This window comes from Notolabrus celidotus, chromosome 1, assembly GCF_009762535.1.
Source record: "Notolabrus celidotus isolate fNotCel1 chromosome 1, fNotCel1.pri, whole genome shotgun sequence".
Classification (NCBI taxonomy): domain Eukaryota; kingdom Metazoa; phylum Chordata; class Actinopteri; order Labriformes; family Labridae; genus Notolabrus; species Notolabrus celidotus.
The window spans coordinates 16,311,899-16,456,077 of NC_048272.1; the positions used below are offsets into that span (position 1 = coordinate 16,311,899).

Below are 144,179 nucleotides of genomic sequence, written 5' to 3' on the forward strand. Positions count from 1 at the left end.
CTCACCAAAAATATGATTTGATAACTCCATGATTAAAAAAGGCGATTAATGGAAAGTAAACACCTGTTCTCTGAGAAAATGTATAGAAAATCAGCAGATATACCATTCATATGTCTTTAACATGAAAAAAAACTTATTTTTTTATTTACTATTTCTAAATGGATGATCAATGTATGAATCTATAATGATGAATTGGTGTTCCAGCAAGTTACAGTTTTGTATCTATTGGTTCTTTCACCTCATTCTTATCAATTTTCATGTACCTGAGCCTGTGATACCAGATGAATTATTTTATTAAATTAGTTTTTTGTCATTCCAATTCATGTGGGTGCATTATCTCTGTATTGCCAGGAGGCTTTTTTTTTTTCAAATGTGGTACAAATGTCTCCCCGAAGAAAAATATAAGGCTATTCAAATATGGTATATGTCAATGCCCATACATTCAACTGTTGTTTCTACTTTTCTGTGAAAATGTGTGCAAAAATCCAAAGAACAGGACCATATATGTCAGTAACTTCCATTTAAATAATGTACCCAGTACTCTGGAAGCCTCATCCACTGTTGCCGTGCTACTAATTTTTTATTCTCGATTTAAAATGATAAATTATCAAATATGGCCAAAATCTGAGGTCACCTGATCAGGACGTTTCTGTTTGGTAAGTTTTACGTTGATTGTGCTATTTGAAGGAAACACTCCAGCTAGTGAGGTCACAATTTGAGCAAATCCTGTGTCCTTCTCATGTAATTCTCATGCGACTTTTCAAACAAGCCATCCAGAGCAGCCTGCAGTCTAATCCTCCAACACACATTTACCTCTAAATATGAAACTTTGCCCACTTTTAGGACTGACATCCAACATTTATAATAATACAAGGTTAAATTCTATCAAGTCCATTGACTAACGTGTGTATAAAGTGACTCCTTTTTAGAGTCTTGTTTGCATTATGTTTCACCAAATACTGCATTCACAAAACTCACCTGCTTATGAGTCAGTGATCTATCGCATTAGTGTGATAGCCACCATCTTGAAGTCCAAATATAGATGATAATTAGATATCACTTAATTGAATGTAATAAAGGCAGGTATTAATGAAACAAGGATACAATGGCTTACGTAATGAAGGGGCAGATGAAATGGTTTCTTTCTAATTAGAGGATGGTTGCCATTAGTGGTGGGTGTCCAGAAATAATGGATGGGTATTCATTCATTGGTTTGTCAATTAAGAAGCAGGAGAGTATAATCAGTGGCAAAGAGCTCTGCTTCCCCAAAGCTTACTGTTGAGTCACACTGCTGCCATGAACAGCAGAGGCTCATGCACACAAACACACTGATTCAAGAGAACACAGTTAGTCATACTTTTCTTTTTCTAATTTTGGTAAAGATACACACAAACAGGCTAAGTCTCCACCTATCAATTGAAATCAAATGTGTTGATTACAAAACTTAAATTCATTGGAAGAAAAAAATGTCAATTTCAAAGCAGCACAAATTTCTTAACAGCATAGAAATAATTGCAGAAAAATACAGGCACCAAGGATTTCTGAGTTAAAGATTTCAAAAGGACAGATGGTTTCTGAGAGAAATAGATGGCCGGGTTTCTGGAAGGGAAGAGGAGGTCAGTGAAAGTGAAGGCAAGAGATAAATCATGCCGAAAGAAACTCAACCGAGCTGAATAAAGGAACCTACGTCTTCTTTCTCTATGTGTTAAAAGAAAATGTTGAAAACCGAACTATGTGGTTGTTTCTGCATTATAAAAACTGTATGACGTGACTACACAAGTTGTACATTTAATTAATTTACATACATAAAAAAACAAGATACTTTTGAAAAAGGCAGACTTATGGTGGGAGAGTCAGAAGAAAAACGCGAGATAAAAGAAGCAATGAAAATCAAAGTTTGTAAAGAAAAGCAAAAAATTGACAACTGACAACACCTGAGGAAATATCAGTTCCTAACTAGCTCAAAGTAGAATAGTTTGTCAATGTCTTTGCAGCTTTATGTTTCATTAAAATATCATTACAGTTGTGTTTCAAAGCAGAACTATTAACCATACAACAGATTCAATAAAGTTTAATACCCTTTCCGTGCAATATCAGGCAGTAAAGTATGAGATAGTCTTGTTGTATGACCAAAAAATTGGAAATCAGATGTTTTAAAGACCAGTTTACCCACCAGTAGTTCTGCATAGACTATTACAATTGCTTTGCGAAGTCTTATTCATGTTATGGTGTAACAGACTGAAATTATTTCTGTTGTGTTTTTTGGACTTAGCATATAAGATAATTAGCAATAATATTGATATTTCTATATTGTCATTGATTTACCAAAAACTATGCCTTGGGGTAAGAGTCAGGGAAGTTACAGTTTATTTACGAAGCAAAGATTCTCAATGAAGGATACGTTTGACTGTTTCTTTGTTGAAACACATTCACAATGCATGTAAAGAGCAACATCAGCAAATAATCAGCACAGAGATAAGATTTACTACTTTGTCCAGTAGGGTCACCAAAGTGAAAGTTTGAGCGTTCACAGGAGCTTGTGCACATTTTCAAGTCTTTTAAAGGAGTTTTAGTTCAAGGATAGTTGGATTAAATGGATAATTTACATGGTTACAGTTTCTTCATACTTAAACCCCCTTTTTAATCTGTTTGTTTCATCTTTCAAGAGGAGAACTGTTGAAAGTCATTTTATCTGTAACACGAAGGATTGTACAGTAGTTACATCAGTGTTGAACAGTTGCTTTTGGCACATGGCTACTGAATGGCTCTGTTTCCCAGGCTACCTAGTTGACTCCATGGGTCCTGATTGAAGTACTTCTTCCCTTTCACAATAAGAGACCTTTGGTGCCACAGTAGGATAAAACCACTCCCTCTCTCTAACTTCTACTGTTAAAAATCAAAGAAATGTTTTATGTTGTTTATGTTGGTGAATCATTCAAACATAATCAGTGCAAAACTTTTACACAATCATAAAACAGCTGGGGCTGACAGGCTTTTGACTGAAAGATGGGAGATAGCTTTTTTCTTGAGTTTTTTAGGTTCTCACTCTTTGAAAAAGCTTGAACACAAACTTTTAAGATGATGAATTAGTGGAAGTAACCACCCAGGATCCAGATCGCACTTTGTTTTTGTTATTGCTATTGAAGCCAGCCTCAAGTGGACACTGGAGGAACTGCAGCTTCCTGCACTTTTCTTACAACACTGCTTGGTTTAGACATACTCTGTTGAAAGCGTTTAATTGCATGCTGGGAAATGTAGGAATCTGTATAGTATAGGTAGTTTGGAGAAAAGTTAAAATGCATTATGATAACAAAAATCAGCACCTTCAGATTCAGTACCTTCCAGTAGTATAGACTGATATTTCCCCAGATTATCTGCTTAACAGGACTTTTCCTTTTCTGATCTTATATTGTGAGCTTCTCCTGAATGTGTTGAATGCAGCTTTCTCCTCAAAAGGAATCCATTTGGTTCAGATGCACCACAGTGAGTGAATCTGCACACAGCAGATAAAGTAAATCAAACTGATTCCAGTGAAGCCGACACACACACCACAACACACCAGTGTGGGGGGGAGTGACACATCCTCGCTCTCCTCTGGCTCGTTATTGAAGACACCTCAGTCCTTGATGAGCCTCTCAATTTCCAGCCCATCGGACATTACTGTGAATGGACCAGAGCCAGGAGATGGAACCATAATGAAAAGCCACGTATTGATTTGCTCTCACTCATGTACCTATTTGCTGTGATTTAGCTGCTGTGTTGTGGAGACAGGCCACAGAACCAAGATACACACTCAGCCCAGTATCACAACAAGCAGTGGATGTATCAGCTTAGTGCACAGAGACTTCTTGTCCCTGGTTGTATTTCGTGTCAAGAGACCAAAAAACCCTGTTACCATGTTTACGTGCTGTGTGTTTAAGTCATAGCCTGGCTTCATCCCAGTTTATCAAGCTGTTTTCTTTTGGCTCAGGAGAGAAAAATAACCAAGTAGGTAATGTTCATTGCCATGGTTACAGTCTGGGCTGTTGGAAATGTTCCCCATATCTGTTAAATATGAACCCTTTACACTGAGGTTCAACCCAACAAACAACACAAAACTCTTTTCTCTTCTAATCCATTGGTTTCCAAATCCACACAGTGTTCAAGTTTGGGAGTTTCCCTGGTGAATAAATAATTTTCATAATGCTCAGAAGAAAAAGTCACGTTCCTCTCTCTTTAAGCTCACGCTCTACCTCAGCGTCCCGGTACTCCTTCCATTTCTGAGGAAGTTTAAACAATCCTCCCAGCTCCGTCTTTAATTGCCGAGGTAACCACCAGCCAAGCGAAGAAAAAAATAATTTCCTCTCTTTCATCTGAGGAGTGCTTGTTATTCAGTGTGCGCCTCCCCATCACGTGTCCACATGGCTCCAAGCATGTGTGTGCATAGTATGACTCTCAAACATGCGTGCGTGATCTCCTTTAATGTATATAATGTATATGCATGTTGATGTTTGCTAAAAGCAAATAAAAGCCGGACTCACAGGAGAAAACTGGAGCTGCTGAAGTCGGCCAGCAGCAGAGGAGAAGCTCATTATCATGTGCATGTTAGGAGAAAAATATGAGGGTGGGGTTACAGTTTCATCTACGGAAACCCCAGTGTGTGCATATGCGTGGGTGGATCCTCTGTTGTGCTGCATGGCATTGTGGGATTGCTGCGTCTTTAGACTAGAAAGCGGCTTAATTGGTGGCTGTGAGTGGGCAGAGGGACTGCTAGGCAACTGCGAAGGGCCAGTGGTGGAGGTTTCTGTTAAACTAAGAAACAGCGGCCGGTCGCCTTGGACCGAAATCAAACACACAGTCTTGTAATTGGACAGAGGAGGGGGCTGGGGGGAGGGGCACCGAGGGGGATCAATCCCTCACAGTCTGCTTCATCGCCAGGACTGTAATTCTGGGCAGCAGTACACCAGTGGACTCACTACACGCACACACACACAGACATATACACACACCCACAGGACATAGTGTTTTGGATGGACTGGAAATTCTAATGAGGAAGATGGGCACTGTACCAACACCACACTGTTACATAAGAACTTCAATGCACAGATTGAAGTTCAGATCATGCAATGATGAAGCTAAGATGATGAGAAAAGTTCCTTCTGATCAATTACTGATACAGTAAAGCGAACAAGTCGAAGTAATGAGGGAACTCTTAAAGGCACAGAGTACACATGAGGGAATACGTAATGCATAAGGAAAGGATACATTTGAGCAGCTTCAGTTGGCTTTCTCCCCTTCACTTCTTGAGATTCTGATAAAAAGGAAAATAGATATATTTTAAATCATATTGTCATCACTACCCACTTAGGATCTTCCCAAGTGACTCATTTCCAAGTTGTTGAAATGCAATTTTGGATTCCTCCGTACAGTGTATTTAACATGGCTTAACATTAAATCCATTGCAGAGTGTACCTAACATTAGCAGAGCTAGAACCACCAGCCTTCAGTCCTCACTGCAGGTTAATGGGACCGCTGTGTTTGTAAAATATTGCTTTGGTCAAATTATCCATTCACAGCCTACAACTTTATCTCAATTTGCTAATTCAAAGTACTAAACCGTGCTGAACTACAAGATGTCATCTGTCATCTTTGCGTGTTTCCAGCCAGATAGTAGAGCAGTAGGTGGGTAGTCAGATTTAGATACACTTTTTGTTAAAATTATCTTTATGTCCCGATGGCAATCAATACATAATGTGTTCTTAAAAATGAGTGAGAAAAAAACGCTATCTAAAGCCGGAGTAAACCTGGGAAAACACCAACCAATCCCTGCCAACTTATGAAACCAATCAAATCCCGTTCTGCTGTTCTGCCCGCCTCCTGCGCATACATTTCCCTGGCGTTCACTCCAAGTCCCCGTCCCCTGCCTCTGCTTCCCCTGACTATTTACTGTCCCTCTTGCTCGACCACGGACCTGTCCCCTCTGACAGGATGAGGTGCTTTGCTCAGGACTGTAGTCCGGATCAGAGTCTAAAAAGCTCTCACCACGGGGGCTCTGACGAGGAAAAAAATTAATGACATCTAGTAAGTCCTACAGAAAATGTATATGTATCGTAGCGTCCGTCCGGACGCTGTAGTGATGACGAGCCGATTCGTGAACACGTCGAGTTTTAATAACCGTTCACTGTCGGCCGTGATCACGCCAACCAACAAAGCAACAATCAATGTTTGAATGAATGAAAAACTTCTTCTCTTGTCTCTCCTCTCTCCAGCTCGCACACTCTACACCTCTCCTGATGCCTTCACTGACTGTCAACACTGTAGGAATTAAGAACATCTACACTGAACACGTTTAACAAACAGTAGAGTTGTTACAGTATTATATGTGTTGTAACTTTACTCCTGATATCGTGTCACCAGTACAACTGGATAATGTTAGCATGACAGTTGTGAGTACTAACAATAGCCATGTTTGTTTGTGTTTTGTGTTTTTAACTTTCACGATCGTATGGTCGCAAGTCAGCGGCGCTCGTGCATGTGAGCGGGGGGAGCGTCGTTTTGGAGGAGCTCCGAGGGGAAGGGGGGAGGGCTTAGATGGAGTCCTGAGTAAATGCTACATTAAAATTCATGCTAGTTTTCTGAGACTATCAACCCTAGCTTTAAACAAGGCCAACATTCACATGAGTGGACTATACCCATGGAGGTTATAGAATAAGGTTTGTGGAGTTAAAATGCAATTAAAAAAGTTTTACTAGTGCCTTTGTCTGTGTAATTACAGACTAGCCTCATTGTCTCTGTTAACTGCAGTTATTTAAATGGATGGGGATGTTTCCACTGATGAAAATTGATATGGTACAGGCACAGTGCCTCTTCCTCATTGCTGCAACCTGTAGTCCACATGCCGCTGTCCTATAAAAGGCTGCCACTGATTATAAATCTGCCCATTTGCGTGATTGACCACATTAAAGCCCAATGGTCCGTTTGTAATTTCGGCTTTAATGGCGAAGCGGCCAGAAGTGGAGATGAAGTTTTAGTTGTTCTATCTTCCAGGTTTCCAGTTAGTTCCTGGCCATTAGAGTTCCCGGAGCATCATTAGGGGACATTACTATTTTTTTTATTTTTTGTGTGAATGGTTTGGCGGAGGTTTAAAGTGGGCGATGTGGGTGAAGGCATTAAGAAATGTCTTTATGTGAGGCTCATAATGCAGAGAACAGTGCGGAGCTTCTGGTGTAACTGCATCATCAGTGTTACTTGTGTTGTTTCTAACTTCACTTCAGAGGTTAATTTGAGGCCTGCTTTTTTAAGAGGAACTAATATTTCACTACCTTTATGCCCAAAGATTGAATTCTGAGGTCATGACTACTTTAAGTAAGAAGATAAACAAGTGTATCGTCAGCATAGTATTCTATAGGTGGTAAAATAAAGTGTTGTATTGGTTGATAACATTCTCCTTTACCTTGTTTATCCTTCACACATTGCTTTACGTGGCAGATAAGTGCACCAGGACATTACTGGATTAGGGCCATTAAAACCAGGACACAACGAGCAGCACTATCATTTGTACATTTTCAATGGCGATGCTATAAGTGGAGCTGTCTGGGAAAATAGTCCTTCATTGTATGTTGTAGAAAGGGGACAATTACCCCCCCTCCTCTTTTTTTCCATGAACCAGCTGTATACAGCTAATTTCATAAAACACACACAAAACAAACTGATGACCTTTTATCAGATAAATGGTCCAATTTGTTAAGCAGTTCTATACATGTGTTTGATGTCTCAACAGCATAACACCATGTCATGGTGTCATTTGATGACTAAGCCTTTTGTTGGGGATCAAACAGACATGACAGAGAAGAAAGAAGAGGATGTTCAGAGGTAGACAGACTGTGATTGATACTGCTGTTTTGGTTAATAGCCTGTCTGTGAATTCAACACAAACAAATACACACACTGTGGTGTCTCTCACTGCAGATCAGGGATCCGTCAGCACAAATACTTCATCTGATTCCAGTTTATTTAATTATTGACTACACTTAAAACCACTTACATTCATATTTCAGCTGCATATCTAAACATTTTACAGAATTCTGTCTCTCTCACTTTCAGGCAAATACCTCTCACTCTCCCCACAGCAGCCACTCTATACTACCATCTTATTCAATCATTGCCTTTTAGCCCACTTCTGAAACACAGCCCAGCTGAGTGGACATATAGATGTAAAGTATACACTCACAATCAAATATGTATGTCTGTAGGTATGAATTTCATGCACCGCTCCCCTGAGAATAGTGTCGCCTCTGGCTAGGCTGACCACTTAGCTCACAGTACTACAACACTTCTCCATGCCTCTCCCTCTCTTTCTCTCTGCCTATCTATCCACCCCTCTCTTTCTCTTTGACGGCAGCTTAGTTGACGTGTCTGCATAACTCGGAGTCGAGCTGAGTGTCTGGGGCTGATATGCCTGTATGAATAGTATTTTCCATTTTGCCACGGCCCACAGAGCCTATCAGCATCCTCAGCAAATGGAAATAAACCATCTGTCAGCCGAGGCCTTTCCACAGGCGGCGGAGAGCCGTGCCACTTGCCCCGTGTCCCATCTCGGCCCTCAATAGGAGCCCATTTAGCTTTTGTCACACAGGAAATGGAGCAACTTAACTGGAGAGCTGTGGGATTGGTGTGGTGTGTTCCGCGGCGTGAATACAGAGGATTTCTCGAGGCGCTCTCAGCGTTTGATGTTTTATGTTTAGCAAGCAGGATTAGAGGATATTGGGTCTCTGTGGATTCCCAATTTACACAAGTTTTGTTAATTTGCGACAAAATGACATTTTGCTTTTTGAGACACTTGTTGCCAGATAGCTGATGTTCTGATACTCAGAGGTCATGTTTTGTTTAAGCTCTGCTAATCAGTGTTTTTCTATTAACAGTGATAGTGCACAAGGGCTCAAGCTTAGTGGATAAACCCATATAGTGCTACGGAGCATTTTAGCATCCTTTACTTCTTTTTTTTGTGACTCATGACGTTGCTGATGACGGTCACTTTCACTGCCCTCATTAGCATTGTTTTCAGCTGCAAGACTTCAGAAATGAAATTAATCTTCACAATAAGTGTCAAACAGGAGAAGTACAAAGAATTGAATCAAATGATACGGTACGGTACGATAAGTTACGATACGAAATGATACGATATGATACACTATACTTGGTTGGATAATGATAGTATGATTCAGTAATGCTGCTGTAATTGGTAAATTGTATAAAGATGATCAAACAACGATACATAACAACTACAATGGCAACATCAATAACTACAGCTGGGTCTTTTACAGTCAGCAAGTCTCGTGCATCAAGCCAATTTGTAGCAGATCTGAATGCATTTGCCAACCTCAAGTTGATCTTCTTCTCCTCTTGTCTCAGCAAAAAGAGTTGAAGTACCTTTTTTTCTCTTTCTTTTTTTTGGTGTGACAGTACCTTGTCTTTCTCTGGTATTATGCAGCTGTCACAACTTCATTTTTGGCAAATAGCCGTTCCCCTTATTCATGTCATCAGTTCCAATACAAGGTGTCATGAAATAGTGACGCTGTGAGTTCATTTGGCAGGTAAATCTATTTAGAGCGCCTTATTTTTTCAATGATATACAGTTATTTAATGTCAGCATATCAAGCATTGCATGACACAAATATGCTGATATTTTTTCTGACCTCTAATGAGACAAAATAACTTCTGCCAGGAGTCGGTGGAGACCAAATAAGAGAAATAAAAGGGAGCAAATTTTGGGGGAAACACAACACACCAGATTGTGGTCACAGGTTTTGTTTTTTTCCCTGATTGTGTAAATTAGCCTGTTTGCTTACAAATTTGTCTTAGCAGTTCTACAAGGTGATAAACTGTTAATTCCACCATTAGCAGATAAAAAGACACCATCACTTTAAAGGTTTGTCAGCTCATTCCTCTGCTCAGCTGTCGTCTGTCAGAAAGATTTCTTATTGGATCCTGCTAACAAGCAGAGATGACACCCAACAGCTTCCTCCATGGGCACAAAGAAGTTGTGAGACATCAGAAATGAGCCTCCTTACTGGTTTTCCATTTAATTTTATTACCATTCAAATGGATCAACAGAGCTGTCATGACAGCTTCTCATTGCTTTTCTCACATGTCCTCCAGGACTGATTTGAATGGTCTCTTCCATGCCATACCAATCCAATCATGATGGTGACTCTTCCCACCAATGTCACTCAGCTGATAAATACATTTGTTCTGGTCTTATGGCCTTTATAGTCTGTATTATTCAATAATGCGTTTAAGACTTGTGCTAAGGGATATAAAAGCCCCAACCTTCTTAAAATAGAAGCCCTTATGTTCACCCATTTTGCCTTATTATTCATGATCCATCAGCGAAGTATTTCACATAGTCCCATATATTCTATGAATGCTTAAAACAGAAAGCCCTCGCTGCTGGTGCTTCACATTTTATGATTTTTCATATTTCAAGGGCTGTTAACTTTCTGCTCTCAGATCCCTGTCCGTTTGCTTCATGCATCCGTCTTTCTACATGTTTGCTCCCGTATGTGAGACCCGGAGCTCGCCATGACCTCCATCCAGTAATCCCTGGCCTTTACTCACACTCTGCTGATCCCTCCACATCCGCTATCTCTCTTCTTCTTCCTTTCCCACTCTGTCATCTTAGTCCAGGCCGTCTAGATTATTTAACCCCACAAGTCCTAATCCCCTCATACTCCTACTCTGCAGCCGCTTCCCAGATTGGTCATCAGACCGCTACTTTGTTAGCTTAGCACGGCGTGGGACTTCGGCTCAGAAGCTCTTTATCACAGCTGGGCCTCGCCTCAAGACCTCGCTGCTGCCAAGTCATCAGAGAGTAATCCTAGTCATAGATCTTTTGAGTTGTTATTCGTTGTTCTGGGTTAACAAAAAAATAGCATGATCACCTAAAAGCCACAAACAAACTCTTTGATTCTGAAGGAATTGTACCTGCCTCCTTTTTCCTTGTACTTGTCATCTCCCCTCATTCTTCACCTTCTCTTCCTCCTGTCCCAGACATGGCTCGGACTCCTCATAGACGTGATCACCGCAGCTTGTCACACATTTGTTTAATTTCATTATCTCTGATGGTGCGGAGCGAGGGAGTGAAGGAGCCTTTGATATTTTGGAGGCACAATGTGCAGGGAGAAAAAAAACAGAGGGGCTTGTGGGATGGAGGGGCTGCCATCACTGCTCAGCTACTTCAAAGGATTCCTCAGCAGATGTCTCCAAACAAGATGGCTGCCAGGTCAGCTTAGTCAATTACCTCAGTAACAAGAACAGGTTGGTGTTTATGCAGCAGGGTTGCAGGTTGGTGTTTTTCAGTCAGTTGTTTTCTCCAGATCTTTGAACTTTCTCTGAGCTTTAAAGCTTTTACTTTGAAGGATTGAAGTTTCCTTTGAACCCACGGAGGCCAGAGAAGAGATTTGCTGTGTTGGGCTTGTGAATTAGTGACTACCCCTTGCTTTCACTCTTTAGACTGACGGATAAAAAAGGGTCAAAGTAATGTGCCCATGGCTTTGTTGTTTTGCCTCTGTGGCAGCTGTCACCCTCTGTTCCAGAGGAGGGAGCAACAGGAAGTAATAATCCATGTTTGGTATGTTTGGGGCCTGAAGGCCTGACAGGCCTAATGGTGCCATGGTGGCCAAACCATGTCTGACTGAATGAGGCCATCAGAATCATATTTGGGATTTTAGTGCAGAAGGCTATACATTAACACATTGTAGCTGAGGTGACAGTTAGCTAAGTCGTGATTCTTTGAACATATATTTGTTAATTAAGAAGCCCACAGCCGCGGTCATTAGTGCAGCCTCACTGCTTGCGCGTCTGCTTCTCCTCAAACTCACAAATACAGACACAGATGGCATCAAACAAAATGTTAGGCAAACATCTCTGCTGCCTGAAGGGGTTACTAAACTCAATGTTTGACTTCTGATCAGCCCCAAAGTCTCTCAAGGTTGGTTATCTGAAAGAGACTCTCTCGTTTAGTGTGATTTATTCAACTTAGTTGTATTAGAAAAAATTTACAGGATGCATTAATCTCATCAAGAAAACGTATGCTACCACCAGCCAACTTTTACTCTTCACTATAGGCAGGTGGACGCCTTTTACTCATAGTTAAGATGCTAAAACCATTAGCTGCACTTAAGTAATTAAGGTTCTTTGTTCTAAAAAGTGAAGCCAATGAAGAACTGCCCTCCACCTGCTGATATACCAATGGCCTGAAGGGGGAGACTTCACTTGTTGCAAAAATAAGTCAAATTTTATTTAACCAGATGAGAAAATTGACTTTCCTCTGGGTCAATCAAATTACTCAATGAACTAAATCTTGTTGATTTATGGTTTCAGTGACTTGTTTCACTTTGTTTCCCTACACAGCATAGTGTTCATTTTAGAAACTGTGCTCTCATTTCAAGTCAAATTGAACATGTTGTAGCATATTGTCAAACAAAATGAGTCTGGCTTCATGATCTGAGGCTCATTTATTGGTGGAAAACACTCTACTTTTATGCACTTCAAGACCATGTGACACAATTTTGGCAGCGTGATGGTCTCCATGCACACCAGATCAATATTAGGCAATGTCACTGTCCAGCGTCCATTTATTAATGTCCTTAAGGAGCATCCTGTGGCTCCCTTCCCAGTTCCACGCATAAACCAAGGTTTCCTGTGAGATGTGTATTGTTACTAGGCAAAGCAGTGTGCACGAAGCAAACACTCCATGGCGGCCAATATAGACAAAATTACAGTGTCAATATTTCAAAGAGGGGTACATAAGCAATGGGTGACATCACATAGCTCCAGTCGATTTTGTATACAGTCTTGAAAATAATGTACCCTTAAGATGGACTGGCAACTGATCAATTCCCACACAGACTTACACATGAAGGCATAATAACACATTAACCAGGATCATTAAAATGTCAAATTAATGTTGACAAAACCAACAACTCAAGCATTTTTAACCTCATGAGGGAAAATAAGAGATCTGTGCAGTCTTTAGCAGTGCATCTGAAGTGTCCTCCATCCAAAGAGCAGCCTATATTTATAATTAAGTACTATTGGTGTTAGAGTAATCCATCCAACAGGTTCAGCTTGCCGCAGTGAAAACATTTTGCCGAGCCTCACTGCTGCTGTAGCAACCAGCACTCTTCCTGGCTCCATTATTCAACAACGCTGGCACTTGCCTCTGGAAATGATATAGGCTGCAACATTGTCTCATGCATACAAATGGGAACATCCTGGAATGGATCACACTCCTCTGGCTGTGGCAACAAGAAAAACCTCATAGCGGGATTAAAGTGCCTCCCCCTGCCCCTGGCGAGTGGATGTGAAATGACACAGTGAGATTGACAGTATACTTGACGTGTTATCTGTTCACCCCGAGCATAAGGAAGCTGCTCAGATGGTCAAGCAGCAGCTCTCTTCATATTTCTGAGATGAGAGATATAGAGAGAGAGAGACACAGAGACGGGGACAACATGCAACTCCAGCCTTTATCCTCGGCTGCATGGCTAGTTGCTATAGCAACATGACTTCGCATTCCTTTTCACCTGCCGTTTTTGATCAATTCTCACTCTTGCCTCTCCCTCGCCAACCTTCCTTTGTCCTGAAATGCCTCGCCACTGCGGCTGACTTACCTCCACTGTTCTTATAAAAGGACTGCTGCTGACAAGAATGCTGCTTTAATTCAGAGGGCTCTCTGCATGGGGCAACACCGCTCCTACAGAGCAAGTCGTGCCCCGAGCTAATGATTCATCAGGAGCAGGGGGTCTTCAGAGTGTCCCTGGACCACCTCAAGTACTGTACAGCCCTTCATGGCCCTATATAAAAATCACAGAGGCATTTGACAGAACCTAACCAGACGTTTGTTAGAGTTGTAGGGCATCCTTTCCTCTCTGGAGACATCGAGGAAGAATGAGAAAATTGTATAGCCAGGGGTTAGATGTGACCAATTATATGCCACACACACCCTTTATAATGTTTTGAACCGTGGGTACGTGTCACAGGAATGGTATTCAGCTAATTAGCCCGTTTTAATCAGGCAAGTGCAAAGAAGAGCTCTGCGCGGGGTCCTGCGTAATGGCTGTATAGATGGATAGTGACAGGCAGTCCTTCGTGAGGAAACCAGGCATGCAGGGAGTAAAGCCTGAGCTGGAGGCACTGAGGCGTGACAACTCTGCTCTCACGTAAAAGTACATTTCTATTCCAGTGATATCTGCTCAGTGTTCTATTCATACCTATACATCTATAGTGAATATCTACAAACAATGTGGAATGCTCAGGCACATGCCCAGGCACCTATAGGCAGAGGGATACAACTGCATGTCCACATTCATTTACCAGTATGCTCTGGATTCCTCACATGCATAGCAAAATACAAATATAGTGCATGCTGCTCTCTTTCTCCCACACACTTGCACAGAAACCCACATGCAAATTTGCAAAATGGAACACACTCATGCTCGTCTTCCTCCGCCCTGCTTCTTGTGTGGAGTGCAATCATGCAAACGTTTCTACTTACCTAGTGCACATATGAGTTTGAGCAGAACTGCTCATCATTAGAGTCTTCTAATTAGATCACCTTACATTCAAGATTCAAGATTCAAAGGTTTTATTGTCAATTTTCACTGTATATACGAGACATACAGGAAAAACAAGATGCTGTTTCTCTCTTCCAGCTTTTAAATATCTAAAATTTAAATATGAAATACAATAAAATATAATAAAATACAGTTATATAAAAACATCCTATGTACACAGTGCAGGTAGTGCAGTGACAGTCATATTATTCTGTTTCACCAAGTTCTACAGCACAGGACTCTGCAGAGAGAGAGGTAGGAAATGCATAAATCATTAAAACAATTCATGGATACAAATGTCTAAAAACGAGGCAGGAGAGGAAATAAGCAGCTACAGTGCAGCATCATTAAGAGTCTGTGGTTTAAGGGAGGAACAATCACCAAAAACACTGAGCTTTGTTACTCTGGATTAATATACACGGTATGACAAGGTGGCACTAATCTCCCAGCTCATTAGCACAGCATCTGGAGTGGGTCACACCATCCTGCAGAAAGCAAACACAGGAAGATACAGGGGAATGCACTCCAGCCTATCACAAGGGAGCTGTATTTGTCACCACATACATGCATGCATGCCTGCTTAGTCTTAAACAATCATGTATGCACACATGCATGAACACAGATTCACCCAGCTGGATATCCAGCAGTATAGCTGCACCGTCTGCTGTTTATTCCAGGTTTCATTGAAACCTACATTTTTGATGCATGTTCGACTGCGGGCTGTGAGTGACAAGAGCAGCAGTGAGAAATCACAGCTCAGCAATGTCTCCTGTGTCATTTACACAACAACTGGGTTCCCCCTGAATGATTTAAGTGACGCAGAACAGTGCAGTGTGTTTGTGGTTTTGGGAGGCGGTTATTCATGCAACACCCTCTGTGTTCAACTGGAGAGTTGATGCTGCATATACAGAGCCCTCCGTGTCTGCTGAAACTAAAGAGTTAAATTATACAAGAATCAAATAAAATAGAGCTTATTGTTTTCCCCTCTCTGGTGAACCCTCACCCCCTTGTGTTGCCTGTGTGGTTCCCTCTGTGGGTGGTAAGAACTGAGAGAACCTAACAGACCTGGGTCGTAAGTATCTGGGTATTTTTATTTTTTGAACAGTTCACTGCCCAAAGGGAACAAACAATGAGTGTCAGGAAATGACTGGAAAGTTTCTGAAATTCAGGTCTGAATACTGGGTCACTGTGATGAGGAACTTGCTCAACTCTGATTGAACTGTTCTCATTGATCTGGTTTTTATGATGCCTGAAGAAAACAGCAGGAACATGAGGGATTTTGATCCAAAAACCTTATGTAACAATTTTTAAAGGAGTAGACTTTACCTATGTGATCAGCTAGCTAAATGGTGTATTAGTTTTTCTGGTAGCTTCAAGGAAAGAGGGTTTATCATTCTTGATAGCTTGTTAGCTAGCTTCAACAAAACTACAACAAAATCTAAATATGTGAGGCGGCACAGTGGTACAGTGTTAGCACGGTAGCTGCAGGGAAAGAAAGTTCTTGTCTGCTGGGGTGTGCCTTTCTGTGTAGAGTTTCCCATGGCTACATTAGTTCGCTCTCTAGCTACAATGCAAAAAGGTTAGCCTTGCCTGGTGGTTAAGTATTGGCACCACACCTCTGCATGAACAGTTTGCAGGTCCCAGACATTTCTGCATCAAAATGCCAATATCTGCATATGATACATAGTTGACGTGTGAATGATCGCACAGTCTGTGCCCAGCTACTCTTCCTCACCTGATGTGATACACTGCGTGCCGGTTACTGTTAGCAAACAGAGGAGAGGCTGCTTGTTTGACAGCTGCTGAGTTTACAAAAATGTCTTAAAACTCTAGACAGGTGGAAAACAAAGCCAGCAGGGAGACGAGATAAAGACAATTTTTGTTAAATTTGTGTGTGAATGCATATTGTACTAATTTAAACCTCAAGAGTGCCAGATGACAGTTCGCACAGATGAGCAGAGTGCATGTTCCTTTTCGACATGATTACCATGTGTTTTAATATTGTATTGACTTCTTATTCACATGTAAACCAACACAAAGAGCAGGGAGAGAAGATGCTAAATAGTGAGTGAGCGTTTGAAGCCAGAAATGGATGTCACTGGTGCTGACTGTAGACATAACAAAGAGATCTCAGCACTGAGATACTTAGAATTTGTCAAGGGGTTTCCCTGCCTCTTGCCCATTGTCTGCTAGGACTGGCTCCAGCCTCTTTGGCCATCCAAGGATAAGTAAGTAAAGGTTTGAAGGATATGTGTAAGAGATTGACACAGCTGCAGTAGCTGTCAAAGCAAGCATTGAATCAGAAGCTCTTGTCACACTAAAAAACAAAAGGTATACTGCAGCTGAAATCTGCAAAAACAGGAGTGGTGCCCTTCATTTCCAAGAAATCAAAGTAAACAAAGTAGCAATTTAGACATTTTATATGAGCTTTTCTAGAACTTTTTCTCAGTCAACAGGAAGCAATGAGTTGTACAGTGTTGTTTGTCTCAGAATCAGATGCAACAGTTACTCTAAACAAGGACCCAGGGTTTGTCTGGGGCAACTGAAGGACATCAGCAGTTAACATTTGCGTGATGTCCGCAGGGATTGCTCGGCCAGTAAAGGTTACTACCTACAGACTTTCAAATGGGTCTGGCTGTTCTTAGTTCCAGTCCAAAGGACCTGACATTATGCTAATCTAAATGAGCTGATCTAATTTTGGTAAACTGTGTAACTTTTTAGGAATCTGAGGGAGAAATGATAACCAGCAATGGTCACGACTGATACAAATACTCCTACAGTGAGCTCTCAGAGTTATTTCAGACCGTGCTGTATTACTTTCTTACATGCAACCATTTGTCTGGTGTGTAAGTGTGCAGCCAAAGTCTTTCTGTGCTGCTGCTGCTTTTTAGACCAGTCAGGAGACACACAGATGCACAGTGAGCAGTTGGATGACTTGCTTTTTGTGTCTCTCGATGCTTGATAAGTTTCTATTGGCAGTGCCCACCGTAGGAGCCTCTCTGGTGCCTACATCACTATGCCAACTCTCCAACCATGCCAGTCAGCAGCAGCAGTAGCAGCAGCAGCTAAGTAGGTCACACTGCAGTCGCATTGGCTCAGCTAGAAAAGGAACGAAAGACCTGCGTGGAGAGAAGGAAGAAAGATACAAAAGAGAGATTGAGATGGAGGCAAAATAAAGACGAGTTTAAAAAGGAGAAGGATGCTAAAGATGAAGGAATGAAATGAGTACAAAAACGAAGGGGGAGAGAAGAGGAAGAGGAGGGAGGAGCCAGAAGACGAGAAGCGAGAGCTGAGCGGGTTGACTGAGGAGAGACTGCAGCTAACCGGAAACGAGGCAGAGGAGTCACGAAAAGACAGGAGCTGATTTATAGATGTGGATTTTTTTGAGAAAGCAATGATTATTCAAGGTTGCAGCACAGAACGGCAATCAGATGGAAACGAAGGTTGAGAGCTGATGAGGACAGTGTTCAGTAAAGAAAAAAAAAGGAGATGGTGAGGCAGAGGAAAGGAAATCTTACATACGCACATCCGATCTGCACCGACATGACAGCCACATCGAGCAGATCCTTCTCTTGTTGAGCTGTATTGTTGTTGCACTTCTATTTATTCAGGAAACAGTCGTAGAGAATGGGCCGTGTGTGTAATCGAGCAATTGAATGAGAACAAACAGGCGTATCAAGACTGGGTTGTTCAGCTATTTCTGAAATGTTATTTTCTGAAGCATTCTGTTCGGCTTCTGATGAAGATCAGCTAACACAAGGTGCTGATTTCAAAACCAAGGAGGGTAGGAGCTTTGAAGGACGTCCTGATCAGGGATACATGCATACCTGTACATGTTTATTTAATTCTCGGTATGGCAGGTCTTCATTTATTAGACTCTGTGCATCATGTCTTTCTGCAGAGAGCTCACATGTCTTTTTTTCCAGCCTGCATTTGTTCATTTCGGTGTCACTTCCACATCAGCTACAAGATGCCGTTTTGAGGACAAGGATTACCTCAGTTTCCCCATGCCAGCTGAGTCTGCGTCAAAAGCACACAGCAGCAGTCAGTCAGTCATCTGCACCACAAGAATCCTGTGACTTCACCGAGTAATTCACACGAAACAGATCCAGAATCAGTCCCCGTAAAAGAGCAACATGGAGGTTGTTTCCCTTTAGACGTTTTGTTGTGCTAAAGCCACAATCTGTATATCTTCGCTTCTAAAACCTTTAAAATGTGGCATGTTTGTGGAGTGCATTTAGTTCTATCTTCTGTTTTGAAATTATCAGGATAGCTGCTGAATGTTTTTTTCTGTTCATTGCCTTCTTTGAAGCCTTTTTGATAATGTTCTAGTTCAATAATAATTAACCATCAAATATATGAGTGTGTCTTTCATTGCAGTGATTGCGTCATAAATAAGATTAGGCATCTACACACACAGCCAGATGTATATGAACATCCCTCAAGCGTTTTAGCTTTAAGGGTATAGTCACTTTGACATTTATGCATGTACAGATTGCTCACCGGGCTGACAGCCTTTGGACATAAGATCAGCTAATGTGTTACAGTGACCCTACTTCAGCTCTGCTTCCACATCTGTGAGTTCTGATAAGAAGAGAGACGTTTTCTTCCTCCTCTACCTCTGATCCATTAAGACAACACACATCACTTCTCTCTCCTTCACTTCTGTGCACGGCATCTTTACTGTGTCCACAGAACAGGTCTTGGGCTTCAGAGAGCACACACACACATAAATTCACACACACACACACACACACACACACACACACACACACACACACACACACACACACACACACACACACACACACACACACACACACACATATACACTGTGTTAACGAAACACACTGTGACAGTTTAACACCCTCATTATGTTATTAATACCTGTGGCCGTGTCAATAGCCTCTAATGCCAGTGTCAACGCCCTGTAATGGAATCACTTCCATCAGTGCTGCTGCTCACCTCCTCCCTCTCCTTGAACTGTTTGCCATGCAGAGGGTGTGCAGCCCTCCCACTCGGCAAGCAGCGGGGGGAGGATCAGGAGAGTGACAGGGCAACGAAGAGAGGGAGGGACACGGAGAGAAAAGAGGGCTGACACATTGTGAAGATGTAGTATTGATTGGATAGGTTACTCTCACGAAAGATCTCAAGGTTTGTCATTACAAGTGTTGGGCAGCGATCTGGCATGGTACTGTTTACAGATGCTTGTTCTTATCACCACTGAATTATCCTTCATTGGGCACTCTGTTGTCTCTGCAAGTATGACCAGGGACTGCTGGATTGTGTTGGTTAGGGAGGACAGCGGGATTCTCTTTATGGCTGACCACTGTTTATTCTGATGACAGTGAAACACATGGGGGAATTGAGCAAAAGGGCGCAGGGGAAAAACAGGAAATGTGCAATTAAATTACACATGCATTGAGGTACACCTAGTGAAAACGTAGTGAAGCCATACACTGCAAAAAAACATGGACATGGTCGAGCAATGTATAGAAAATACTAGAGAGGAAGAGGAATAGATTGGGGCTACGTACATGCACCTAATCTAAGGGTACACGTATGACTCTGTTACAAAACTATGACTTCCGTTGCTGAGGTAGAAAATGAAAAAAAGCAGATACAGCGCTGTATCTCGAAACCCTCCTGATCAGTCATCTATCAATGGATTGAAAATGTCATGGCAACAGCTGCTGCCTTCGTCCTCCACACTTCCCTCCTTTTCTGTCTTTATTCCCTCTGAATAATCGCTGGCCTTGAGCCTGTTGAATACCTGCCAAAGATGGTGACGAATGAAGAGGTGTGACAAGTGTTGACTTCCGTAGCACAGTGGTGGAACACCTTTCTCTAAGAGATTATCACCACTGTAAGAGATTATCACCACCATGGTACTATGAAAGAAAAAAAGGGCTGATGTTATTCCATGTTTTTTTTGTCTGTAAACAATCCCTCGAACGAATCATGACTCAGCAAACTCATCTTAAAGTACGAGGACATCTTATTTAAAGCAGTTCATCTATGTCCTCACACATCTGTACTGACAGGATGGGTGAGAGAAGGGTCAATCTTTGGAGCACTGGAGCCCACAACCATCTTTTCTGTTTAGTTTCCTGTCTCAGGATCTAATGTTTGGGCTTCATTGTTAATTGAATATGGAACACGTCAAGGAATTCCTTTTTCAATACGTTAAAATATGCTATAAAGTGAAAGGATATGATAGGATGTACTATGATAGGATTTGGAATTGAATGTGATACAGTATGATATGATTTGCAACGCGATGCAAAATATAATACACTACGACACAACACAATGCGATACAATATGATGAAATATGATATGACAGGAAAGTTAATTTAAGACATGATACGATACATTATGACAGAATGCAATGAGAAACGATATGAAGGGATACATCCCAATGTACCACATTACAAATTACAACACAACTTGATGCAACATCATATAAGTCAGTACAGTACGATATGACACCACACAACATGACCGAAAGTAATACAACATGAAGTGATGCAAACATAATGTTACATTTATATTACATTACGTTAAGTTATGTTACACTACGTTACGTTACATGACGTTATGTTACATTACATTACGTTACAATACGATACGCTATGCAAGTTAAGTTACATTACGATAAGTTAAGTTACAATATGTTACACTACAATACGCTACAATACATTACAATATGTTACATTACAATATGTTACGTTACAATAAGTTACGTTATGATACATTACGCTATGTTACATTTCAATCAATTACAATACGATACATTACTCTACAATATGATATGATACAATACGAAATGTTACGATATGATACGTTACCTTAGGATGTTACATTACATTAGTTAACGTTACATTGCATTAAGTTATGCTACTTAAGATATGATAAGATACAACACGACGAAATACCAAATACAACACAAGCGATACTGTTATTTTATTGTAACCGTAGGACACTTTGTCTTGGACTTGTGGGCTGCACACACTGGCAGTCTCCACAGTACTACTAATGAATTCAAACAACCGTATATTAACTGGGGGGTACAGGTTGTCTTTCCTCTCTGTGACCTTCAAGAAAGTCTGTACCAGACAAGCAAGCTTGAATTTTAACTGGGCAGAGAAATTGCTTTTATGTTTTGTAACTCACACGTACGATGACACTAACACCTTGGCACCCTATCACCATGTTTTCACCTTGCTCTGTGTCACCTTGCTGAGAGTTCATCCAAGGTGAAACAGGAAACAGGGCTTCTGGCTCAGCCTGACCTGGTTGTTCCTGATTTATCTCAACAGCTAGTAATTGACACTTATAGTTTGATGAGATCAAACCAGCTGAAAGCTAGATTTGGAAGAAGAAAGGTACAGCAAGATGAAGCTGACAGAAACTGTAATATTTAAAGTTTAGTGGGGGTTATCCGCTTAAAGACAATGAATCAAGTCATCAGTCATCAGAATACCAGAGTGGTCTTGTATTTTATTAGTGTCTGCTCTTTGTTTCTTTTCTTTTTTTTTTTTCTGTGATGAGTCATGGCAAACAGAGTAATACACGGCTAGTCTCAAAATGATCCTTCAGTGTTCATCTCTCAAAAGCTTTTTGTCAGGAGCTATTTTTTTCAGGTTTTTTTTTTTTGCAAATGTCTCTGGAAAACAAATTAAGCCAAACAAACTGACACACTGTGTACGGCAGTTCAACATTAACATACGTGTCTCTCTGATGCTTGTGGATGACGCTGTTTGGGCTCAGGCCGAGTTGACGTAGCTTCAGATGGAGAGGACTGAAATCCTTACCATTTAATATATTAGTATTAGTCATCCTGATAAAACATGTTCGTGAATTGACTCCATCCAAAGAAATTAGCAGCTAAAAAGTGAATTATCAATCTTTGTATGGAAAGAGAAATGTGATTCCACCAACAAGTTTTGAGTTGAGTACAGCTTTGCATTCGGCCAAACATTCAAACCTTTCCGGAATGAATTCAGCTTTCTTTCTTTGTTTGCTTGTTATTTTTTTGTTACCTCAACTAAAGACAATGCAAATGGGTCAGATGCCTGCCATGTATATATATATTTTATCTGCTGGTCTTTCCCCAACATCAAAGAGGAAATATCTTTCATTCTCACCTAACGTAACAGACAGATGAAGACATATGCAGACTTTGATTAGAACAGTATTTCCTCACAAAGTTATTCCCATGCTTCCTTTCCTTTGGTGCTCCTCCATTCACTCTTAGAAATAGTTCCAGGTTTGGCTGTGTGGTTCGCTCTGAAGGACAGGCAGGAGGAATTTTCTCGGCTTGAACTGTCTTGATTCTGGCCAGAGTTAGCACAGTGTGAAGAGTCTTTACTTGCAGACATGCAGGGAACATTATGAAAGATAAATAAAATACCAAGAGTTCCCTAACATTGCAGCCGTCCTGCTATTGCTCTCTTACACAACTAGAAACTCCTCCACAACAGGAAACTTTTAGAGCTACAATGTACCTTTCAGGTTCGGAAATGTAAGTTGGGTCGACATGTTGAAGCATTTCTTTTTAATTAGAGAGTGGTCGTTGACACAGGTACCTAAAAAATGTAAAACCATGAAATATTTATTCAGACCTCTTCTTAGGACAGAGCTTGTCGGCTGGATGGAACGAGGCTCTGAGATGAAACTAGAAATGATGTCTCATCATCCCGCCATCACTTTGTGCTTCAGTCACAGGCACCAAACCAGGACAGGACTGTGACAAAAATAGCACAGTCAAGACTAAAACACTTAAAAGTTTTAACTTGTGTGTCTTTCTGGTCACGGACATGTCATTTATGCAGATCTGTGGGGATGTGATCATTTTGTAGGAGCTTATTCGCATTTTCCTAGACGAATGAAGCAGATAGAGCAGAATGCTCAGTGGCTCTCTGTTTTTTACTTGTATCATAACCAATTATATTTTTACTAAGTAGCAATGTGTGTGTGTATGTGTGTGTGTGCCTGTGTTTTCCTTTAACAGCGTGACTTTCCTAAACGCTCACAGACAGTAAACTGTCAGTAGCAGCAAACTGGTGCAATTATTCTCCGGCACTGATTGATGACACAGCGAGCTCTATCTAATGTTGAGGGTCCTTTGTACTACACGCCCTTCTGCCACGCAGTCACACAGAAACACACACACTAATACACACGTGCACACACGTTTTTGTCAAGAGCAATGAAAATGCATGCAGCAGTTACTTGTTGGAGCCGGGCATTCGAGGGTGATACATCAAAATCCTCCTCAAATGCAAACACTTGCAAAGGCGACACGTTTCATAAATCACCTGAGGAGGCAGAGTCTGTGTGTGTGTTTATGTGTGTGTGTGTGTAGTATGCCTGTGAATGCTCCTCTGTTATCCTCCTTCAGGAAGTGACCTCTATTTACCTGTCATAAGTCGTTACCTCCCCCAATACACACTCAGTTACACACATTTGCTGCAGTGCAATGCAGCATAAAGTCAGGGCTATTCATGTACTCGCTGCCAGCTCAGAACCGGAGGGATTACAACAAAGACGGCACTTTAAAAAGAGAGTGACGAGAGGACAAAAACAATATAAAAAGAAAAAAATACAAACCATGTATTGTGAAGCAAAAAGAAGAAAAAACTGATACAGGCAGACAGTGAGAGAGCAGAAATCTGCAGCATCATGAAGAGTGAAGTATCTCCCAATGCACTGAGGACAAGAGCCTTTCATTTTGCACTGCTTACAAAAGCATATGCAGACAGACGCCCCCACACATACTCTCAGTGTTGGGGGGGAAGGGGGGGTTGGTTGTGTAATGTATGTAGTGAAAGAGGAAGAGAGGGTGTCTCCGCTGAGGCATTGGCCTTCGGTAGTTGAGGGTCCTCAGAGCGGAACAGATTCAGCTCGCTGCTTTGAGGTTCGGCTGCAACCCGCCCCAGCCTTTGTACTGTGCATGCGTCTGGCCTCGTGGCCTGCGGTAATTAGCATTTCACCGGCATCCATCTTCAAAGGCAGCGGGGGAAGCAAGGAGCATCGCACACACACGTCCATATCAAAAGAGGCTCCTGTCCTCTGCAGCGGCGAGGTCCAATGTCACAGTTTGGAAAGCTGCTGCAGTTAAACGTTGAGTGTTCTCGGGTCAGTCAGCTGGGCCCTGACAGCAAGAGGGCTTCTGCACAATCACACTATACGTACACGTGTTAGCTTTATCTTTACAGGTGGGAATTAATTTAGCAATTTATCTATTAGTCAAGTCAGCTATGACCATTATGCAAAACTCTTAATCTTAATACCTTCAAACCTAATGAGTTATAAAAGAATTCACTCCCTGTACAGTCTGTACAGATGAGCGGGCCATTAACACCCATAATATAGAGCCAGTATTTACAGGACAAAGACACATGTTTACAGCCTGGCACAAGACAAAAAGTTTGAGTCTGAGTATCTTATTTCTCTTTTCATTTAGCATTCTTTAAGAACTCATCCATCCAGGTGAGCGCCCTGTATCTGTTTGACAGTGGGCTAAAGATCTACATCCTCTCCATCTCTTTGGCTGTTTCTACACTGACCAAAAGCTAGGTTGAGTCAGCATGTCCAAAAACAAGCCTGATAACTCCACATCAGGAACCAATGGGTGAAGTTACTGAGACTATGTCTGTGTTTTAAACAGTCTATGGTTTAATGGATCCTGTGGTCACAGCATTTGATCAGATTATTAGTGTAATATATGGAAAGAGCTGCTGAATACTAAACGCATTATAAAAATAAGGCTGGTGATATTCTTTTTCTCAATATTAATCTTTTTTTCAACAAATCCACTGAAAAGACAAAAACATTGTGATCCCAGTATGAAGTATTTCATGTAAAGCAAAACCAATTCTGCCGATTATTATTACCAAGGACCTTCCATAAGTGTTTCAAATTAAATTTCACATAAGCAACTCTGTTCGAAATGACTCATTTTGACAGTTACAGTTGGTGTTGTAGTTTTAGTCCACATAACAAATGCTGTCCAGACATTTATGCTCAATAAAGCCCTAATTACGTATCAATCCCCTGCTGTAAACGGTCCGTTTTAAACTCATTATTTGTACCAGCTGGAGTAATGTTTGCTTTAAACTACAACACAAATTTATTTAAGGAAACTGTGCTTTTTTTAAAAAAAGATTACAATTCAAGTTTCTCTCGTTTTTTCTCCATAATCTGCCCAAGAAGAACGACCTCACCGATTTGTAAAGTGACAGATACCACAAGCTGCACAGTGTGCTGTGACTGTTGTATGACAGAAGTAACATGATGTTGACATAGAGCGTCCGCATTGGGAGGTAAAGAGTCTGACCTTGACACGAGATGGTCGTTTGCTGCTGTCAGTCAGTTTCTTTTAACCGCACATGGGAAACCAATAGACAATTGTTCTCTCACCAGACCTAGTGGGCAGTAAACCAAACCAATACCAGTGAAATTACTTATTTTGTGATTGATTTAGTTTGGAGGATATGCGTACTATAGATTTACATTTACAGTGACTGAGGCATCAAGGAGAAGTTGGAAAGTGTTGATGGATGGACTGTTACATTGCTGGTTTGGATTTTTATGCAGATTGTATTAAAAAAATAGAAATATGCAAAGTTTATCTTTTAACAGCTCCTTTATCAAGCCAAAATAAAATATCTCCCAACCTCTAATCTTTGCAATCATCAGATAACAAGATATTGCGTGTTGCTTATTGCCTTTTGGATAAAAGTTATCAAAGATATGACTGCTTTATTAAAGTTGTTACACCACATCTTATCTTTGTTAACAAGCTAGTATGATCTAGTGTCGGTGACCTTGCTGTCGTCTGTTGGCCCGGTCAACCTGCAATTTGAAAGCCTCTGCTAGATGCATACTTATGTGAATCAAAAGTGCACTTAGGAGGAGTGTACTTAACACCAGCAGCACGTCTGCAGAGTCACCGAAAGACTCAGTGTCTAATCATTAGGAGTCCTTTGACACAAGGTCCATCATAAACCAACAGCTGCTTATGAAACACAAGAAAAGGTAAATAAAAGAGATGAAGGGACGGAAAGTGTGTAAGAGCAAAGAAGAAGAGGTCCGGGGTCGAGGACGTGAGGAGGCAGCAGGATAATTAAAGAAAAGAGATGCTCAGGTCAGAGGGAACACGGGAGATTAGACTCTGAAACATATTGGCAAGATGATGTTGTGACAAGGTTAAGCTAAGCGAGGCTGAGGGACAGAACACTGCGTACCATACGTTAGTCATAAATGACTCAGCATGGCTTGATGCTTACCTCTGTGGCACTCTGAAGAGATCTTCTGTGTCTATTAAGAGCTTTACATGTTTTTTTGTTTAGCTGCATATTCATATCTCTTCCCTAAGGCCATTTGGTTGCGGAAAAAATTGATTTGAGTAAGCCTTGATGTTCTGCATAACTCTACAGTACACACAACTCCTTGCAGTGTCTTACTGAATGCAGAGGCTTTTCTTGGTTCACTATGTTCTCTACATGTTCTGATATATTACTTTGGTTTCTGATGCCAATTCAAATATACCATCCAATATACACTGTATACCAAATACTGTATTTCTATTCATACTTTTTGTACTCAGTATAGTGTCACATTAAGTTTGTGTAGTACATTCCAAATTCATAGCATGCAATTTTGTATATGAGAAATACTCAAATGTACAGGAGATTGGTCAGAAGTTATTAGCATGAGTCAGAAGCTCACTAGTCACACACAGCAGCTCCGGCCCTTCAAACAATACCACTATATAATCAACAATATAATTTTACAACAGCTTCACCATAGCGGAGCTTCCCAGCATGCAACAAACAACGTAAAATTAAAGAAGTACTTTACATGTCGTCCAGATATTCAGTTCACTACATAGCTGCATAAGTAACAAAGGCTAAAATCTATACTATATTCCAATGAGCATGCTAGCTTAGACATTGTAGCTCAGCTCAGAAATACATGATCAATGAAGTCATGTGACGCAGAAAGGATATGAATCAGTATGTTGTTAACGGCATGCTAACCCTTAAAGTTAGGGTTGGTAGTCACGAAAAACTAGCATGAATTTGAATGTAGCATGTCCTCATGACTCCTTCTAACCCCTCTCCCGTCCCCTCGGTGCTCCTCCAAAAGGACGCCCCCGCTCACATGCATGAGTGCTGCTGCTTCGCGACCATATGATCGGGACTGATTCAAAACCGGCCCTCGGCACATCGTTTGTGTTTTGCACTACGTCAACTCATGTCTCACTCAGCGGTAAGAAAACACCAAAACATTATCTTAGTGAAAGTTAAAAACACAAACAAACATGAAATGTACGCGCAGGATTGGTTGATGTTTTCCTAGGTTAACTCAGGCTATAGATAGCAGCTTTTTTCACTCTTTTTTAGGAACACATTATGTATTGATTGACATTGGGACATAAAGATCGTTTTAACAGGTATAACAAAAAGTGTATCTAAATATGACTACCAACCCCAGCTTTAAGTTAGTAGGCCATAGTCTACTACTCCCACTTTCCCACATCCTGCTGTCTGCTAGCACCACACCGTTGGTGTTTGTTATCATCACAATAACTTACCTTGAAATTTGATTTTTTAATGAGCTCATTGATTATGGTATAAGACCAGTGCATTATATTTCAAGGCATTCTATGCAATATTCTTCAACATTTCTAGGTTTGAACAGAACAGAGAAGAACAGAAGTTCTTGGCTGACCAACCTTTTGACAGACAGGCCCACATTATCACCACTGAAGCTTTACTCCTATAAATAACAAGACATCAAAAGAGCTATTTTTGTTCTGACAGTGAGAGAATCTAAAGTAGATGATGATTATGATAAATATGTAAACTTCTAAAGGAGCTGTTATGGTCTCCAGCATATACACATCTGTCATATCATCCAGCGGAGGCTTGTATCTGCGGACGGATGTCTGAGTTCATGTTTTATTCAACAGGAGTGTGTCTACGTCCCATCACTCAGACCGGCTAAGAAGATGTGCCAAGCATGGGCATGTCATCAGCCACCACCTGACTTCATCTGCATGCAAGTGGCTTACATGCACGCTGAATAAACTCAAGGACACACATCGATGGAAACTCGGCCGTCAACACACACTCTTACGCTAATTTCCTAGACATATAACTCTCAGTTTTAACAGACACTCAGTATTCATACAGCAGAGGAATGAGTTGGAACTCAGCAGTTAGGACACATCACTGACAAGGGACATTCATCACACAGCCCCTCCCCCTTACAGACAGAAACCAACGTGGCAAAATGAAAACATGGCATCCAACACACGCTTATCACACCCAAGATCGCCTTGTTCAACATTGTGATGTTTTAGAGCAGAACCACCACATTTTGTCAGACCAACCAAGCGGCATAGCTCACTCACAGCTGCTTGGTATTTTAAGGCATTTACTGAGCATGCTGGGATACCACAAGAACTCCCACTGCGAATTTTTAGAGGACAAAACAGTCCCACTAAAATATTAAAGCACTCTGTGTCACTGACTGTTCCTTCGGGCATTTTCAAACCAAGCATTCAAAGAACAACAGACTCATTCAAGTACAGGAAGTTTTTACCAAGCAAGAAAAAGTTACAAAATGATGCATAGACAATGTCTTACCCACTCTCCTCTCATCTCTGGTGGTATCTACAGTCAAGCTGTAACATTATTTTCCTTATAATTTATTGAAGCAGTCACTGACCTTTACAGATTCCTGAAGACACCATGGATCACCCAAAACTTTTAGCTCTGCTTTTGGTCTCTACCGACTCCTGAGGGAAATATGGCTTCTTAGCTGCTAACTTCTACAAATTCTTGAGATTATTTAATTTATTTATATTATTTAATGCCTTTATAAAGAGGATAGGATAAAGAGGATTTCTCCTTGGCTGCTTGACTCGTATCTTTATGTCCACAAGCTATTTAGTTGTTTGTTGAGTGTGACCAGAAAAACACCACGCATTTTAAAAAAAAGTTACAAGAGTTCCAAACATTACATTGTGAGGTCTCACTTCTAACTGCTGGTATTGAATCCAGGTCAAGTTGATGATCATTATTTTAATTAAAATTGAGAACGACCCAAATGGTAGCCTGACAATACAGTGTTAGTCCAAAATATGTACTTTCTTTTAGCTCCATTTTTAGTCTCCACCAGCTCCTGAAGGAAGTATTTGGCTCTTTAGCCGCAAAATACACCGAAAACATGTCTGTCTCTTGCATCTTTACAGTTGCTTCTTCCTGTCTGGTATTAAATTTAGTGGTTCAAGCTGTGTCATTATTTTCCATAAAGAAATGTTGGTACACTCACTGACCTGTAAGCAAATCCTGGAGAAAAGAAGGACTACCCAAAATGGCCGCCTTTTTACTGTCTGCTGGTGAAGGTCCATTAAATCTCACTGAGGGAGGCTCACAGGCGACTGTGCCAGTCCTCTGGCTGAAGGCTGGACGCTGGCAGAGGTGGCTTGTCAAACACTAGACAATACACACAACAAGGGAGGACAGGGAGAGATTAGCAGCCCGCTGGCTTGTTTCTGCTGCAGCAGCCGGAACAACATCAGTCACACTGGCTGCCAAGAAGAAAAGACTTTTATCAGGGTTTTGTCTTTTCTTGTTTTGGCCTTTTTTATTTCTTTTTTTCCAATCCGATATCTACACCAATGTCAAGTGAAGATCAAACTGTACTGTATGACATCATGTATCTTTTTGTTGAAATCAAGTAGAACTCTGAAGATCTTTAGGGACTTTGATGCGGTACTTTAGTTTCATTTGTGTTCTGCTTTTGTATGTTCAGAGCAGTGTTTTACATGCATTTGTACATAGTTTGCTCCAGTGAGGCTGCTGTGGTAGTAAAGATAGGTAGGGATCCACGCCCTTACCTTTAGTGCCATTAAAAACTGATATCCTGGCCTCTTGACTTTTAACTACAGCATTGATATTTTCTGAAAAGTGGAAGTGGCAAACCTATGCACCCATCCCATACCAATAACATCAGTGGTTTTGCATCTTGTATCTTGTCACCTGTTGTATTGGAGAGCGACATTCACTGTCTTTTTGCTCAGTTTTGGTCTCCACCATCTCCTAAAGGAAATATGTTTCTCTTTAGCTCCTGAATTCTCTAATATGCTCACAAGCATGGTATTTTTCATTTTTAAATTCCTAGCTTTTGGTTGAAAATGATATAACGAGAGGATGGAGAGCCAACTAGAACAGAAAAGTTGACACTTGTAGAGCTAAGCATGAGTTGAAGCTCTCAGTAGAAACATTGTCCAGCCAAGTGTAGCTAGAGATTCAGGTGGTTATTCTTTGTACTGATGTAGGTTCATCAATAGGGTTGGGAATCGCAAGGTAACTTACGATACAATACACAATATGTGGCCCACAATTACAATAATGTCACAACGTAGGAACATAGGAATGCATTTCCCTCTCCTTGTCAATAAAGTGAACTGTAGGACTCTCTGGCCAGTGAGGTCAACTAGCTTCAAACTTGAGTGCATCATCCACCATTCTTGCTTGTTTTCTTCTTCTTCTTCTCCTAATGTTACAGTTGACTTCTCTTGCCAATTAACTCCCTTCACATGACCATCATTCATGTCATTAGCACCGCCTCGAGGAGTCATGAAATAGGGATAGGGTGAGACGAATTGGAAGGGAAATGTGCTCGATTAGAATATCAATATTTGGTGCCTGCGTGTCAATAATTGCATCGCACAAGTCTAATCGATATTTTGTCCTGCCTAGATTCATCAACTAGCGACCTTTTTCAAATGTCAAATAGTTCTCACATGATTATTTAATACATTATTATAATTAAAAAGAAGATATTTTGCTGTTTTTAAAAAGTGGACGCCTCATCCTTCAGTGAAATTAACTGAAGGTTAAGTATCCTCTTCTGAAGCTTTCAGCAACATGATTAAATCCCACCTGCTGACATATGTGTAAAGTGCATAACGAGGTTTCTAATATTTTAATATAGACGCTGCATCATTCTGTGTGAACATTTATTGAGGACTTGTCCCTCCAGAGGAATTCTAAAAGCAGGTTATAAAAGAGGTCCAAAGGTTAATGTGATGAGAAACAGGAGAACAGCAGACACGATGACTCTGTGGTTATATGAAGGAAAAAAAAACAGCACAGGTACCCACATAAACACATCACATAAATATTTATCTGACAGGTGAGCTGAGCCAAGATAAGGGGAGGTGAAAGCTTCACTTTTTCATGAATTGATATTGCAGCATTTTAGAGTGACACTTATTACTACAAACTCATCATGTTAGCCTCTGTATGCAGGTTATGTCAAATTTCACCTTGACTGGATTAAGATTTCTTGCCTTTCTGAACAAAAGCTTCGTAACAGTGCAAACATCGCTGTCTTCCAGAGGAGTGTGTGTTAGCTCTGCAGAGGTGCGGGCAGCAGTTTTATGGAAACGCAGCAAAGTTGTGTTCACCGTGCTCACTGAATCTGTTCTGCCTCACTGCTGAGGATCACCACATATGTGGCTCTGCTTGTGCTTCATTTATTTCCGCCTGTGTGTTTTGTAAATACTGAGAAATCACTTATTTTATTGCCGTGTTTGTTTTGCCACTGCTGCCATATGGCGAGTAGAGCTAAAAGAGCATTTCCATCTCTTTTAAAATGAAGGAAATATTTCAGTATTGAAAATAGATCCAGATTTATTCTGCAATGGGAACAGAATTTGTGCATAGGAAAAAAAGGTTGCTTATCTCACCTTGATCTCCCTCCTGTCGAGACTAGAAAATATGAACCATGGGAGACAGTGAGGGGGAGGACAGGTGCAAACTCATAGCAGTGTAAGAGGCTCGACATTGTGTGTGCTGTCCCCCTGCTGAGCTGCTCCATTTCCAAAAGACTGTATCTTTTATTCAGCGTAAATGCGGTGTGGGCTGAGGAGACTGGTGCATTGTGTCTGAGATGGATGGATCCCGATAGCAGCAGTGTGAAAAGCAATGTCTGGACTGAATGGATTCCCTTTGTTGATCTCTTCCTCAATTTCTATCTCTGTTCTGGCTCTCGTATCCTGCACTCCATCTCTCTGTCTCTCTCTCTCCCTCTCTGTCTCTCTCTCTCTCTCTCTCTCTCTCTCTCTCTCTCTCTCTCTCTCTCTCTCTCTCTCTCTCTCTCTCTCTCTCTCTCTCTCTCTCTCTCTCTCTCTCTCTGCTGCAGCCATTTTTTTTCCACAACTGTAGCAACACAGCGGTCACCCTCCCAACCTTTTCTAGCTTCTTTTTCTTTATCTTTAATGTCCCTTGTTATTTTGTAGTTATTTTCCTCCCTCTTCCTCCACACATCCTGCTGCGAGCTCAGAGATATTGTAGCCGAGGCCGGCAGAGAGTCAGGTGTCTCTGAGGGAAGAAAAGAAAGAAAGCTGGAAGGATTCGTCACCTGCTATCTTGACAGTTAGATGTATGACTGTGCAGCATCCTCCACGCAGCTACAGTGTAAATTGCTGCATATTTCAAAACGCTCAGACGTCACCATTTGTCTTTATGCACAGTGCAGTACGTCTTGAGGGATTTCCCTGAATGCTGGGCTGTTCCAGACTCCCTCTTATGTTCTATTCCACTGGGCCTGAGAGACGAGATATAAGACAAGCACAATGTTTGGATGGATGTGGTCTTCTTAGTGTGACAGCAGAAGGTCATGTTGTAAACAGCTGTCACCACAAGTCTTACACAGCCATGTTTGTTTCTGTTTGAAACTGAAAATTTATACCTGGTGGTCCATTAATGAAAGGCAATCTCTTGCTCTTGCTTGTTGTTTGTGTTTTCACCGGGGAGCAGCGACTAATGGCAGCTCTTCAGTGTGTGACACAGAGGTGTTAATAAATGAAGAGTCGTTCAGTGCCAGAGGGGCCTGGAGGAGATATGTGGATTTGCATGTAGACACTGCTTTAAAAGGAAGACTTACAATTTATTTTAAAAGAAATGACCCAACCTCTTAAATGTAAAACTGTAGTCGCCATCAAAAGAGCTGAGACTAGAGCTTATCATAAATGATAATCAATAGATCAGTCGATAATTAATTCAGAAGATTATACGTTGTCAGGAATGGTCATCAAAAAAATTCCACTATAGCTCAAAAAGTCTTCTACAATTTGTTTCTTCTGTTCAACCAACTATATGCATATTAAAAAAAACATTAAATGTTCTATTACAGAAGACAAAAAGCAGAAAATCATCAAATTCAAATAGATGGGGGGCGCTGGTGGCCTAGCGGTCTAAGCGTCCCACATAGAGAGGCTACAGTCCTCGTTGCAGGGGTTGCCGGCTCGATTCCCGACCGGTCGACCATCTCCTGCATGTCTTCCCCTCTCTCTACTCCCCACATTTCCTGTCTCTCTTCAGCTGTCCTATAAAATAAAGGCAAAAAGGTCAAAAATATAACTTTGAAAAAAAAAAAAATTCAAATAGACGAATCCAGCCACAGTTTAACACTTTCAATCAAAAATTACTTAATGATTAATTATATATTTAGCAATGATTTTTCTTTGCATTGACAAATCGTAACAGCTCTGATTGATGCATAACTCATTCTATTTAAAAGACACCTTTCAGTTGTGAGTAAATTTGAAAGATGATGGTCTTGGGGAGTATAATAAACAGAAAATGATGCTGACCTCTGTTTTGATGTAGACCAGAACTGACGCAAACACATTTCGTACAGGTGTTCTGTTGAGAGAGTGCATAGTGCTTTAAAAAGTGCATAGTGCTTTAAAAAGAAAAGCTTTTCGCAAGGTGGAGCCGAACTACACTAAATTAGCATCCACCTGAACTAGCATGAAAGTGCTAGTGGGTCTTTCTAGGTTGAGGGAACAGTTTTTTGCTGCAGATGCTGGTCCAGCTGACTGTCCTCCTTATAGGAAATCTGACTTATCAAGTATAGTGTACTAGTGTTTTTTTTGCAAATAAGAATCCCAACAGGGTGAGCAAGACCCCAACTCTCAAGACCAGCCTAAGACCGAAACTATAATATATTTGCCACAATGTTTACTTTAGGATGCCAACGAAAGTCAATGTTTTGCCACAGTGTCATTTTAGCGGACTCCTTTCGGATTTGAGATGACTTGTGCGATCTTGCTATCCCTGGTTTCACTTTTACTGAGAATAAATCACCACTATCACCGGATTTTGACCAATCAGAATCAAGTACTTAACACAACCCGGTGATAATGAATTACACTTATTGGTTTTACTGTTAAAGCCTTTTATTGCTTGGCATAACCAACATCTTGAGATGATTTATGAGCAGACTCACTCCAAGAAGCCAGCAGTTCACCAGACAGGTTTTTACAGAGAAATAAACCGCTTGGTAACCAAACAATTAAACAACAACACAGCGGAAGAGAATGTTTGGAGTATTGTGCAACTTTTTAATGGAATTTAAACATTTTGTTTGAGCAGTGATTCAAAGAAGAACAGAAGAGAAGCCTCACAGAAGGAGAGAGTGAATAAGTTGTATCCTCCGGTGGGTGTTTAAAACTCTATTTGACTGCTGAGTTTTAGTTTACAGTGCTCCTTTTCAGTCTGACAAGCTGGCAGCTCTTTGAGATTATATCCGACCGCAGGATCTGTAAAGTGAGCTGTCTGTACATCAATATCCCCTCTGGACTCATACCTTATTATGCCACAAACTGAAGCAATTTAATCCGTCAACTGACAAAAGAAAATACAGCTCAAACAAAAATAAACACATGTCAGCCTCTGAAATGGAAACACTCTGCTTCTTCTCTTGTTTTTAAACTCAATATATCTGTTTTTTTTATTGTTGCTTTAATAGAAGTAGCACTTGTGAGTGAAGTTTGTCTCTGTTGAAGTGCTTCATTTGGGCTTTCAATGAGCCCGAAATTTGATGAGGCCCCATAAAAGAGCCACGACAGACTAAAGCCACGCCTGTCTCTTAATTAAAGCATTGCAGCTTTGTTAATATTACACACAGCTCCCGACCTTCACACTGCTCACAAGTTCAGGCTCAGATCTCTGAGGGCCGATGAGAAATGGGAGAGTAAAGAGCAGACAAGGACACATATCAGTCACTGTAACTAAGTTTGCCTCCCTGTGTGTGTGTTTCTGTGTGTGTGAATTTTTGTTACTGAGTATGTGGGCATTTTACGTGTGTGTGAAGGCGTGTGCAGGAAGTGAAAGGGGTAAAGAGGTATCAGTCACTGTCACTGAACACCGCAGTCTCTGGCACACGTCCACAAGCTCACACACACAACTGCACACACACTGAGAGACACACATGGACACACAACACAACAGAGAGGTGCGGGATGCATAATTCATGGAGTAATCAAAGGCAGACAAAAGCCACAGTCTTTGAGTCTGTGGGCCCACCAGGACACAGTCCAACACACACACACACACACACTGAAACACACAATTCAAGTGAGCAGTTTTCCCAACCAGCCGGGCTGCAGTCTATAGAGGCTAACCAAGAGGGAGAAGGAGGTCTATAAGAGGAAACAATGAAGAGAGAGAGGGAGAGAGAGAGCGGATGATTTCTCAAACAGCCCCGTCACTTCCCTCCTCTGCCTACAGGCTCTCTCTTACAACTTCCTCTGCTAATTTTTTTATTTAACGAATACTCCTGTCTCAACCAAAAGAAGCATCAGAGTACAGACTAACTCCCCGAACTCACAGGCTTTAACTTTCTGTTTCATTTGCCCCTTGTTTTCTTCAGTGCGTTCCCACCAGAGTGCATCAAAAAAGAGAGAAGGAAGGGGAATTGGTGCAGAAACAGGAAGACTTTTAGGCTCTGTTTTATTAAATAAAAGTTGCAGACCAACTTTGTTTCACAGTAAGCAGAGGGAAAGCAGGATTAGCATTAGGAGGTGTAAAGGCAAAAACAGAGCTCTCTCCATACTTGACCATTTGACCCCACAGGTATTAGGAGCCACACGCATTAACAAGAATTATCTCAGACTCAAGGCTGCTTTTTTCCACTTCTGAAATATTGTAAAGCTTTGACCTTTCCTATCCAAACAAGATGTCCCAAAACTTTCCATGCACTCATCTCGAGGACTTGCCCCTGTCACTGCTCATCCTAAAACTCAAAGAGAACATACCAGCCCTGTTTTAGAGTGTGTGCACTGGCTCCCAGCGTCTTTTAAGACTGGTTTACTTTTTTACAAGGCTCTTAATGGTTCCGGACCAGCCTATGTTACTGATGCTTTGTGGTTTCATAACTCTTCATCTATGGAAGCCCTACGCAAGCATTTATTTTCTTTTATTTCACCTTTATTTCACCAGGAATGTTCCTGTAGAGATGCAAAATCTACTTTACAAGGGAGTCCTGGTCGAGACAGCAGCATTACATCAGAGATTACATCAAGTGATAAATTAGCAGCTTTCAGCAGCAATACATATACTTCACTGAGTTAATGATCCTTAAAGAGAGACTATTGTGCTCATTTTTAAGCTTTTTATTGTTCATCTGTTAGCTTTTTCATAGCTTAACATGATTTACAGCTCAAACAAAACTTTACTTAAATCTCAAACTGATGTCTTGAAAACCCTAATTTTAGTCTCTCTCTGAAACGCTCCATTTCAGCTACTGTCTCTTTAAGAACCAAGCATTTAAGAAGCCTCCTTCCCTGTTGCCTCATAACAAAAGTCACGTTTCTCTTTTTAAAAGGACAAATTTGCTCTCTTAAGGAGATTCCCTCGCTTGTGATGTCACGATCTTGAGCAAATCTCGTGCGAATCTCGCTGAATTCTGATGTAGACCTTTTTAACAAGCTGTTCAGAGCAGCCTGTCGTCACATCCACCACACGCTTACCTCTCAATTTAAAACTTTGCCCACATTAAGAATGAATATCATTTTTTTTAAAGATATGAACAAAACATAATACCTCCTCTTCAATGCCAATTTTAAAAATCTCTTCTGTGCTAACTCATCTTTTAATTTAAGGTGACTCTGTAGATCAGACCAAGATGAAGGAGGACAAACATTGACGACTTTTACCAAAAATACAGGGCATTGAGGAATGACATGAAGTGTTTAAGAGGCCAAAGGTTAAAGCTTCTGACAGTTTTAGGAGTCAGTAAAGAACATAAATAAGACAGCAGTTCATGTAGTATGGTTTGCCAGCAAACATGCTCCAGGTTCCTAAGTTGTATCGAAAAGACTAACCAACTTGCATCCATCCCATACATTTTATTCACTCAGTTTCCCATAATTACCAGCTTTTTCTGTTTGTTTTCTTGAGATCTCAGCTCATTGTTCTCATGATCTCAGGGTAACAGAGCAGATTTTTCCCATTTTAACAGATAAGATGACAAAGTTTGTTCTCCTTTGATCATTGGATGATTTTCTGGTTATCTAAAAAACAAACTAATTGATGCTCTATTGGCCAGACCACTACATGCCATGTTGCCACACTAATGCTTTGAGTTAAGCCTGTTTCTGCAGTTGTTTTGTGCTCTTGCAACTCTGGGGAGTACATGCATGTTATGATCATCTGACAGTAAGTAGAGATCATGAGGAAACAGTACCAAACGTACATTTTCACCAGGCCTGATGTGTGCAAATTTCCTGCGTTTTGCATGTCCGCTTAGGGCTAATACATACACAGATCTCTAAATACTAACTGGCCATTTTGACTGTCTTTTCTGTTTTATATTGCACTTTAAAGTACCTCTCCTGTTAATGGTGCTTTTAATTATTAGTTTAAGGCAGAACACTTGAGTCCATGTGAAGTCAATACAGAATATTTAGCTGTGACATTTTATTGTTCAGTAGACTGAGGTGAGGAACTAATAAAAGGCTGCTCTATTTCTGTGTTTTAGAGGACATGAATGATTGTGTGTCTGTATGTGTTTTTGCATGGTGCCCCCCCCCCTCTCCCTGTCTCGCTCTCTCCCAGGGCACGGCTGTAAAAAGCTCTTAAAGCTTTCATCTCTCTCTAAATCCAAACCAGTGTTCCATTATTTATTTATCTGCCAGAGACCAGAAATATCCGCTAAGATCTGCCGAACCTCGACAAGATGAGCCCCGGCCTTGCGGTGGGTCTCTGGGCAGAGCGGTCACACATACACAAACACAAAAACGCACACACACGCACACAAATGGGAAAATGAGCACACAAGTGTTGGAAACAGATTCAGACGCTGAGGCACATACCCTGTAGCACTATCAGTAAACGACTGGGACTGCTTTCAGCCGTCCAGGTAATGCACCTGTGCCGAGGCACCTGATAAATCCCAAAATGCTCTAGTGTTATCTGCCCGGGCCAGATTGAAGAACAAGGCTCTAATCTTTGTGTGTTTGGCTCTGTAGGTGTGTTTGTGTCTGCCTCCGTGTCTGCCTGCTGCAGTGCTTTGGTCTGCTGTGGTCTTTGTTTTTTTCTGGACTCCATTACTTTTCCTGTTTATGGTGAAGGGCTATAAATTCCCCCCCGTCTCGGGTGTTCCCTCACTCCTTCGTGTTTTCATTTTCCCTTTTTTTTTCACCTTTATAATGTCAGGTCTGATGCAGGTCTACGTGCCTCAGTGAGGAAACTTATCTGTTTTGGTTCACACTCACCTCTTTCGGGAAAACTGTTTTGAAAAGAAGCTAAAAGTTGTTTCTGGTAAAGCAAAAAACTAATAAGCAACAAGCTGGTGAAGATTGTGTTGCACTTAGTTGCTGAAAAGACAACCCTCTTATTTATTTGCAAGGGGACAAGGGGACTTGTTATGCTGGGGTTGGCAACACAAAGACTTCTAGAAGTACAACCTTTCATCATCTGCAAAGAAAATTTAACCAGCCCCCACATTTGCTGTAACACGTCATCACATCACAAGGCAAGGCTTTACATTTGCAAACAAGGTCATGTGACTGATGAACTCAATTGTAATTGTCAATTTAGCCAGATGGTGGTAATGTTACATTGCGTTAGAGCCTGCTCTGCTGATGTCCTCTGTGTTTGACTTCGAGGCTGTCAGCGTTGACATCAGCTCGGCAGGAGAGTCAGCCCGTGCTGTGATTGGATTTAATAACTGAGTTGAGCATGACTTTCTCTGACTGTGAGAAAAAAATGTAGATGGAGAAGAAGGGCATTGAAACATAAGACTGACAGGTAAAACATGCTCACATTTAAATCTACCATTGACTGATTTCGGGAAAAATACTTTTTGAAAACAAAATTCTCTGCTACATATGTCAGTATCTTCCAGTCCTTTAACAGTGTGCTGTAAACACACACACATCTCTCTGTTGGGGAATAAGTGTTCTTAACATGCATTTAAACGTGATAATATGTTAGGATTGACCACAGCTTATTTTGCTGACACCTCCTGGCAAAATATCCAATCCAGTCCAATCAATTTTTTAAGAAACAACAAAAGTTTACCAAAGTGCTGTTCGGTTTTAACTTTAAAAAACTATATAAAAACAGCATGATGAAGAAAGAATACAAATTATGGAAAATGGGACATTGAAGTAGTAAAAAGTGTTTGAAAATAAGGTGCATCGCTTCAAGGACTGAAATGAAATCAAGCACACAATATATGAGCTACAGTCATGCATATTATGAATGAGTTTCTGCTTCTTTTGGATCTGTCTGAGTTTTTTTTATAAGTATATATATATTTTTGGGCTGAATAGAGACAGGACATTTGGGGATCAGAGAGTAGGGGAAACCATGCAGCAAAGGGCTATAGCCACTGTACATGGGGCACAACCAAAGGCCAACTGGCACCACATGTCAGAGTTCTTTAAGCTGAAATATGTAATCCTGACCCAGGATCACTGTGTTCAAAATATTTTTAGTTTCAGTCAACAGTGCCGATCTGAAATACTTTAAAGTAAGGCACAAACTCAATGGATAGACCGTAACTCTTCAGGCAACTTAAATAACAGGAGAAAGGGATATATGGTAGACTTAGACTTATTATTCTTCTTAACCTTTTGTCACTCTGAACTTGCTCTAAACGCAGGACTTAACACGATGTATCAAACTGTCATTCATTTATGCCTGATTGGAGCTGTGATTGAGTCGGTTGCAGAGTTTTATGCCTCTCTCTGCTCGCTGATGTTGTTGCCTTGCAAATCAGCTGAATTTATGCTCTTAGTTCCTTGCAAATTAGTCTGATGTAGATTTATCCCCCCTCAGCCTCTCACCCCACCATGCCAGCCTGCCTTGACTTTCAAAGAGGATGCTGAAATGTTTCATTGAAGTTATTTTTGGCCACATTACATAATAAGTCTCTCTTTCTGTCTCTTCGCATGAAGTGGTGTGATGCTGTGCACTCAGCAGGCCAGTCATCACCGAGGATCCAATGGTTGTGTATCTCAGAGATATTTGAGGATGCTTTAAACATCAGCTGTCCATCATTCATAAGAATGTTAGGAAACTGACACCACTGTGAGACAGACATGGTGAAATAACTGATTGCATTTTTGCTTACATTTAGAGCACTTGGAAAGGCAGAGCTTTTCTTGGCGAATAGAAGCAGACAAACCATCTGGGGTTGTGGAAGTTTTCCCAGTCGGCAGGTCGACCTGTGAACCAGTAAACACATAAGAAGCCTTATGTTGTTTGATAGGTTTCTATTAGATTAACCAGCCAACTCCATGAAAATTTAAGAGACCTAGATCCAAGAAGTCCAAGGAACTAATAGTATGCTTCTTTTAAAAGTACTTTCAGAGTCAGTGAAGTGCCAGATGGTTGCATAAATTCTGATCTGTTCATTTATTTATTTCCCACCTAGTTAATTAATTCTGTCTTTTTTTTGCCTGTCTCTATCTCTGGCTACTGTCTGAGATGATCAAACCTCTGAGGTCATTTTTTTTGTAGGTCTTCTGGTGTAACCAGCAGTTTTTCTTATATCTTTACCTTTTCCATGTGTGCTGATTGTTTGCAGTCTGACTAGCAATTTATGACACAATAGTGAGGCTATCTTCAATCAGATGATTGTGAAAGCTCCTGTGAGGAGCTCTTAACTGATTAAGAGACAGACTGAAACGAACTGTGATGCCTCTTTATGACCAGGACAATCAAAGAAGACCATCATTGACAAGACTTACAATTACTGTATCATAGTTTTAAATGCCTGTAATCACTTGGAGGGGGTAGGTGTCACATGAGACAGCAAAAATTCACAGGGAGTGATACATTTCAAAGCTAAAGGGCAGCAGAATGAGACTTTTTGTCCTACACCTGCACAAGGGACAAAATGGATGAAATCAGCAAAGATGTGAGAGTTACCACTTGATCCAGAGGAGGCGCCAAAGCCAACACATATTTAAGTTTTTCACTAGAGCTTTAAACCTTCATCACAGGGTTGCATTACAGACAGGACAGCACTCTCAACATGAAAATAACTTCATTGTCATGGAAGCAGGATGATCGTGGAGTCAGAAGGACTATATACTTATATTTCTTGACTGAACCACTGTTGTTACAGGGTTTTGACCAATCAGAATCAAGTATTTAACACAGCCTGGTGACAAGGTCGGTAACTCATGACTTAAGTATTGTGGCAGGATTGTGTTGCCAGGCCTTTGTTGATTCCCAGCCCTCTTTAAAATGCAGGTATCTGTCTGTAGATATGAACTGTAGTACTTGTGGGTTTTTATTGGATGCCTTAGTTGAACATTGGTTCACCTGGGGGTGCCTGATGACTTTGTTATTTGCCTGGAGGAGAGAAAGCTTTAAGAGGTGAGGAGAAGGGCAGATAGGATAGAAGCGAAGAAGGAGAAAGTCGAGAAGGAGGTGTGGGAATGAAGAGGCCACAGGGATGAGGTTTCACACCTTTGAGTAGGATGACCAGTGGATGAAATAAATGAGGAAAAGGTGGCGAGCAAGGAGAGAAGAGTGGAGGACGTGCCCTCTCTCTGTTGTCCTCTGGGATTTGGCTGGACTGTTTTCTCTCAGACTTGGAAGAGGAGATGAGGAAGAATGGAGAACTTGGCCACAGCCACAGGAGATGGGGAGCGGGGTCGGATAGGGGAGAAGACACTCAGGTGTTAATTTGCACCTCCATTCACACCTCCAGCATTCTTCCAGAGAGCTGCAAACCTGGCCAGATGATCGCGCTGTCACCTTCGATCAGACCCTGAGATTGCATAAACTTTCCTTGCCATCTATAGGGTCCTGCTCTCTACCTCTCTCTCTCTTCCTCTTTTTCAAGCCAAGGTACCCCTCTCTCCCTCTCGTTCTGTTACAGGCGGCTGAACCCTCTTACGTGAGCCCCTTCTTGTCCAAAAAAATGTGCCAAATGTAATAAACGTGTGATAGCGCTTGGCTCCTCGTCCGGACCTGGCACCACAGCAGCGAGAAGGAAATTATGTTTCCGAGTTAAATTGGTTTCCTGGCATGTGATAAGTTGGGGTGAATTTTTAATCCGTGACCTCATGAAAATATGTCAATCTTCCAGGTGCTATCGTTTCCTCCCCTCCTGTCACCTCCCTCTCTCTCTCTGCTTCTTTGCCCCTGTTCCTTTTTTCTTCTGGCTAAAAAAGGAAAAGATAGCAGGTGTGGGACACCTTTGCTCCTCGACCAATTACCTCACTGGTGTATAATCCTCCCAAACGTCACCTCTCTCTTCCCACTCAATCCTTCTCCCTCCCTGCTGCTCTCACTCCCTCACCTCCACCCACGCCATTTCTTCTTTTTTCATCTCTTCCCTTCATCCCTGCAGCCCCGTTAGGCTCTGCGGCTCACCAATTACAGCAGCAGCAGTGGGCAGCTAGCTCCAGTAACTCCCACTGGCGGTCTTCATGCATGCAGGAGGCATGCAGCTGACTGACACGACACAGGGTGTTCTCCCAAAGCCGGCCCACCACCTGAGGGAGTCTGATAGCCAGGCACTGCTGGAAGCTCAGTGTTACTGGCTGTGCACAGCTAACCGTTCACTGCAGCTCACACTCTACCTGCCTGACACTTCTCTGTACGAGTGAACACGATGAAAGGCTTGTGGACAGGCGAACAAGCCGAGGTATGACCACAGAGAGTTGAGGGGTTTTGGTTTAAAAGTTTAAACGCTGATGTAGGAGCAGCGTGCGAGTACATTTGGCTGTGAAATGGAGAAATGGGAGTGTTTGAGAGGAAAAGAGCTTTTGACTGAGATTTAGTTCCTAGGGTTCTGTGGAGATGATCTCAATCAATCTATAAAAAACTAATCAGCAACTTTCTGATAATTAATAATTATTTTAGTCCTTTCTTTATGAAATCAGACATTTTCTGTTTCCTGCTAATCCAGTTGGAGAAATAGCAGCTCTATTCTTCTTCTTTTTTAATCATTATTGTGAACTGTTTGTCTTTAAAGGTTTGATCAGACAAAACAAGACATTTACAGACATCAATAGTACATCTGTGTCTGGTGTTTGTTTGTAGTGCGATAGATATCGTGTACCAACATTTCATCAGACATCGACTGAACACAGAAAACAGTCTGTGTGGAACGCATCCAGCTGTAATGGAATCCCAAAACCCATCTGTGGTGATCTAATGATAGTTGAACTTTAATTAACCTTGTTGCACAGATACATCTGCATGCAACCACAACTAACAATCCACTCTGGGAGGTTGTTTCTCAACACCAACTTCCAAGTTACCCGTCAGATTATAAAGACATGCCGAGCGCCTGAACAGAAGCTTTGGCTGGGAGACAATATGCTCCTTTACGGCTAACTGCGGGAGGCAATGCAAGACTTAAAAGGGGGGAGTATCTCTCCATTATGAGATGATAGCATGTGTTCAGAGATTGTCTTTTTATAGACACTACAAATCACTTACATTCAGGATCAGTAACAGGAGTATTTTATTTTGGGGCTTTTATGCCTTTACTGAGAGGATAGGATGGTGTATAGAGCAGGAAACAGAGAGACAGAGAGAGAGTGGGGGAATGACGTGCGGTTAAGGGCCCCCTGCTTCGAGGTCTACAGCCTCTATGCATGGGGTGTTAGATTCAACCACCAGGCCAAACCGACGCACCAGTAACAGGCGGACCCACATTTTTTAAGCCATTTTCACAAACATGACTTAGTAGGGACTCCTCTTTTTCTTCTTGAGGTGATGCATACACTGCATGTATCAATTTAGCTTTTTCAGATTCAGATTCAGATTCAGACATCATTATTGATCCCAAGAAGGGCAATTCATTTCTAGCTTACCATACAACATTTAACATCTACAACACATCCATCATATATATGCTACAAGTCACAAGTCAAGCATAGGGTCTGTACATGGGACCAGAGGGTCTGTGGAGGACAGCAATAAGTTAATGTAATAAATAAATAGATAACAGTAAGATAAGACAACGATTAAAAGACAATATAATCTCTTGTCATACCAATGTTATTTAAAATGACTAAAAAGACTGCAGTCAGAGTTTAAAATCCTGATAGCACACGGGATTAAAGATTTGGAATACCGATTAGTTCTCCTCACAGGTGCATAAAAACAGCGAGCTGAAGGCATCAGTGCAAACTTGGTACAAAGGACATCTGTAGCCTGATCCCAAATGAATGCAGTGATTGAATCAGCACATACCTCCATGTGTCTATGCATCTGCTTTGTCTTTGTCTTAGTTCTTTTAGCTCAGGATTTGAAACAATTTGAGATATGATGCAAATGATTATGACATGTTTCCAAAGTTGAGATGGGACTAGTCAAAAGGAATTGTGAGACATGGCTGACCTGATAGAATAAGAGCATTTGTGTACCTTTTAATGTAATAACCATTTTTTTGTTCATCTTTAATACAACTACCAGCATCATTTGCAACATAATCTGTGAGGTTTGACCAACTCTTGTGACATTTGAGGAGTAAAAATCTGTTTTTTATTGACTTGACATAATAAGGGCCCGTAGGATGGATACTGGCATTTCCATGGATTGGGTGCCTCTCTCTTCTTTCTTTGCTAAATCGCCAGTAAATAAGATTCTTCAGAAAGAATACAGAGAATAAAAAAACCTTTTCACAACAGAGTCAAGTTTATCTTAAGGGCAGTGTTTAAGGCCACAAATCTATGATCTAAAATAATTTTTCTACAGCACAGTAGAGACCGTCTGAGTGCCTGCCAGCTCTCTATTTCCTCTTATCTGATGCATAGAAATCCAAGACACTTTAGCGCGGCTGCTGAAGTGTTTTGTAATCTGTGTTTTTGTGTCAAATAGAAGGAGATTCTTATCGGTCAAATATTAGCAGCAGAGATTATTGAACAGAATTCTGTGATAATGTGAAAACAGAGGGCGAGGAATAAATTGAATTCTGTCATGGAACGATAAGAGTTTATGGGGAAAAAAAGTATCAAGTCCTTGTGAAATACTGTGAATAGAATTCCCTGTCTGCTTTCTCTCTGCATCATGACACCAGCGGCACCATTCCTTCAGGATATTTCTCTGCTCGTCGCAGGGATTTACAAATAAAAAGGGGAAAGGATGGATTAGTTTTATTTGTGTGTCAGTCCCCTCCTACCACCAATCGCCTTCTACGCCTTATGTCAGATGGAGAGGGTGCTGCTGGGGAGGCGTTGCAGGGCCCTGACATTAAACAAAAATTAATCCTGACGTGCACAGCTAGAGGCGAGGCAGCAGCAGTGGGGGGAATTTTTGACCAAACCCACCCATTCATCATGAGGCATCAGACGGTGACATGTGCCGAGGCGCGGTCAACATGCCAAGAGAGCTGCTACACACACTCAAGTACATGCTAAGATATCTTCCTACCCCCCTCTTTCTCTCAGCCAATCAGATGCCATCTCCACAGCAGCCAATCAGGAGCAAGGATCTGTGCAGTGGGGACTGTGTCAAAGTCGCAGCCTGTAAGGCAAGGCAGCATTAAAATTCATACAGAGCTGAGGCACTGGACTGAATACTGATCATGCCACAGGTTCTCTCATGAAAAACCACAGAAGAAGAACGTTTAACATAGGTATCCAGAATCTCGTGATGCCTACGGGCTACATATAATCATCAAAAGCTCATCATGTGTGTTAGCAGCAGCAGAGAAGAAGAAGAAAGAGGGAGAGAAAAGGGAGAGTGGGAGACAGAGAAAACGGAGCAGAGCCTGAGATGCCGTTATACAAGGCTGTTGTGTCTCAGATGTGAAGCTGAAGCCATGATGGAGAGAGCAGAGAGAGAGAGAGAGTTTCTATTTCTGACTGTGTGGGGGCAGATGTGGGCCTGTTACCATATGCTGTTGCTATTTTTTCACTCTGTAAATTATGTTTGCGCTTCTTGTAAATCACTTGTTAATGCAGGATTTAAAAAACGAACAGGAGAGGTGCTCTCACTTCTTCTCCACAAAGTACCTCATTATCAATGCACATCTGCAGAGGACACACTAATGTACTCATCCAGATTCCAACATATAGGTTTGTTTAGAGCTCACAGAGACTGGGAAATACAATTTCAGCTGATGAGGGGACTTGATCTGATTTTAATCAGTGTATGAGGTTAACAGCTTACCTACTCAAGCATGTGCATGGCTGAGTCCTCACCTGAGTGACTTCATGTCATCTCTCCTCCCTGAAGATGCTTGAAGTAATGTAATCTGTGACCATTAATAATGACGGTATGATATATCCTGTCTTCCTTTTACAAGTTTGTGGTTCAAAATCAGTTATCGGAGATAATTTTCATATTAAAAAAACAGAACAATTAACTGAAGCTTATTGAAATTTCTCACCAAGTGTTAGTATGTTTGTTTTTTTAAAGTTAATTATTTTATTTTTTTTATACCTTTGTTAAGAAGACAGGGTAAGGGGCACTGGTGGCCTAGTGGTCTAAGCACGCCCCATATACAGAGGCCATAGCACTCGTCACAGAGGTCGTTGGTTTGACTCCTGGCCTCGACCATTTGCTGTATGTCTTCCCCCACTCTCTGCTCCCCACATTTCCTGTCTCTCTTCACCTGTCCTACCAATCAAGGCGAAAAATGCCCCAAAAATATAACTAAAAAAAAAAAAGGAAGACAGTATCCAAAACAGGGAAGAGAGGGACTAGGAATGAAGTCCTGCAAAGAGCTGAGGCTGGAAGTTTCATACTGTTTCATCAATGCTAACCACTAGATAGAGTGGCCAATGAAGTCTTGACTAAAAACAAGCTGCAGGAAGTAGTTTAAACAAAACTTGCTATTGAATCTGGATTATATTATTTATTGCTATGACATCAGAATCAGAAATAATCTCAGTTCATGGCTCCTGTGGTGTCAGATGTGTTCATATGAATGTCTCTGCACAGAATTTATATCCGGCATTAATATTCTTATGTGCTACACGACACCCTGTGCCCCTCTGATCCGTCTGATATTAAATTGAAAGCTCTGTGGGTCAGTTTCTGGGCAAACTCTTTTTTTATATTCTGGCATTGGAGTAAAAAATTGATATGTTTGGGTTCATGTTAAATCCTGATTTGACTGCAATTTAGATTAAAGTGACCTTAATCCTCGACCGGACTCCTCCCAGTTTCCCTCTGCCACGTTAGAGAGCTTACAGACAGAGTGAAAGAGAGCTGTGGCATTGACTTCCAGACGTGAATTGACGTATCACTGCGGTGTCGTTCAGAAGAGACGTTAGAATCAGAGAGCTGAACTTGTGACCCGCTCAGATTTGGCGGAACAATGGTGAGGAACGCAGCCAGAAAATCCAGCTCTGTCTTTTTTTAATTGTTTGTTTCCGTCCCACTAATTCTATTTCTCATGAAGCATCTCTCTCTGGGTACTAATGAAATGTTTCTACAAACACACACACTCACTGTTTACTCCACTGTGAGTCTGACTAACAGCCAAACGGATGATAATCCACAGTCACTGTCATTCATGATAGCACTGGATACATTTTGTTTAAAGTCAGATTCATTCTGCAGCTGTGGAGGACGTTCATATTTCATTTGTTCCTGGTTTAAATGAAATGGCTGAAATCCAGCCAGACTAAGATTAATTGGCCGCAGCCGTTCTGCTGCAAGTGTACAACACCATGAGTGGGGTCTGAGCCAAGCATATGCGCCATCACATAATATATATACACACACACACAATCACACACACCAAGTCAACAAGTGTCCCTGAGACTCTGTTGAGTCAGCTCCTCAAGAATCAACATCAAGTGCCTTGGCTTTTCCCCTTAAAGTGACTCCACAGAGAGAAATAACAGAAAAGCACACAGCAAAGAGAGAGAGAGAGAGAGAGAGAGAGAGAGAGAGACAACGGTGACTGTCGCCACCTAAACACTGTACAACGAGGATCAATAAAACAAAGTCAAACACTTCTCAGAGAGTAATCCTCTGAGCCTCTGTTCAAAGATCTGCTGGAAAACTGTGAATTGTCCAACTGAGAGCAGCGATGGGGCCTCCACTCATTTGTAGTAAAGTTATATTTACACTCAAACAGAGGAAGTGTCCTCAGTGCTGGAGATTGTACTCACCAACCATAGAGAGCAGAGATATCACAGAGTGTGAGAACACCAGAGGGACAGCAATCGCATGTTTCCATCCACTTAATAAAGTCAGACTTCAGACTACTTCCATAAAAGGATTTAGTGATGTAGTATCAGGATCGCAGCCGACGATAGCGTCCAGCGTAGCACACCACTTGCTAGGTTTTCTGTCAGATCCACTTTGGTTGTTGTAGTCTGTCATTTTTTGTAGTCTAGTTTCTTCGTCTTCTCACTGCACTGCTTCACTGTGTGGTTGATACCCAGTATAGCGAGCTGGCAGGAAATACTTTCAAAGATTTTAATATTACACTTTGCTGAGCAGAAATCACATTGTATATGTGCTGTTGCTTAACACTATAAAGCCTTGACTTCATTGTCCGTCCATTTGTCAGTGTTTTTCTCAATTTTTAACAATTTAAAGAGCTTGTACTGACTGTTAATTTTCTAATGTTTACAGTAGGATTTAAAAATGGTGGTTGGTGGTGCTGAATTGGCTCTTTTGTTTGACCAATCAGAGTACAATCACTTACAGACCAATCACTGAGCACTTAAGTCACTCAAAGTCTTGATTGTGCAGGGAGGATATCTACTCATGGTCTTAAAAGTTTCCTCTAAACATGGTTTGAGGAACTAAAAGAGTTTGTAGTTCCTGGGGTGCTGAATCAATAAATACTAGGGAGGGTTCCTACAGTCATAAACATGATTTACATACTGTATGTACTGAATTATGAATTTACATATGTCATGTATGTAATCAAAAATATAATAAGAGTTATCACTTTTTCCAAAGAGGGTGGTTAAATAAGTAAAAAAAAGAAAGTTCCTTACAGGAGCCTTAAGACAAATTTTAAATATGTACAGTGAGTGATTTAATTTGGTCCATAACAGTGATTAAAGTGTAATGACTTTTTTATTTGCAGATCTAATATTGGCTACATATTCCAGTAAATCAATAAATTGGAAGCCAATTGTCAGGAATATTACATTTTTCATTTTTAAGATTAAATAAGATAATTTTCAATATTCTCCTGCATGCATTTTTCTGCCTTCATGCCACAAGCAAAGTATCCTTCATAGTCTGTGTTGAACCTGTAAAGTTTTACAAAGATAGAAGTATCAGATTGAATAAGTCTAGTCCTGTCACTTCCTCTTTGGCATGACACCAACTTAACCCCGGAGCTCAAAGTCTCCAGATCTTCACCACAAAGTTCCTCCCTACAAAGTGGAAGAAAAGAAAAGAAGTGAAGTTTCTGTGTTTTTGTTTTGCAGAGGATTTGGAAGAAGCCGGCATGCTCAGTGAGCAGTAAAGCTCTGGATTTTGACCACAGATAGAAGAGGCTTTGAAAGTGAGAGCCATTGTTGGAGCGATCCCATCAGATTGAAGGAGGATAAGCTTCTCGGGGGACGCGGCCAGAGCAGAAATCTTTTAGACACTGTCATTTCTCCAAAAAGAGGGAATCCATCATTCCTTTGATGATGGAGTGTTAATTATTAGACGACGGGGAGAAATGGGCCACGGAGAGATAAGTGATGGGATAGAGAAGTTGTCTTTCGGGCATTAGCCCTCCAGATATACAAATGTATGTTTGGGTGTGTGTGTGAGAGAGTGTGTGTGTGTTCTCAATAAGATCACTTATCCCTTTGATCCTTCAAGAAGTGCTGTGTGTGTGTGAAAGAGAGTATGTTAATGTTTGTACTTTGATCTTTTAAGCTTCATTCACTTTCTCTCACTTGATAAACTCAATCGGGTGATCTATCGCGAGTATTAAATCAAGATGTTCCACATTCATAAATGACTGTAATGCTCACTGACAGGTGCGGTTTGACAAATCCAGACAGGGTGAAGCATTTTGTCCATTGTGGCTTTTTTTTTGTCATTAATAACGGAGGACAGGTTTCGTATTTACAGATTCTGCATTAAGAGGCAGGGATTGTAGATACAGATATTAGTATGAGAAGTATTTAGATTCAGGGGCACTGGTTTGGCTCAATGGTTAATGCCTGCGCCCCCAACAGTCTTCGTCACAGCAGTCGCTGGCTTGACTCCCAGGCTTGACCCTTTACTGCATGTCATCCCCAGTTCTGCATTCCCCATTCCCCTGTCTCTCTTCAGCTGTCTTATCGTGTAAAACTGAAAAAGACCTCAAAAATGACTTTTAAAAGTAAGTGTTCGGGTTTTTCTTAGTTATGCAAGAAGTATTGTTCCTGAGTATTTCAGCAAGCTTCAACTGTCTATATGGAAACAACCACAGCTCCCATCAGTGGAAGAATAAGCTTTTATTGATGTCTGCAAGTGCAGCTAAAAACCTGCTTTTGGATGTTACCTCTCAGTGCCCACAACTTTTACGCTTCTCACATTGCTAGCCAGACAGTAAACAACAGCAGCGCACAGAAAGCACTAACTGCTGGCTACAATAAGCTGACCATCAATCCCATAATGTCAGATAAAACCCACTGGTCCAGAGATCAGTTCAGGCACAGTACTGAAGTTGTGTATGCATTAGATTTTAAGCATCTTAAGGCTTCATCATCACTTGTGAGCGCTCTTCGTGAACAGAGGCGTTCATCTCTTCTACCGTGTACGACAAATCTGATACAGTTTGTTCCCAAGTCAAACTTAATTGCTTGAGTTAGTTTTTATTATGATCATATTATGGCCATATTGTGTATTCAATTGTTTGTGCTGTGGATTTTATGGTGCTTTTATGTTTGGTGCTCTGGACCGAACAAATTTCCCCGTGCGGGACAATAAAGCTGATCTGAATTTGTTTCTGTGGAGGCGTTAAAAACTCTCATATCACAGATGCATTTCGTCCTCTCAGGGTCTGAAGAGGTAACAACAGTTGAAAGTAAAGCGCTTAATAATCCAGGTGTTCTGCAGGCCCTGCTAGCTGCTGCATATGTCAAAAGCAGCAGGTCAAAATGAGCTAGACCCTCAGAGCAGCAGAAGCTTTTACATTCTGCAGCCGGAGACAGAAGTGTGTCTCCCTCTGTTCCCTCTGCGGGTTCCCATTTCAGGTCCGCCTGCCACATCCTTGTCTGCTGAGTGCATATCTCTCCCCTGTCACTTTTGGCTTTTACCCCATCTATCTGTGTCTCTCTCCATCTTCTCCTCCGTACACTCATTCTCTTTCTGTCCATCTCTTTGTATTAACATCTCCTCTGCTCGCTTCCTTTCGTGTTCTTTTCGTGCCCTGAATTTTCATGCACGGCCTTTTTACTAAGCGTCCCTGTCAGAGTGGCCCTCTTGCTCTGTCTGTGTAAAAACAGTGGGCCGGCTGTTAGAGGTGCCCGACGTCATGGCACATGGCTGCAGCATCCTGGCTATAAATAACCCCGGCCTTGTGGTGCTCGGTCCAAGACAGGACAGAGAGCCAGAGGGAGAGCAATCTGCTGTCTCCCTCAAGATGTGCTTGGAGGGAGAGGGTGCAAATATGACTGTTTACTCAATGGGCACACTTTATTTATTGAGCTCAATAAACAAAATGATTCTCATTGTAATCATTACACTTGTGGAGAGCAAATGTCATGTCAGGTCAAATGATTGTATATAAGGATGGGTGACACATCACCGCCCCCTCCTTGTACTCAAATAAAGCTCACATGGCCTTACCAGCTTTTCTAGCTCCCCTGTCTTCCCTGTTTGTGCAGTTATACTCTGTTATTTGTTCTTACCTTCCTGAGGATGGAAACGTTGTAACAGCAGGACCCCCTCTGAACCCACAGAGACTCCACAGGTACCTAATGAAGAGACACAATTAAGCTGATGTAATTCTAGCAGCGAAACAGGCAAAGATATGTCTTACCTCAGTGAAGTGTAGTAACACGAGCACCCGCAGCTTTAACCTGTTTTAAACAACTGAAAGTTCAAACATCCTAAACTTCAAACCTTGATTAGCACAGCTAATTATACAGGAACAAGTCTCGACCATTACTTAAGACTTCCTGTAGCTTATTCAGGATAAACAAGATTGTTTTCTGGAGGGCGTCTCTGACCCTCACGACAAAGGTTACGCTGTAGTTTGTTTGTGAGCAGAATAAAATATGCTGATCATCGTGCATCACTCCAGAAAGATAAGCATGGGGAAACACATGACTCACACATGATCAATCAAAATAAGTCCTCCTTATGCACTCACAGACTTCTGCAAAAACTGTTTTTGACAACAAGCTGCCATTTTTACAATTATGTTTATTTCAGTCCAAGCCAGTGATATCAATTCTTACTATACAAGTATGATAGGGTTAACTGATGTCTTTAAGTGTATGAAGTGTTTCCATTCAAGAAGCACATACAAAATGCACAGCAAAGACTTCAGCTTCAATTCGGCTAAACTATATTGTTCTTTTGGGGCGGCTATGGCTCAGTGATTGAGTGGGTCGTCTCTTAATCAGGAGGTTGAAGTGTCCCTGGGCAAGAGCACCACACCTGGCAGGAAGGCAGAACAATGTCACTCTAATAATAACATACATAAACATCACAATAGTCAAATGACTCACTCAAAACAGTGTATGCATAAATTTGTGAATGGGAATGGTTAGTACTATGGGCACTTTGTATAACAGCTATCAGTGTGTCATAAATGTATGTGACATGGAGAAAAGGCTCCTTAAGAGGTATTATATGAGTCACAGTTTGCTTTTTATTGATTATTTTTGGTATTCCAAAGTAGTATGTAGTGACTACCATCGCAGATTTTCAAATCTTTAAAGACTGCATGTTTGGCTTTGGTGGTGGTCTTTGCCACCAGAGCACCCTTTTAGTTTAAAACCAGATTTGCATCATTGGAAAGTAAATATTGAAAGTAGTGAGGTCTTTCTCTGACCTCTGTCACGTTCGTTCCTGGGATCATTGCAGACAATTTCCTTACGTTAACTCCTTTAGGCCTTGATACTTAAAGCTCCAGTGAGTAATGGACTTTGTGTCGTTTTTGGCGCCCCCTATGGTCAGACTGATACCTCTTATCTCTTGGGTGATTTTATCCTGTACAGCTTTTAAATTTATTACTGTGATTATTTGAAGTTGTAAATGTATCACAGGTTTTTCTCACCTGTGTTATAAATTGTTTCGTCTGACACCATCGCTTTGCAGCAGAAACAACCATTAAACATTACAACATAGAAACTGTCACTCTTTGTGCTCATGGTTTTGTTTGTGTTTGTAGATCATTAAGAGTCCTCTCTGTTTATTTCAGTTTGTATTATAACCAGTTCAAAACTCCTCACGTGGCTACAAATCACAACTACTGAGTTAGTTTCTTTATATTTCTGCAGCGTGTACTTCAAGTGGAACAGCCTTCCTGCAAAAAATGGATCGACCAGCATCTCACATTGTTTGTAATCCATTTTAAAACCTGAATTGTAAATCAATGCTCCAGTCAATGATCTAGTAGAATAACCAATCGATGAATCTTCCAAGAGCTCGCCCTTGCCATACTGTTTGCTTGTGAAAGATCTGTTTATGTTGGAGCTGTGCCATGTTCCTTTCACCGTGAACTTGCACACATAAGCTGCTCTGGGGAGTCATGATGCCTGCAGCCAGCTGTCACCTTCATACCATCACAATCTTCCTACCGTTATGTGTGTGCACGGTTAAAACCTGCAGAGCAATCTTTGAACTTTACGTAGATTTTTTCCCATATTGTCGTAGAGACTTGTGATGTGGATGTTTGTCAGGGGGGTGTGAAACTGATTGAGATGTTCCAGACCGTGTTCCCCCTGTGGCCATATGGAAAATATAGCTGTGCACATATTGTGAATGCACACTCCATTAGTTATGGTTCTGTTCCTCTGTGTTTCTGACTGTGGGCACTTTGTGGAGATGACAAGACTCCCCCCTTCTCCTGGCAAACTCCATCTTATTAAGATTTGATCTCTGTTTTATTCCGTTAAACAAAAAATGCATGAAGAAATAATCCTGAAACTTGTTAAAAGCGCACAAAGGTGTCGTTTTGACATAAAAAATTGAACATCTGGCTTGTTTATGAAGCTTTTAATCAGCCGTCTTTGTTTTATTTCGGTCCAATCTAAAAGTGTTTGTCTGTTTCTTTCAGCTGACAGTAACCCCAAGGAGAGCAGCCCTTTCATCAACAGCAGTGATGCTGCTGCAGAGAAGAGCCAGCAGTATGACGGCAAGAACATGGCCTTGTTCGAGGTACGCTTCAGTATTCTGCTCACACACACACACACACACTCATTTGTTGGCGCACACAATTAGGCATGATAATAAGAAGCAGGATACACTCTTTCTACTATTTGGGTGATTGAATAGAGGCTGTGACATCGATTAATGAGGGTAATTACTGTGTGAAGGGCATGTGGGAACTTCAGGTTACAGCAAGAAAATCTCACACTGCTACAGGAAGGGACTCCAACAAGGCAATTTGCCACAGCTCGTCACAACTGTGTTTACATTTTGCTCTCTGTGGGACTCCGAGACTAAACAAGAGAAAGACCACAAAATGGGAAAGTGAACAATTTGCAGCGTAAGCACTTTCTTTGTCCCCAGTTCGGTTTGAATTCACAGAAGATGTATGGCACAGTCAGAGAAATAGTAACATGAAATAAGAAACTATGGCAGTGTAATCTTAGAAAACTGTGAAACCACAGCACAGCTGCACTCAACATGTAGGTTTGGCTTACAGTATTCAGAGTAATTCACCTTTCCTTACAAACCCCAATAACAACCCCTGATCCCCGCTGTCTTCTCTCTCTGTGTGTCTGCAGGAGGAGATGGACACCAGCCCCATGGTGTCGTCTCTCCTCAGCAGCCTGGCCAACTACTCCAACCTGCCCCAAGGAAGCAAGGAGCACGAGGAGGCTGAGAACAACGAGGCTGAGTCGTCGCGCAAGAAACCCGTCAAGGTATGTGACAAGATCTATGAAGAATATACAGACGGATAAAACTGTGTTCACAGAATAATACAGGGTTGGTTGTAGTGGTGGATCATCTTTAGAGTTTTTATTTCAAATCAAGTCAAAGCTTATTTATAAAGCACGTTTGAAGAAACCACTGTGTACCAAAGTGCTGCATACTTTTTTAAAAACAACTTGAAAATAAAATAATAAATATGAGTAAAATAAATGAAAGATAAAGAATTCAAACACAACAAATGAGAAATAATAGTTGTATTAAAAATTGTCAGGATGTCAAGCTCATCTGAAACTGACAGTTGACGTAAGGAAATGGGTCTCAAACAAAGATGTTGAACTTACAGGGGTCTCTGAAGTTCCTTTAGTAACAGGTGAACTGCTCTACAGATTAGAAACAGACACCCAAAAGCATTTGTTCAACAGACTTCAAGTTACATTCAAAAATATCGGATCTCTTTTCTTAAAGCTGGGCTTCAAATATGACCTGAAATGCAAATTACAAGTACTTCAAAATTAGGTTAATCATACAAACTAAATGTTTACTTTTATATTTTTCTTTTTTCTCAAATGCCAATATTAATGTAAGATTCTACAGTAAAATGTATTTTTGATCACTTATGCATTGGCTTCAATTCTCGTAGCTAAGGTTGCCACTTGGGTGAGGGTGAAGTATCATGGTAGGTGGAGGCACTGCAGTCACAACCACAGAGTGGCAGAAAGCAAGTAGCATGGTTGGACCAGGTTGGGTTTAGAATTTCAGCTTTAAATGGGCTGGAAAGCACCGTCTTTTTAGTGATTATTACATATCAAAGTTTAGTTCCTCAATTTGAAATAATATTGAAACTTTTGAAAATGTAGTTTCATGTTGATAAAGACATGGAAAAAAAGCCCTGCTCTTACAGTATCTCATACAGTACACATCACTTCACAGAGCCTCTGGATTCACCTAGTAATGAATATAAAATCTGAGAGTATAAATTCCAGCAGATCATGCATACAGTAAAGTAAATGAACGATCAAACATCTGAGGACACTGGTTTACCTTTATAAGCTTCGTCCGAGTATCCTGCTAAGTCTGTTTCAGGTAGTTTTTCATAGGAGGATAAACAATATAAGTCTGTAGGTGTTTATCACAGATTAAGTCAAGTCAGTCCTTTAACATAACTTCCATGTACCCAAATATTACAGTTATTTCCGTGTAGTTTTAATGAAATGATGGTATCAGACCAAATCTCAGTCTCTGCTGGAATCATGTGTATCACTGTTAAAGTTTAAGAGTTGCACGATGTGTAGCTGTCAAACAAAAAATAAATGGGAGGCATTGACAGTTTATCAGATGTAAAATAAATATATTTATTTTAAAAATAGCAGTAATTTCCTGCAGGTTTTTCTGTTTTGCGTGTCCTAGAGGGAAAGTGATGTCAGCACATACCCTCTGTATTCCTACGTGCTGTGCACTTCCTCAGAGGCATACTCCCAGTTCCTTTCTTACCTTACTGTTACCACATTCTGATGTGTGCTCACAACAAGAAGAGCCAATTTACTGTAAACAACTGTGATCTTTTTATTTTTTATTTTATTTTATAGCAGCAAGCACAACACAGCCCTGATGCTTTGGGATGTAGAGCTGGGTAAATGGATTATAAAATCCATATTTCTACTGAAAATCAATGAAAGCTGCAGATGATTAGCTGACAAGTATGCTGCAGTAAACACAAATAAACTAATGATTTTTCCAGGGGCTCGTTGTGAATAATAATTCCTTTAATGCAGTGTACTGCTGCTGAGGTGTTCGTCACCTATTTAAAACTCTTTAATATAATTAAAATGTGCTTAAAGCCTGGGGTAATGTCATCAGATACGGATGCTGCAGATGAGTTTTCATGCTGCTGCAGCACCGGTTTGACACTGCACAGATTTATGACTACAATAAAAATAATAATGTTAGAATGAAAGCCTAAGATGTCTGCAGAAAAAATGGGTTTCAGTGTGAAAAATGGTGCCTTCTAAAACAAATCACTACAATCAATTGCATCAGTGTGACGCAGCGTGAGGTGACAAATCTCTTTCCTGTGGATTTCCACTGGATGACTAGTTCACCTGAAACACAGCTGTTAAGCTTGTTGCTAAGGCACAGTCATTAATGTTACTAAATATAGCCTCGCACTTTCTGTCAGATTACATCATGAATCCCTACATGCAGAGTTTTTGATTGTTTTGTTAACACACTCACTGGAGAGAAAGAAACACTCCGCCAGTTTTCGAGCGTGTCAATCATCCTCTGTTGATATTATAAATCCCCTGTTCGTGTTACTGGATTGCATCTTAAATGCCACTCACTAATGAGTTCCTTCCACATCATCCCCTGGTATTTTCTGCTGCTGGGTGTTGAGATGCCAGCAGGAAGGAGTTTATTTTTCAAGCTTCTTTTTTCCTCTCTCTTGCTCAGCACTTGATCGACAGACAGGCAGCTACATCATTAATCCTGTGGGGAAATGGTGGTTTTAGCAGGAAGGCGAGATGTGACATTGCAGAGCTGAAATGAGAGGAGACGCTGATAATGATGACGATAATGCAAGTAATGAAAGAAGTTCTCCTAAATGAGTGCGACAGGCTGCTGGGAAATGGACTGATTCTCATCAGAATATATTTTACCCTGACTTTGAAAACACTCTACTTCACACTGAGGTAAAACACAGTTTAGTCATTTTGAGCAGCTACAGCAGTGACAGGTTGACAGCTTCTCCGTGACCTTTGACCTCATCTTTTTCAATAAGACAGGTATTGCCTTTTGTTCCTCACCTTGAGGCAAATCTGTCTGAAATACTGTCAACTTTTCACTCTGTAAATCCAGACTGACCCTGTAGTTATACGTCATGTATCATAGGCTCAGTAGAGCTCAGCACAATATATATAGATTTCTGCAAGTGTTTCATTCGTCCTCAAGGTGTAATTAAAATCAATAAATATGAGTTGACAGTTTGTTACAATGTATCAAAATGTAACGAGTGTTGTAATATGTACCATTGTTACAAATCATTGCATCAACAGTCACTTCTTCAAATTCAAACACTGTTAAAATTACAGGAATTTAAAAGTACTCGTGGATTAACCATCCAAGTCAGGTGGTGAGTTTACTCCTACATCGGCACAGTAGTATCCTGGGAGAAAGAATATGGCTCGCAGTAAACACACACTGATGATCACTCAGGTGTGAGCTTTCTGTCTTGAAAACACCAGCATAATTGTTCCCTGAAGGACATAATATAGTGGCAAGGTTTAGTCTATGTGCAGGAAGGAAAACTAAGACTGATCATTCGTATCTCAGATCTCGCACCTCATCAAACAACACACCTTTACTAGAATAGTTGCAAGAGAGCCCGGTGCTGCAAACACCTGTGACTCAGGTGCAGATCACGTTAGCCTGAGCAGACTGAGGAGGAGCCAGTCCATCCAAACAGCCAAGGCTTGATTTTAAATCACCACCAGCGCCATGATCTGTAATCCCTGATATTTTTCTGAAGCACCACTAGTAGGTAGGTATTTGTGGAAGACTTTTTCCATTATGTAAGACAACTTCTTATTGGATTGTCATGAAATTTGCTTTAGTCATCCAAGCTCTTTTAAAGCTAGGCTTGGTCTCCCCCCCTCCCCTCTGAGCTCCTCCAAAACGACGCCCCTACTCACATGCACTAGCGCCACTGCTTCGTGACCATATGATCGTGACTGATTCAAAACCGGTCCTCAGCACATCGTTTGTGTTTTGCACTACGTCAACTCATGTCTCAAACATGAAATGTACGGGCAGGAGGCGAGCAGAATGGCAGGACGGGATTTGATTGGTTTCATAAATTGGACCCTAAAGGCAGGGATTGGTTGTTTTTTTCCCTGGTTTACTCCGGCTGTAGATAGCAGCTTTTTTAGGAACACATTATGTATTGATTGCCATCGGGACATAAAGATCATTTTAACCAGTATAACAAAAAGTGTATCTAAATCTGACTACCAACCCCAGCTTTAAGGATGAAATGCCTCTTCAGTGATACCCTGATCTTTTTTTAAAATGCCCCTCCCATTAACCTCGCCTTTTATTTCGGTACCAGTTATCAAGGTTTAAATGCCAACATGCTGAGATTTTGGAAAACATTTCACACAGTAAAAGTCAGCCCCCTTACATTTTTTTATTCGGGGCATTTAGCCTGATAATGTTACCATTTTGCTTAAAGCTAAAAACCTCACAGTGTTTTTATTATAGCTGTAGAGCCTCATACATGTTAAAAACAAAACTGAACTCTCTCAATGACAAAAAGACCAAACACCACTCGCTAATGAGGCAGTTTGTCAACTGCATTTGACATGATGTGCCCAAAGCCTTTAGATGAGAACAGTTTGACATGGATCCATTGAAGCGTAAAATATGCTGTTAAAGCGGGATAAAAAAATGATCATCATCATCAAAGGTCAGTTCACTGAGAGGAGCCAAAAAACATCATCAAATAACATTTTTCACTTTCTTTGATAGCTATCTGTTTCTACCAAAACACACAAGGACAGGAAGTAAAACTGAACTGGAAATACAGGGAACAAGAACTACAAAATAAAACAGGAAACCCAGTAGGGTACACTAAGAATGGAAGAAAATACACAAAGGACTACAACACAAGACATGGATGGCAAATAGCACAAGGAGGACAGGTTGACTAATACAGAGAACAGACAGTGATGAAACAAAGCATGAAACACAAGAAACAAAAAAAAACTAAACATCAGCTCATGACACATGATGGGATATCTGGACACACAGTAAGACAATTAAAAGTAAAAACAAGACTCAAAATGTACCAAAATAATGTAAGATTTTCAATTAATAAGTCATTAAGATAAAAAAAAAAACTGTTATGTGAAACACTTAAAAGCTTTAACTTATTTGATATTTAATGTTTTGAGACACACCAACAGAATCAGTCAGAATCTAATGTTGATAAATGACACATGTTTTCTACACTTGAAAGGTCCCACACAGTCATTCAGGGTTCAAACAGTGAATAATTACATTTTAGTGAAACAATGATCCTCCTGAATCTTCGGGTGAGGACATGGACTCAACTTGAATCCAGCCCGATTCCTTCTCCAGGCTTGATTCCGACTCAAACACGAGGAACTTGAGACTTGACTTGGAGGTTTGATGACTCAACCACAACACTACACACATTTGTACACTGATGGCTGAGGATGCTATAGCATGCCTGTCAGCTAGGTATTGAATCTGCAACTTGCGGGTTTAGAGGGGGACCCACTCTACCACTGGGCCACAGCTGCCCCATTATGATGCAGGAAGCAGCTTTAGATAAACACACAGCCCTTCAGAGACTTCAGTATTAGTCGAAAATGTCTTCTTTATTTGCTTGTGGTGTGTCCCCCCATTATACCAATCCTCCCAGTAGTCCCAGATGTGAGATGTATTTGCCTGGCTCTCTTTCCTCAGCTCGGCTAACCCTGGGAGCAGGTCTAATCTCCCCCCTGTCACCCAGACCCCTTCAATACTTTAATTAGTCTGCACGCTACACCAAGCTGCTGCTTCTCCAATCAGCAGCCCATTCCACAGGCAATCTCTCCATCACCACGAGAGGCTTTTCATTAGGGCAGCCTGTGGCGTTTTATCGCTCACACAGCAACCTCTCTCTCTCTCTCTCTCTCTCTCTCTCTCTTCCCCCTATCGCCTTCCCTCTCCATTTCTCGCTCCATTCCCTCTTCCCCCTTCTCGCTCTCCATCGGCTTCATCATCATCGGCCCCTCAAGTGAGCGAGCGAGCGAGTGAGTGAGCTGTGAGAGAGGGAGAGCGAAGCAGCAGGCTTTCTTTGTCGCAGTGTGAAAGCCAAGATTAGAGATTTGGCCGGCGTGTGACATGAGGGAGCAGTCTGGAGGTCGCGCAGGTTAAGATGGAAACCAGTCGCCCGCTAATCTGCCAGCGATTTTTCTCGTCACTGACATTTGAAATCCAACAAAACGAGTTTATTTGCAGAGCACCATTCAAACACAGGGCCAATTACATAAGACAGAGAAATTAGAGCAACATCTAAAGCAGCTTAAAGAGTTATTTTTGATTAGCTGTGGATTTAATGAGTACGCTTTTTAAGAACCCCCAGAGAATTATCACCTGACTCTGCAGTTTTCCTCGGGTCTTTGGAGCATTTTAGCATCTTCCAGCTCTTGATTTGATTTCTGTACCACAGCTTTTCTGTTTTTCTTATCTGTTTCCCTTCAGTATTCTGAAACAAATCCAAAGGGAATCTGGACTTGATTAAACATATTGAAGAAATGTTGTCTCTTATCAATGAGACTTTCTCAGTTCTAAACTGACTGAAGGAGGGTGCCTTAAATATTAGCCTCTGTGGTTAAAGAACTCCAAACAAGTCCAGTTCCGTTTTAGATCAGAAGACAACTATTCTGTAGTAAAATCAAGCGTCAACCTCCAGTCTCAAACTATGAAGCCCATGCGGAAGTGTTATAAACTGCAATTCATCGAGAATCCTCTTGAGGCTGGCTGCAGAAACATCGGAAACTACATAGACATGAATGGGGAAAAGACGATATTTGCAAACATGTTTATAGCCTGGTTCAAAAAACGGCTTGGGTCTAAGTCGCTGATCTCTCTATCGGCACACACTGGACGGTGGGTGAATTTTTTTCTAATGCGACGGTTCAGAAGATATTAAGATGACGAGTTTTTGCCCGAATAAGACACGACTGACTTGACTCCCAGACGGGAACACATAGCTGTTGGCTAAGAGGCTCAAACTCCGCCCCTTTATGTCACACTCTGCCTGGTTGAGTTCCGCATTTCCAGTATGGCTGCCGTCATAGATTGGCTTCAAAACAGCGCTCAGGAACAGATGGGTGACATCACGGATACTACTTCCATATTTTATACAGTCTATGAATAAAATCCCTCTATACTGTTAAAGTATAACATTAACCATGGGCAAAGAAAATAAGCAACCATGTGAACATAGTGGGGCTTTTATCAGCTTAAGAAGATAATAGTTGCCTCAGATGGAGGAGACCAAAGCAAAGCTAAAACAAGATGCAGTATTAGATGTTTTAGAGTTTATAAGGTGACTAAAAATGTAATTCCAAATGGACACTTATCTATTTTTTGTGAGTATGAAGGCAAAACTTTACTAACATTTATTTTAAAGTTATATTTGTTTGGCTTTTGGCCTTTATTGATAGGACAGCTGAAGAGAGACAGGAAATGTGGGGAGTAGAGAGTGAGGGAAGACATGCAGCAGATGTGTGGCTTGGAGGCTTAGACCGCCAGACAAACGTGCCTCTACTTTGCTAAAATGTATTACCTTTACTTTATTTTAGGGTCATTTCAAGGCAGGTCAATGCAGCTTGTACCGCTGCCCCCAGAGGCCAAAAAATCAATAAATGTAAGTGAAGATATGGAGCAAAAAGCTTACTAAAGTGCTATAAGATGGATTAAAGAGCTATAGTCAAATATAGGCAACGAGAGTCACAACTTAAAAGGAGATTTTTTTCTAAGCTTAGTAAGTGACTAAATACTGACACATTTTAAGAAGTTGGATCCATCAGTGTGCAGTTTAGTTGCTTTTCTGTGTTTTGTTCTTACAGATCTAAAAGACCTGCCAGGTTTGTTTCCTTAAAGATCAGAGATGTGTTTTGGCTTTGACTCGTACAGATCTGTCGAGTGAGCAGCCCTTTAAAATCTGTTATGTAACCAAAGTGAAGCCGGAGCAGAAGATTAAAAATAAGGAGTAATATGTTCAGCTCTCTTGTGTCTTATTAGAAGTCTGGCAGCAGAGTCCTGAATATGTTGGCGAGTTTTAATGATCTTTGAAGGAAGGGAGGACAAGGCCATTTGCTTTAGTGCACCTTAAACCATCTTTAACGCAGGAGACCAAAATTAACATCTCTTCATCTTGGGTGGATGTGGACGCTTTAATTCTCTCTACTGGCTTAAGATGATTTAGTTATTGCTGATAACAGACAGATGTGAATACTGATGCCTCTATATGATGAAGAGTAAAAACACTGATAACTTCTGTATGGTAATTTAAACACTTGTAACCACTGCAGCAGGGTCTGTGTCAGACAAAGTGAGTTACAGCATTGCAGTGTGCCTTTGTGTCTTCAGGCACAGCCTTTTATTCTTTTGGGTCATTCTTCCTTTATTGAAATGGACTGCAGAAGAAAGACGGGAAATGTGAGGAGAAAAAACGACATGCATTACAAACCATAAACCTCTATGCTTTTATTCAAGCCATTTTCTAGGCGCGTGCTTTTGTTCAGAGTAACATTTTATTCTCTTACACAAATGTTATGTTTCCCTTCCAGGTGTTTAATGACCCCTGCTCTTAGCTTTGACCTCCTCCTCGCTGTCCCGCTTTCTCATTAGACCGGTGCATCAGATCAGTATTATCATGAGCAGCCTAGTGGAGAATGTACCCTGATTATGTCTGTTCATGTTAAATATAACAGCAGAGTGCACATGAGTTCACAGAAAAGCTGAACAGGGATTTCGTAGTGGGCATATTGTCAGTGTAGCTACGGACGAAAAGCTTAGGAGAACACAGATTTCTGCTCTGTTACACACTCTGGGTTTGTCAGTTATCTCTGATTCACTGGTAATAAACTGATTTGATGTATTTATTTATTAATCTATTTATTTATTTGGTCACAGTGCAAGTCCACCAACGAAAAAGTTCAGTTAACAGCCACATAACACAAAGGTCATAATCGTGTCAAGCATGATTTGCATTAAATCATCAAACTTGATTAGTAAATAATTTGTTTTATAATCATTCAGCTTTAACCCCTCATATCATTAATATCTGTAGTTAGTATTTTCAAATATATTTAAAGATGAGATGTTCCATTGTTGCACTTCTGATATTTTTGTCTCACATTATTAAAGCTCCAGTAAGGGATGTGTAGTTTGTGTTGATTTTAGTGACCCCCGTGGACAAAGTAGTTGCTTATGTCTTTTTGCTGACCATGTCCTGTTCATTGGTAAGTAGTATTTTTAGAAGACAAATGTCATCCTGTAGGGGCACCAGTTAGTCTATAGCAATTCAAGCAATGGCGTTTACGCTCCAGGTTCCTAGAGTTCATTCTGTGCTTGAAGGATCTGTTATGGCTTTTTTGCATCATCTGCTTGGAACTAACTATAAAGCGCCTTAAAGATGAACGCACTGGTTTCCTTTAGCCATTTCAAATTGTTAGTTGTAAACGTATTAAACTCTGATTGTGCCTGTTTTAACTGACTTCATTTTAACATTACTTTTTAATTGCTGTCTGTTTTTAATTGATCGTCTTTCTTTTAAGGTTATATCTTTCATTTGCTTATCTTGCTTTTTAATGCTTCTTTTATATGCTCGACGTCATTGTAAATAAAAGCTTTGCTCGCTATGATTTGCGAGTCAAATACACTACCGGTCAAAAGTTTGGACACACCTTTTCATTTAATGGTTTTTATTTATTTCCTTCATGACAGCTTTGCACACTCTTGGTATTCAATTCAATTCAATTCAGTTAAATTTGCTTTATTGGCATGAATTCTATATATATATTATTCTATAATTCTATATTCTCTCAGTCTGCTTCATGAGATGGCCTCTTGGAATGGTTTCTAATTAACATGAGCCTTGTCAAAAGTTAATTTGTGGTATTACTTACCTTCTTAATGTGTTTGAGACCATCAGTTGTGTTGTTCAGATGTAGGGTTAGTACACAATGGATAGCCCTATTTGACTACTGTTGTAATTCATATTATGGCTAAACCATATCATATCCTAGTTTTGATGTCTTCAGTATTAATCTAGAATGTCGAAAATCATTAAATAAATAAAAACCATGAATGAGAAGGTTTGTCCAAACTTTTGACTGGTAGTGTATATAAATATATATACAGAGGCTATAGTCCTTGACGCAGTGGTCACTGCATCTACTCCCGGCTACGACCCTTTACTGCAGGTCTTCCCCGACTCTCCACTCCCAACATTTCCTGTCTCTCCTCAGCTGTCCTACCAATAAAGGCAAAAATACCCCAAGAATATAATAAAAAAATGTATCACTTATCGAGAATCTGCTCTTTATCACATCATCTGACGCCTACCCTGAGCAGGAGGAACAGACATAAAAAACAACTATGTAGAAAAGTAACAATCACTACTTCAATGGTATTGTTTGCTTTCGTAGCTCATATAAAGACATCAATATTGATTTCAGTCTGTTTCATAACCAGCTACACACTGCTCACTGGAGCTTTAAGTTTCTATAGATCAAACATTGCACTGTTTTAACATGGGTGACTATTTGCAGTGCTGGTAACATGTTCAGCTCACCTTTCCCACTTACATCCACACCAGGTTACTGCTGACCTGATTTATCAAAGTGCAAGTGATTGAGTGTAGCTACAGCTGAGCAGCACATGTGCATTAGTGGAGAAGGAAACTTTTAGCCTTGAATGTGATAGTGAGGGTAAACAGAGGTTTCACAACATGTGAGGCTTTGTGGAGTCTTTTAGTCTAGAATATTCTAGTAACACATGTAGACGCTCTTTGCAGGGCAGCGAGCCTTCAGCACCACAGAGGACGATAACAGCAGTCAGTGTTTTACAGATCTAGATCACACACACACACACACACACACACACACACACACACACACACACACACACACACACACACACACACATTCACACACATACAGTGCCGACCGCTGACTGACTGGTTGATCTACAGCCGGTCAGGGAGGCTGATGCTGGCCGGTCTCTCCTCTCACAGTCTGTTTAATAATTCAGCACACCTGAGCAGAAACACATTTGCCCGATCAGCTCCTGTTTGGCCAGCAGAGCGTGGAGATGGCGTTACAAGCTCCTGGTCTGCCTCCCTCGCTCTCATTAACCTCCTCTGCCTCCTCGCTGCTCTGCTACATGCCTCCTCTAGGCCTCCTCCATAATGAAACTCAAAGTGTGCATATGCTCCTCTCTTGTGTCCTACACTCTTCTTCTCCTCCATTTCCTCCCTTTTTTGTCCCCTCTGGGCTTCCCTCCCCATCTTTACATTTGTATCCTCTCCTTCTTCCTCGTCTTCTCCTCTCCTCTCTTGTGTCTTCATGTCTTCTCCTTAATCACCTTTCTTGCCCCCTTGAATCCTTTCTCTTCCATATCTTCCTTTCCCTTCCTTAGTCCCTTCCTCTCCTCTCTTTCTTACTCCTGTCTTCTTATTCATGTCATTTTTTTCTCCCTCTTCTCTATCCCCTTTCTTCTTTTTTATTTGATTTTGCCTCTTAGCTTATTTTGTCCTCCCCCTTCTTCTCTTTCTCCCACCTTTCTCTTTTTCCTCTCCCCTCTAGTCTCCTTTTCACTCCTTTCCACTCCTAGTCTATCTTTCCTCGTCCACTGTTGTTTTCCCCATTCTTCCTTTTCATGTTCTCTCCACACCTTTTTTTACATTCTATCCCTTAATGCCTTTCCTTTCCTTTTCCTCCTATCTACCATTCTTTGTCTTTACTTACCCTACTTTCCTTTTTACTTTCCTCTTTTTCTTTTTCCTTCACTTCCCCCTTTCCTTTCCTTTTTTCCTCTCCTTACCTTTCCCATTTTATCCTTTTCTTTTATTCATGTCCATCCCTTTCCTTTTCCCCTTTTCCTTTCTTTTCCTTTCCTTTATTCCTTTCCTTTCCCCACTTTCCTTTCCTTTACATCCTTCCTTTTTCCTTTTTTGTGTTCTCCTTTTTTCTCTCTTCTCTTGTCAACTTTCCTTTTTTCCTTTTTTCTTTCACCTCTTTTCCCCCCTGGTCTTCTTTTTTATCTTTGTTCTTATCTTCCCTTTATTCTCCCAGCCTTTGAATTATTTCCCCTTTTTACCTTTTTTTAACTTCCTGTGTCCTCCCTTGGCCTCTCTTGTTCCTCTGCCCCCAACCCTGTTTTGCTCTCCTCTACTTCTTTATTCCTCACTTCTCCCTACTCTTCTTGTGCTCTCTTTTCTGTATCTCATCCTTGTGTTTTCTCTCCCTCTCCTACCACCTCCTTTCCTTTCCCATCTTAACCCCTTTTTTATTTGACTTTCCTCTCTTCCTCTTCACTTTTAAGGGATATTCTCTCATTAGACCCCCCTCTCCTCCCTCCAGAACCACCATGTGTTGCATTGGCAGTCTAACCAGGCAGCTTATATGTTCTAACATGTAATGATATAGTATTGGTCGATCTCCAGTAATCTATTTTTTACAGCACTCTATTTCATGAAGTTCCCCTACAGTGACCTCTGTTCATTACAGGCAGCTGGCCCATAAAGACAAGTGCAGTCTGATCAGTAATAAAACACATTCTGCTGCAGATCCAGAAGGTTCTGGGCGCTGACGACTCTACTTCCTGCCGGTGATCATAAAGAATTCCTGTAAGAAGTGATTTAAAACATGATTCTGGTTCTGCAGGCAGAGGCAGGTTGGCAGGGTGTCCCGGAGCCTGAGGGCCTGGATGATTCCTCTCTGCTCTCCTGCAGCTCCTTTCAGATGTACGGTCCCCCCACACTCCTTCTTTCATTTTCTGTCCCCTGCAGCTAACTTTTAATATAAGGTTCACCTTTCCTTTTCAACTACTTCTCTCCAAACTCCAACATCTCAGAGAGTGAAAGTGCTACCTCTGCTAGCCTCAGCAACTCAGGAGACAACCATATAAGGGTCAATAAAAAGACTGTAGGGGTGTGAGGAAAGAGAGGCAACATAAAATAATGACTCATACAGAATATGCAATTAGCAGTAAAAGTTACATCACTGGTATAAAATCTTTAGGAAAAATAAGAGGTTTTCTTTGAAACCAAGCAACAAAACTAGGTTGTGTTTTGTGGTCTGGCCTCTTTGTGGCTAAGGTTAGCATCATATGAGGTCAAAGACAGTGTATTATAAATGTAATGCCAAGGGGCAAGACTAGACAATGTTTCTCTTTCACTTACAGTTTTACCTTGTTTTGCCATGCACAAAAACTTTAGATTGCAGGACTGTAAAGATAATGTCCTTGACCAAAATGCAATCGCAAAGCAATCATTTTACTGGATGCAAACAAAACTGGTCTGGAACAATATTTAAGGCTTCCACAGAGTTGTTGAATATTGATCACATCTTTGAAATGCTTTGGTCTATTACTATAAGAGCCACATGCTTTGGCCTACGGTATCCTTTCTATGAGGTTCGGCAACATCACAACATTTTTGCATTTAGTACTTTAAGGAGGCAGCAATCAGAGGTCCAGGAGATGGCTTTCCAAGTTTGCAGTCTGAGGTTTTACTGATAAAGACCGTGGAACGAAATATAGTCTGTAACAATGAATCAAATCAGTGTTGATGGCAAAGGTTGTCAATAAAGGCATCAACTTCGTAGCATACTACTGTATACTGACACAAAAAGCAGAGCCTTGCTGCTGGTGGAGCTGCACCAGTTGTGCCTACATGTACTAGAATGCATTGCAAGCAAGTAGCCGCAGCCTCTACTTTGCTTTTCTGAATTTCTGAAGCCACATACTCATTCTCCAGTACATACAGCCATACCCCTTCAAGTGTATACTTGTCTATAAGATCCTCTTATTCAAAGATGTAATTTGTTGCTGTTGGAAAGGCAGCCAGCTTGCAATATAAGTGAAGGCGGAGATTAAAATCCAACCTCACATAGCAAACATAATAGCAGGGAAATCAACGATGAGAGAGGGCAGCAAATTCTGCAGCTGTGCCCATTCTCCAGAGATTCACTGAACATCAACAACTGCAGGCCTTTTTAACACTTTAAACTCAGGTAAACAGGGACAGGTTGAAAATTGGCGAATAGTCCCTTTAATGCAATAAATTGTTGTTGGGCTAAAGCTCCAGTGGGCTTCAGAGCTCAGTGCCTCCTGTGAGTAAGTGCTCCTGATGGATGCAGAGAGAGAGGCCCAGCCTGGTGAGAGGCTTGTGGTAAGTGGTAGGGCAGCAGGAGGCCGAGAATCTGAAATAGCTGCCTCTGCAGATGTATTGAAAGGTCCTGTTGTGCGTCTAACACACCTGAGCCATCCGTTCAGTGGGCTGTGGGCACTTCCCAGGGGGTAAGGGGGGGGCAGCTGTTCCTTCCTAGTTCAGTGGTGCCTCGCTGGCTTACCTGTGGCTCTGCAGCAGTCAGTGGTGCCTCTGCTCACGGTGGCTTGCTCTCTGGGGAAATCATCCCTCTGCTGGCTCCCAGTGCATCAAAGGGACACAAAGTCTTCTACTTTGTGTGTGTGTGTGTGTGTGTGTGTGTGTGTGTGTGTGTGTGTGTGTGTGTGTGTGTCTGTTCCTGGTTTAGACTGCAATCCCCTGTCCCCAAATGAACAAATGAAACACCAAATGAATGAAAATAGAATTCAAACACTTCAGATAAACATTTGGTCCTTATCCCAAATGGGGTCATTGATTCAGTGCATACACAAGTACCTCATCTGCTTCAAACTATTTCTCCATAGAAGGTCATTAGGGGCATCCATTAGTCCTCTAGATTTGTCTGTTAAAGTGGATGTTTGCAGAACCCACAGAGGTGTTTCTTTTCTTACTTATAGCTGTACATTTACACGATTCGTGTACCCAACAAGTTATTCTGAGAGCTCAGGGTTTGCAGCCAATAAAACAGAAGCTGAATTCTCCCCCATAACCGACATCATGTTAAAGTTTAGAGCCCTATCTTTCTACATTACATTTGAGTAACAGCAAGCTAATAAGCTAGCATTGATTACCAATAGCAATGTGTCTGTGTCAGCGCAGACCCCGGGAGTGATTAAACACAAGACTATCTTATAAGGAATGGAAATAACTGGTTTTAAAAGAGCAGCCAATGCGAAAGTGCCTTAAACTTGCATTCTTTGTAATGACCAGCAGAGGGCGACTCCACTGATTGCGAACGAGTTGTGGATTGTATAGAACTGAGGAGGAATGAGGAAACAAGCTACTTATATATAAGAGTTGTTCTCTACCTGAATAAGTATTGCGTCTAATACTCACTAAGCCACAGACGCCCTCACAAAACAATGCACTATTGTGTATCAGCAAGAATGCTTTAGAGTGATCGAATCATAAACTTATATTGGCCAAAACACAGTATTTCAATATCAGTGTTTCTAGTGGTATTAGTATTGGTATTGGTATCTGAATATGTATCAATAACAGTGTTTTTATTGGTATCAGTATCAGTATTAGCATTTTGGTATTGGTAGCAGTATCTATATTGATAGCAGTATCTGTATTGGTATACGCATAAGTATCAGTGTTTGTATTGGTATCAATATCTGTATCTGTGTCAGAACATTATCAATACCAGTGTCTGTATCGGTATCTTTATTTGTATCGAAACACTATCTATATTAGTATCAGTATCAGTATCTGTATTTGTATCAGAACACTAATAGTATCGTTATCTGTATCAGTATTGGTATCAGTATTGGTAACTGTCTCTATCATAACAGTATCAGTATCAGCATCAGCATCAGTATTAGTATTAGAACATTATCAGTATCAGTATTGGTATCTGTATTGGTATCAATATCCCTATAAGTATTGTTATCAGCATCAGTATCTCTATCTATGTTGGTATCAGTATTGGTAACAGTATCAGTAACACTAGTGGCATCAGTATTGGTATCAGTATCAGAAGTATCGCTATCAGTATTGGTATCAGTATCAGTATCAGTATTGGTATCAGTATCAGTAAGAGTATTGGTATCAGCATCCGTATCTCTTTCTATATTGGTATCAGTATCAGCATTGGTATCAGTATCAGTAACAGTATTGGTTTCAGTATTGGTATCAGTATCATTATCAGTATCAGTATCAGTAACAGTAACAGTATTGGTATCAGTATCAGTAAGAGTATTGGTATCAGTATCAGTAATAGTATTGGTATCAGTATCAGTAACAGTAACAGTATTGGTATCAGTATCAGTAAGAGTATTGGTATCAGTATCGGTATCAGTAATAGTATTGGTATCAGTATCAGTATCAGTAACAGTATTGTTATCAGTATCAGTAACAGTAACAGTAACAGTATTGGTATCAGTAACAGTATTGGTATCAGTAACAGTATTGGTATCAGTATCAGTATCAGTGTCAGTAACAGTATTGGTATCCGTATCAGTATTGGTATCAGTATCACTAACAGTAAGAGTATTGGTATCCGTATCAGTATTGGTATCAGTATCAGTAGCAGTTAGAGTATTGGTATCAGTATCAGTATCAGTAACAGTAACAGTAACAGTATTGGTATCTATATTGGTATCAGTATCAGTATCAATATTGGTATCAGTATCTATAACAGTATTGATATAAGTATCAGGAAAGAATGAAAATTGCATTAGAGCATCTCTTGATCAGGTCCACAGCCCTGCTTATCTTCATCTGCACATCTTATGTAACACACAGGATTTCTAGCAGACGACACCGTGTTTCAGAGCCTGCCTATTGTTATATCTGGATTATTATTCATCACTCAGCTGTAAGCTGCTGCAGATACTCATGCAGCGGGTTGGCATACAAGGTTTGCTTGATTGTGGTATTAACAGAGAGGGAGACTGGGCGGAGAAAGTGGCAGTTTGCAGTCTGAAGAGGGTTATTTCAGACTTGGTTCAATAGTTTTTTGTCATTCAGAATACACACCTTTTTGGGTCAGATAAGCATATTCTGTAATCACTATTTTCAGTCTGACTTTCTCAAAGTCTTGAGATACATGAGGAAGTCATCAGACGCCTAAAATAACTGAGTTTTGTATGTAATACTTTCTCTAAGCTTTTCTGACAAACTGCTCTGCAGAGATGTTATCTTGTTTGGATCCTGCAGTGTACCCTCTGTGTTCTTTCTGAATTTACAAAGCCTTTTTCTTCTTACTTTTTTCTTATCTATTTTGATAAAAATCAGTAGTCGAGGAAGTTGGTATCTTGATTGCAACTATTTTCCAGACAACTCTTTTTCTGTTTTGATCTGTTTGAAGTTAACACCTCAAAGAATTCTGCTGATAAAGGTGGATTTAAAAAAGTGTGTTCACCTTCTAGCTGAAAAAAACAAAAACAAAGTCATTGCAGTTTTGCAAATCATTTTTAATTAGAATCCCTCACCTTGAAAGGACTCAGAGCCGCCTGCTCTTGTGTCATGTCTACTTTTGCACACTACAGTCGGATCATGCTAGCAGGTTCTTTAATAAGTCACTTAATATTACAAACTGACCTCAGACCAGTTTGTGCAGCTGTAGCAGTTTGTGGTCCACCAACAAAGTGCTGATGTAAGACGTAGCTTTCTACCTGCAGCATCAGACTCTTAATGTATATTCACACCAAAGCCCTGAAGGACCTGTCAGTGAAAACTGAGTGTTTTTAATTACAGCAATGCCACTGGGTGGTCTGGGAGTGATAGAGATATTAATTCATAGGTGAAAGGATGCAATATGTTCAGTCAGTTTTTGAAAAGATCTTAGGAGTAATGAGATTATCCTTTTTTTATGATCCTTATATAAGCTTGGCTACATTTTAAACACAGCACAGTTTTAAAATGTAGTTTTCATTTACTTTAATGTAATAATCATTTTCCTATTGAAGCATTATCTGTTACTGATTTTATTTATTCATTTCTGTCACGATTGGTTTTCCTGATGTGATTTTTGTAAGTCTGACAAATTTAATCCATTGCTTTTTCATCTCTACTCTTATATTCAACCTGTTTGTTCCAATGTGAATCACTTCGAGCTGCATGTTTGTATGAGAAGTGCAATATAAATAAAGTTGAGTTGATTTGGGATGACAGCAGGATTGTTTGTCGAGTTGCCTAAGCTGCTGCTCCATGTGGCAGCACGTGGGAGCATAGTGGGCAAAAATATTCCAGGAAATGCAAACAGTGCCTATCTGATTCAAATGTAGTTTCAGATGAGGCTTCTCAGTGGATCAGTTTCCATGAAAAAATATTATTTAGATCCTCAACAAGCAGACGATAAAAATTCCTCTCCGCCACAAACTGAAGGGCACAGTCACAGTGAGTCACAATCTGATTTGCATAGCAAACTGTGCACATCATTATCATATAGAGGGGGAGGTGACAGAGACGGACGAGGTTTGTTCTCTGCTGGTGAAACCTGTGGAGGCCTCAATATGATTCTTTGATTAAAACGCAATGAGGCTGAAGGTGGAGAGGTTCCCTGCTGCGAGGATTAAGTTGTAGAAGAGGCAAGGGTGTGTGTGACATTTCAGCTCTGCAGAGGAGACGCATAACCATGCAGTGTCACAAGTAAATATGCATCTGCCAATCAACTGAACACATAAAAAAACGACATAATACAAGCAACACGGCTCTGTTCAGTGCAGTTGAGATGTATCTGTTACGAAAGCAGGTGTTTCTTTACAGAGAAGTAACAAGAACAAAACGTACAAATATGATAATCAAGATTATACTGGTATATGGGAAGAGTAATGAAAGCTGCTACAACAACAAAGTGGATTATAAAAGATTATAAATCAGAGGCATTTTTGGTGGATTACAACTTCGTTCTACATTTTATAAAAGAAATATTAAAATAAAAAAATAAAAAAATATCTGTGAAAGTTGAGGTTTGTTCTCGAGATGATCTGCAAAATAACACATGAATTTGTTTTCCCAGTTTTCTTGACTTCATGCACTCATACGAGGACACAAACACACATTCAGGCAGCAGTAATGTGCAGTGATTCTTGAAACAAAGGCAGGCACAAAGAAAACTTCTTCTAAGTAAACATAGATTTAAAAAAATGTTGGTTTAAAGTTTTAAAAACTAAAAAAAATTTGCTTGAGAAGAGAGACAGAAATACCTTCAACTTGTCTGTTTACAGTGACCATGAAAAGACATTTTATTTGACATTTACACAGGCATGGGAATCACTTGGTGACTCACGATAGGTGGCCCACAATACTGATGATACCATGATTCAGCCATACTGCAATAAATGATCAATATAGCAAGACAATAATATATGAAAAAATAACACACAACAGGATATCTGATAAACTGAAGAGTACAAAATGACCCTAACAAGAAAATATTAATATTTTTTTCACTGAGATGTTCATGTTCGAGTCTGTAGTCTGCCACGACCAACTTGTGCATATGAACCTGTTCTCATTTTATGCTTAAACTTTAAAACATTAACTGTATTTTAACGCTAGCTTGTAGGACTGTAGCCTACCTGTAACAGCGTCAGTGAGGAGGTCATAAACTACAGCCGGGTATTTTCAGGTAAAACTTCCACCAGTGTCTTGTGCATGATGCTAGTTTGCACAGCACTATGCATTTCCTATCCGCTGTCAATCAAATGAGCATTAATTATCAGGACTCCATGGACCGTGAAGTCCACTCATAGGTGAATGTAATTCTCTCTGCAGACTGGAGAGCACCACCATCTTTGTCAGTGTCCCACGTCATCTGCTATTTTGCAGCTGTCAACCGCTCCTTGGCCAATTAACTTCTGCCACCACAAGGATTCATGAAGTAGTGGGGAAAACAGTTTAGAGCACCTTATTCATTCAATCATGTATCAGTAATTTCAATGATATGTTGCTCTATTAATATTTTGTCCCACTACTATTAACAGTCCACCACCAGACACCTTTAAGTTCAGAAATACAGCACTAAAAACTCTCAACTATTTCCACTAGTCCTTTAATAATGTCCTCAGAAGGAAAAAGTCAATAACCATGTCCCAATAGTTGGATGTTTATCACTGCAGGTAGACGATAATGTTTCGCTGTTAGAGTCAGGATTAGATCAAGCGTATTTATCCTGGGATTGGGTTTTAAGACTGTAAGTAGGCACACTGATTTGGGTTTAGTTTAGCATGTTGCCTGATCTGTTTCTTCACAATCACAGGTTATAAACAGATGTTTCAGACTACGTGTCTTATATCAAGCTAATTCCTGACATGCCATGCTGTAATGCTGTAAATCAGGTTGTTTTAATGTCACTCAGTGATGTGACACAATGTGTGATGCAGTGAATGTAACACATGATCTGATTTGATAAGATATAATACGATATGATACAATATGATATGATACAATATGATGTAATATTATTTTGTAATATGATTTGATCTGATGTGATATGACATGTTCATAAGCCGTTCGCTGCTCTTCTCAGCCACATCCAGGGTTTCCAGAGTGATAAGCTCACTAATTACACTTCCTTATGTGAGCTCTCACTCTGTTGTTTATCTAAAGGAAATTAGAAGATAATTATATTTGCGAGACCTGTTTGGACTTGCTCTGTCTCTGTTCCTCTCTCCTGCTTTGGCTCTCTCCTCTTGTCTCCTCTCCTCTCTGCAAACAGTTCATTATGAATGCTGGAGAGCAAACCTCTCCAAACAAATCACTAACTGTAGCTTCACAAACAGTATTATTCATTCGATGTCAGCCACTTGTCAGGATGATTTGATTAAAAGTCTGCTTTATGAATTCAGCATCTGCTGTCACTTCCCGATGCTGAGTTTTTCTTTCATCTTGTGTCCATCCGCTGAAATTTTAATATCCATAACTGGATAAACAAATAATCGCATTTTTAATGATGTCTTTTTAAACCGAAGATAAAGGAAAAACATTACCATACCGCGCTGCCAATACTCCACTTTGAGGATGATGTCCGTAGGTATTTGAGAGTCTAAGATGTCTGGCAGTGATGTATCGACCAAACGTCTTTTTTTCACAGAGAGGAAAAAAAAACACGGCCAGTTCTTTAAAATGTGTTCATAACTGTGGATGCATTTACAGGTATGCAGAAGCCAAACTCAAACAACATGTCGGGTCAGCTGATTGATACCATTCATTGGTCGTGTTGTCCTTGAGAAGGGAATGACTACCTTCTGCTACGGTCAGGGTCAGCTGATGTGTCCTTCAGATTTAATACAGGCCATTACATTGGTGCACATACACAGACATGATAACACACATGTGTATACTTTACATAAACAAATAAGACCTTAAAAGCACACACACACAAATACACAAACTTTAACAGCATGCTTCAAACAAAGAAAACTCCAATTAATCAATCTGCAATGAGAAAAAACGCTTGAGTGATTGCCTTCATTGGAACGGCCTTGAAACTGATTCTCATACAGTGTAAGGACATGCCGAGCAGCTCTCGCTTTCTTCCCTGATCCACACCGGGGACAGCATTGCAGCAAAACTGAGCCCAACAAATCCACTGCAACAAGAAGAACCCTGTAAGGAATAAAATAATAACATATTGAACAGCCTCCTGGCTACCTCCTGGTCTTGAAGTTTTCTGTATCCTGGGCTGAAAGTCATTATTGTTCTGAAAAGCAACAAAGGATTTATGTAAAGCACTGTAGGGAGGAAAAACAGCAGAAATTTAAAGGTGCAGACGATAAAGTCGGAAAAAATATAACTTTTTACTTTTAAGTGCTGAAATAACTTCAAATGCTGCCGTTTAAACAGCATGCTAAGACACAAAAGTAACAGAAAAAACATATCAATAGTGACATCATTTAAGTCAGTTAATGTTTGCAATAAATTAAAATCAACAAATCCCAGAATAAAGTAAAAGCAGTTCTTTCAGCCCAAAGCAACAAATTAAAATTCCAAATCCAGCCTTTAAAAGTCACAACCTGTGAAGTTTTGTCTTACTGGCAGTCCGACAATCTGCAGAGTGTTTTTCTTGGCGCGTGACCCTTGAAAAACAAAAGACAATTTATTAAGAAAATTAGCACACTGTGGTTCCCAGCATGCCCGGCTGCTGTGTTGACTTTTATTGATTCACAGAGATGCCAAAAGTGAAGCAGGAGTCATTAAGCAATGCTGCACATCTGTTGTTCAAGGCCTGTGATAGAAAAGAGAGAGAGATACAGCTTTCCCTCCTGTTGTTGATTTGTGCTGTCTCAGACCCTAAATTATGATATAGAAACAAATACATTCATTGAAATTACAGGAAAGTTGTGTCACAGTGAAAGCAAACCAAGCGGTTATGTCAGGAAAGGCAACATAAACTACAATCAAGAAGACGTTTAACACCATTTAACCTTTAACTGGTTCATGAATTCTCCTATTCTTCTCTTCTCTTCCTCCCTCAGGCCCCCCAGCTCGGTACCCTGATGGGCGTCTACCTGCCATGCATCCAGAACATCTTCGGAGTCATCCTCTTCCTCAGGATGACCTGGCTGGTGGGGATCGGAGGAGTCATTGGGACCTTCGTCATTGTCTTCATGTGCTGTTCCACAGTGAGTGTGTTACCTGCTTTTTTCCTCAGCTCTTTGTTTGCAGCTTGTTGACCGGGTATACCCTGAAATCAAACATGCACGCATTTTAAAAAGTGTCATTGAAGAATGACCTTAAAGCGGAGAGCAGCTTTACAGGTAATGAGCTGTGCAGCAGTAAAAGGGACCAGCTGTTCACCATTATAGGGCTCACGGAGGACAGTGAGGATAAAGGATCAGTGGAGCTGCTGAAGTTGTTGTTTGGGGATGTAAATATTAATTTTATAGCATAAGAAAAGAATTTCCCCATTAACCCAGCAGCTATTATTTTTAATACTGTAACTGCAGCAGTTTGAGGTCAATGTAGACAATGCTGCAAATCAACAAGCAACATGTTTGACACCTGCATGGATGTGATGGACTTTGATTAGTTAGACATTTTGTTCACTGGCTCTCCCTGAAACCTGAGCTTCTGGTCATTTGTCCAAAAATGATACCTTCAACTTTTAAAAAGAAAAAATGCTCCATCATTAATGCCAGATATAGTTACAATTTACATATACCGAATTTGCTCCCATTCATTGAGTATTGCAGCTTTCTGCCTCCCTGCGCAAAGCATTCTGAGATTCCACCAAGCTAGCAGCGTTGGTTTTAATCAATCAATCAATCAATCAATCAATCAATCAATCAATCAATCAATCAATCAATCAATCAATCAATCAATCAATCAATCAATCTTTATTAGTGCTAAATCGAAGCAAAAGTTATCTCAAGACGCTTTACAAACAGAGCAGGTATTTACCATACTCTATGGTATATTATTAAAAAAGACCCAACATCAAGACAGGATGAAATCCATTCCCATCTTACAGACAGGACTCAGACTGATCTCATTTGATCCACAATGAGCATTTAGCAAGTTACTGCGGCAAGGACATACTTCCTTCAACAGGTAGAAACCTCGAGCAGAACCTGACTCATGTTAGACAGACATCTGCCTCGACCAAGTTGGGATTGGAAAGAGGGATAGAAGAGATGGAGAGCTTCAACAGCTTTTCTTCCTCATTATTTTGAGAAGATTTCCTAAATTCAAGATAAGTGAAGCAGGGGAGGTGGGCAGGGCATCTCTGCCGAATTGGACATTGGTCAGTGGGCACGCACTGAAAGGACAGTGGTTGGTATTTCAACTCCATCACCTCCTTTGTGGGGTCTATATAGTCACCCTACCTCAAAACAAGCCACTCCAACCAGTTGATCAAGCTCCTTTTTGTTTTAAACCAAGTTTAACCGTCCTACAAACCTCTGCAAAGAGTACCAAAAAAACTGTCTACTCTATTTAATGATGGTCTAGCTATGGTCAACTCTGGCCCTACTGTTTTCTTTTTTAATGTTTAATTGACAAAAATCTCATTAAAAGACCAAAAGCAACATGATGATACATTGTGTTTTCACCATCAAGCCCTTTCATACTTAAATTGCAAATACTTGAAATAACTGGTTTATTCTGATAACTTTTTTATCGAGAGGATTGGACCGTTGAAGGAGTAAATCCTTATGCTGACTCTTCAGGAAGGAAGTTTGAACATTTATCTTACTATGTCCAGTTAGATCACACTGACCACTGGTGGAGTGTAATGTTGTTGCAACCACAGTCCCTTGACATTAGCAGTGAGGGCGTTCTTCAGAAGATCGGGTCCCAAACAACAAAATCCCTTTTTTAAGCTAGTAAAGGATGCTGCTCCTCTTTTATCACTCCTGTTGTATTTTGAAGACACATTTTTCGATCTTTAGAAAGAATAAAATGGATGATGACACACTGCGATGTTCCCTTGTTCCCACAGATATCGTTGCTACAGATCTGTCATGTGTCAGCGTGATTCTGGTGTCGGACTGACGGCCTGCTGTGGCCTTGAGACTCGTATTACCTAAGAGTGCGTCCCACAGGACGTGCTCAGCTGCTGTCACTGATCTGAGCGGCCGCTACGAGCTGATTGTGTTTGACTTGTTTGATGCGTTGATTGTCAGGAAACATATAATCTGCCTCCTAACACCTTATCTTTTCAGGAGTTATTATTAGGTTAGCTTATGTAATTGTACAGGGCTGTTAAGCTCACACCGAGCAGTCTGTCGGCTTGTCGGGGTTGTGTTTCTTCTCTCTGGTTCGCAGTGTGCATTGTAGCAGGGCTGTATGTTGGCATGTCTGTGTGTTTGTGCAGCCTAGATTCTCCTCTAGCACGGAGTGTATTTATAGAACAACCCCCTCAAATCCCAACCATGGCAAAGTTGCTTGCACAGACACACAGGCAATATGCTTCCCAATCATGTTGCTGTGTGACAGCATGGAGAGGGCTTTGAAACATCATAGTGGGGGAGAGCAGAGTGCTTGTTATTGATTCTTTTAACACATTAAGAACAGGTGCAACGTGCAATATTTAAATGCACTTTTTGTAAAATTATGTTTAATATAATCACAGAAATATGAATATTTGAAGTGTTAAACAGCTGCTTTTTGGGATGTACTTGAATTAGATGGCGTATCATTTAAAATAGTATAAATACACAAATAAATCCCACTTTAGATTCTATTAAAGCTCCAACAGATCTATGCTGCTCTGTTTCATACAAAGAAATGTGCAGTGTAATAAAATAACCCAAGAAAAAAGCCCAGAAGATGAAAGCTGGTTCAGACTCAGTTTGACAGAAGCCATGCAAACACAAACACACACAAACACACACACACACACACCATGCTAAATGTCTTCAGCTTGCACACACACTCAAAATCTCTTTGCATGTCACACACTGGTGAGTATTTAATCTTTTAAAAATACATTCTGTTCCTCTCTCCTGCTTCTGCTCATTTTTCTCACACACTCTCACACACACGCTTATTTCTTATCAGTCACACGGCGTGCTCATTGCAGAGCCCTGGGGCGATAAGCCTGAGCGTGAACGGTGTGTGAGAAACCCCCACCTCTCTCCTCCTGAGCTCCTTACATAACACATAACCACCCTGCCCTCCAGGGGGTTACCAGATACACACCGCAGGAGTGTGTGTGTGTGTGTGTGTGTGTGTGTGTGTGTGTGTGTGTGTGTGTGTGTGTGTGTGTGTGTGTGTGTGTGTGTGTGTGTGTGTGTCTGTTAGTGTACAAACATATATTCAGCGAGCCCCACTTCATTCAAATCCACAGGAATTTAAGTGCTGTAAATCCTGATCATATACACCCTGGCCGCCCCACATGTTTTATTCACATAAAGGCATGATGGGATATCACTGACGGGGCACTATTCGTCCGACGTTCAATCACAGCAGCACACACATCTGTAGCCATGGAGCACTTACGCCGTTATTCTCCCGTCACGCAGCATTTTGACAGAACATTAACGAGCCACTGCACGCTCTGTGAATCATTATTACACAAGGACTGAGCCTCTGTGTGACATGTTTTACTATTAACCATGAAATTATACACACAACCATGTTTAAAAGGAAGAAAACGACCGCACACGTCGTTCTTCGAGCAGATATATTTAACCCTGCGCTGCTTGTGTAGCCTATATTTTTAGCCCTGATAACGAATGCGGGCTTGTCACCGAGATAAAATAAGATTTAATATTCTCGATGGAAAGTCATCTGTTGTTTGGCCTTCCTCATTACTTCCAGGTCTTGAATCCAAACGCTGCGAGGTAAAGGGTGCTCTGCCCTCAGTCGTGACTCATTTAAATGCTAAAGATGCTTTTCTCCCCTCATCCTTTTTCATTTTTACTCTCATCTCTTTCGCTTCCTCAATTTCTCCCAGCTCTTTTTAATTTAACTCGCTCATTATTTCCTCATTCTTCAGCTCCTCTCTTTTGTAGCCTCTCTCTCTCTCTGTCTGTCTCTCTTTCCACCTCTACCATCTGACTTTTGTCCCTTTTTTTTCATCCACCTCTCCTCCTCTATATAGCAGCTGCATCCCATCCTCTGGAGCTCTTCTTTTTTTTTTTTTACCTCGACTTCTGTCTGGAAAGTAAAAATCACCTCCGTCTCCTTCGCCTGGCACTTCTGCCTTCCACAGTATGCCATCCATAGGGACTCCAAGTGATAAACAGCACACTGAAAATAGACTCCTTCAGCCCCGCTGTATGAGAATTGATGAAGTTGTACTTGAAAGAAATATTTGTGTAATGAAGCATGCTAATGAAGCGCGCTCTCAGGGCAGCACAAAAACTCCATTCCTGTCAAAACCAATTTCTGCTCAACACCGAGGCCGATTAAAGGCCACATCAGAGTTTCTCTGTTGCTTTCAGAAGAAACAGACTTAAAGTGTCCTTTGTACCCAGTGTCATGTGTGAAATGGTAAGCAGACCTTTATTTAAAAGTTCAAATGAGCTTTTCCATCACACATATTCTTTGTGCTGAGACATAATTATGGGGGCTGAGCAATTATTAGAGCTTTCATATTTGCACAGACCTGCTTTCTGATATATAGGGCACTGATGTTGTTCCTATGTAATGACAAGAAGCATAATCCAGCATCAGGCTCAAGGGCATGGAGATATATGCGGGTTGGAAGGTATAGGCATCGACTCCAGGATTCATAGAGAGAAAATGTTAGCACCACTGTGCCATATATATTCTTATCAAGCTAACACTGAATCCTGAACAGTTTTAGGTTACCTGCAGGAAAGTGGGACAATAAAACAGGCCACAGGCTCTGGGTCAGTGGGAAAAAAGACGCTGCACCCTCTACAGCAGAACACTACAGCCTGTAGTCCCAGTCTGTCAGTCTACTGTTTGATCAGACATGATGGCATCAGGTGATGTTAAGCAGCTTATTGGCTATCGATCATCTTGCCAGGGAACAAATTTAAAACAGAGTTCACTTAATTTTAGATATCTGCTCCCGAAAGTGCACCGAGTGCATTTACACTCGCAGCAAATCAAAGCGTGACCTTGTGAGATCCGTGCAAACTTTGCAGAACTGCCAGAGTGATCGTCTGTGTTTGTGACAGCAGCAGATTGATAACACTTCTTTATTTCCCCGACTGCTGTGACTCCAGGAGGGTCAAGTCACATAAAGTAGGACACTGCTCAAAGAACAGGTAAAAGGGACCAAATAGGATTTCTCCTGATCTAATAACAGAGCAGCACTTGGGGCGCTCCAGTCAAAATAAAACGAAATCAAGTCAGTCAGGGAGTGAGCGGAAGATAGAGGAGAAATCACCTGTTTCACCAGAGAGTAGAGGGAGCTTTGAAAAGGTCACCATTCTTATTATATCCTGTCTTGAGTTTGTCATGCTTCAGACAAAAAAGGTCTTGAGATGATGAAAAAACTGATAATTTCCATTCAAAGATATCCAGTGAGAGCACAAGGCTGCACTAACCTCAGATTCTGTTACTACCCTTCCCTTCATATTGACCATTAATTCTGCTTCATGTTCTTTAGGCTCCATATTTGTTTTTATTCAAGGACATTTTGTGAGAAGCACTATAACCAAGTGTGGTTAGTTCCTTCTCTGTATGGACATTTGCCATTGAGGTTACAAAGTACATATAAGAAGTCCCGCCCCCTTCTTGAGTGTACCAGCTTTCCAAAAGTTGGACTATTTTCAACTGAGAATGCTGTGCGTGCTGCCACATAATGAACAGCTAATGCCATGGGCTACTTTGCATTAAGGATGGTGAGCGCTGAAAACTTCACACTGCATCAGTTTTCTTTAGAAAAAAGGCACTGCCAGCACAAAGAATGCCGTCAGTGGACACAGGCCCTTACTTCATTACTCACAACTGATAGTTTGGAAAGGAAAACAAACCACTCTTAGACTTTTAAAAGTACCTGTCTGGGAGCTTTATTGAATGCTTGATTCATTTGGTATGCATTTCAAACATACAATCAGCTTTTTGGGGTAGGACAATGCCTTTCTCTCACCGTATTGCCATTTCACAGAACCATTTCTGAAATACAAGCAATCCAGAGCTGTGTATTTCAGGTAATGTGTGCTACACCAGCCCTCACTCATAGCAGTGTCTCTAAATCATAAAAATCCATCTGTGCCCGTCCTGTACTCTTGTGTGGTGATTCAGCGACTCAGTATGCGACAGAGTACCTCTGTGTAGCTGCTGCCCACATCAGATAAAACACTTAAACAATTACTGTCTTATCTGCTGTGGTGGGAGAAGAGCTTGTGGCCTCATTATGACCAGATTAGAGCGAGGAGCTGAGTCCCACTCATTCTTCACTGCTCATCGTCAGTTCACCGGCCCTCAGGTGACAATAACCACATTACAGTCTTCACAGAGGCAGACGTGATGATAGTGGAACATAACCGGCTGGGACTCACCAGATTTTCACTCTGACTGTTTCCTTTGTTTTCTCGCTGCTCTGAGATACCTCCATAAAACTAGTGCTAATACTTTTCTTTTTGCTTTGATTTCATTGTAATCAACTGTTTTTAATGAAGGCATTTTTTGTATACTGTAAAGGATAGTGTGTAGCAATTTTTAAAAGCTGCTTAGCATTGAGAATATTCAATTCTTAGCCAATTAAATCTGTCAAACAACAACACTGGACTGCTGAGGTCTATATTTATTTGCAGATATTTGGTTTAACCCGTTTCGATTACTTTCTACTTTTGCACCTTTAAAGTTATTTATCATCACATAAATTCATCCATCCATCTGTTTTCAGCTGCTAATACATTCAGAGTGGCAGCAGGCTCGTCATGATCGTCCAGACGTCTCTGTTGCCTGCAACATTTTTCATCTCCTTTTTGGGGATCCAGATGCGTTCTCAAACCAGATAAGATCTAAACTCTCTCCAGAGTGCTCCACCCCAGGGTCTCCTACCAGCTGGATGAGCCAGGGAAAAACCTCCAAAGGAAGACAACTGGGGAGGCTTCCTGATTAGATCCCTGAACCGCCAGATTATTAATCAATTTACCAAACATACTAAATATAGATTTTAAACTGTAAAAGGTCTCTCAAATTGAGATTAAACTACTTTTATTTGGTATTTCTGCTCTGCAATTTGTGGCTGAAGTTGCCAGAAGTTTAATCATTTCTTTGATCAATTAAAATCATGAGCTTATCCATCAGACTGTAATTCTCAGTTCAGGAGATCAGAATTTCCATTGTGTCCTTTGTAGTGGGACTTTTTTTACATTTCAGTTTTTATTTAAATGACGTCGAACTTCTTAAATCATATTTGATTTTTGTAACTGTTGAGTCATAAAGATTTATACCCTAGAAAAGACCAAGCTTGCTTTTGCACACTGGCTGAAATTTTCTACAACAGCCGTGTAAAATACTGTGCACTTTCAAAAGTCACCGTTTTAACATTAAAGCAATTGAATTAACAAGAACCAAGTGATTGCATAAGAAAACTGACCAATCACATCATATTGTTAGAGAAAAGTAAAAGCTGCTTTAGAAGGTGACACCAAATTTTAACCAGACTGTTCATACCTCTTTTCCTGTCTCTGTCCATCTCTCTCATGTACCAGAAATATGAAAAGACTCTGAAACTCAACAATAGCCTTTGAAGGAAGGATGAAATCATATTGCTGTCTTTGTACTGTCACACACACTTTCTCATCCTCCATTTCTCACTTTTTCCCTTTTTCCATTTTCACTGGCCAATTTTTCCACTCGCTGCCTTCCTCCCTCGCTCTCTCCCTCTCGCCCTCTCTTCCCTCTGCAGGGCAGTGAGGGCTGCATGTTTGTGTTGCAGGCGAACACTGATCTCCACTCTAGCATGCCCTCACATTTCTCCTGGTGTTTTTCTCCCACTCCATACCGCCGTTACATCACAGTTGTCATTGGCTTTCTGAATGTGCTCTGACAGCTGTTGACAGGCCCGGTGGCATTATTATTTATCTAATCAACAACCAGTCGGCAGCAGCATCCAGCATCGCTGTAAATTGATGTTGTCCTCACGTAATCTCCGTCACAGCTTGTTTTGATTTAATGTACCTTGGGCCTGGTGCTGTTATGATGGACATCACTTGGAGGAAATAAAAATGTGGAGATTCAACTTTTAAAAGTTTCTTTCTGAGTAAAAAAAGTGGAGGCTACTTTTACCAAGCAGCAGATGTCTTTAGCTTAAGGCTGCACGATCAACTTTGAGATGTGAATATGTGCAATTGTCACTCTGGTTGATGTGTGATGTCAAACATGTCATGCTTTGGTTTTGTTTTGACTTAGTATCAAAGGAAAACTTGCAAGCTTTAATTACAGTGCATGACTAATCTATGAGGAAAACCAGTATGATATTATGTAGATTATAAGCTCACTCCATAAACAGAGCACAAAGTAAACCAGTCTGCGTGCATGCAGAGTCTGTGTATTAAGTGCCTGTTCCACAAACATAGCTGCCATCATGCCTGGATGCTTGAGGCAGATTTTTAGTGTGTGTGTGTTCCTGTGTAATTCACCTTGTCTGACACCTACCCCCTCACAGCTGTTACAGGCATTACAAATTATAAAATAACACTTGTCAGTCTTATTGCTAATGATGTTTGATTTTGTAGGTCCTAAAGAGGCCTCACTGTTAGTTTCACAACCTGTTAATAACTCCTCACAGGAGCTTTAAGTACTCACTGAAATATGCCAACCATTCAACGGCTTTTTTGATTTAACATTTTATAACTAAGGTGTTATAATTTAGTCAAACTTCAGAAGGTTCAGATTGTTCTTAATGCACTACCAGCAGGTCAAAGTGTTTCCTTATTGGGGGAAATTCATCTATTGTACATCTATTCAGAGTTTCCAGATGATGAACCTCTCTTTGTTGCTGTTAATGCTCTGATTGGAGATCCAGTTCCTCCAAGAGGTTAACCTGCAGAATATTGGTTTGCAAACTTCTAACTTTACGCTCCTTATTAAGTGTTTTGTAATTGGGGTTGCAAAGGGATGGACAATTTCCATGGGAAGTTAAGCTGGGGAATTTTGTAAAAAATTCCAAATTGGAAACTTTCCATGGGAATTTATGGGAATTAACTGTGAATTGAGGGTAATTTAATGAAAGGTATCATATACAAGCATTAATATTTGTTGTGTTATAAGCAGAAATCCATCTAAAATAATACAATTAAAACTGATGTATTTTTAAGTAGAACTTGATAATGTGTTAAATATTTTATTGAACAATCAATTCTTTCATTGAAGACCAAAAACATGAATGTTAAGTTGAATATGACTCATCTCCCCGACACAACCCATTCAAAAATTAACAAAAATGCAATCCCAACAAAGTCCCATTCAAAATATTAAATATAAATAGCCTCTCTCCCTCCAAAAAAGTCCCATTCAACATGCAAATAAAATAGAATCTTCCCTCAAGCTTCTCAAGCCTAGCCTCTGCATGATTCTAGAAATCATCTGTGCATGTGATGGAAGAATACACAGTGCATGTAGGGGGCGTGGTCTCAATAGCCCTGCAGTAAGCAGTGTGCTATGTGCATGAGATTGAGGAGTAGAAAAGATATTCAACTGTACTTGCATGAAATCTGGTTGTTTTAGTCAGGATTATGCTAAAATATATTTTACCCAACTATATTTAAGTTCCCTATTAAGAGCCAACCTTCAATTTAGTAAATTCCTGGTTTATTCCTGTTTATTCCCATAAATTCCCGTTAATTCCCATGGAAAGTTTCTAACTTTGAAAATTCCCGGAATTTTGCAACCCTAATTGTAATAATCCTTTAAATGCCTTTAAGTCCTTTAAGTCAAAAATAGAATGTGTGCTACACGTTTGTTAATGAAAGTTACCTAAAACATTCACACCAGCTTCAGTTACACTAAACTCAGATGATAAAGAAACACGTTCAGCGTTTAAAGCCTTGTCAAAATCTTTGGGTAACGCTATTCCCTGCTAGTTTTTTATTATCATCCTGGTGCTCAAATTAGCTTGGTGAATTAGTTTTTCCAAATGCAATTAATGCTACGTGAAACTTTATCCTCCAAAAACAATGAGACTAGACCTTCTCTCTGTTTCTACTCAGCATTTCATTCTTCTTTTACTCAAAGCAGTTACATATATTGAAGATACTTTTCTGAAATCTGCAAATGTTTGGTGAACTGGTTTTAAAGGAACAGTTCTTCAAGAAATGGCTAACTCATTCTCTGTTTTCTCCTCCTCTGTGTTTCCCCCTCTCTCTGTGCAGACCATGCTGACTGCCATCTCGATGAGCGCCATCGCTACCAATGGAGTAGTGCCAGGTGGGTGAGCAGACGCCGGCACCACGCAGTCATCTCTGTTTGAGTCTGTCCGCTTCTAAAATTTTCTCTTTTCACTGATTGCTTTTGGCACATTACACCCAGCACAGCTTGAAATCCCCAGAAACATTTAAAGCTTTAGTCTGGAATCTTTTGCACTTTAACTTTGTCGCAGCACAAGGTTATTTACACAAAATAAAACGTCAGCCAAACCCATGTGTGCAGACACATTGATGCACATATTATCCAGTATAGCTGTTTTATATAACACGAGTTCACACAGTAATGATGGCCTGCGTCTGAGCAGTTGGTGTGAGTACAGCAGGGGTCAGAAGAAATTACAGGCTTGTGGAGAAGTGTGGAAGTGATCGCCAATTATGACTGTCTCTGTTATAACTGTGAGCAGCTTTTATGCTTCTGCAGAGTGCTGATTAAAGTCTATTTATTTATGCTCACTTAATTGATTTTAACACAGTTTGGAAACACAAACAGTGTGGTAAACATAATTATAAAGAAAATGTGTCATAAAAACAGAAAAACTGAAATTAGAAAAGTAGATTTGTCAATTACTGTGTTCAGTACCGTCATTAAGGCGTCTCTGTTGAATGAATATCAATTTTAATCAATGTCGATGTGACAGTAAATTGAAATGTTTCTTTGATAAATTCAGCAAACATTAACTGATTAAAGCTGCACAAACTTTGAGTTGCTTGCTTCTCGCTGTTAAAATTTGAATTCTCCTGGGGCTTTGCTTGAAAAAAATATGAACCAAGAATGAATTGGCAGACACTGTTAATGATTTTCTCCCAACATTCGTGGCTATCAAATTTAAAATCTCATTTCAACAAGTCTCTGTTTTCAATAAAAGGCTGAGACATGCAGAGAAAACAAGCTTGTGCACGTAATGAAATCTCAATCAGTGTTTAATACACTTTCACACCCACTTTGAAATCAGACGCTTACCCGAATACAAACACTGTGTGCGTGTTTCTGCTTGTGAATGTTAACATAGTTGTGTTTGTGTACAGCTGGAGGCTCCTACTACATGATTTCCCGCTCACTTGGCCCGGAGTTTGGGGGAGCAGTGGGGATCTGTTTCTACCTGGGGACTACCTACGCTGGAGCCATGTATATCCTGGGGGCCATCGAGCTCCTCCTGGTGAGAAACATCCCCTCCTGGCCTCTCTATGTTTTACGCTGACAGCTTCATTGTTGCTTTAAGGGTGTCATTTTTTTCAACATTTACAGTAGATTAAGTGGGAACCCACCAGTTTTGCTGACCCAGTGATTCTGTGGTGAAGTGAAACTGTAAGGAGTTGTAGCTCGGGAGGGGAGAGGAATCAAGGAATATACTGTATATAGTGAGATTATGTTGTCAGAGATTAGTATCCACCAGACTGTGAGTGTGTGTGTTAGAACAAGTGAATATATGTATATCATTGTCTGACATGAGACTCAGTGAAACACAAACATTTTGGAGATTTAAAGGCACATACTGTATACTCATACTGTATGTTTATTTGTCTGATGGCTTTTACTTTTAGTCCCAACATCTGAACATAACTGTTTAGACTTCCTACTCCTCACTTTTTCAAAAGAAGGCATCTCACATGAGCTTGAATCCATTCGAGCAGAGTTGTGAATACACTTTTATCAAGACCGATTCAAACTCAGTGGATGAGACAATAACAGAAAAATTGAGTCCTCTGAGAAGACTGATGAAATCACATGTCACACACAACAGACGTAACGTGAAGAAAACAATGTAAGTGACATATTTTGACAAAACAGACAACACCACAGAGAAAAGGCACCAGTGAATATGTCTGTGAACGACAGGGTGACAGGGAACCAGCCAACATTAATGAGCGTTGTGAGAGCGGATTCAGAGCAGCAAGACATCCCAAGTTCAACTGATTCGGACAGACAGGATCGGACGAGTTATTACTTTTTAGCTCTTTTGACTTCATCGGATGGGAAAGCTGAAGAGTGACAGGAAATGTGGCGAGATGAGTGAAGGGTAGATGCATGCGTTGAGTCGGCTGAACCATTAAACATCATCACCATCATTAGTTGGTATTTACTTGTCGGTTATAAGAATGATTCATATTTTTATTATTGTGTAGGCCTGAAAAGCTGATGATATGTCAAGCTGTAGCTGGGTCTGTAACTCTTGGTGATAGCTACTGCCAGAATGCTTTAATTGCTCTACTACCCTGATGTAAAAAAGCACAGATGATAGATGGTATCTCATCGCTCTGTGTGGTTTGGCTGAGACATGTGGACATTAACCTGCAAGGATGACCAAAGGCTGGTGGTGCTAGCTCTGCTAATGTTAATCACACTGCAAACCAATTTAGCATAATTCACTCACAGACTCTGTGATCCTGTTTTGCAGGGTGTTGAATAAATTGTGGTCAACGGTGACTGTTTTCTGGGTGTTTCCCTACCTTTATACTAGTCAGAATGTAAATTACGGTTTAAAGGGTTAGGAAAATAGTCACTTCGTAACATTCCTTGTGTAGTCCTGCATCAAAGGGCAGAAGATTGTTTCCACAAAGTGTGGCATCTGCTCTGGGGGACCCAGAAAAGTCATTGTTGATCATTATTGGTGATCATTTACAGTTAGAATAAGTGAAGTGTGATATTCTCCAAAATATGACACACGGTTCAGTTAGCTTTGTACAAGAACAACTGGTAAAAATGTCTGTCAGAGAGCTTCTTTTTACTTTTATGAAGTCGGTAGAGCATTTACTTTATCACTTTTACCTGACTCAGTACTTTGACTTCTACCACAGTCTTTTATTATACAAGAACTGCTACTACGTCATGAGAAAATAATGTTTACTTTTGCCCTCCCCCTGATGATCATGGCACTCATCATGTTCTGCAAATTACTCACCTCATTAATATATCTAAAAATGAGGCGTTGTAGATATTGATGGTGCATTTTTCTGCAGGTGCATGACCTATTTCTCAACCCAGATTTATTCCAAAACTGACTCAATAATTGCAGAAAATGTTGGCAACATTTCCTGAAACAGCTGCCATGTTTTCTCAGACCTTAAAATTAGACACAAATATCAGTGACAGCCCAGTGAGTAGGTTCATGTTAATGCGAGAAAAAGGAGGGAACTGTCTCATGTCTCTTTCCTGCGGCCTACTCGACATGACATCCATTTCAAGTGAATTCATCTGTGGCGTTTTGAGACCACAATGAGAGAAAGTGGAAATGATGGCTTAGCGTTGCCAGGTTAGCAGAGGATGACCACTCGAATCACAACTCTTCCCTCTGCGACATCATACTTACTAATTCTGTCATAGTGATAACACGGTCATAAGACACTTCTATCAAGAGGACGGAGGTGCCATTGTGGAGTAAGTGCAGTTTTTCATCGATTGAATACGACCCCTCAGATGAAATTATGTTGGTAAAACATAAAAGATTTGGTTCTCTGTTGCTTTGGTCCAAGAAAATCTGGTGCCAATACTGGAAGTGGTTCAACGATTTAAGGCAGAGAGCCAACAAAACCAGCAGCTCAGAAGCATTCAGAAACCAAACACTGATGTCTACTGAGAATGCTGAGTGTCTTTTTTTACTTCTTTATTTCATTTTCTTTGTCCAGGCGAAGGTACAATTGATATTAAAATGTGCTTTTCAAAGGAGGCCAGGCCCATTATGATATTCAGACTGAATGACCATTTCATTTTCCACTTCAGTATTCACTCCGGCATTGTGATGGTGTTAACTGTTTTTTCTTTCACTGAGTGGGGATATTTTAGCCATAACATATCAGTATTATAGTCAAAGAAGAAAGAAATACGGTCTTGAATCCACAGTCAGTCTGAAACTGTTGATGAAACAATGTTTTGCAGAGTAGAATAAGAAACAATGAAACCCTTCTCATGTCTGTATTCATCATGTAACTTAGGGTTAGTCCGTTTAGTCTCGCACTAAAGACGGTAAACAGGTCAAAATAGCAAACCTAGCTCTGTCTTGGTCCTGAAATACGTTAAATTTAATGATATCCTAATTCATGTAGTGACTTTTAGAGAAGCTTGAAGTCGTTTGCAAAGGAAGCTAGCTGCTCCCAAAGTAGAGTTGCCACCCGTCCCGTTTTTCCCAGAATTGTTCTCTTTTTTCACCAGCTGTCCCAGGAAAATAAAAATCTCTCCCGGGACACAATTTGTCCCGTTTTATGGGTAAAATACAAAAACCTCATTTGATTTCCTTCGTCTATCGTCTAGAAAGGTCCCCCGTGCTTTTGCGGCTATTTAAAATAGTCCGGGCTGAGGTCTTCTTTACACAAACTTTTGGCATCTCCATTTGAAATGGGAGGAGAGACGACTGAGGAGGAAGGAGATGGAGCAAATACATCAAGTCAAGTCAAGTCAAACTTTATTGTCATTCATCTGGATAGCGTGTATACAGCTGAACAAAATTAGGTTTCTCACATGGGAAACAATAAACGAACAACAAAGACAGAAAATAAAAACCAGACTAAACAATGACATGAGGACAGACTAGAAAAGAGCTGACTATATGAGTTAAACTAAAGTAAACTAAAAATGGATAATGAAGGGAATAAATAAATAAATAAAACAGTAAGTGAGGTAGTGCAGGGTGCAAATGTTGCAATATAAATATATTGAATAAATATTACAGCTAAAATATTGAATTAGAATATATAGTCAGTAATAAATAACTATTAATACACGAGGTACAGTGCAAGCCACCAGCACGAAAAAATTGATATACTAGTTGCAATCCTGACTGGGCGACACTGTCAGAGTTTGAATGAGTACGACCGACCCAGGAAGACAATTTTTCCACCACGTGTTTGTGTCTGGTGAAAATCTCTGAAGGGAAAAACGCATTGGAAATCCATGCAAAAACAAAAAAGCATCAAGCTGTGGTATCAAACAAACAAAAACAGGCAGCCATTGCAACTTTTATGACCCAAAAAAGGTTCACCAGAAGAAGACAAATTGCAGCGGCAGAGCGTACCAGTGTCCTATGTCCGAATTTGATGTTCATTTGGTCAGTCTGAAATGGTTATAGTGGCTGAGGCGTCCGCCCCAAACAATTGGGCTTCTTATTTAGCTTTTAGACATGAAAGTGTTATCATTTTTTTAAATCCAATTCTAGAGCTAAAAAGCTAATGTCTCTAATTCTTCATGACCAGTCATGACAAGAACAGCAACATGTTTAAAAGCATGTTGGTAAAGTAAGTTGACAACAGCCTGTTTAGCTGCTTCGTCCATACTTGTTGCTGTTTTTGTTGCTCAGCAGCAGGGAGATGACATCCTCTGATCCAGCCCCAGTAGCCCTAACTCTTTTTTTTTTTATCATAGAAAAAGCCTTCATTCGGCAAAGCTTTGGCAAAGACCATTTCCTTCATGTCTTCTCCAACTCTCCAAATATATATATATATATATATATATATATATATATATATATATGTGTGTGTGTATATACATATATAAAAAATATGAAAGAACATATATGGAATTATTTAATTAACAAAAAAGTGTTAAACAAACCAGAACATGTTTTATATTTTATATTTTGTAAAGTAGCCCCCTTTTTCCTTCATGACAGCTTTTTAACACTCTTGGTATTCTCTCGGTCTGCTTCATGAAGTGGTCTCCTGGAATGGTTTCTAATTAACACGAGCCTTGTAAAGAGTTTATTTGTAGAATGACTTGCCTTCTTAATGTGTTTGAGACCATCAGTTGTGTTGTTCAGAGGTAGGGTTAGTACACAATGGATAGCCCTATTTGACTATAGTTGTAATCCATATTATGTCAAAACCATATTATTTCATAGTTTTGATGTCTTCAGTATTAAACTATAATGACGAAAATAATTAAAATAAATAAAAACCATTGAATGAGAAGGTATGTCCAAAGTTTTGACTGGCAGTGTAGGTGGGTGGGAATAAAAGTCAGTTTTCCTGTTAAATAAGTGAAAGGTGAATTAAACAAAATAGATACGAGGATAAACCTGTTGTATGAGCAGTAATAAAAGTAAGGCCAAAATATGAAATCCCTCCAATGAAAACCAGAAAAGCTCCAGATGTATAAAAATTGCATAATTGACTTCTATAATGCTACAAGTTATTGTAAAACAGAGGTTAGAGGGTCTTTTCTCATAAAAAGTAATCCCAAATGAAAGTTAATGTGTGGCATTGCTGCCGTGGGGATCATAAATGAGATTCTTCATCTTTGATTGGATTGCTGAGATCCAATCAGAGCTGCAGAAGAACACCCCAGCCTTTAATGGTCGAGGGATGTGTAGCTGCAGAAGACGGCAGGCGACCTCATTAGATCAGAAGAAGGAGACGAGAGAAATGAATAAATCACATCTCAACCACTCTCTTTGAAAGTGAATAAAGCTTTTGCCCACTGACACTCAAACAAGCTCATCTGAGGCGTGATATCACTCTGCTGTCTAGAGCGAGGTGTGAGCTAATGGTCAAATGTTGTTTTATATGGGTTAGCCAGAAATAGCTCAACATGTGAATCTGATTCTATAACATTAACACAGGTTTTCACTTAAGCTGAGGATCAGTTATGGAAATATTTTAACATGTTACAGTGGATAGCTTTATGTATGAGTCAAAGAAGTGAGTTTATCAGACACATTTTTTGACTTTGTCTTTAATGCAAATTTATCAAGGTCCAATTGGTCCTTTTGACCTTTCTGTAATCCCTTACAGAAGATGTTTTGCTGCATATTCTCTCACTTAAATGCACTCAACATATTTTCATATGACAAAAAGTCTCTCAATCCAACAGAAATGAAAGAATGCACCTCAGCTATCTGCTCCACCTGCCTTTGTGAAAACAGACTTCTTCTGCTTGAGTTTATTTTCCTCCTCACTGCACTTTGAAGCTATTTTTTCCTGAGCTGTTTGTTCTTCAACGTGAATTCTGATCGGTTGATGAACTGCAGGGATCTTTCATCTCTGTCTTCATTCCTCTTTCACTCCTCACTCCTCCCCCTCCTCCTCCTCCTCCTCCTCCTCCTCCTCCTCCTCCTCCTCTCTTTTATTCCACAATTTCTTCCACTGCAGTCCTCCATGCTGCACGGACTATTTGGTAATTATGCAAATACTGCATTAGCGAGCTATCAAGACACTGGCGGAGGAACAAGATCATTCCTTGAAACAGCTCTCATCACTCCAGTCCACTGTTATCAACAAACCAGAGTGATTTTTTTATTATTATTGTTCTGCAGTTATTCAGCTGCTGAATGCCTCTAATGGATATGCAGAGTTTGATCATGCCTGGAGGTTAATTCTGTCTTCTGGGTCAAAGCTGGCTTAGTTTCCATTGTAAAATAACAATCCCTGCAGAATTGTGTAAGGAGAGGATCTGAAAAAAAGGCTGATTTGAATATGTTTCATCCTTCCACCACAGCCAAGAACACAAACTGATGCTGCTATTTTAGGCAGCATGAACAGTTCACAGTGAAGCAGGAGATTTGTTTGCCTAGTGATATGCTGTTCTTAGCAGCAGATCAGTTTCTGCAGCCAGATGACCCAAATGAGCCATGACTCCCCGCTCCTTCTTCTCTGTTTTATTTCCTTTTTATGCTAATTTGACTGGAAACCGAATGATAACGTGAAAAAAGAGAAATTCCCATGCTTATGTAAGCACTCTGCCATGATTCATCTGAAGCTGATGACAGATACTGACAGGCTAATGAGGGGTTTACCGTCTTATATATGATGGGAGTATTCTTAGATTGACCCGTAGTAAAAGTGTAATAATGGAAGTTAATTTTGAATATTAATACCATGCTTGAGTTCTTTAATTAAGCTGAATTAAATAGCAGAGCAGTGTTACGTGTGCCGCTTTAAGCTCCGGCAGAGGACTGTTAATGTGAGCATCACATGACTTCACACTTCACAGTTGTCCTCCTCACTTGCCTCACGCCTTTCTCACCTCACCTCCCTTTTATTATATTTCTCCTTTTTTTCCCCTCACACATGAAGAAATTTATTAAATCCAGCGGTAAACAATGAGCTGTAGGAGCAGGCTTGTGACCTGCAATCTGCCGGTTTGAATCCCAAGACAGGCTGGGGAAATGTGAAGAGAGGAAGAGGATGAGTAATGCTTCCTCAACAACTAACATGAAAATACCCTTGAGCAACAATAAGATTGTATGGATCTTCTCTGAAAAATAAAATACAGGTGTTTTCCCTGGATGCTTGATAAAATACAAACATAACCCCTATTCTTCTTCTTCTTCTTCTTCTTCTTCTTCTTCTTCTTCTTCTTCTTCTTCTTCTTCTTCTTCTTCTTCTTCTTCTTCTTATTCTAATTCTTCTTCTTCTTCTTCTTCTTCTGCAGATCTACATAGCGCCAAAAGCGGCCATCTTCCCTCTGGAGGGCCTGGAGGGTGCCGAGGCAGAGGCCGCCCTCCTGAACAACATGCGTGTGTACGGAACCATCCTGTTGACCTCCATGGCCACGGTGGTGTTTGTGGGCGTCAAGTACGTCAACAAGCTGGCTCTGGTCTTCCTGGCCTGCGTCATTCTCTCCATCCTGGCCGTGTACGCCGGTGTCATCAAAACCGCCGTCGATCCTCCAGAATTCCCGTAAGCAGCGACCACAGTGGCAGCCCAAGGAAATCAGCCACAAAACAAAACCACAGAGGGACACACGTTGGCACATGTAACACACACCTGATGCTGGAGCACAGGAACATGATAGATAATAGAGAGACATTTGTTTTTATTTCAAAACTTGAAGATGATTGACGTTTTATTGAAATCCTCTTCCTGCCTTTATGTATTTCAATTGATTTATGCAAAATCAGGTCGTACTTTCATACATACTCACTAGTTAGGCATTCATTTAGTCATTCACAGGTTCAAACACCTCTAGACTTGCAATAATGGACTTTGACATCTTTTGCACATTCGTAAGCTCAAAGTGTAGACATGTTTTTAACTCCAAAACAACACAAATTAATGTTTCCCTATTGTTTAAGGCAGACATTTGACTTTGCAATATTACAATTGAGGTCTAAAGTGTTTATTTTATGCTTTTTAAATGAGTTTATTTACTTTTTACTTTTCACATTTGTAGAGCTGTTGTTCAATTACAGACTAAACTGATCTAATTGAATAGAATCAAATCAATTTGCCGGCAGACTGTGGCATTTTGTGATTTAATATGCTGAATTGTCACTAAATTACTCGCAACCGAATACACGGCAGACACAAACACCAAGCCCTGATGGATGTGTTGTGCTCTCCCTCTCTCCAGTGTCTGTCTCTTAGGAAACCGCACTTTGGTGTGGAAGACTTTCGATGTGTGTGCCAAACCATTGAGACAGCTAACGGGACAGTCACCACCCAGCTGTGGCGCATGTTCTGTGACTCACCTTTCCTCAATGCTACCTGTGACAAGTTCTTTGTTGCCAACAACGTGTCTCAAATCCAGGGTATCCCCGGGGTCACCAGTGGAATCCTATCAGGTTGGTTTATCTGGTCTGGGTTCTCTTGTACAGTGCAGAGACTTTATTGCACGCCATGCTGAGTGAAACTGCTCTGTGCGATAGCTTTGTTTATGTAAGATTGATCTTTGAGTGGAGTGCAAAGTGAAATGTTTAAAAAAGAGGGTTCAAAGGAAAGCGACCAGCCCTGACTGTTACAGCGCCTGTATTTGATAGCTTTGAACTCACTGACACATTAGGCAGAAAGGATCAGAGCTGGCTTAACCTCATTTCTTTAGAGTAGTTATTACAGAGAGTCCTGTGTTGTTTGAATTAGAAGCCAGCTTTAAAATTTAGAGGTGGGACAAACATCAGCAGCAATATGCAGTCATCCTAACCTGTGTGACGCATTTGTCGGTACACTGGTGCCAAATATTGATATTTTAACCCTCCTGTTATGTTGCGGGTCAAATTGACCCTTTTAAATGTCTATTTTAGGAAATATATGTCTTCCAAACCAGCTAAATGCAGCATAACAATCTGGGCAGCATGTGACAGAAGAGGTGTCGTGTTAATTTACCAACATCACTTCATTTTATTAGAATAATATAAACAAAAATCTATGTTATGTAAAACTATTGTATTTGTACTTAGGGCTTTCCAGTGTACATTAAAAAAGGTTTCACATGAATTTTAATGAAAAATGAGCGAGTTATCCTCATTGAACCATGATCTGAGAATTAAAGAACACCAATGGTCCAAATCTTGATTTAAATGGTTAGTAATGGAGTTAAAAATTGGATTTTAAAAAATGTGTATTTGGATTTTTTGGGGTTCTGACACTTTTGGATAATTGAATATGCCCCGGGTCAAATTGACCCAGGAACATTATTGCTTTTCCAGAGAAACAAACATAAAAGGAGGGTTAATTGAGAAAACACTGAGCTCGGACTGATTCTCCTCCATTTTGACTCCCCGCGTCACTCACTTCTTCAGAAAGTGGTGAAAAGAAGTGAAGAGATATGCTCGTCACTTTCAAAACCAGAAAGATGAAAGATCTCCTCTCGCTCTTTATCCTGAGATGAGAGGAGAAGATGCTCTCCAGTCTGAAGGCTCACCTGTAATGGGTGGACTTCATATACCACAGGGTCCTATTTGACGATTACTGCCTGTTTAATTACAATGTGTATGACATGCAGTCCTACGTGTTACAAATTAATGTGATGCTCATAGTGCAGAACTTTTACATCAGACTGTGGAGCCTAACTGAAAGAGACCCAGCTGTAGTTATCAACATTGCAATGAATGGTGGTGCCTTTTTTTTAATACTAAATCTAATTACTGCAATTTGTCACTGTGGTTTGATTAAATGTTGTGAAATTAGAAACCAAAGTTAGCTCCCGTGCTCTTGTGCTGTAAGCCCAGAGCCTAAAGCTAAGACTTATATCCCTGCACGATGCATGCATTTCTCTTTTGTGTGACTCAATATGAGAGAAAAAGTATGAAAGCATCAAGTGAGTAAACAGTAAAGTGTATAGGTAGAGGATGTGGAGGACTGGTGAACTCAAGCAGGTGTTAATGTTTCTGTCTCTGTTCTAAATCAGTGTCTATCATGAAATGTTCACCTGGCTCCCTGTTCACATCTCCTCCTTCTCCGTGATCCAGAGAACCTGTTTGGGACCTACTATGAGAAAGGGGATCTGATCGCTAGAAAATACATGGATACAGTGTCAGACGTTGACGACCCCCTGACCAACGCAAAACCGCTACGTGTTGGCCGACATCACCAGCTTTTTCACGCTGCTGGTCGGCATCTACTTCCCCTCTGTGACAGGTGAAGTCTACGTTTGAAAAGCTTTCTGACGTGTGATTACTGTGTTCTTATTTATCTTTTCTCAACTCACGTATGTCTTAGAGGATTAAAGGGTCGATTTCTGAATGTGCAAAACATCTGAACCTGTGTTCTGCATGTAAATTAAGTTGCTTCTAACCTGTGCTTTGTTTGTTTGTGTGCGTGTTAATCTCGCTGACCTTGGTCTTGCTTTTATATTTGCTTCCTGTTTATCTGCTAGGAATCATGGCTGGCTCCAACCGCTCCGGAGACCTGCGTGATGCCCAGAAGTCAATCCCCATAGGACCATTGCAGCCATCACAACCACCTCTATAGTCTGTATCCTCTCACTACTGCCACCTGCAGGAAATCAGGGGACACTGCACCATTAATATACAAAAGTAGAATGTGTTTGATCAACAGTTTAACATTTATAGTAATGCCTGATGGTGAGTCATATTTTAATTAGTAGAAGATATTAGCTTTATTTAACCTCCAGGGTTGTTAATGTTTCAGGAATTCTAATTCTGACTTTGTTTACACCAGATATTTAAAGTATTTCATCCAAATATCCCCTTTAAGCTTGTTTTAAGCTCATAAAACTCATCATATGTTGGACACCACCCATCCAATATTCACTTTTAAGTGATAATGTACAGTGACACTTTGCTTTTCTGCAGCAAAAGACACTGATTGCCTTTCACTGAGCACCATAATTACAGGTCAACATTTTAAAACTGATTTGATACCAGCCTGATTTTGGAGAGGGATATGACATCATTTTTAAGATTTGAAGTGTGCCTGCATTGTCAGCTAACCCCCTTTGAATAAATAGACACTGTTATGGAGTCATCTGAGGCCACAGGTTCAATTTGAGCTGATATTTGTTATTTAAAGTTGCCAGACTTGTGGCATCATATCTCCTCTGCTGAAAGGAAGTCATTGAACATGCATTCAAGATTCTAGCTTTGTTAGGACACCGTTGTTTGAAACATATCAGGAGGATGACATTTCATATGTTGAATTTACAGTTTAAAATAACCTGATTGTGCAGGTTCAACATACTGCTTGAGGCAGATTTGATGGCAGACCTCTGAGTGCAGAGATCTTGAACGTTGTCCATACATCTCTAAGTAATCAGCTTGTGCTCCAAACAAATTTGATTAGGACATCTAATCACATCATCGGGCCGCCAATGCAATCGCAACCTGATAAAGCAGACAGATTAGTTACTATACCATTGATCTCTGAGATATTATCCTAAACAAAATCAATAGGCCTCTTTTCTCCGTGTGTGTAGTTGATTAGTTCATCAGATCATTAAGTGCATCTCTGAAAGGAAAGGTTCATGCTTTTTGTAATTAAGTCACAGAACGGAGAAATCCATCAGACAAACGTCAGGTATCTGCTGTTTTATGAAAACAACACCTGTGTATGAAATATCGTTCCTGATCAAAACCTGTTCAGACATGTCCAGTGTGATTCTGTTTGGTGCCTGCATCGAGGGTGTGGTCCTCAGAGACAAGTAAGACCATCCTTCTCTAAAAAGTCTGAAATTAACCAGTGTTTGTTCTTTACATCAGACAGTTCATAATTAAAATGAGAAAATTATGTTTCATGTGTTCTAAATGGCGAGCAATCTCTTCCCCCTCATAAAGGTTTGGAGAGGGAGTCCACGGGAATTTGGTGATTGGCACGTTAGCTTGGCCGTCACCATGGGTGATCGTGATTGGCTCCTTTTTCTCCACTTGTGGGGCGGGGCTTCAGAGTCTCACAGGAGCTCCTCGTCTCCTGCAGGCCATTGCCAAGGACAACATAGTGCCTGCCCTTCGGGTCAGTCTGTATAACTTGTGTATTTATACTCTTTTACAACGTTACACTGTTCCCACGCTGTCTCAACATTTGTTTTAAAATCACTCCATTGAGAAACTTAAAAACCAGTAGTGATAACGTGATTCTGTGTCGTCCCTGCAGATCTTTGGTCACGGAAAGGCCAACGGAGAGCCCACATGGTCCCTCCTGCTGACAGCGTGTATCTGCGAGAGCGGCATCCTCATTGCCTCCCTGGATGCTGTGGCTCCCATCCTCTCCATGTGAGAACTGACACAAACCCTCTAATTTGCTGCCGTTTTTGAAGGAGCAGCAGTGGGAGATTTTCAAAGCAGCTCAATCCCCTGCAATTCCTTAAAATAGACAAATGCCAAATTTTATGGGCTGAGGATTTAGCTCATCAATCTGAAGAGCAGGCTGCTTTTCTGCTTTGATAACACATAAATCCCAGTGAATGTGACGGATATTAAGAAAGCATACTCCACCCTTTGACTGCACTGTGTTTTAAATAGAGCTCTGGGTTTCTGTGTGTCCTGCAGGTTCTTCCTGATGTGCTACATGTTTGTGAACCTGGCCTGCGCTCTGCAGACGCTGCTGAGGACTCCCAACTGGAGACCTCGCTTCAAGTTTTACCACTGGTCAGTTCAGCAACAGAGAAAAACAGCAGCTGAATTCACGTCTCCCTGTGGCTGTTTTTCTTAACGTCTCCCTCTGTCTGTCCCTGCAGGCTTCTGTCCTTCCTCGGGATGAGCTTGTGTCTCTGTCTTATGTTCATCTGCTCATGGTACTACGCCATCGTCGCCATGGCAATTGCAGGCTCTATCTACAAGTATATCGAGTTTGCAGGGTGAGTGGAGCGCAACCTCAGGAGAGATTGGATTTCTGCTGGCTGCCTTTAGCTTTTGCTCGTGTGTGTATGCATGTGTGTTTACTGTATTTTAAGAGTTCTGCCTTCAAATTGACACCATCAATCACTCTTGTTTGGGAGTTTAAAGGGATATTTGTGTTGGTGTGTTTCTGTCATGCGGGAGTGTGGTGACCTCACAAACCACTTACCATACTTTAGGAAAATATTTAGTTTTTGTTACACGTCAAATCCTTCTCATAAATATATAAATGTATTATAAAAGCACAGGGCAGTAGTCACTAAAGTGCCGACTTTTCAGTGCTTTTTTTGGTTCAACAGCTACAGGCAATTTGTGTTCTTATTGCTCTGTGTCTCTTTGAAGTCGATTTGCGTCTGTTCAGTGATGCTTCGCAGGTTAGCAGAGCACTTAGATGCTGCTTAAGATCAAAAATTACATCCAGACTCAGGTGTTAAGTTTGGGCTGGAGATGTGGAGAGGCTGTCTGACTGCAGCTCAGACTCCTGCACCGGGTTGTGATCTGGAAGGAAAAGGGAGCAGGCATTTTAAACATCAATTCAACACACGAGGCGTTTTTCGACAGCAGGAACTTTACCCCCGAACTAGGGACTTTAACCCCTGAACTATGTGCTTTTCGACCGGAGGAACCAGGGTCTAAATTTAGTTCAGGGGTAGATAATCTCCCCCCTGAAAAGCCCCTGTTTGGTGGGTAGTACTTTTCAAAGGTCCTGGGACTTTTGGTTGAACCTAACGTTGTTTGTGGAGTTTACACAGTTGTTGAAAACACAGAGAGAGTTCTTGGGAATGCATACTAGTTTAGTTTTTTAATTAAGACTTCAAAATATTATTGAATATAATTTTTTTTCTCCATATGTCACTGGCCTGATTTGCACAATCTACCTGGGACTTCAGCCCGCGGTCGAAACACAGACAACAATGGGGGCACAGGAACCTTTTAGTTCAGGGGAAAGTAGTTCTGGGGGCTAAAAGACCCCGGAACTCTTTGTCGAAATGCACCAATGGATGTAAAAGCTGTTTTTTTAGAATAAAATGCCATCATTGCACCATCACCAGTTTACTTCCAATCTTCAACTCCCACTCTGCAGCCCCCCAATGCCATCTCCCCATTACAAGTCACCATCCACAACACAACATGGTCATACTTTCACATTGAAACAACAACGCACAGAAACCCTCCCATTTACTCCCTACCTTTCCAAGAACCATCAAATAAATCTTTTTCGTTCCTCTTCATTTCCTCTTCTCTTTTTTGTCTGTTTTGATAATGGAGATCATTTCATCTTTACTGTCCTCAGACATGCTTCGTGCGTGGTGTCATATGTCACACTTGTTTTGTCTTCACATTTTTGCACAATCCAAAAATGTTTAGAATAAACACCACTCCAGCAGATGGAGCTTTAAGCACATCCTCGCCCAGTGTGTTATTTGGCGATGCTATTAATACACTTCAAAATGTTCAAGTGGCTCCTAATGACCCAACAGAAAATGATCTACAACATTGAAATCAAAGGGTTTAATACAGGCAGAGGCAGATAAGTTAATTTCCCAGCATCATTACCATCAGGTGTGCATTAGAGAATCGCAGCGGGAACATAAATCATGAGCGAGCAGGGAAATAAAAATGTTTTTCTTTTTGCAGTAATGTTTAGAAATCTCACACTTTCAGAAATTATGAAGAACCAGCATAGAAAAGCTTGAGATGAAAGTTCAGTCTTCGGAGCTTTCCAAATTTTGCTCTTACTTTTTAATGGTACTTCAGCGGCTGTGTGCTCTGCAGCTTTAATATCAAAGGAAAGGTAATCAAAAAGTAACTCATTGGATTTAGTTGCCAAATTTGATTTTTAAGCCCATTCAGTTGTGTCAAACTGATCCCCCCTGACTGTTCTGGCCCTTGTTTCAGTGCTTGGTAGACCCCATGTCATCCATCTATGCTTACAAAGGAGCGGCAGGAGGTCATGCTCACAGGGTATTAAGCGCAGTGATTCCCTGTTGTGGGTGACATCATGGTAACTTGACATTTACCGGTGAAGCCTCAATTGTGTCGCATAAAGTCAAAGTGTCGTATGAAAGTAGATTTGTTTATTGTGCAAACTGTTTCAGTTGAAAAACTACCATGAGTTGACAATCACTGTTGCTTGTCCGTGTCACAGTGCGGAGAAAGAATGGGGTGATGGGATACGTGGTCTGTCTCTGAGTGCTGCACGTTACGCTCTCATGCGGCTGGAGGAAGGTCCCCCACACACCAAGAACTGGAGGTATGACACACACACAGTCACACACAGTTTTTTACTTGTTTGCATAGAAGGGATCGAGTTTATATCACCCTGTTAAACTGCTTTTCTCCTTTGTCTCTCTAACCCGACCACAGCTGTTACTTTGAACCTCTTGGTTGTTTCTTTGAGTCTCCACAGCTCTTTGTTTCCTTCTGATTTTTTGCTCTCTCTGCCCTCTCTCTTCAGGCCTCAGCTGCTGGTGCTGGTCAGCACAGACGCAGAGCAGAACGTGGAGCAGCCTCGTCTGCTCTCTCTGACCAACCAGCTGAAGGCGGGTAAAGGTCTGACCATCGTGGGAACAGCTCTGGAAGGAACGTATCTGGAGAACTCTGAACAGAGTCAGCGTGCAGAGCAGGTGGGGAGCCTGGATATCTACTACATTTCATAATGCCTCAAATTTCTAATATCCTTTTTTTTCATTAAAAAAAAGAGGTATTCAAAATCGTTCCTTCAGTGGAATAATGTGGACTTAATCTAGTTGTATTGCAGACAAAAAGAACATGCCTGGCTAGCTGGAAGAGTTGTAATTGAACAAATCTGACACACTTATGATTTCCAATTAATTCATTATTCCTTCTATGACTTGTTAAACCTAGAGCCCAGCTTACACTTTGTGCATGTAAAATTAATATATCTCCTGCAGCTGAATGACAGGAAATCTAAACTAATTCAAAAGTATCTACATGTTTCTCAGTGTATCCTCCTTTTCCAGCAAATTAAAGTTAATAACCCAAATCTGCAGGTGTAGTCTTTCCAGACGTATTCCAATCAAAGTCTAAATCAAAAGCTTGGCACTTGGATGCAATAAAGCCATACGGATGTGTGGAAATGTTTAATATTTTTCCACAGTTTGATCTTCTAGGATGTAATATGTCTGAGCTCCACAGGAAAAACAACGTGTCATCCTGAGGCCAACACTAAGCTAGCTTTTCAAGAGTTCTCTGCTCCTCAATAACAGCGTCTCTTCGTCTCGTCTCTCTAGGCGCTGCATAAACTGATGGAGACGGAGAAGGTGAAGGGTTTCTGTCAAGTGACGGTGTCCTCAAACCTTCGTGACGCTACCTCCCACCTCCTCCAGGCCAGTGGGCTGGGAGGCCTGAAACACAACGCTGTGCTGGTGTCCTGGCCACGCAACTGGAAGCAAGGAGATGAGCACCAGACCTGGAGGAACTTTGTTGGTGGGTCCCAGGGAAATAAAAATAAACCAGTTATTCAATGCAACACACTGAAATGATAGAGCTTTAGTCCTGTCCGGAAGATTTGGGTGTCATTCGTCAGATAGGTGCACTTTTCTTTAAGCGTAAACTGCAGGTTTGCGGCATCTTTGCTACTGATGTATCTCACTAAGACATGATCCCTTCAAGCTGCCCATTCTGCTGTTTAACATCTCTTTAAAGCGGAAAAATTGAGATAAAATCTTCCTTAAAACAGAAAAAAGGGATTGTTTCCTAAAAGACAAGACATTTGTTCATGTCAACAGATAAAAATACATACATACATATTCCAGAACCAGTAATAATCAATGTCAAAGCATCCAAACTCAGCCGATTAATCACATCAAGAAAACAATCTATTAAAGTCAGCTGATCCGGCTTACTCCTCCTTCTCCCTCTGATTGTGTCGTTCTGCAGAATTGGTCAGAGAAACAACCGCCGCTCACCATGCTCTACTCGTCCCGAAGAACATCTCAGCCTTCCCGTCCAATGGAGAGCGCTTCACTGAGGGTCACATTGACGTGTGGTGGATTGTCCATGATGGAGGCATGCTGATGCTGCTGCCATTCCTCCTCCGCCAGCACAAGGTACTGTGAGACAGAAACAGTTCTGAATCCAGACATGTTTCATTTAGTAGACTTTGGTTTTCATCGTTCTGAACATCCAGACAACTAGATCACCTTCAATGACAGAACACTCCGTTATGATAAACACCTACACTAACTACTCCCTGTCCAATGAAATAATGATGCAAGGGTAACTGATGTTTGTACTGCTCAGGTTTGGAGGAAGTGCAAGATGCGCATCTTCACCGTGGCCCAGTTGGACGACAACAGCATCCAGATGAAGAAGGACCTGACCACATTCTTGTATCACCTCCGTATCGACGCCATGGTGGAAGTTGTAGAAATGGTATGTTTCGTCAAGACTAGACTTTGATGAACCACTTTAGGAGAACGCTGATGAGTGAATAAAAATCCATGAGCACAACAGTCTCAGTGGCATTAGCTGGCAACACAATCAAAAGACTGAGCAACAGTTGCTCCACATTATCTGCCTTGTTGGTCACAGGCAGGGAAACCAAACAGAAAGCAATAAGGTGAAATAAAAGCAAAAGAGATAAAATCATCAATATAGGTAAAGCATTTAAGGATCTGGAGATAAAAGTTCTAAAATAAATAAATAAATCAAGATGAATAAATGCTATAAAGGCAGTAAATGAGATATTAGGAGAGTAAAACAATTAATGGGATAAAATAAAATGGGATAGAAAGTAAAATGATAATAAAGGCAGTAAGAAGACGACGACATCACATAAAAGCAAGTCTATAAAAGTGAGTTTTAAAAAGAGACATAAAAGATTCCACAGATTCTGCCAGCCTTAGCTCATCAGGCAGACTGTTCCAAAGTCTAGGGGCCCTAATAGAAAATGCTTGGTTCCCTTTAGGTTTAAACCTAGACTTTGGAACAGCCAAGAGGTTCCCACCCGAGGATCTAAGGCTGCGGGTTGGCTTATATAGTGTTAAAAGTTCTGAAATATAACTTGGAGCCAGACCCGTGTGTGCTTTAAAAGTAATCAGTAAAATCTTAAAATCAACTCTAAAACTAACGGGGAGCCAGTGGAGGGAGGCTAAGACTGGGGTGATGTGATGTTGTCTGTAAAAACCAGTAGGAAGCCTCGCTGCTGCGCTCTGGACAATTTGGAGGCAGGAGAGTGTTTATTGTTAATTCCAGTTAATAGTGAGTTACAGTCGTCGAGTTTTGAGGTTGAGCACAGATTTTAGACACTTTGAGAATGCATCAGTCGTCAGAAGGCTGATTCTTTTTTTTGTAAGTTATATTTTTGGCCTTTATGCCTTTATTGTATAGGACAGCTGAAGAGAGACAGGAAATGTGGGGAGTAGAGAGCGGGGGAAGACATGCAGGAAATGCTCGTGACGAGGACTGTAGCCTCTGTACGTGGGGCGCTTAGACAGCTAGGCCACCAGTGCCCCGGAGGCTGAATTTTTAAACAAGCAACTTTACTAAAGAACATGTATCATTATTGCAAACTGTGTGGATTGCACATTGCTTAACTGTGATGCTCGTCATGCTGCATGGTGTTACAGACAGTGCAAAGAATATTGCTGCAATGGAGCAATAGCATCCTTTGCTTGACAAGCTATGTGATGACACCACAAGGAGTGACTTTTGCATCATATGTTGTTATAAAACAAACTTTCATAATGGGCCAGATTGGGACACACACATTCTGATACCAGTTTATCTGTATATAGGCCTATACCAGTCTGCTCCAGGTTTTGAGTAAACCCAAACTCTCATCCTCATCAGGAGAAAAGTATTTAGTTTCATCAGTTTCTTAAAAATACAAAAATCAACATTAATAAAATAACACAGACTGTGCTTCTCCTCCCAGCATGACAGCGACATCTCAGCCTACACCTACGAGAAGACTCTAGTGATGGAACAACGGTCACAGATGCTGAAACAAATCAACCTGACCAAGACCGAGCGTGAGAGAGAGGTAAGAAAAGTTTGTTTCTGTGGAACTTTTCCGATTGTGAAATGTTATCAAAGATGCACACATGAACCTGACACAACGTGACGGGCCAACTTGGTGTGGCTCCGCATGATTTGCCTTGACTTAACTACACATGACAGATGAGGCCTTCCAGACAAAAGCATATCTACGGTTAAATCAGAGCAGTGGGACAGCATATTTACCCTCTCTGTCAGTGATGACTGAAGCCACAGCAACAGCCACGCTCCTTTAATGCATGACGGCATGATGGCATTTTGACACATGGGGGATATAAAAGATATCGATCCTGGAGGTATTATATGATTAAATCCTCCTCCACATTCTCTGTTGAACTTTAAGTCTGCCTGGGTCTCCTGGTCGATAGACATAATAAGTGCATTAGTCGAAGTCATCACTTTACTTTTTTTGTGATTCATCGCAGTGAAGTTCAGTAAATACATGCTCTGTAAAAACACATCCCTGACCTGCCTTGCTGTTATAAATACTAAGCAAAAACCAAGTCTCACATCTCTCCTCCTTTGCTCTGCTTCCTCTGTGTCATCACAGATCCAGAGTATCACTGATCATTCCCGCGGGTCAATCCGCCGTAAGAACCCGGCCGCTGTGACCACTCAGCTGAGTGTGACCGAAGAGCCACCAGCAGCCAGCAAGGAGGAGAAGCCTGAGGAAGAGGTAGAGAACCGCTTACATCACCGTGAACCTGAACGCTGATTTGCACGATCATGTTCAGATGATAAAACAAATAATGAGCAGATAGGGAATAATGTTGCAGACTGATTATTGAGAAGGAAAAAAAAAGACATCAAAGGATGGTGTGATTTTTTTTTGGTAGTAAAACTTTAAATAACCCACAGAACAAACAGAGTGGATGCTACTGAAAGGGAAAGACGGCTACAAGAGGTAGTGTTCCCTATTACTTAAGGGAAAAAACTTACTTCATTTAGGACTTAGCATAAAACTAGACTGTCTAAAATCTTCAGACTGTCATAGGGTTTCGCTTAAACTCACTGGTTTACCTGTTGTATTCTTTTTTTCTTTTATTGTGTTACCTGGATTTTTTTCAAATATATTTTTAATTTTATTGATTGTGCTACGTTTTTATTTTTTACTTTTGATTGAACATTTAGAAATGTAGACAGAATACACAATATAAAATAGTTTAATGTGATAAACAAAAAAAAGAAAGGAAAAATATATAGTAGGGGGAATAAATAACCAACAGTTTCACAAAAGTTAATTAATAAATTAAATACAAGAATATTACATAGAACAAAAGAAGTAAGGGCATAACAATCCCAAACAAGACCATGATGTAAATCAACAGTAAGTTAGAAAACTTGTTTCTTGTTACTTGTTATCTTTCTTGCTATCCTGCTGGAGTTAGGGTTAGGGTTCTGGAGTAACATTTCTAAGTGAAAAGAAAAACATCTTCAACCAATTATAAAGCTACCAAAGGATGACTGATTATTTCTCCACTTGCTACAATGAATATGATATTTACTCATTTCTAAAACTATATTTATCCTATCAGAAACCCATGGATTTAGATTATCTATATAATAAAGAAGTTAGAGATATTAAGAATAGGAATGTCATTAATTTTCAGCGATAACTAGTTTTTAATATCAATCCAAAAATGTTAAACACAGGGCATGAAAAAAAAACAGATTCTTCAGTCTCACTACAGAAGGTAAACGGGTCTACTTCAAATCTAAATCTCGTTTGTGTTTTATCTTCAAATGAGTTTCTTTAACTTTGAGTGAAACTGACACTTAATGAGTTTGAAACATGCTTTAACATAAGTGATTAAGATCATTGACTCTGGAACCTGAGGATGTAACCCACTGTTCTAATCATTTTAACAAAGTACTTTTACATGTTTTATCATCCATTTTTCTTCCCTCAATAACCACATATGGTAACACAGTCTTAACGTACCTGTCGTGCTCTGATTGTTTAATCTGCGAAAAAGTTTGAATATGTTTTGTTGTTGTGTTTAAAGAGCGTGCTAAGCTAACCTGACCTCCTGCAGGCTATAGTTTTAAATATGTCTTCAGTCAGGCAGGTGACTGAATATCTGGAACAGAGCAATGAAGAATATTTCATAATCGACAGACTGTCTTTCTTTTTAAATGGTCACGTGTTGATGAGAAGTGCATCCCTTTTTCACATTCATTGACAGTTTTCTTTTAATCAGAGGAAGTTTCCTGAACCGACTGCATGTCAGAGTTGATTTAACTTGATCTGGGTTAACTTTTTCTTTCCCCATTAACAACCATAAAATAAGCTCAGATTTGCAGACTAAACCACAATAGGCTCTTAAACCTGACTTCTCTTCCCTCTCCCTCTCTCAAACACTGTGGCTCTGTTATTTACCTGCATTCCAACGTTTCCACCTCAACCGTTACTCTGTCCATGTAATGTACATGTACATGTAAATCCACATCCGTCCTCTTTTCCTCTCGTCTCATAGTCAAAGTCGGCCTCTCCCCCTGTCTCCCCCCTGATCAGGTCCAGCTCATCCACGACAACACCAACCCAGCCAGCCCAGCCACCCCGGCCACCCCGCTGACCCCTGCAGAGGCAGCTCAGAGTCCCGGGGAGCAGGTCCAGATGACATGGACCGAGAAGTGCGACGGTGAGCCGGCCAAGCCGCCCGGTGCAGCCACACCAGAGGGCATCAAAGACATCTTCAACATGAAGCCGTGAGTGCTCTGAAATGCTCGTTGAACTTTGAACCTGTTGGAAAGATGAATTAGCTTCTTGTTACTGACAGATACAGCCTGGATTCTTCTCTGTCTGTGTCTCAAACATCGCAGCTCAGAGGTCTGTCAGTCTGTCAAGCTGTGTTAAGAGGTTCTGAAGGTTTTTAAGCAGAACTTGAAAAAGCTTCACTAAACAAACATCCACAGCTTAGTACTGATCATGATTTTCTCTTCTTGCCATGCTGCAGCGAGTGGGAGAACCTGTAAGTATTGAAGTCCATCTAAACCTCATCTAGTCCATTCATATCTCATAATGATCGACTTGCCAACATGAGCAGATGAAGATGGAATATTTGTGTATGAATGAGCATCCGTCACCTCAACAATCTCTACATCACTCACAACACTGCTCCTCAACATGCTTTAAGTCAGTCTGACCTCGGCTCACCCTTCACTTCATCCTTCCTCAGGAACCAGTCCAATGTGCGACGTATGCACACAGCGCTCCGGCTGAATGAAGTCATCATCAAGAAGTCCTCAGAGGCCAAGCTAGTCCTCCTCAATATGCCCGGGCCACCCAGGAACCGGACAGGTGACGAGAACTGTATCCTTCATCCAGACTGAACTGGGTAAAGAGCATGAAGGAGAGCCCATATGTGATTGATTCATATCTGTAGATGGAGACTGATTTATACTCAACTCATGAAACAATATGATTCACACATTTTTTAAACGTTTTTGGGGGGGCTTTTAACCCTTTTAGTGAGAGGACAGGACAGTGGATAGAGCAGGAAACTGGGAAAAGAGGGAGGAATGACATGGGGCGAAGGGCCTCAAGTTGAAATCAAACAGGGGCTGCCCACTTCAAGGACAGCAGCAACTGTACATGGGGCATGTAGCTAAACTGGCACCCCTTCACAAATCATTTAAGGGTGTTGTAACCCAGTTTATGTTCAAGCTTAAGAGATGAGATGACTCCTTTAACTCATATTTATGATACTTTAATCTGCCTTTTTACTGCTTTACACCTAGGCTACTCTTTTTATTACAAATGAGCTTTTATTTTGAAAGGATGTAAAATATTTTGTTGGATCGTAAAGGTACAAGAGTAAATGCAAACAACTACAGGTTTGGATACACTGTTTGTGACACATACGGAAGTAATAGAGAGGGAGATCATACACTAGTTTATCTATAGTTTATATAGATAGGGGTTCTTTTAAAAATAAAATGCTTAAATGGTCAACAGTTATACTTTGACAAGTCTCCTTTTCATCGTCTATCTGTGAGCAACACAGGCAGGTGCATCATAAACTGCAAAATCTACACATGCTGCGACCATGGCCGTATGCCTCGATCTAACTACAGACTGTGAGGGACATCAAAGGCAGACAGTGCCCTCTGCTCTTTAAAAAAGAGTATGCAAATCATTTTTCATCTCATTGATTTAAATCGTGTCTTTAAAGCTCCTGTGAGGAGTTTTTAACTGGTCATGAAACAGACTAAAACTATAATTGATTCCTCTTTACGACCTGAAAAAGCAAGCAAGACCATCAACAAGAAAATAGACTATTCCTATAAAGTCCTTTTTAATGTTTGAAACCACTGGCCGGGGGGTTAGGTGTCAGGTAAAGTGAGTAGGTGTATGATGCCTTTTTGATGTTCCACAGCAAAAAATTCTCAATGAATGATAGATGAGACAGTCAAAAGATAACAGGATGAGGTTTTCAGTCGAGTAACTCCAATGACACACGTACAGGAGAAGAAACACTTTGTCCACAGGGGGCGCCAGAGGTGAAAAAAAACCCTATAAGTTCCTCACAGGGGCTTTAAGTGTACCCATATATAACTGTTTGGCCAGGTACTTTTATATCCCTGTATGTAGGTCATTCTCTAACTTTATAAGGGGATAAATATTTCAATGTCATGTCTTTAGAACTTGTTTCTGCCCCATAGTGGCCAAAAAATAATGATTGCAGCTTAAAAATATAAATACTTTTTGCATTATAATGAGCCATGGGAATAAAAATACTTTTCAGTGATTAAAACAGACAGACATAAGCTTTTGTGTAAATAAAGTGAGCTGTTCTTGTTTTATTAACTGCTGTTGTCTGCTAGATTAATAATAAACCAAATATATTTTTCCTTCTACTTTGCAAAAAGTGTCTCAGCAATTTTTATTTAGGGAAATACTCTTGTTTTTTGAGTAAGATCGTAAAAAAGGAAAATTGCTGAACATCTGATTTCAAGTTTTAACACTGTACTGCCTCTGTCTTCTGTAGTTTCCTTAACTCTTCTCTCCCAGACATGGAGTTTCTCGAGGTCCTCACTGATGGTCTCAACCGGGTCCTCCTGGTCCGCGGGGGCGGCCGTGAGGTTATCACTATCTACTCCTGAAAAAGCAGCCCCCTCCCCACCTTCTCCCTCCCTTCACCCTCTCTTAGCCCTGCTCCTGTGTCACTTGTGCTCCCACCCTCTCATCAGCGCTGCTTCATCATCACGTCGCTCTTACCGTTTCTTTCTGTAAGATAGTCCTCTCACACCCAACCAATAGCCCAGCTCAGCTTCAGCACCTCTCCCTCAGCTACCACACCCTTCATTCTAGTCCAGTCAGCTACTATAACTATTGTAGGCTTTAGACTGATTTAGATGCTATCTAGATTTGTTCTTGAAGAGGCTTTTTTTTTCCTTCGGTAGTCTGTAATCTGCTGTAGTAACTCGCTTTGAGTCAGGAGGAGGAGTAAGAGTGGGTGGTGGTGTTGGTGGTGGGTTGTTAGCTGAGGTGTGAGCGCACATGCATGTATGTGTCTGTCTTTGTTGAAATCTGCAGTTTTTTTGTTGTTTTTTTGTCGTCGTTTTTTCTTTTCAAATACAAGCGTGGCATAGCAGCGGCTTCTGCTCGAGAAGAACGAGAGCCGGCTGATATGAGCTCAGTGTTGGATTTGTCTGTTTTAGTTCCCTTCGTTGTAATCGGACACCTCCCACAGTGCTCCAGCCTGTTTGTCTTTCTGTGAATTTTAACTTTCAAGGCAAAAAGACACTGCTACCCACGGTCAGGACCACCAGCTGGAAGATGTATGAACTGTGAAATTCACATAGATGCTCAAAGAAGACTGAAAAGGCACATAGATCACACCTGCAGTATGATCTTTAACCTGATCACTTCCTCAGCATGGCATCCTTATAAGTGTGTGTGTTTTTACTCCACATGTTCCGTCTTTCTACTCATCCTCCTTTCAACTGATTTCTTAGTGGCTGTTTATCCCCGGGGCCACTGTTAGTGCCAAAAAAAATACAACAAGGCTAGCTTAGTCTGTAGAGATTGACACGTAATTAAACTGTGAATAGTGCGTTTCCTAGCTGAAGGCTGGTGTGACAGCAGAATGGGGAGATAGTACGACCCCCCCACCCTGAGGAGATTATCATTGCCAGCACCCCTCGACCCTCGTGTGGATCACTGTAAATAATGTACAAGCTCTGATGCGTTGTTCAGTATGAGTGTAGTATTTTTGTGACATACTAAAAAGCTTCTAGTGGAGAGAAAAAACGCTCCTTCGCTCCGAGGGAAGAGCTCAAAAACGCTGTTTTTAAAAAAAATATTTATTTATTTATTTATTTATTGGATGGCATAGGCTCCTGTCACTATGGTAACTGTCATTGTAACCTCGACAAGCACTGCACCTGCACTGTCCGCCACTGTGCAACAAGTGAAATTTTGATGAATTCATCAAGTTCATTAAATGACTGAGAAAAAAAATACTACTAAATGTTATTTTTTCATCTAGAGAACAAAAATATGTATTTATGTTTATAGACAGATGTAACACATATTGATGAACTAGTTTTATGTCATTATTTTGATCGTCACTCAAAGATATAGTGTTGTTTTGCCTCATTTCTATACATTAAATGTGCCATATCAAAGTATTTTTCAAAGAGACAGAGTGAACAAAAATTCTATTGCTTGAATCAGAGAGAACAAAGAATGCTGAAAAAAAACGAGAAGAGTGAGGCGTCTTCGTGAAAAGAAGAAGGTGATGACACTGCTGCACCCTGTAGATGACACCAGAGTAGATGTTCTGACCTTGGCAAAGATTGTGAACATGTAGGGATTGATTATTTATAGGGTCTAGTTGATATTTAGAGAGAGGACAAAGGCTTCTGTAGCTGGGAAACTCACTTTGTCCACCAGACTGAACTCTATGCAGTAGACTCTCCAGCCAGATTTTATATCCTCTAGATCGGTTAAGACTTGAGCCACTCACGTCCCCCGCTGAATGACTTGTGAGCAAAATCATATTTAAGTTTAAAAAGTGCATTTTGGAAGGAATGTGCAATCGTTGGAAATCCGGACTCATGTGATCATGTTATTTATTTTTTTACACATATATTTTGTATATGTAGATTTCGTAAGTCTTAAAAAAATCCAGAATCATCTCACTCTGACCAAGGACAGCTGTCACTTTACTTTACTTTCTTTTCTTGAAGAAACTGTTTTTGGTCATTTGCACTTGTAGTAGAAATATAAATATAAATAAATACGTATATATATAAATATATACAGTATATACTATATAGGGAAGCAAAACAAACTAGTTTCTAGAACTATTTAAAAAGCGTATTAAATGTTTTTAGTGTTGCTTGAATGTCTGATCATATGTTGTGAATGCTGCTAGTATCAATAGATTTATTTGTACTGTAAATAGAGATGACTAAAGCAACATTAAAGATCTAGTGGAAAAGGGTAAAGACATACATATCAGCGGTGGTGGTGGTCAAAAAAGACACGGCTGTACCTGTAAACATTTGGCCTGTGATCTGTGACAGGGTTAGCTTTCTGTTTTATTAAAAACTACTGAGTACCGTGATGCAATATTACACCCGAGGGCGAGTCCTCCACCCTTTTATTGTCTTTTAAAAACAAAAAAAGATCTCTTAATTAAAAGCTTTCAAGTAAAGCGAGGCAATTTTAAGATTCTAGATGAGTGATTTACAGAGTTTACTTAAAGAAACCTCAAAACCTGTTTAAATGAGATTATTGTTTATCGGATAAATGTTACTCTGCGCAAATTTTCTAACACATCTACCTAAGACACTTCAGAAGTAGCCACTCCTCGTTTTCTAAGATTTTAGGGTGCCAAGTGTTGAAGATTTCCTTTAGTATCTCTGACAGAGGGGTTGTTTCGAGCTCACATAAGTTTTTAGAAGAACACGGCTATTTTGGGATTGTCTCCACAAACATTGCCTGCATCATCTGAGCCTTTTAAATTTATTCAAAAAGAGAAGATATCTGATGTTTATTGGAGAAGTTTATTGGAAATGAATTTATTTATTGAATTATAAATGTTTTATAATTGCTGTTTGCATGGTACTATGTGGCAATATTTGTTTCAGTGGTTTCTTATAGTGATGACTTACATGTTCAAGGTGCAGAGTGGGGTGAAAGGTTGTCAAATGTTCTCGCTGAGTCACCGCTTTGAGAATTGGGATGTGTCTGCCGATCGGTTGGTGACATGGCTACACCTTGAAAACAAGTCTTCTGCAAAAAATAAGAAAAAGTATGAGTTCACTATATTGTTACTTGTTATATTTCAACTTGCTCAAGTAGTCTTATGTAACGTAATAGGAGACTTTGAGTTTGCGAATGATTGGGCCTTAGAAAGGGTCATTTCACCTTTGTAAATATATCTCACTAAAGTCAGAGACACTGTAACCTACTAGTGTTGTCTTTTGTTGTACACTGTTCTATCACTGTGGGCAAAGTCTTAGAGTTTTGTATGATTATGTGCAATATTGTTCTCACATTGGTCTTTTTATTTCATTTTGTCATGCTGTGTTTATTTTTATTTTTTTATACCAGAGGCGTCAGCAGTCACGTATTACATCAGAATGTTTGTCACCGGGTCTTATGGACAATAAAGATTTACAGTGTTCATTCCAAATGTGGCTGAGACAGCAAAGCACTTTACACTGAGGGGGTAATCTGTGTCAGGATGAGTCTGCAGGAGCTTGTGTGCTCTGTGCAGACCAATCCCACAGTGATCTCTGGTGGCACATGAGTGTATTACAGCCAGCTGTGGCGGTCTGACACTTCAGACTGTATAAAGTAGAATTAATTTTCCCATCAGCTTGCAGCAGTTTGAAACTGCAATAACACAAAACTACCTGCTGATTTTTTAACATCTAATCATTTTCTTGCATTAAAGCATGCATCACTCTTTACTTTCTCTTGCCAAAAGTTCTTAAAAAGAATAATATTAACTGTTAAATTAATAGTGCTTGTCACTTAATCTGTGAGGTGAGCCTTCCCCATATCCCTCCTCCACCCCCCCACAACCCTCTCCTCATCCCATCTACGCCCCCCCCCCCCCAAAAAAAAAAATCCCCAGGCCTCTCCCATCCCAGCCACTGAATCCACCCCAGCTCTGTATTTTAAATGTGATTGCAGTATAATTCTGAAAAATGATCAAAGAATATAAAACTCGCGCTTCCAAATCTGGCACCGGCTCTGCTTGGACAACACAAGGTAGTCGTCTTAGAAAACCAGCACATCCCCTCTCCTTACCTTACCCCCAAAAACTGATCAATGATTTAGATCAGATCCTTCGCCTGCACAACTGTAGCATGAGACAAACCTGCCGGTGATCATTACCCAGTCTCCATCCTTAAGTGGATATTAAGGGCTCTGAAACACATCTGTTACCGGGTTGAGGAGGCTGTCCTGTTCAGAGGAAACACAAAACAATCCCAGATTAAGGCAGGGAGGGCTGTAGCTGAGATAAGATTGAACCCTTCGGTTTCTTTTCGCAGACACATCAGATGTGTCTGATGTTGGAGTTAATACAGCTGCACCTGATTGACACAAAGATCGTCTCTCTGGGAGTCAGATAAGAAGAACTTAAGCGACTACTCATGCAGTTCAAGCAGAGCCTGATTCCAGTTATGTTGTGTAACTCAGTGCATGCATGCAATTACCCTGAACAAGGTGTATTGAAAATATATTGGGTGTTTGTGGTATAAAAGTATTTTGTTAATATCAGATTTTTTTTTCGGTAGTATAAAATTTGTTCTCTTTCCTTAGGACTGGCCAATTATATCCAAGATGAATATTATGATAGTACAAGATTCTATTTTTTATGGTGGATTTCTTGAAAAGGTCCTCATTGTCAAATATTATCTGCAGATAAACTGAGTACCAAAGTATATTTCAGTTAAATACTAATATGATAGTGTGCAAATGTGTGCTCCAGTGAATTAGACACAGACAAGCAAATACTGTTTACCTTTTATGTGTTGAAAATATCAGTTATTGGATTCGAAATGTGGTTTTAAATGAAGAAAATTACAAGTGCCAAAGTATTTAAAGTGTATCCGCCTGTTAGCCCTTAGATTTGCTTACATTTAGTCTACATCTGTTGGTCTATTCAGTGTTTTACTTACCAAAAAAAATCTTAATTTGTCATAAATTAGACCCCCTTTCCACAGAAAGAGTTCGGAAGTTTTTGCCAAGGTTTGTTCAAAAGGTAACAAAATTCACCCTGAAAACAAAGTGGAATACTAATAAAAATGGCGTCTAATTGACACCTACAAGTTTAGTTAAGATTTCAGGAAACAACTGGTCCTGAGCAAGAGCTCACAAAAACTGCACTGTCATTTTTACAAAATCAGTTTTCATATTTCTTGATCAAACATGTTAATAATTATAGAATTAGATATTTTGTTGCCTGTTGACAGAGTGAGGCTATTCGTTTCTGTGTTTTATCCGATCCACTGAAGCGGCCCTACCTCCCAAAATGTGCTTTCTCCTTAAAAACAAGAGGTCCTCTAAATTTAAGAATTTGTTCAACCAGTTCTCCCCTCCAGAGTAGTGTAGCTGTCTGTTTCTGATTCACAGGAGTTGTGGGATACATTTTATATGGATGCTTGAAATATGTAGTGGATGTAGATATAAATTATATACAGCATACACACAAAGACGCACCTGTGTCAAATTTCAGTAATATAAAAAAATGTTTTTTTTTTCCATTCAGATCTGTTCATTACTCTTCCTTGATACTGTACCTGGTCTTAAGGTAAAGTCGTAGTGTGTTCCTTTCAGTTCTGTGGGAGTGTGTATGTGTGTACATGTGCACTTGTAACTGCTGGGGGCGGGGGTGGGAGGGGGCTACATGTAAATAGATCAAATACAGTTAGTGTGGAGGTGTTTCTTTTGTGTCAGTGTAAGTTAAATATTCTAAAATAAAAAAACATGTATTATTCTCTATTGTGTTTCATGGTACATTAAAAAGAGGAAAAAGTAGTTTTATCTTACATTTCAAATGCTTATATCTCTATGGCTTCTGGCGATACCCGTTCCATTTTATAGATTTGTCAGCACAAAATGCAATAAACCAATACCATTTTATTACAGAAATTGTGTTTGGGTTTTTAATCATGTCTCGTTACGACACAGAAATGTTACAAATTAAAAATGAACACTGTGAAAAACTATAAAACAACAGGTCATGGTTGGAAAAGAATGTGGCAGTCCTTTGAAAACCAAAACATACTGTAGTTTACACAATTCATAGTTTAAGTCACATGAAAGAAGACTGAAGAATTATCTTGAATCTAATAATTGAAAATACAGACAATGAGTTAGTCTGAATAAGTCATCAAATATAACCAAGTGCAACATCCTGAAAAAAATAAAAACTTAAAAGCTTTTACAAACATTCCTATAAGCTACCTTTACACAGCAGGTCAATTCACTGCACAAAAATTGATGGGTCAGCTAATTGTGTCAGAGGGAAAAGTGGACCTTACATTAGATCATTAACTCACTACAACCATTCAATAATGTCGGGGGTACATAGACATAGGCGGGACCTGGCTCATGCTTGGTGCCGGCCTGGGAGCCGGCGGCGGCTGCTGGGAAGCAGCAGTGCCCACAAGGTGATTGAGAGATGGTCCGCTCTGAATGAGGGTGTCCAATGCTTTCTGTACACTTGGGTTGTCAAAATTGATTCCTGAAGCAGTGCTTGGGGGTCTTTGACTACCTTGTGTGACTGGTATGCGGCCTGGTGGAGCACCGTAACCCTGACTTGGTGCCGAAGGAGGGCCAGTCATGGCTGGGCGGAGCGGCGGTGGGTTCTGTGAAGGGATTGGACCTAGGGAGCTGTAGGCCGATGCCTGAGAGGTGGAGGACAGAGCTGCTGACGCTCCCGTGCCGCTGTTGAACAGGCTGAGGATTTTAGCCTGCAGCTCCTGCTGATGGCTTGGGTTAGCAGTGGCAGCTGCAGCAGCTGACAGGCTAAGGTGGCTGGATTGCTGGGGTGCAAGAGAAGAGTGGGATACAGGAGGCAGTACTGACGCCGAAGGTGGAATGTCATGGTGAACCGCTGCTGGAGCTGAAAAGAGATAGATTCGTTTAGAGTTTGCTGCTTTGCCAAAAACTTGACTGAATTAACAAGAAAGCATGTATGTTGCTTCTCATCAAAAATAATCTGACACAATTCCAAAATGACAGATGGACATAGTTCTTGTGAATAGATAGTTGCATAGGTTAAAAAAGTGTCCTTCAAAAACAATCCTCAACACACTGTGGCAATGGAGAAGAATTAAAGGCTCAGATTGCTGACACTTTAAATTAAAAATAAGCTAACTAAGGAGTATTTTTGTTTTAAGAAAATCATTACTAAAATCACCACAGGCAAGCATATCTTCAGGATCAGAGAGGAGAGGATGAGTAACTACGCTGACCCTCTAAAATGTTCGTAAAGGTAAGCACTGCTTAAAACGTGAAAAGATGCATGAATCCTTTATTTTGAAAATTCCTCCTCTTACCTGCAAGAGGGTCTGCAGTGCTTCGGAGCAGCCGGCCTCTTTTATCCTTCAGGTATGCAATGAGACTGTCCAGTTCTTCTGGGGTCACAAATCTACCAACAAACAGAAAGTGTGAAGATTTGTACAAAAATAACGCTAAGTCAAAAGCAGACTTACACAGATTTAAAAATTAAACAACTAAAGAACAAGTCTGAGATCTTGTAGGTACCTGTTCTCAGACAGCAGTGTGATGGCAGTGAGCACAGAGATGGGGTGACTTTCTCTGTCAGCTTCCCTTAGCAACACATCGTCTGCCATCTTGGCAGCCTTTCTGGCAATCTCCTCACGCTCCTTTTCCCGGTTCTCAACTTTGTAGGCGTCGTAGTTGTGGGCAACCAGCATCATAGCATCCTGCATTGGCATGTTACGATGTTCTACAGTATTAAGAACACAATAGTGTTAGTGCGGGGAACACAGAGAGCTACATATTTGAAATACTCCATTTCAATAAAAAGAATTCCCATGAGCCAACAGATGCATCCTGTCCTCTTTTATTACCTTGAGGTGTGCCAAACAAGATGTTGACAGTGCAGGACCTGTGGACCTGGTGCTGCTGGGTAATGATGATGGCGAAGGGGGTGCGTGCTCTCCCAACATCCTCCAGTGCCTGGGTCAGTGACACTTCAGTGTTGAGGAAAATCAGATCCACCACCATGCCCAAATCACGGACCTTACGCCCGACCGTCTCAGCATACTCCCTACAGTTGTTTTCGAAACAGCACAAACACACAAAGACACACACACAAACAAAAACACAGGAGCAGTATGAAATAAAAACATGCCATGTACGGGTCGAGTATGTACAGAATTTAAATGTCTTGATTCATGTAGAGAGCAGAGAGTGGACTTACTTTTGAGCCTTGTTGACGACAATCACAGAGCAGTCCACAGGGCGGTCAGAGTCATAGCGCCTCTGGAGTTCTTCATAGTACTGTCGATACAACTCGTTACGCCGACGTTCTTCGGGCCGAGTGCGGTCTTCAACTGTGGAAGAGGTGTTGAAAGAGTTCAATGTCGGCACAGTTTTAGATTTTTGGGCCTTTTTGTCTTTAACGGACCGGACAGCTTGAGAGAGAGGGAGAGGACGTGGGGAGAGAGTGGGAGATGACATGCACCAAATCACGTTCAGATCGGGAATCGATCCTACGTCCAGTGCGTGGCGGACTATATCCTCTATACATGGGGCACCAGCTCTACAAACTGAGCATCCAAATTTTTGGGCTTTTCGTGCCTTCATTCAGAGGACAGGACTGTGGACAGAGGAAAGCAGAGTGAAGGAGGACATGTGGAAGAGGGCAGGGGACTGGAGTCGAATGCAGGCTCCTCGCTGCAAGCCTCCTTACATGAACCGCACGATTTATTTAGCCACAGAGCTAAACCAGCACCAGACTTTGTAAAATATTTGCACAACTGGAAAATTCTGTGTATGTCAACAATTCATAGACTCAAACCTTCTTTTTCAATTCTGATGATTAAATAAAATGGTTCAACAGGAAACCAATCACCTAATTAAATGTGTTAGTAAGAGAACCTGACCCTCTGAGAGTGATATGAGAGTTTTTTTCTCACTGAAAGCTACGTTTTATTAAAATGTAAGAGTGAAAGATCAAATTCAGTTTGTACACTGTAGAGTAAACCTACCCTCAGGCTCACGGCGTCCATTCCAAGGATCTCTGTAAGGGTCTCTGTAAGGTTCTTCCTTCCTCCGGTAATATTCGTCTGCCCCACTGCCGCTACGGTAGTAACGGTCAAGGTCCTCTCTGTGTAAGGAGAACAAAGCAGGTTCAGACAAAGAATTGAACCACTTACTCTGGACATCCAGCTAACGCACTGAGTGTCAGGTCTCACCTGAACGCAGGATCTCGGGGGTCTCGGGGGTCTCGGGAGTCTCTGGCTTCTCTGGGTTCTCGCGGGTCTTTGTCTCGGCTCTCTGAGCTGCGATATCGGTAGTCATTGTCTCGAGAATGGCTAGCTGGTCTCGGCTCTCTGACTGGGTCCCTTGCTTCACGGCTGTCCCGAGGCTCACGGCTGTCCCGGGGCTCACGTGAATCCCGTCCATCACGGCTATCTCGTCCTTCACGCGCATAAACGGGTGAGCGTGAGCGAGGCCGGAGCTCTTTGGTGTCCGCATAGCTGCTATACGGGGCCCTGTGAGGACATCATCAATTAGTGAAAGGAAGGTTCAAGCTTTGGCTAAAATACTAAAACAGGACAGGTCTACAGCAGGAGGTGGAAATTAAGCTGTTTTCATTATAAAAAGGAACATTTACTAACACAACCAAAAGGAGCTAGAGTGTATGCAAAGGGAAAACACAAAGCAAACCAGGAGGCGACCCCGGTAAGCTCCTTTGTAACGATCTTTTGAAAACGCCCCGTCATCGGTGGACAAGATAGAGATGTTAACCAAGTGAGGCTGTTTAGAAATACACAGGTTCAACGGTTCAGGGTTGTTCTTGATCAACTGTCGAACCTTTTCAACTACAATTTGCTGTCGGGACTGGTTCTTCAGTGAACCAGACGCATCAAGCAGAAAATCGATTTTTAAAAAAAAAAAAAGGTGCATTTCACTCTAGATAATGTACAAGTTATTAACTTTCACTGTTAAAGTGAGAGTAATAACCTGTACCTTTTGTGATCCAACTCGTGGTTTCTTCTGGTGGTTGAAAATCGAGAGATTGTAAATTCACCAACAAATAATATAAGGAAGAAGAAGAAGAAGGTTGTAAGCCAGGAAATCAACACAAGTATGAAAAGTTGAGCTCTGCAGAGTTTTGAGTAGAAATTCTGCCAACTGAAATTCTGCCAACCGATTATTAGTCTACAGAATCTGTTTGCACCGTAGTTTGCTTAAATCACCTTTTCCAACATAAAGCTGAATTCAGTTGTAGTGTGTTAAGCCGTGCTGGAGGACAGTGACCTGTTTGGACGAGCGTTACGGTTCCTTCAGCATCAGAGCTGCATGTTCTTGCTTTGAGATTAAACGTTGGACGCAGCAACAGAAAAGCCAAAGAGCATGAATCTTTGAGACAGACACTCTAATTTACATTCATATGGCTCTTTTCTTTATTTCAGCACATTTAAAAAGGTCAATTGGTAATCATGTTTTGTATTTCCCATAAACAATAACAAACGCGTCCTATGGTACAGTAGCTTCCATCAACGGCTCTTAAAAAGTGGTGGGAATAGCATTTGAGGACAAAGTTGTGCGCTCTTTTTGGATGGTTTCAGTACAGAGGCGAGGGTAGTTGCTCACACCTATTTCGCGTTACTTTACCTTCGTGGGGGACTCTGCTGGGATTGAGGTTTAGCTTGCCGTCGCTCCACTGCCATATTTACATCTGAAAATAAATCAATCCAAACGTTGAACATAACAGTGACATGTACGTTAAATCAGGTTATGCGTTAACGCAGAAATGGAGAGGCCGCGACAACAATTCCACGATCCAAATGCAACTGAGCAGGAAATGAAAGTAACTCCAATATCCGAGATGAAAATCCAAACTGGAGGAGAATCAAAATGCAGCAAATCGAGATGTCAAATCTGTCAAATAGACTTTGAGATGAAGAAATGCTTTCCTTGGCTTCAAAATTGGCTACATGGCTAAAAGCTTGAACATGTTTAGAATATTTGTAACTTCAAATTTAGCCTTCAGGAAATCCCAAAAGCAAAAGCAGCCCATTTAAGAGACATGTCAAAATCAGTGTTTAAGAAGATTCCAAGACAAGTAACAGGAGGGTTCAGATGTTCAGGCTTTGCCAGAAATTCATAATGCAAATGTTTATTTGCTTTGTCAGCCAATAGAGGAACAAAAACAAAACAAAAAGGAATGTAAGGGAGAAACATCAGAAAGGCTTAAATTCATTTTGATGACTTCAGGTCAAAACAAAGACTATGTTGGCTTCACTTTAATCATTGTTAGAGCAGGTTTGTCATTTACTGGATGTAGCATATTAAATCATGAATGTGACAAAAGTTCATTTTAATCCAGGACTTCATCTGAACAATAAAATACATGTGTAAAAAAATAAAACTCTACCTGGAATACATGAACTTTGTCCACAGATCACATTCAGTAAAATGTGTATTCTTTTATATGTTTTTTCTTTGAGGGTATTTTTTTTTTATCTTCCCAGTCCACCCATCTATCCTCCTAGCCAGACAATCACATCCACTGCAGTTAAGGCTTACCTATTTTATAACCTTTATATATTCGACCCTTTTGGGCCGCCTTTGCAGCTTCGGCTTCCTCAATGTGTTCAAATTGTACAAATCCAAACCCACGAAACATGGACACGCCTGGAAGAGGAACATTTTGAGTTGTACAAACAAAGACAAGTTTAACTCTACTGAGCAGGACCGAGGTCCACTTTGAGAAATGATCAGGATAAAAAAATCATGTTTACATGCTGGAATTTCATGAGAAGACAAGACTCAGGATGACTTCATAACTTAGTTAATATTAGAAATGAAAATCTACTTCACTTTTGAACTCTTACTGTGACATTCACACACCATCATGATTCAAGTTATTGTCATGACACAAAATTGACAACGTATTTTGTGTGATTCGTTTACTGACCGACTATCTTCCCGTATGGGCTGAACAGTTCTTCCAGATCCTTTTTTTGCATGTCGGAGGTCGGCAAATTCCCCACAAAAATCCGTCTCTCCAATTCTCTAGGGTCATTACTGCTGCAGGTGCGTGAATAACGCCCCGGTGACGGGCTGTGGCTTCTTCGGCGAGACATGACCGGATCCCAAAAGGTTAGCTTCTTTCTTCGTGCGTCTCAAATGCTTGAAAAAGATTGGTTTGTTTTTTGAATAAGCGTCTTTAAATTGCAGTCCACGTTCCTGAAAATGTCAGTGAGTTAAGAGAAGAGATGAAATTTCTTGGGAAGACAAGAGGTTTGGGGAGGGGGGAAATTGCACATGTAAGTCACAGAAAAGGTCAGACAGAAGAAGAGATTCTGGGAGAAATTCACTTTGAAATGTAGAAAATATTTAAATTGGATGAAGCGGTGCTGGTCACATCCAAAAATCTTCAAAAACCTTCAAGTTCCCTGTCTTACTTTGAGCGTGTGTGTGTGCGTCGTGAGCAATAATCTAATTTAAGTCTGTGCTGAAACTTCACATTTAGAAGTGCACTGATCGACTGGCTGATTTTCAGTCTCGGCCAGTCCACTCAAATGAAGTTGATCCTGTGCTGAGCTCAGATTTACACACTCAAGCCGCACATTTCATGCTTTTAACGCAAAACAAACACACACACAAGCTAACTATTTGTGTAAAACCATAACCTAAGAGAGAATGATCAAAACCATTTCCAGGAACAATCATTTTGTCTGGTCGTTGAAGATAAGGTGTGGATCTACCGAAAACACCCTGGAAGTGCAGAGGACTCGTTCATATCAGAGCCAGTTATCTCCGGGATGGGTGAGTGCAGTGTGTTCAAATATCTACTTCCCCTGCAATATCCTGGGGAACACTTCAACGGTGAAACCTCAGCGTGAGATTAAAACGTCAACACGCTGTGAGGCGTATCACTCGGCAGGAAATATCAAAAATGAATGTATAATTATGACAGATATAAAAAAAATAGAACAAACTAGTGAGTAAGAAGTAGGCTGATGAGTCACTTATTTCAGTTATCTGTTGGATTATTCATTATTCCCTCAGGGGTCAGGGGGAGAGTGCAGCTGGTGAGTGAAGCACTACTCAGTTTCTACGTGATGTATTAATGAGGTACAAAGGGATAAAGATAATGTTAATAATAGATATCTAAATCTTTCTAGAGCCTGAACTTAACATAGAAAATGCAATTACAAGAATTAATATAGAAAGACACCTCCACCATAAATTATTGCATTATAATATAAAAGAATACGGGAAATTAAAAGTTACTCCGTTTTCTGACTTTTTAGTTTGAATATAAAATTAGATTTTAATTGAATACGTAGTAGTAAGAAATAGTTTAGTTCTTTAGAGAAAGAGAATTGGAATAAGCTGAAATCAGAATCAGTGAGTCTAAGAAACAACCCAAAAAAACTGCCAAAGAAAATGTTATTTAGAGGTGTGAAAGTTTAGACGCCCGTACGCTCAGTATAGTTTGTGTACTCTGACATTTTTTGCTCTCTTAACTGAATATGGTTTGACGAGGCCCCATTGTGGGCTTTATTCCACAAAGCACAGTAGACGGAAATGTCTTCAAATTTGAAAATCTGATGAAACAAATGCACGCTTGTTTTCCAATTCCTGTTTTCTTGCAGGATCTGATCTGAAAATTACACTCTGTAAATACACACAGACGTCAGTTTTTGATGTTGTTTGTTGCGGACCGAGAAAAAGAGGCAAATCTTTTTGACGTATTAGTATGGCCCAACATTGGCCGTTTTCTTGTGTAATGGTTTTAGCTACATGAATCCTCACGAGATACACAGTACAGCTCCAAAAAGCTGGAAATGCAGTAAAATGTGCTAGAAAGACGAATCGAGTTTCTAAATGAGAAACTACTCCAAGGATAGGCGTTGTGGACGGCATTAACGCAACACCTCCATGATGAGAAATGAGTCGTCACTATGGAGAGAGGACAAGTCTGTGAGGAAGCATCACATGAAGAATATTTGAGCAAGAGTGGTAAAGAGAAATGTCAAAGTTGTTATGGATGTCAAAATTAATAAAGTGTAGTTTGATACGGCGGTCGCACGTCGCAGGATGCAAAATGAAATCGCAAATTTGGACTGCAGTTTTTCAGAGACGGTTGATTTAATGTCACAGAAACACTGGTGCCATGTCTGTGCGGCGTGATAAAGTGCGATTACACTTGCAATCATATTTACAATACCAGAGACGGACATAGAAATATTTTATGTTACGCAGTACACCATCAATCCATTTTTTTCTCTATCTGGGAAACTATTGAGCATCTCAGCGCAGGTGATACGATTTGTTGTCCTTTTGTTGTTGTTGAAGAAATGTGTTCATACGTTTGTAGAGCAAAGCTGAGCTGAAGAGACGTCGCCCAAAATACATTTGTTCAAATCATCTTCTTTTAAAATAGTGAACACGATCCATGAAGAGTCACACTGATGAAATTAAATCCTGGCCACCTTGAAAATGACTAAATTCAACATTGTCCTATCTAGAAGTCAATATTTTTTAATGTCTTCATTTTAATGAATGCATACATGTTGCAGATGTGTCATAAATTAAACTAACTAATTTAAATTAAAGAGGTGTAATATTTATAAAAACACAGTCCTCAGTGATTGGGATTAAAATGAAAATATTTTAGTTAGTTTACAAACATGGTTGGAGGTAATTTACATAAAGCTTTACAGGGAGAAGCTCATTACATACCTTAACTTGAACCTGGGTGCCTCTAGTGTTGTATCCACATATTACGTAAACCCCTGGGCGTCTGAAAGAGAAAGGTGTACAAATTACAGGCTTGTTCTAGGTACTAGGAACTTAAACACTCTGTCCTTACTCTGAGCTGATATTCAGTGACTGAAATTTGGTTGAAAGCAGGTTGATATCTGAGCATTCATGACCTAATTTCAACGTCTAAAATACATTTATGACATTGAAGGGTCAGGAAACACTAATTTGTCTGTTTTTTTATTTGACTTTTTCTGTTTATTTGATCCATTAAGGCAAAAAAGAGACTACACTTCTTTCTTTTATAAATCAAGGATTTTATCAAACAAGTTAAGTCTACTTCTCTGAATGATTCTGCTCAAGTGGCAGAGAAATCCATCACCTGAAAGTTCTCTTTCTACTGTGCCCATAGCATGAACCAGCCTTTAACTCACTAATACAGAGACGACTGGGATGAATATGGTCTCAAGTTTCTCTGCCCCTGTCAGATTAAGACTGCGTGCCATGATTGGACACTGCCTTGCCCAATGACAGGGGACAGTCATTTAAAAGGTGAAGTGGGGACAGGTGATTATTGTGAAGGCAGTTCTCAATTCATTCAAAGTAATCTACAAAAGGTAATTAAAAACCAATCTCATCCTGTAGATGTCATTTCAACACAGTCTATTATTCGTACATAATGAAAAGTATGGCAAATAACACACAATGAGGCAATAACAAGAAGGTCCACAGACTTAATAAAGGGATCAGTGTCTAACGTAGAAAAATTAAAGTGCTGTAACAGCTTTGCTGCTCTATGAACAAAAATTGTTCAACCTTTGGATGCTGACGAGCTTCTTAATATTAGTTATCCGGTACCAAACTGAGTACCAGTACCAAACGTCGCTCCGTTTGGTTTCTCTCCATCCGAACAAACTAAATGACCCCTCACTCGATCACTTCCGGTATTTGGTACAATCATTTTCCATTAAAAATAAATGTTTGTTTCAGAAATGGTAAAACTGTTCCGCCGTTTGTAAAATTGTCTCACCGCTTGTAAAATAGCTTTTTGATTTTATAAATTCGTTTTCTTAAATGTAAAATTGTTTTCCAAAATGTAAAACTGTCGCCAACTTATAAAAAGTGTTATATCTTTTGTAAATTTGTTTTGTCTTTCAGGGCCACCGTAAATTTCTTACCAGTTTTCAACAGTGGTCATTATTGTTTGATTTTCAACTTCTATTCAACGAAACAATACCCACTTTGAAAATGATTCCGGTCTTCATTTGAAAACTCATTAAAATTAGTTTAAAATACGAAAATTGTTTTTAATTTTACGCCTTAACGTGCGGTGTGCGTTCTACGAGCGGGCTGGGGTTCACGTGAGGCAGGCAAATGGCGTATCGTTATCGCCCGCTGCAGCACCTGAATATAGCTGCATATATTAAACACATTTGAGTTAAAGTTGTCTTCTTGAAATGAAACCCACGGTATCTCACGTCAACACACCTCCCACTCAGCAGGATATTGTTATATTAGCTACGACCTAGCGCTAGCGCTACGTCTTAGCAAATACACAACATTAGCATTAGCTGTTAAAATGAAACGCAGCAGCTGACGTTGTCGATACAAAGCCAACTCAACACGTTTTAAGACTTTCAACGTCAACTGTTACATTCAATACAACAGAGCGACTCATTACTCACCTCCAATGTGAGTTTTATCTCCGTTTACTGTGACTAAAGGCCGCAGTCGGTTCGGTGCTAGGCCGCTTCTCCTCACAATGAACGTGTAGACGTTTGTTTTTACGTAAATTCGGATTCATTTACGGCAGCTGGGCATGCGCGGCCCCACTTCTTCTTCGGTCACAGGGTTTGTTGAGCAAACATCTCCCCCTGCTGGAAAGATGGTCATTTTGAGGGTGGCGCCGTGCCTTCTCACATTGTTTTGCACAAATATGCAAGGTATAGGCTATTTAGAGGCATCAGTCTCCACCTTGTACAGTCTAGGATTTTTATCCATGGGTGGATGACGTTGTAGCCTGATGTGGCTGTGTAAGTTCAAATGCTAATCCAAAGTAAGCTCAACATCTCTTAATTTTTCTAAATGTATGCCCTACATCTGCACCAACATTGCCTAATTTATAATATTTAATGGCCTCATCTCTTGTAAAGTTCTTCAGGTTCTTGTGTCTTACTTAAAACCCACTGGTCTTCATAGCATAATAGCAGCGTAAATTTAGCTGACAACAGTATAACGATGTGATTTTTTTCAGAGATCTCTAAAACATTTATCTGCTGTTTTTATAGAATAAATCAATATGGAGTTAAGATAAGTAACTATTGGGTTAACATTATAATTCTTTAAAGCTATATCTATACATGCATATTTATGTTTACAATTTGAAGATCATTTTGAAGTATAATGTCAAGTAGTCAGTGATGTTTAATTAAATGACAAACACGCTACACTGGAACTATCTGCCTCCTTTTATTTTGTAATTTGAGTGCACTTCCTGGCCTCACAATGGAGTTGGCCTGACAATGGAGGTCTGCTGTTGAGTTGATGTTACAATCATCTCATTCATCTTTGTCTTCTACATAGCAGTCGCATCAACACTCCAAGGTACTGACATGGCGAATGACTCATTAAAACGACTAAAATGCATATTCATAAAACACACCCAACTTTACTTATTTTTATTTATATAGCCCCTTACATACATTCAATCATTCAGCCCGGAGTGCTTCACAAAAGAACAGAGACAGAAAACAACAGCAACAGATAAGATGATACTAGACTAAAACAAGATAGAAGAATGTGATATGAAATACTTAAAAATTAAAATTAACTAAAATCAATTGAAATCCAATAAAATAAAATAAAATAAATACAATACAAATAAAATAAAATAAAATAAAATAAAATAAAATAAAATAAAATAAAATAAAATAAAATAATTAAAAAAGAAAAGATAGAATAAAAAAAAATTTGATACAAATTATGCTAAAACAATGGTCATAAAAGTAATACAAGTAATAATGCAGTCCCTCCAGGGCTGGAAATTATTCCAAGTTAAAAGCCAGATGGCTTTCAATCAATACGAAACCAATATGGATGACTCTTGTTAGCTGCGCCCCGCTTTAGAAAATAACCTTATCGTTCAATTGTTAAATTATTAGAAACTTGAAATATAGTGAAAATGTAGTCTATCCCATTAGCCCATCCACCCTGTTTACAGTATGCATCCACCCCATACAGCTTGAACGCACCCGGGTTGCCAGGTTCGGATGTTTTCAGCTTCATTTTGGGAGTAAAAGAAACATACAAATAATACTTCCAATTTTTTTTCTTGGGTTAAATATGTTATGGAAACAACTTGGCATGTGTAGTACTATTAAAAAAACAGAGAATCCATCAATCAGGAACGTAATTATTTCCACACCTTAGACATTTTTACGTATTTCAGCCCTGAAAGAGTCACTTATCTTTTCCATTTCTGTCCCTACTAAGACTTTCTTCACTGTATCTCCAGGACAGTCTAAACACTGGGCCCCCTTTCCCTCTTCGACACCCAACACAGCACAGTTTGAGTCTCCAGATAATCTGCGCTTAATTCTGGGAGGAGTCATACAAACCTGGCAACCCGGACAGTCGCTTTGTTAACACTTCACTGAGCCAAGATGGCAGACTTCGAGGAGATCAGCGATGAAGAAAAGGTATTACATTATAAATTCAGACTGTTACTATTGTATTAGGTGTAACTTATGCATTGGAAGTTATAGTGCTTCTGGAAATCAATCCTATACAGCATGATTGAAGCGGGCCGTGTTGGGTGTCTGCTGCGGTGGCGCTAGCTAAGCCAGTGTTGTATTTGACAGCTGAGAGTTTTAACATTTTGTTCTTATAAACAAACATATAATGTCAGCATCCTCATGTAAGATAGTTGGCACAGACCATTTATACGTTCCACATGCGTACAGATGAGTTTAATGTCTTATTTAGCTTGAATATGAGTTTGGAATAATTGATAAATGTTAGCTAAAGCTGCATGAAAGGAAGTGGAGCTACTTCCTGCATTTACAGTACGCATAATGACAGTGCAGCACAACACCACCCACACCCAGTGTACTGTAGTTTCATGATGATGACTGAACTTATCTCGGTGACATGTTATATTAAAGTTAGAAGTGTTATATGCACTTAACAGGGACTTAGCTGTTGTGAATGTAGCTGTAGGGTCACAGTATTCTGCAGGGATACTTGGGCTTGCAGTGGCCTGTGTGGCTCCCTCTGTCTCATGCTGCTACATGTTGTAAAATACTGCTTTGCATTCCTTCAGCTCATGGTGTAACCAAGAGCTTACACCTCCCAGCAGATTTGATGTAGACGTAAACAATGTGGTGTGATGAAATGATGGAATTACGACATTCTTGCCATAATAAGATGTATACTTCATTTTAGGGGATGAGAACCTCAGGGTAACTCGAGATAACAAATATATCACAATACAGCAATGCCCCTAAAAGGTAAAATTAAGGATTAGTATCAATTAGGGATAATGAGGAGTGATGAATCAGTGATGTGGTGAGCCAACTTGGAAGGGAAATCCGTTTTGAGTGCTGCATTATTTTTAAGTTAAACTACAGATATTCAGCATCAGGGATACAATTATTGTATTGCAGAAGTCAGGGGGAATATATATTCCCTTTTCAGTACAGTGTCCCACCCCCACCTCTTACGTTAAAAGTGTTGAACTGAATACTGGACACTCAGAGCTGAGCCTGTGAGTGCTTTCAAGGCTCTGAATGGATTGACTATTCACAGATCACAGTTAAAGTGGGTTACTCATTGTTATTCCCTCTGCCCTTTCAGCTGGACAGCCCATTTGTAGGTCACTGCCAGCTTCAGCCTGGAGGCTAAAAACCCTGTCTGCCTGACAGGCACCAACACTGGCACAGCTACCCGTCAATGTGACAGTGATGTGTAGTTAAATCTGTGAAGGCCACACATTAGTGGCGAAGACAGGAGAATATTACTACTCCTTAGCTGACAGAACACTTTGATTGCTGCCTGTTTGTAAATATCTAACATTTCTTACTGAGTGCCCATATTAGAACTGTAGTACCCGCCTCAACTGCTGCACTCTGAGCTTTGAAACTGCATGCTTACACTTGCAAACAGGCTGCTAAGAAAAGCCCTTAGGAGACATACCCAACCTGCCATCTAAGGAGTGGCCAAAACAGAGTTAGAAAGCCTGCAGCTGAAAAGTTTGCAGACTGCTCTCTATTTCACTCTAGTGGTGATTTTTAAGTCTCAATGTTTCCAGACACGATTGTATCTACTTCCTGTTTAATCAAAACATGCAGCACATTTGTCTGATGTTTGATTAGACTGTACTCATTCATGAAGGGAACTACACCCAAGAAAGTTCTGCACAGAATTTAGAGATAATGTTATATTTTCTGTCTGTAGGTCCGGGTTGCAGCTAACTTTGTGCTGCATGCTCCTCCAGGAGAGTTCAATGAAGTCTTTAATGGTGAGCCTGATTTGTGTTAAACATCTTTAAGACTTTGATTTGTATAGAAACAATTCATCAATGTTAATTCTTCCTTTCAGATGTGCGAATACTGCTCAACAATGATGAACTCCTCAGGGAGGGAGCTGCTCAGTAAGTTAAATCACTTCTGTTTTTTTAATTATTTGTTAAAGATGGATGTTCTGGATGCACTGTCATGCCGTTGTATTCTTCTTTACAGTGCCTTTGCTCAGTACAACATGGATCAGTTCACCCTTGCCAAAATTGAAGGATATGATGATCAGGTAACCTTATCTTTACAATCATTTGATCTTCTCTTCATAACCAATCAGCTTTGGTTCTGTACTTCATTCAAATTATCCTTGTGATACCTAATTTCTCCTTTAGGTCCTCATTACGGAGCATGGAGACCTGGGTAACGGCCGCTTCTTTGACCCACACAACAAGCTGTCCTTCAAGTTTGACCACCTCAGAAAGGAAGGGAGTGACCCGCAGCCCCATGAAAGCGAGTCGGCCCTGCGGTCATGGAGAGATGCCTGTGATACTGCACTGAGGGCCTACGTCAAGGATCACTATCCGGGGGGAGTTTGCACCGTAAGATCGCCTTCTGAGCCTGAAGTCATAGCCGTCTTGTTCAGCATCACACGAGTTGAATCAGCCACTTATTCTGTTGTATCTGCTTCAGGTTTATGGGAAAACAATTGACGGGCAGCAGACTATTATCGCTTGCATCGAGGGTCATCAGTTTGAGCCTAAAAACTTCTGGTAAGCTGATGGAGGATAATGAACTAAATTTAAAGCTGCAAATCAAATTCACACAGACTAATGTTGGCGTTATTGAGTTAAGTGTGTGTGATCAGTTTTCAAGCTCTTCTACATTTTCTGCTTCCAGGAATGGACGCTGCCGGTCTGAGTGGAAATTCAGTGTCTCACAGTCCACAGCTCAGGTGGTTGGAGTCATGAAGATACAGGTGTGTTGAGAATTTCACACATTTATGTAGTATGAGCTAAATCTTCGAGTTTTGTTTTATGGTTATGATTCTCACCTGTTTATCCCAGGTACATTATTATGAGGACGGGAATGTGCAGCTGGTCAGCCATAAAGATGTGCAGGAAGCGCTTACTGTGTCTGTGAGTAGTTACTTTATAGACTGTTACTTCTGATAATCCAGAAGCTAGTAGAATATCATTGAATGTTATTTTTGAAGTATAACCATATTTATCTATGTAGATGTGTGTTTTATTTGTTTGACCAGAATGATTAACACAGAAATGTTTGTTTTGACAGAATGAGTCCCAGACTGCAAAGGAGTTTGTGAAAATTATCGAGGATGCAGAGAACGATTACCAGGTAGGTTTGGGTTAAAAATAAAGAGATTCCTCCATTTATGTGAAGGAAATAATAATACAAATAATAATAATTTTATTTCTAGAGCACTTTTCAAAAAACAAGTTACAAAGTGCTTCACATGGGCAGCAAAGTAAAACAGGCAGTTCATAAAATCGCACAAGTCAAAATCAAGAAATAAAACATTTTAAAAGACATAACAAATGTAATTAAAGACTTGAAAACATTAGAAATTACATGCTATTTAAAATACATGACCATCTGTAAACAGGAGTGTTATGTTGTACATGTTGCATTTGCTTAATGTGTGATTTTATATGACTGCTATCTTTGCCAGCTGTCTTGTGTAAAAGAAGAGTTGTGATCTTAATGAGACCTGTATGTTGGCCCTGAAGGGCGAATCACTACGGCAAATCAAAAAACACTACAGCAATTCAGAAAACACAACAGCAAATCAGAAAACACTACAGCAAATCAGAAAACACTACCGCAATTCAGAAAACGCTACTACATTAACCGAGCCAGAAGAAGTAGGTACCCTCGGGGGACATGACTTGTCGCTGATTGGACTGAGGGTACCTACTTCTTCCGGTTTGGTTAATGTCGTAGTGTTTTCTGAATTGCCGTAGTGCATTCTGATTTGCTGTAGTGTTTTCTGATTTGCCGTTGTGTTTTCTAATTTGCCGTTTTGTTTTTCTGAATTGCCGTAGTGTTTTCTGATTTGCTGTTGTGATTTGCACTTCAGAGCCACCGTAGACCTGGTTTTATAAAAGGTTAAAAGAAAACTAAAATTAATAAATGAGAATCACCAATGTCCTCACTGGCAGCACCTTTCCAAATACATTTAAATTAAAAGCCTCAGAAGCCAATTTCCCTGTTAAAATTCCCAGTTAACTGGCACTGAAAGGCAGCTGTTTATAGCTACAGTATAAAGCATGACTGACATTCTAACTTTTTCCTCAGGTGGCGATCAGTGAGAACTATCAGACCATGTCCGACACCACTTTCAAAGCCTTACGCAGACAGCTCCCGGTCACCCGCACCAAGATTGACTGGAACAAGATCCTCAGCTACAAGATTGGCAAAGAGATGCAGGGCTCTTAGAGGACAGTCACTGTTGGCTTTTGCAACATAAACAAAAAGGAGAGATGCTGATGCTCGTGCAAACGTGTGATGCAACATAAAGTACAAAAAAGAGACATTTTGGTTTTGTTCCAGGGAGTGAGAGTTTGTGTCATTTATTAGGCTGGAATGCGTTCAGTTTGAAATGACATTGGGTGGTGTAATGTTCGTTGATTTGCAAACATTTATTATTTTCTAACAAATAATGCCTTTTGTGATTCTGTGGAAGTCTGGGTTGTTACCTGCTATTCACATATTATACAAAGTTTCTGAACCCTCAGTGCTTCTAATGAACGCAAGTTCTACAAACCTTGACTTTCTTGTAGCAACTAACTTACCCTCTCTATATAACATCACTGATATTTTTTAAGAGCTTCCATTACCTCTACAAGTTTAATTAACAGAGGGCAAATAGTGAATGCAATTTGATATGTTTACTGACTGGAGAGAGACTTTACTGCACCAAATTTAACAATTTTTACTTTAGTCTTAAGATTTATGCACCCCTCTGTACGCTGGGTTTTCGCCAGCGGACATGCCAAAGCATAAATATTTCTTTTCCTACTCACTGAACATAAATAGTCTTCCCTCATAAGATATAGTTCCCCTGCCTCTGTCGAGAGACATTTTCTGTGGTAACCCCTCCACAATCTGTCTGCTCCTGGACTGATAAGTATCAATGTCGTCCTGACAGCTGTTTGCCTTTAGCTTTTGCTATATTTTTTATACAAACTGTAAGTACATTTATTATTCCTGAAATAAAAATATGATCTTAAGCAATGATGAGTCACTGATTCATTTGTATCGTATCTAATTATTAATAGAAACAGGACATTTTTAAGTTGTGGATTATTATTAGAGAGAAAAATTAATTAATCTTGACTTTAACCCTCCTGTTATGTTCGTTTCTCAGGAACAGCAATAATGCTCCTGGGTCAATTTGACCCGAGTCATATTTAATTATCCAAAAGTGTTAGAACCCAAAGAATCCAAATAAATTGTTTTTTAATCTCATCATTAACTCCATTACTAACCATTTAAATCAGTATTTTTCATGTACATAGGAAAGTCCTAAATATGAATACAATAGTTTTACATGACATAGATTTTTGTTAATTGTATTTTACATTTTTAATTTTCTTTTTTCATGAAGTGATGTTGATAAATTAAGACGAGACACCTCTTCTGTCATAAGTTAACTTTTATTTACTCATGCACTCAAAATCTATGTAGGTTTAGCCCCATTTCATTTCAGGCAATACACATGACTGAAGCTGGTTATTATGTAAGAGCCTTGGGAGTGTCAACAACAACTTGTCTGTGTGGTTTTGTGTAATAGGCATAATAGCCAAATTATAATTAATTAATTTTGGCTACACATTTTGAGGTTTATATATATATTTGACTTCAAATTTAAGTGGTTTCTTTTTACGACCTGTTTCTTTTATGGTATTATTTTATTTCGTTTTCGGGGTGTCAAACAATTATAGACGGTTCCTTATTCTGAAACCATTACAGCGCGTCCAATGGCTGGGATTTTGCGCGAAACTGCACAGAGTATTAGACTTATATATTGTATTTTCTCTTACTTTAACCTGAAACATAAGTGAGAATCCGATTCCCTGGTACAGTTTCACTTCTACGCTTTACAACTACACTGAAAAGTCGCACAAAAAAAAACTTACATGTTGAATTCCCCTTCAAGCAGACCGCTTTCAAACAAACTGCAACATATCAGGAAATAAGTTTGTCGTCAGAGCTTCCTCATTTGACAGTCGTGGACAAGTCAGCACAGCAGGCTGCAACACGTCAACATGTCGGTCATTGACTGTCTTGAATCCGGACTAGACTTCATTGAAATCCTGGGAGAAAGAATATCTTACAACAGAAGCAAGAATGAACTCCGCGACATATACAACCGTGAATTTAGGGGCAGAAGGTAGGCTGAGGGAGGAGGCGTGAGACTAATGCAGGTGTGCCTGTCTTTCGTCCAACTCCCGTCTTTTGTGTTTGTGCTTTCAGACAAGGCATAAGAGACCCCAACTTTTCCAATGTGCTCCATGCTCTTGTGAAATTCAACAAAGTTTACATAAGACAGGGGACGGTCTTCATAAATGTTAAATCTAAGGTAAGATGAGCCTTCTTTTCTCAGTGCCTTTTCCTGTCTGGGTACAAGGCTGAACATGTTTGGCGTTCTGCTGCAAAAACATCAGAATTAAGAAACAGTTTTATGTTAATTCAAAACCACCTCTGTAGGTTCGAGTGTACTGTGACCAATGGAGGAGGCCCCGGGACCCTCAAACATCCAAGACCCCAGCACCACCCTCTGGCCCCTCAACCCCCTTGAACTCAGTGCTGACCCCAAAGAAAAAGATGGCTATCAAAATCCTTCACGAGTTAAGGGTGAACAGGTAGGTTTGTTTAACTTGTCACCACATGCATGCATTGATCAAAGCCTCACTCCCTAAAGCAGGGGTTCCTAAAGTGTGGGTCGGGACCCCCAGGGGGGTCCCAAGACACCAATCGGGGGTCGCAAGATGTCTTTCTTTTTTTTAAGTAATCTAAATTTGCTTATTTTACCCATTATTGTCAAATATAGAAAAAAATAGTAATTACATTTGAAATAAAACCCTGCAAATAAGTACATGTCATTAGTTTTCTGCCTTTCTATGTTGCCAGATGACTCTTAAAGTTAGGGTTAGCTAACAGTTCATTAACAAAAGGGTCAGTAGTAGCAAGTTAATTCATAGCAGCACAGGAAACACAGCCGCATGTGCATTTAGGTAAACTAATTTTGAAGTATGAAGCTACATTTAACCCCTTTGAGGGGGTCACAAGTCTTTGGCACCTATATTTTGGGGGTCATGGGCTGAAAGGTTTGGGAACCCCTGCCCTAAAGAACACAGTGGGACACTTTCAACATGTGTTAAAATGTGGTGCAAAGTCTTTGTTTATGTTTCGAGTTGAGAGGCTTCACTGTCATGTTGCATAAGGGATGCAGAGCCCACTAGACTAATGAAATCTGTCTGCCAAGCTTAAAGTTTACTTAACTGCAACTTAACAATATGCAAGTGCAACACATGATCGCATCGTTAAAGCAAGTCACAGCCCCTTCCATGCTCTCTTTAATGACTTGTCTGTACAGAGCGTTGCCAGACAGCTGCAGAGTTAACAGACTATTGCTGAGATAAACTATTTTTCCACAGTTTGCATGAGCACCTTATTTCTCATATTCTTCGTAGATGAGAGTAAAGCTCTGGAAGGCTATGGTCACCTGTTGCAGGGTTTTCTGGTCCTGGGTAATGCATACAACATGTTGCAGATCTGTCTTTTGGGTATGTGAAATCATTAAGGGTTGGTATCCAGGGCTGATATTTGGCTCACCATAACAATAATATCACGGCACAGCGATTCTGCATTAAATGATAAAAGTATGTCACAATATCTGATTAACAGGAGTACACAATGTCCTTAAAGGGTAAAGTGCAGGATGACTAATGTCATCAGCGTCACCACAGGGAGTCATGAAGTTGTGATGCAGTGAGTAAAACTGGAGGGGAAACCTGAGAGAGACATATTTTATTGATGAATTTAATTATTGATATTCAGTACCAGCTATATTATAACAGTACTGCACAAGTCAGGAGGAATATATATTGCCATATCAATATTTGTCCCTCCCTGAGTAATGGTGAAATCTCCTTTTGATGCCCTCAAACCTCAAATAGTTCTTCTGCCTCATCTTAGCTCCACCATGTAGACAGAGGGATGTTCCTAGTTATAAGACTCTTGGGTTATCCTTACATTTGTCATGACCTGTTCAAGACCCTCCCCGTATCATTAATTTCCTCCTGATGTGAGGACTTTTTTAATCTGGTTGAAAGTGGCAGGTCAAAGTTATTAATGGAAGCGAAACTTCAAATGCAAATCCTAGTGTGATCTGTTTCTGGGGAAGTCCAACCCGTCAAATAAAGACTGTGCTGCTCTGGTCTTTCTGTTTAGGGTGTGTCACATGTTCCCGGTGAATCATTTGTGATTTGAGCTATAAAAGTTGACTAACTGTGAATAATGCCCGTCATAATTTCCAAAAGCCCAGTATTGAATCCTCAAGTTTCCCATAATGTTTGACCAAAAGTTTAGAACACAAAGACAAACAATTCACCACACCGTTCAACAAGAAATAGTGCCAAACTCAGACATTTGAGATGCTGGAAAATATAGATCTACTTATTTGGATTTGTTACAAAAAAATGACCCTTTTCATGATATTCTTATATCTTGAGATGCTCTAGCACACTTTAATTTCTTTCTGCTTGAGCCTCTATAAACTACAAGTGATACTCAGATAGTAGCTCACTGTGTGACACAGATGTGAAACAGTTAACTCCCTAACGCATACTCCTTAACTCTCTCTTCCTGGTCAAGGCTGCTTCCCCCCATAACAACCTTATCTGGTTCTGTTCCCATCAGAGGCATTTTCTACCTCCTCCAAACCAACAACCTTGAACCTTTCCGAGGTCCAACATTTAGCTAAAGTACTTCTCATACTCCCAGGATACCAACATTTGTAAGCAGTCAGGTTAGATGTCACTGAGTTATGGGTCACATGTTGTTGAGAGAATTTTGAGAGTTTATGAAACTGTTGAATTTGTTCCCAAAATGTCTGAGTGAAGCCAGCTTACCTCCGAGATGCTATCTTTATGGCTTGCTTAAAATCTCTATATTCAGTACTTTGAATCATTAATTGATCCAATTTTCATTTGTATCATTTTAATGTGTGTTTATAGCTCAAAGAAAGAGGATAAGCTTTGTTTATTTATTTATATTCATTCATTTATTTCAAGGAAACTGTTCTTAAGAACATATCATTGTATTCTGATGAACCTCTGTGCAACTGTTGAGAAGTTAACCTGTCTAAGGTGAGTGCATCCTGCAGCTGCAGATTAGGTGTGAAACATGTAAACCACAAGAGTCCAACTGAAACATCTCTGACTCTCTCGATTCAGTGCAGCACTTTTTAAAAGCAGACTTTCATGCTGCTCAGGAGTCTGACTCCAACTCGCAGACACGAACGTAAGGTCCATTGGTTTGTATAACACATCTCTCCCATGTCTGTCATAACACTGAGGATAGCAATCAATCTCATGCACAGACAGTGGACCTTGAGACAGGTCGTTGTTTAGCCCTCAGGGGACAAGTCGGATGTTCGGCCTTGGTGACTTCATTGCGGTAAAACAAGAGTTGGTGACGATGGTAGCTTTGGCCTAATCCTTTGTGGGAAACAACAACCCCAAAAATAAGACCCATTTTAGATTTGTTTAAGAACGAAGAGTGCCAATCAGTTTTTTTTTTTAAGGTATATTTTTTGTGCATTTCCGCCTTTAATGGATAGGGCAGCGGAAGAGAGACAGGAAATGTGGGGAGTAGAGAGAGGGGGAGAACGTGCAGTAAATGGTCAAGGCTGGAATCAAGCCTCTGTACATGGGAGAGACCGCTAGGCCAACAGCGCCCCATGATAAGCAGTTACGCTTTAAGTTAAGCTTTTAGAAACCTCCAGTTGGAATTTTTCTGTGAGTTAAAGATACAAGCCCATACATAAAAGTTTCCCCTCTAAGTGGACACCACTACACCCTGAGAAGTAAGCTCCAGCGCATCCACACTGTGGCTACACTACTGATGACCCTAGGGCACACCACACCACACCACACCCCACACCTACAGGGGCACTCTGTTCTCTTTACATTGACTGTCCGTCCATGAGGGTGCATACACTCTGTGTTTAAATACTTTTGGAAACGTCACCTTGTGTGTAGGTATAAGTTATCCTGAGTAAAAACATGTGAGTCTCTAATTTATTTGTAATGTGTATTTAAAATCATATGCAATATAGCTCTGGGATGATTATTTAAAAAATGAAGGAGTTTGAGTGAACCTTAGACTTAATGGTATCATGGGACAGTTACCAGACATCCAACATTTGACCATGTCTTGACTATAGATCTTGTCATATTGTGAGTTGTGAAGCTCCGTCTTTTTACTTTCATATTGATCCTGCAGCACCAATCTTGGTGGTCCCGTGTGTGATCTCACATTGCAGAAAAACGAGAGGCAAACAGAGCAGGAGCTTCACCTACACACATTTAAAAGTGCAAACAGCCCTGTCGCCTCACAGTGGTCCTGTCTCACTTCTTTAACACCTCTTCAAAAACCTCCGATGCCAGCAGAGTAGTGGGACGCCAGCCCAACAGTAAATTCTAAGCAAAGCAGAAGCCCTGAGTTAGATAGTTGGTGTCTGGGGAAGACCCAGAGTATATTGCTGTCTGTGCACAATGAATCCTTGCACCAGATGCTGCAGGTCTCCAGTGCTGAACTCCAAACCTTCAGTAATTATTCTGCAAATAGTTTTTGAGAACGTGTTGGAAAGAGGCCCTGACATGTACTGGTGCATTGGATCAGCCCCACCATCACTCTTTGACACAGTATCTGCAGTGTTTTACCAACTCATACAGTACTAAACTCCAGCTTGTTTTCTCCTCTCTAACAAAGGATAGGGTTGACGTCTGACAAGGGGGGCATCGTGATCACTTCAGACCCTGCTGCAAGTGCTGAGAAGGTCAAGTTCACCGTAGAACGTCTGAGAGAGCTGTTCATTATCAAGTTCCACATCTTGAACAAGGGCACAGACTGTATCAACTTCACCTACTACACCGCCCTGCACAAGTTCCACTGTTTCACTCTGAAGGACGAGAGGAACGTGACAAGAGCCTGTCCGCTCTTCCTCTGTCCTGGTAAGACAACAAACACACCTGTTCTCTTTTGTAACTGAGCCCACTGAAAGCTAGTCTTCTGCACTCTCTTATTTCTCTCTTTCACAGGAGAATCCTATGAGGTTGTTGTCCGATACACACTCAGCCACTATGGATACTTCCCCGCCACAATGTACTTTGAGTTCTGCCCGGATCTGCAGGGATCTGTGCCGTTCTGCATCGTGAGGGAGGTGGAAGCATTAGCCAAGACCCCGCTAGCTGTGGACCTCGGACCGGTGTCTCCTTACAAACCATTTCAAATGGTCACGTACAAACCTGTGGACACAATGGTAGTGGAGGGGGTCCCCCCTGTGAGGTGAGTCTACTAACACTCATTGCAAAAAAGAGACTGTTAGTAGAAATGAACCTTGATGCAAGTCTTTTAAAGAAGAAATCCATAGATTTTACACAGGATTTTAAAAGCAACGTGCAGAATAGAGACTCCGGAGACTCACTGTGTAGGATAAAGATTCTTAATGTTGTTTAAGTTGGAGTCATTTTTACAACTTTTATTTTAAGTACATGCCGAAAACAGACAACCGGATTGGGCTAAATAAGGGAAATAAAGGCAGAGAGAGGCACCTCTCTACACCCACTACTAAAGATATATAATAGCATTCTTTATCAATGATAGTTCAGCTGTTCTGCAGAACTGTTCATTGCTTTATGACTCTGGAAAAAGGAACACTTTCTGATTCAACTTACTTTGGGTAACAGAAGAATGCAGCAGGAAATTAAGAGTTTCTGTACACCTAATGTGATCTGGGAGGTGGTTGTAGTCATCTTTTTTTTTTTTGATAATTGAAATTGATCAATCAACAAACTCATGATTACAATAATAAATCTAATATCTCTGTTTTTTGTTCTTTCTTCAGTGCTGTTTTCCAGCTTCTACAGATGACGGTGAAATTAAAAGAGTACAGGTACCCTTATTACCTGAAGGAGCTGGCTAAACATAGGATGGAGGAATCGGAGTACCTCTCAGCAGAAGCCAGGCAGAGACTTCCACCAGTGAAGTGAGAGAGTGGCTAAGTTGTTCACAGCTCACCTACTTCATATCAAGGAAGTGTCTCT

General features: G+C 40.5%; 4 protein-coding genes and 1 long non-coding RNA gene across 11 annotated transcripts in view; 3 read left to right on the plus strand and 2 right to left on the minus strand.

Annotated features, from left to right (window-relative positions):
* The first annotated feature begins 55,086 nt into the window (after nt 1–55,086).
* Nucleotides 55,087–112,303, plus strand: slc12a5a (solute carrier family 12 member 5a). The gene is given in 26 exon segments (XM_034685478.1): nt 55,087–55,183; nt 55,756–55,893; nt 78,017–78,163; nt 88,286–88,340; nt 89,366–89,496; nt 96,699–96,946; nt 97,620–97,681; nt 97,684–97,830; nt 99,454–99,554; nt 99,556–99,622; nt 99,861–99,923; nt 99,926–99,958; nt 101,087–101,144; nt 101,278–101,452; nt 101,594–101,712; nt 101,989–102,087; nt 102,177–102,296; nt 104,486–104,590; nt 104,795–104,963; nt 105,591–105,786; nt 106,240–106,409; nt 106,603–106,734; nt 108,239–108,346; nt 108,911–109,036; nt 110,876–111,069; nt 111,540–112,303. Coding segments are annotated over 26 exon segments (3,132 nt in total). The 5' UTR covers nt 55,087–55,168; the 3' UTR covers nt 111,694–112,303.
* LOC117814299 lies at nt 105,428–116,817 on the minus strand. Its single transcript, XR_004631549.1, has 8 exons — nt 116,488–116,817; nt 111,518–111,694; nt 110,741–111,103; nt 108,871–109,025; nt 108,547–108,717; nt 106,635–106,781; nt 106,269–106,412; nt 105,428–105,778 (listed from the first exon to the last, which is right to left on the minus strand). It is a non-coding gene; the product is annotated as an uncharacterized LOC117814299 (long non-coding RNA).
* A 2,638-nt stretch (nt 116,818–119,455) lies between these two features.
* ncoa5 (nuclear receptor coactivator 5) lies at nt 119,456–130,151 on the minus strand. 6 transcript variants are annotated; one of them, XM_034685511.1, is made up of 12 exons: nt 129,997–130,151; nt 128,291–128,351; nt 125,514–125,728; nt 125,123–125,230; nt 124,208–124,271; nt 122,782–123,081; nt 122,575–122,693; nt 121,785–121,917; nt 121,432–121,631; nt 121,103–121,307; nt 120,895–120,986; nt 119,456–120,458 (listed from the first exon to the last, which is right to left on the minus strand). In XM_034685511.1, exons 3-12 carry the CDS (start codon nt 125,680–125,682, stop codon nt 119,902–119,904), a joined length of 1,947 nt encoding a protein of 648 aa, XP_034541402.1. In that variant the 5' UTR covers nt 125,683–125,728; nt 128,291–128,351; nt 129,997–130,151; the 3' UTR covers nt 119,456–119,901. The 6 variants fall into 6 exon arrangements, with proteins under 6 accessions (XP_034541402.1, XP_034541381.1, XP_034541387.1 ...); XM_034685490.1 differs by having other exon boundaries at nt 121,432–121,649; XM_034685496.1 differs by having other exon boundaries at nt 121,432–121,649; nt 125,514–125,785.
* Nucleotides 130,152–131,870: 1,719 nt separating this feature from the next.
* LOC117814293 (F-actin-capping protein subunit alpha-1) lies at nt 131,871–137,079 on the plus strand. Its single transcript, XM_034685541.1, has 10 exons — nt 131,871–132,009; nt 133,766–133,829; nt 133,910–133,961; nt 134,050–134,113; nt 134,217–134,423; nt 134,515–134,594; nt 134,722–134,800; nt 134,889–134,960; nt 135,118–135,180; nt 136,141–137,079. Exons 1-10 carry the CDS (start codon nt 131,974–131,976, stop codon nt 136,279–136,281), a joined length of 858 nt encoding a protein of 285 aa, XP_034541432.1. The 5' UTR covers nt 131,871–131,973; the 3' UTR covers nt 136,282–137,079.
* Nucleotides 137,080–137,829: 750 nt separating this feature from the next.
* Nucleotides 137,830–144,179, plus strand: part of mov10a (Mov10 RISC complex RNA helicase a) — a 16,609-nt gene continuing 10,259 nt past the window's right edge. Inside the window, exons 1-6 of one of the 2 annotated variants that reach the window (XM_034683291.1) lie at nt 137,830–138,238; nt 138,322–138,427; nt 138,556–138,710; nt 142,846–143,087; nt 143,175–143,421; nt 143,981–144,121. In XM_034683291.1, coding sequence (XP_034539182.1) covers nt 138,114–138,238; nt 138,322–138,427; nt 138,556–138,710; nt 142,846–143,087; nt 143,175–143,421; nt 143,981–144,121 — 1,016 coding nt within the window. In that variant the 5' untranslated portion in view covers nt 137,830–138,113. The remainder of the gene's footprint in view (nt 138,239–138,321; nt 138,428–138,555; nt 138,711–142,845; nt 143,088–143,174; nt 143,422–143,980; nt 144,122–144,179) is intronic. The other variant, XM_034683283.1, reaches the window with a different exon arrangement.

Coding starts and splice junctions, on each gene's coding strand:
- ncoa5 (XM_034685490.1), bottom strand. CDS start 125,682: ATGTCTCGCCGAAGAAGCCACAGCCCGTCACCGGGGCGTTATTCACGC. Junction 122,694..122,781: donor CCCCGAGATCCTGCGTTCAG/GTGAGACCTGAC, acceptor CTCCTTACACAG/AGAGGACCTTGACCGTTACT. Junction 121,918..122,574: donor TGGACGCCGTGAGCCTGAGG/GTAGGTTTACTC, acceptor CCTCTTCCACAG/TTGAAGACCGCACTCGGCCC.
- LOC117814293 (XM_034685541.1), top strand. CDS start 131,974: ATGGCAGACTTCGAGGAGATCAGCGATGAAGAAAAG. Junction 134,595..134,721: donor TTTGAGCCTAAAAACTTCTG/GTAAGCTGATGG, acceptor TTCTGCTTCCAG/GAATGGACGCTGCCGGTCTG. Junction 135,181..136,140: donor ATGCAGAGAACGATTACCAG/GTAGGTTTGGGT, acceptor CTTTTTCCTCAG/GTGGCGATCAGTGAGAACTA.